General features: G+C 35.3%; 4 protein-coding genes across 5 annotated transcripts; 2 read left to right on the top strand and 2 right to left on the bottom strand.

The window, feature by feature from the left end:
• Positions 1–4,056: 4,056 nt before the first annotated feature.
• Positions 4,057–42,594, bottom strand: LOC123548792 (poly [ADP-ribose] polymerase 2-like). Its single transcript, XM_053546834.1, has 18 exons — positions 42,508–42,594; positions 37,929–38,089; positions 33,030–33,153; positions 29,775–29,984; positions 29,174–29,389; positions 27,103–27,218; positions 25,924–26,096; positions 23,941–24,037; positions 18,241–18,327; positions 16,060–16,144; positions 15,375–15,513; positions 14,435–14,498; positions 13,566–13,697; positions 9,663–9,787; positions 8,635–8,722; positions 7,951–8,049; positions 7,276–7,400; positions 4,057–5,867 (listed from the first exon to the last, which is right to left on the bottom strand). Exons 1-18 carry the CDS (start codon positions 42,524–42,526, stop codon positions 5,717–5,719), a joined length of 2,211 nt encoding a protein of 736 aa, XP_053402809.1. The 5' UTR covers positions 42,527–42,594; the 3' UTR covers positions 4,057–5,716.
• Positions 42,595–46,017: 3,423 nt separating this feature from the next.
• Positions 46,018–87,743, bottom strand: LOC123548790 (E3 ubiquitin-protein ligase MARCHF6-like). The gene is made up of 24 exons (XM_045336331.2): positions 87,629–87,743; positions 79,181–79,277; positions 78,366–78,439; positions 77,904–78,047; positions 77,099–77,171; positions 76,317–76,467; positions 75,453–75,618; positions 74,670–74,731; positions 73,805–73,837; positions 73,001–73,052; positions 72,404–72,462; positions 71,048–71,157; positions 67,704–67,818; positions 66,210–66,413; positions 65,213–65,364; positions 64,475–64,658; positions 63,446–63,643; positions 59,016–59,085; positions 58,029–58,210; positions 57,553–57,687; positions 56,808–56,897; positions 56,200–56,332; positions 55,054–55,189; positions 46,018–54,181 (listed from the first exon to the last, which is right to left on the bottom strand). The coding sequence occupies exons 1-24, from the start codon at positions 87,660–87,662 to the stop codon at positions 54,097–54,099; spliced, it is 2,739 nt and encodes a 912-aa protein (XP_045192266.1). The 5' UTR covers positions 87,663–87,743; the 3' UTR covers positions 46,018–54,096.
• LOC123548791 (WD repeat-containing protein 88-like) lies at positions 81,092–104,142 on the top strand. Of its 2 annotated transcripts, none has more exons than XM_053546043.1 (10): positions 81,092–81,281; positions 91,267–91,466; positions 92,241–92,304; positions 93,018–93,156; positions 94,376–94,502; positions 95,376–95,560; positions 98,048–98,130; positions 98,683–98,751; positions 99,168–99,260; positions 99,995–104,142. In XM_053546043.1, exons 1-10 carry the CDS (start codon positions 81,279–81,281, stop codon positions 100,157–100,159), a joined length of 1,128 nt encoding a protein of 375 aa, XP_053402018.1. In that variant the 5' UTR covers positions 81,092–81,278; the 3' UTR covers positions 100,160–104,142. The 2 variants fall into 2 exon arrangements, with proteins under 2 accessions (XP_053402018.1, XP_045192267.2); XM_045336332.2 differs by lacking the exon at positions 81,092–81,281 and adding an exon at positions 87,821–88,016.
• A 10,532-nt stretch (positions 104,143–114,674) lies between these two features.
• Positions 114,675–119,638, top strand: LOC123548789 (ankyrin-1-like). The gene is made up of 2 exons (XM_053546835.1): positions 114,675–114,720; positions 115,100–119,638. Exons 1-2 carry the CDS (start codon positions 114,675–114,677, stop codon positions 116,965–116,967), a joined length of 1,914 nt encoding a protein of 637 aa, XP_053402810.1. The 3' UTR covers positions 116,968–119,638.
• The last annotated feature ends 6,552 nt before the right edge of the window (positions 119,639–126,190 follow it).

The raw sequence follows: 126,190 nt of genomic DNA on the forward strand, positions 1-126,190 counted from the left end.
TTAAGCAGCAAGTTAAATAACTAAATAAACTTACAGTTTCTTCAAATTTTGACTGATAAAATGCCATTTGCGCCAAATTCCGACCAGTAGAGTAGACACACAGGGAATATAATCTTCTCAATGTTTGCCAAATGTGCACGGGTTTTTTATGCAATACAAGTGTCATGTATATTTACAGATGCGTAGCAAGTAGGGCAGTATCCGATAACTTGAACACACATGGTCTTGTTCGTTCTTTTAATAATTCTTTGTTTTTAATTATACATACTTGTAACAAACGAACCAATCTGGAATATCTAAAACAGAGGTGCATGTAGGTAATTCAGTTATCATTCTCGGAATAAGTCTGTATGGATGGTATTTATAGACATGTGAGATTTGAATGAAAACCTCGCTCGCTACGCTCTCTCGACAGGTCTTTAAACACCATGCAGACCTACTCCTCAAACAATAATTATTACGTAACTGACGCAGACAACATTGTACATGTTGAGCTGTACTTAGAGAAACATACTAAGCAATTGTTTTTTTATTCTACTGATGCTCTGGTAACCACTGACACTAATTTCGATGAAAAGTCGGATTTGTGACACATGGACGAAATTTATACCTGTACTAAAAGGCTATATTGCATGGGTTCTTCATAATGTCCTTGTAGTAAAGTTGTGTAAAGTTCTGAGTATCAAAAAACTGAACATGTCTCGAACTTTCATCACTTGTTTTGTGGTGCATATAGATCTAGTTGCAAAGTTAATGTAAGACAGGAAACTGTGTAGAAAGTGCATAATTATAATGACACGTCGGCTTTATTTTCTAATATTTATGGCACGAGATAGCTAAGTAGCTATCACGATACTTAAGGTGATGTCACTTTTTGAATTTCCGGTGAATAACAAAAAACCAAAGAATATTCAGTTCTTTCCAAAAACTGTTATATTATGATTCAACCAAATAGTTTCCATTGTCTACCAGAAAGGAACAATTCTTACATCTTAATATTGAGATTTGATACCTTTGTAACAGACAGTAAACTAAAACAATAGACATTCATATGTGACGTCAGTGAGCTCAACAAAGCAATTTCAAGCACAAATATTAACGTGGAATGTAAAGTAAGTTACACACTACAATGTCCGTCCAAGATACTTTCAAAAACAATGCATTTGCAGAATAGAGAGATAAAAGTAATTTTGACAGCTCGTGAAAACTAATGACAAATTTTGACAGGTATATGATGACTCATGACCTAATTATTTTTTTTCTGTTATTTCTAACTTCCAGTTTGATTTTCATAAAATGGGTATTCTTTATTGTAGCTTACAACTCATACATTAAAACAATAAAAGAATATATTGTTACCTCACTGTCGTTTTGTCTATCCATTTCTCGTACGAATTCCTATTGTTTCAGTCATTTGTCAGTAATTAGAGCAACTCACAGTGTTGCAATCATACAAAACACATCCCTTATTTTCACATAGATATTGAGGATTTATCTAATGGGCACATGTATTGGAAACACAATTTCAATACTGACTGTGTAATGTAATAATGCTAAACTATCTCAGTCGTGACATCTCCTTAAAAAAATAATCTTGAAAAAAAACAAAAAAAACAACGAAATTTTCAGAAAAGATTATCTCAATACTTGAAATATTACGGCGATAATTTACATTATTACCTCGATACCTTTTGCGGAAGTGCCCACAGCTGCCATTTATTAGCAAGATAGTTTCAGAAACTTATGGTGGCATAGTTCTGCCACGAGATAGCCAGATAAATGTGTGTGGAGAGGCGGGGGAGGTGGGGGGGGGGGGGGGTGTGTGGATGCGGTCGTGGTGACAGGATACTAAAGGACAAGAAACTAAAAGGTTTTGGGGGGAGGGGGGCGGGGTTAACTGGGGTTGTAATGTAGATTGTTGTAGATTGCAAATCATCTCAACCCTACCTGCCTACATTCCAAGTTTCAAGTAAATACCTTTGATATTTTTAAGTTATGCTTTGGACACGAAATATTATGGGTAGATTTGACCTTGACCTTTGACCTACCACCCTGGTTCATGCACTCTGCATATCGTCTAATCACCACCTATGTAGGCCTACATCCCAAGTTTGAAGTCAACGCCTTGAATGGTCAACAAGTTATGCTCAAGGCACTAAAAATGACGGCAGATATAACCTATCAGCTCAATGACATTGACCTTAAACCTACAGGCCAGGCTCATGAACTCATCACTTCCTACCTACATGCCACGTTTTAAGTCAATACCTTGAATGGTTAATAAGTTATGCGCCGTACACGAAATATGACGGTCAGATTTGACCTTTGAGCTAAATTTATGACATTGACCTTTGACCTGGTTCATGAGCTCTGCACATCGTCACCTACCTACATCATTGCCTTGAATGGTTAACAAGTTATGCTGTGGACACGAAATATGACCAGTTTTTACCTTTAGCTCAATCTGTGACCCTGACCTTTGACCTACAGAGCTGGTTCAAGCACTCTGCACATCGTCCAATCGCCATTTATCTATATGACAAGTTTAAAGTCAATACCTTTAATGTCTTTTGTTTTTGCTGTATTTCACTGTTTTTGTCAAGCCCGCTTGCTGAAAGCGAAGGCATCGTCGTCCAAAATGGCTGTTCGGTCTATGTGAATTAGTGTTAGTGTGTGCGTTCGGATGATAACTTTGACATGCATGGGGCAATCTTGTTCATATTTGGCATGAATGTTTACCTCAATGAGACGGAGAATCATGCTCAAACCCAGGTTCCTATCTCAAAGGTCAAGGTCATACTTGGAGGTAAAAGGTCATTTCAGATCTTGTCCGGGCCATAACTTTGACATGAATGTAGTAGTCTTGTATATATTTGGCATGAATGTCTACCTCAATGAGACAGTGTCATGCGCAAACTCCAGGTTCCTATCTCAAACGTCAAGGTCACACTAAAGGGTCAAAGGTCATTTTAGAGCTTGTCCAGGTCATAACTTTGGGAAGTTTGAAGCAATCAAAGGACAATGTCACACTTAGGGGTCAACGGTCATTTTAGAGCTTGTCGATGCCATAAGTTTGTCATGCATTGAACAATCTTATTTTTATTTGACATGTTTGCCACGAGACAAAGTATCATGTACAAACCCAAGGCCCCCATCTCAAAGGTCAATGTCACACTTAGGCGACAAAGATCATATCACATCTTAGGCCATAACTTTGACATGTATTGATCAATCTTTTTTTACTTGCCAGATCCCCTTCTTTGTGGATTTGAATTTTTTTAGAATTACTTCCCTTTGTTGCTAATATAATAGCTTATTTTGTAACTTTTTTTATTATTGGCCGTAGGAAAAACCGAGACCACTTTTCTCTTGTATAACATGTATGGTACCTCAATTTTAGGCGTATTTTGACATATCTGTACCTGGTAAGGATATTTTGCGGACTTCTTTTGTGGACATATTTTTTTTTTTTTAGAATTACTTCCCTCCATTGTTTCTGTAAATAGCTTATTTTGTAACTTTTTTTCTTATTGGCCAAATCGAAAACAAACACTTTTCTGTGGCAAAACATGGATGAAACTTCAAATTTTTAGGTGTATTTTGACCTATCTCTACCTGGTAAAGACTTTTTGTGGATGACCGTTTCAATTAAATAACTTTAGTTTGGGTCAATATATTGAAATGAAACTTGTTTTTATTAGCTGAAAAGTTTAGTCATTCAGATGGTGTGTCAACAAATAATGGGTTCGATATTATTGCCCTTTGAGCTACAACAATCACATTTTGTCAGCACCAGCAACTACATCTAGACTATAAATACTCAGGATTTTTGTGTGTGCAGAGATAAGAATATTTTGGAGCATTAACATCGTCAGTTGATTTTTCTGTTGGTTTAGGTTTGTGCTGGAATTATCAATAAGCTTTGTTCTATGAATAAAATAAAAGGTTGGAAATATTTAAGGGATCCGAAGTGTTGCAACCTAAATGCATTATCAGTTAATACTCGTTGAGGTTGTTACACACAAACACTTGATTCAGGGTCAAGAAACAAAAATGAAAAGTTTCAAAATGTTCTTTAATAGGACAGAAATGGCAACATGATTCTTAAACACATTTAGTAACAATGGTCCAACAAACACCAAGTGAAGGTACTGAGAGCTTATTTACACTTAAGAGATCTCTTCAATTTATAACATATTTGATCAAATCTTAAGTTTCCAGACAGCTGTTAATATGTTACTTTAAACTTAAAAAGTGTGACCAATCTTGCAAAATTGATTGAAAACTGAAAAAATAACAACAACAACATGGTACCAGTTATTTCACTGAAGTATGAAGAAGCACTCCAACTCAACATTTTGTCAAGCTTACAACTGCCCTACTGTATGATCCTTTAAGTCAAAAATGGTTTTTCATGAACTACACTTTTATTATGCAACATTCAAAAACAAGTTACACATAATTTTAAAGCTTTCTGATGGTAGTAGTAATGTATTTTTGGATTTTCGAAATACACAAACGTTTTTGTTTTTTTGAAAATTCCAATTTTACACTTAATTTCCCCATGTACAAAACTCTGGCCCATGGAAAGTTTTGATAATCCATTTTTTAGAAGTTTACAAACTTCTTACATGTAAATGCTCCAATTATGCTAACTTAAGATATCCCAAAATATATATAACAATTCATCCACCAAAACAGCTGAAATCTGCAATGGAAGTTAAACTCAAAACTGAACAAGATATTTGAAAATTTAAAAAAATCCTGTTACCACCCTCAGAGTTCTTTGAAATGATGTATAATTTTACTGGTATTTTCTTACTTTTAAAGAGAAATAAACGAAGTACCTTGTTACTGGAAAGAATGATCAAACAGCAAATATATTTAAGCTTAGATCTTAAATAAGAAAATTTTAACAGGTTATTTGTTAGTTTAACGCCAAAAATAGATTTTCTACCGCAAATGTGAATGAAAAATAGGAGACAAGAACACATTTCTATCGAAAAATCAAATGATAAAATGACAACCTTTTCTATGCATCTATAGTAATATTGAGGTTTCATGTTTTGTAAATGTTTGACTTTTATCAATGCAATGCCAAGAAAATTGTAATTATTGCCTAGTGTCCCTCGTTTACTGCCTCATTGAGCATTATGTAAGGTTCAGATGAAATCCCTTCTATAATATATAGAGACAGCATTCTTGCAAAACATAAGTCAATCCCTGACTGCTCTATTAAAGTTAATACTTAACAGCAATGAACAATTAGCATCACCGACCGACTAAGTAATCAATCAGTATCATTTCTTGCGAAATCTGTGCTCTTTCCTATTGTTTTGTACATCTCAACATACTGCTAAAAGCTATGAAAAACTTGTAAACGGAAACAACTAAAATTACTTGTTAAATAACAACCTCACATATTAAAAAACTCCCGAGTCAGAATAAAAAGTTTGAGACTCCATGCCTGTTTTATGTCCACTGCAAATAGTAACTTGTATATTTACTCCTTTGACAAACACAGCACTAAAACTCATTAACCTATTTCCACAAATTAGTAATTAACTCAACTACAGTTAATCTAAACAAAACCACACTTTCAACATAGTGTGCATAGTCCCATACACCAGGATTTCTACATCAACTTGGTCCCAAACATCCATTTATTTCTTCCATCAGTATTCCAATATACCACAGGAATAACACATTTCATCATTTAAAACTTGAAATCGATCTTGAGAAGGTACTTCATTTTGATCTGTTTTGTATCGTAAACGATAAACTCGTTATAGTTCAATGTGTAGCCTTTTGGATTGTTAACCCCAGAGTCTTTTCCCTTTCCCCATGGCACTACTGCTCCATCAGGCCTGTAAGGAAAACAGAACATCTACAGAATTTCATGATAAATTAATGGCTCCTTTTTATGAACAAATCTGCTCATGTTTGTGAAAAGTGATACAGAAATACAAAAAAATGTTTAATATCAAGGACGGTGTACAAAATAGAGATAATTGTTGTTATGACCAGAGCTGTACAAAATATTCATTATACAGATTAGATATGTTTATGACAGAGTGATAAAAATAGATAATGTTTTTATGACCAGAGCTGATACAAAATAGATCATGTTTATGAACAGAGATGATACAAAATAGATCATGTTTATGACCAGAGCTGATACAAAATAGATCATGTTTATGAACAGAGATGATACAAAATAGATCATGTTTATGACCAGAGCTGATACAAAATAGATCATGTTTATGAACAGAGGTGATACAAAATAGATCATGTTTATGACCAGAGCTGATACAAAATAGATCATGTTTTATGACCAGAGGTGATACAAAATAGATCATGTTTATGACCAGAGCTGATACAAAATAGATCATGTTTATGAACAGAGGTGATACAAAATAGATCATGTTTACGAACAGAGGTGATACAAAATAGATCATGTTTATGAACAGATGATGCATACGACTAAAGTTAGTTCAATAGTTTATGCCAGAGGTGATTACAATTTAGATTTACACTGTTTTTTGACGAGGTGATAACACACATAGATCATGTTATGAACAGGTGATACAAATATAGACATATTTTAGTGAATGATGAATGCATCACAAAATAGATTATGTAATTTATGACCAGAGGTGTACAAGATCATGTTTTATGACCAGAGGTGATACAAATCCAGCTCATGCTTATGAACAGAGATGATACAAAATAGATAATGTTTATGAACAGAGCGGATACAAAATAGATAATGTTTTATGACCAGAGGTGATGCAAATCCAGCTCATGCTTATGAACAGAGATGATACAAAATAGATCATGTTTTATGACCAGAGGTGATACAAAATAGATCATGTTTTATGACCAGAGGTGATACAAAATAGATCATGTTTTATGACCAGAGGTGATACAAATCCAGCTCATGCTTATGAACAGAGATGATACAAAATAGATAATGTTTATGAACAGAGCTGATACAAAATAGATAATGTTTTATGACCAGAGGTGATGCAAATCCAGCTCATGCTTATGAACAGAGATGATACAAAATAGATCATGTTTTATGACCAGAGGTGATACAAATAGATCATGTTTATGAAAAGAGCGGATACAAAATAGATCATGTTTAATGAACAGAGCGGATACAAAATAGATCATGTTTATGAACAGAGCAAAACAATATACACCCTTCTCTTAGAAGGGGGCATAATACTGAATATACATTACTGTACTAGAAGGTTTAGTTTGTGAACTTACGTTTTCGTCACATGGGTGGGATCTGGAGCAATTTTCCCAGCACCTTTTACACTGTGTTTTCCTGCTGGAAGTTTGTCAGCTTTATAATCAGCAGCCAGAAGATCATTGGTGTTACCCAGGGCAACCTATAATAGCGGTCAGTAAGTTATCCATTAATCTTTACGTAAATGATGAAATGCTAAAGTTATTCTGACATAAATCATGTTTTATGCTAATTTTTGCTCTCACACCTGCATGGTGTAGGTCATATCGCCGCTTTCCAGCTCCTCTTCTTTGTTTGTGTCTAAGATCACACTGTTATAATTATAGGTCATTTAGCGACTTTCCAGCTTTTGACTGCGGAGGAAGACCCAAGGTGCCCCTGGATGGCTTCCCAACATAAAAGAATTTTACATCCCAAGTGAGGTTTCTTAACAAGAGGTCAACGAGAAATGATCTGAAGGGTGCTCCTCTGGATATGATTTCAGGCATATGACACACCCGAGTAAATCCATCTGTCTTCACATAAAAAGAATCCACATCCAAATTAGGGTTACAGAGCCCCCCTGCCCCCACCCCGTCCAAAAAAAAGTAGGGAAAAACACCTAATGCAACTTAAAAAACTTTCGTCATGAAGACCATAGCATATTGCTTCATTTGTCTTTGAAAGCAGAATGATACAATTTGTTTACTTACATCACAGAGTAACATCAGCCCAGTACTCTTTGTTCTTGTTGCAAAACAATAGTTGGCACTTTTACTGGACATGTCAGCAAAGTAAACACCCTTCCCAAACTGGAAAAAAAAGAAGAAATAATTCAAGTCAACCACCTGATTAAAAACTTCTCTCTCATATCAACAAACAATGTTACCTGTAATCCAATTAGTTAACGTAACAAGATTTCAGTGGCCAGCTCTAGCAATTCACGTTGTCCCCAGTCATTTTCGTTACCGTCTCTATTTTTCAGATCACTCAAAACTCTAAATAACCTAGCAATCTGCCCATCTTTTTTTTGATATCTGTCAGTTACCTTATGAAATTTTCATTATGTTGCATTCAAGTTTGACTTATATGCCAAGGATTGTCCTTAACTGGTTAATAACGTGTTCTTTTTTTTTCTTTACCCCTTTCTATCTCGAGCGAACTAAGTTTACTTTATGTGATTATATAATAAGCTTTAATTATAGGTAGGACTACATTAAAGCTTTCACCCATTTTTTTGGTAATGTAAACATATGTGGAAGGTAGGCATAAACATCTAAACAAATCTGAAAAGCAATATACATCAGCTATACTACAATTTCATGCCATTTCACACTAAAATATCTTATAAAAGAGCTACTGGCTACTTTCAAAGAATACACAACATCCTTACTTACCATGTAACCTGTCACAGGAGCCTCTGGTGGGGCAATTCTTAAACCCTGACTTAGAATCATTCCTGCCAACCAAATTTGTAACTGATTGCTGTGGACCCGATGCCAAACAACATCTAATTGAATCAAAATAATTAACTGAAAAAACTTGAGTATTTAAAGGATTAAAAATATATCGTTCAATTCTGTATAACTGAATAATACTTGACATTCAAATCAACAAATAAGAATGGCAATCCATACAACAGAATGGATATATAACAACAGATACATCTCGTAATGTGGCATCCTTGTGATGTCAGAATTTGTAAACAATAAAACTTATAGCAGACGACTGCATCATAAACCACAATTATATTTCTAGTTTGTGCCATATACACACGATTAATGGAAAACATGATTAATCAACGCATTTTTCTCTTTTGTTTAGTTTAACATCACACAAACACATTTATATGTCATATGAAAACTTTCCAGCTTTTTTTGTCATCAATGAATTTGAAAATCCTTCAAGGGATTTAGGAGATACAGAGTAGACACAAAATGGAAGGCTCAAACCTTTGACATTGAGTTGTGACCTTGACCTTGAGCAGACATGGCTGACTCATGAGTTCTGCACATAGTCTTGATGAGGTGATCATTTGACCCAAGTTTCATGAAAATCCTTCAAGGGGTTTTGGAGATATGGAGCAGACACAAAATGGAAGGCTCAAACCTTTGACCTTGAGCCAAAATGGCTGACTCATGAGTTCTGCACATTGTCTTGATGAGGTGATTATTTGACCCAAGTTTCATGAAAATCCTTCAAAGGGTAAAAAGAAACAGAGCAGATACAAAACGTTACTGACGGACGGACGGACGGAAGGACTGAAGATGGAAGGAGACCTCCTGTACCCCCTCACCACTGGTGGCAGGGGATTAAAGTCTTTCACAGAAATGAAATTTTGTTCAGTCAAAATCTATTTGCCACTAGCCAAGGTTAGAGACCTTTGTTGTAAGTCTCCAAAATCTTGCACAAGATATTGAGTTACCTGTTTCCAACATCATTAAAGCGTTCCTTTTCCCCATGTTTCGACACATCAAATATGTCAATAATCTTCATTTTATACTGGTTATGAGTCTTTGCATGAGTATTCTGTAGGTATGTTTCCACCATCTGTTTAAAGACAAATACAATCAAGGACTTTAATTTCTTAGTGTATCTTAGCTATCAATTTTTCATCCATTAGAGGTTCCACTCAAAATTATCTCCAGAAGTTTTTTTCGGAAAACCAAAGTATCGGTATATTCAGTTTGAGGAATTGAAAGTTCTACTTCCTGAGTTTTTAATGTTTTATATGAAAAGAATAATGTCAACAATATATGACAAATGTCCCCTGAAAATACTTGATAGAATAAAATATAAATTCTAACATGGCTTGATTTGATTCTCAGTTAAACAATGGTCAAGCTCTGTATATTCTGTGATAAACAATGACATCCAGTTCACAACTACTCTGATAAATGAAGTCCAGCATATTTTTGATCAATTTATTTCAATGTGTATCATGTTAGAATAAGAACAAATTAGGACTTTTGTACTGTATCATCTAAACTTTCATAGTTCATCATTCTGAGGTTTGGATATTTAACCACTTGTGCTAACCACTTGAATGCCTTGATTGAAAGTTCTGACAATATGTGTATTTCCACTTCATGTTAACGGAGCACACCAAGTTCTATTTCAATTAAACTGTAGGAGTTGAGTACACTATGAACAGAAGTACCTGTACTCTGGTCAAGTCCAGTACAAGGGCATAAATCTGACATGTGAGTCTTGAAAATATGAACATGTCCACTGCATGCTGATGATGAATACAAAGTATCATTAAAGTTGGATGAGAACTGTAGGAGGAGTTAAATACACAAAGTACAGATGCAGATGCAGTTGTAATACAGCTATGTCCAAAAAGGAGCTTAACTCAAAAATTAATAATCAGACATGAAAGTCTAAGCAAAAGGGCCATGGTTGACCTATATCGCTCACCAGACTTGATCTGGCCTACTGACCAGGTTTTTGACTCCATACCCACATTATGCTCTGGTGAGCTAAACAAGAGGACCATGATGGTCCTGAATTGCTCACCTATCTCCACATGACCCAGTGTTCAACTGAGTATGACATCGTTATTTCTATTATTTGACATAGTGACCTAGTTTTTGAGCACATGTGACCTAGATATCATCAAGATAAAAAATTCTGACCAATTATCATGAAGATCCATTGAAAAACATGGCCTCTAGAGAGGTCACAAGGTTTTTCTATTATTTGACCTAATGACCTAGTTTTTGAAGGCACGTGACCCACTTTTAAACTTGACCTAGATATCATCAAGGTGAACATTCTCACCAATTTTCATGAAGATCTCGTGAAAAATATGGCCGCTAGAGAGGTCACAAGGTTTTTCTATTTTTCGACCTACTGACCTAGTTTTTGACCTCAAAATGACCCAGTTACGAACCTGACCTAGATATCATCAAGCTGAACATTCTCACCAATTTTCATGAAGATCCATGGAGAAATATGGCCTCTAGAGAGGTCACAAGGTTTTTTCTATTTTTAGACCTACTGACCTAGTTTTTGACCCAACGTGACCCAGTTTTGAATCTGACTTAGATATCATCAAGATGAACATTCTGACCAATATTCATGAAGATCTCATGAAAAATATGGCCTCTAGAGAGGTCACAAGGTTTTTCTATTTTTAGATCTACTGACCTAGTTTTTAACCCCACGTGACCCAGTTTCGAACTTGACCTAGATATCATCAAGGTAAACATTCTGACCAATTTTCATGAAGATGCATTGAGAAATATGGCCTCTAGAGAGGTCACAAGGTTTTTCTATTTTTAGACCTAATGACCTAGTTTTTGACCCTACGTGACCCAGTCTCGAACTTGACCTAGATATCATCAAGATAAACATTCTGACCAATATTCATGAAGATCTCATGAAAAATATGGCCTCTAGAGAGGTCACAAGGTTTTTCTATTTTTAGACCTACTGACCTAGTTTTTGACCCCACATGACCCAGTTTTGAACTTGACCTAGATATCATCAAGGTGAACATTCTGACCAATTTTCATGAAGATCTTGTGAAATATATGGCCTCTAGAGAGGTCACAAGGTTTTTCTATTTTTAGACCTACTGACCTAGTTTTTGATGGCACGTGACCCAGTTTCGAACTTGACCTAGATATCATCAAGATGAACATTCTGACTAACTTTCATAAAGATCCCATGAAAAATGTGACCTCTAGAGTGGTCACAAGCAAAAGTTTACGGACGCACGGACGGACGACGGACACCGCGCGATCACAAAAGCTCACCCAGGGGTTTTTTTTATTCTATAGCAGAGGCCGAATATCGGCCTCGTCCCCCAGCCGAGGATTTCCCCCACAGCCAAGGATTTCCCCTACCGCAGTCGAAATTCCCCTACGTCCGAAATTCCCCCCTCCAAAATCGTAAACAAAGCAATGGAGATTACTCCCAGCGATTTTCCCGACCGAATATCGGACCCGTTCACAATTGCAGACGGTCTTTCACAATTTTCAATGGGTGTGAAAACCTTTAGAAATAGTAGAAAAATGTTAGAAGAGCGTTCAGTGGACCCGAGGTTCCGGTTTTGACCAGCGAAAATCGATAAAAACTCGTATCTGACCCGCACATAATATGCCGTGGGCGTCTGCTTGTCTCGCGGTAATACTCTTTGATGCGTAACGAGTTCGAAAGCTCTGCCCCTTGTCAATCAAAATCCCAGTGAACTTCATACTGTTTGTCGACACCAGCGTAAGTATGACAGTAGGCGGAGCGTCGTATGTTAATTAGCTACTGACAGATGTCAATCACGCCACGCGCCGACTGACACGTGGTTATCAGTATGTAATATAGATGATTGATAAACAATGCAGCGTCAGATTATCGTGTTTGTATCTCTTGTTAATTAGCGGTAACAGCTTATGCTGTATTGTGTAATATGTGTTGTTAATTTAAAGTAATTATTTTATGTGCTTGATTCGATTAAATAAGCCGGTCGGCCGTTACGCAAATTTATTATCTTTGCCGAGGTATTTTGCTAGAGCAAAATAAAATATAAATGTTTTAAGTAATCAGATATTATAAGTATGGAATAGTTCTGGTGAAAAGATGAAATTTTATCAAAAATTTTTAATGTTTGCTTTCGTTTTTTTTCATATTTGTCACACGTTTTCGCGATCGTGATTTTCGGACTTTTTTTATCCTTTCTTACAAGATTTTCTAGTACAATTGAAATAAAAAGCCAACAAAAGTATGCATTTAATAATAATATGATGACTCTTGCAAAAGCAACTCTTATTTTAAAGCATTTTTTTGTGAATAAAAGCATGTGACCTTTAAATATTCAATGATTTGAGCATTTCAACTCTCCCCACCCACCTTCTTACAATGATAAGTGAACATTAGTGCAAGTCCATCTATTGCTAAGTGACAGTGTGTATAGTTGCTAAAAGTTGCAAGAATATGTAATAAAAACATAGTTTAAAGTGTTTATTATGCATAACTGTAAATTCCCCCTTGAGTGAAAAAATCCCCCAAAACTGCTCGTGGCGCGCTATTTTCTTCCCCCAATGACAGGCTGGGGCCTCTTCCCCCAGTCGTAAAAAAAACCCCTGTCACCTTGTCACTTTGTGACAGGTGAGCTAAAAAAATGCACATGCCCACTTAATGATTTATACAAAGTTTCATTTAAATTAGATGGAAACTGTAGAAGTACACAAGGAAGTCTGACAGATGGAATGAAGACAAATGGATAGTTCAAACCCTTTATAACTCCCAGATATTCAACAATGAAGCATAAAATCTTAATTTCAGGCCTCGTACAAAACTGTGACGGTAGAGCACACAAGTTACTTACCTTGAACTCGTCTGAACTGTGATCTAATTTTACCATGTCACATTTCAATGAGTGATAATGTCGATCTACCGGGTTTTCTGAGTAATCACCTTCTGATAACATCTTGATTGCAATCTCGATATCTGAAAGGGCCTGTAATACATGCATATATTGTATCAATGGTCTGCACTCTTTTTGCTTTCTGTTTTTTTTTTCTTTTTGGTTTACGTCTGATTTTTCCAAGATTCGTGTATGCACTGTGGGTGCAAACAAACCATTCTATAAACAGATTGCGCTATGTAGCATTGAAATATGTCAAAATATTAAAACCACACACAAACACAACTTCAACCTTATTTTATAAATCCAATACATAATGACATTTACATATCTGTCTTTAGTATCAGTTTCGCTTGTCCATTCAAATTAATATTTGAAGTGTTTAAGGTTAAACTTTAATACTTTATATAACAAATCCATGATAGTTTTGGGAAAACCCAATTTCGGCTTACGACTATTTAGTGTCAATATTAGGTACATGTATGTTGAACTTTATTTTCATTTGAGAATAAATTAGAACTTGAGATAATACTTTTATTGAATGACTTTGTTGTGTAAAAAGGTTTTCTTATATAACTGAAATCACAACATATTTTTTTTTACTTTTATATAAACTTTCAATAACTATTTCTTTCAAAATACCTTATTCCCGAATATAAATGCACCAACCCCACTTAAACTTTGTTTTGAAATTAGGACCCTTTAAAAATGCCGCCCATTCTGTTACAAAATGTACACATTCCTATGTGCATTTATTTTGGGGCATGTTGTGAATAAAAATCTTGAGGTGCGCTCCTTCAAAATGAAGCAAGACATCACTGAGTACCAACCTCTATCAGAGCTATCTTTCTTTTAACTTCTTCTTTGGTATTTATCTTTGTAGGCGGTCTCATCCTGGAAAAAGTAATTTTACACATCAACAGAACAGACACCTATTTTTGCATGTTCTATGGTGAAGTTATAAAACAAGTGATTTGAAAAAAAATTTAAAAAATGGCTAAGGCCATTTTGTATAAAGAATTTGAATAACTATCTTGCATTTGGAACCAGACATACTAGCCAAATATCTCAATGAGCTTTATTCGCAGTTGCTTCCTTCTTATACTGTTGCGCACAACAGTGCTTCCGTATGAACGTCTCTAGTGGTCAATAACTTCGACAAGAAGTAGCAATCCTGCCTGTATGCAAATGGACAGTGATTCTGTTAAGGTGCCTATTCATGAGTTAATTACATGTATGTCCTCTTCTACTCTACTATAAGATACAGAAAATTACCATTTGAAAGATGATACTGTAACATTAAACCCAAATAGTTCAACCACATGCGTAAGTACTGCAATTCTTTGATGTGTGTTTTGTTGGATTTTGTGAAACCAACATTACTTAAGTCATATGGCAACTCTGCAGCTTTTAATGCAGGAGGAAGTCACTAGGTGCCCATCTGGGCATTATTTCAAGGCACAGGTTGGCCACAGGTTAGAACAACCAACCTTAAAGAATACTTCATCCCAAGTGGGTTTCAGAACTCACTAATAAACTAAACTTAAACCAACAGTTGAGAGTTCCCAGAGAGCGAGAGAGAGAGACACACACATAGAGAGAGAGAACACTTCACGCTCTAGCATTAATGGTCAGAGCATCTGGACTCATTCAAGCAATTTATTGTGGTCCCAAACTGATCTGTTTTATACTTTTTATGTTTCAGTCATTTGAAACAGTGGATACCTAACACAAAATTATACGAAGTTCACAATATTTATTGTTCCTTACCCAAAATCGTGAGGTATTCTTGTGTAAAATTCATCACATGCGTGTGTTAAAGCTGAACCAAAGTCTTTCTTCTCTATGCATGCATCAATTTTCTTCAATGCCGAGTATCCAGCCTTTATTTGGTCTTTTGTTAGTTTACCTGGATATATATCATACCGCATGTATACTCTGGAACAGGGCTTTGGAAATTCCGAAAACTTAAGATGGTCCAAAATGAAATCACTTCATTTCAATCATATTACCCACCAACAGTATTTATACATAGTAAATGTACTACATTTGTAACACCACAAAACTAAATGAATTAATGTACCATGCACAAAAAAAAAACAACAACAATTTAACTGGAACAGTAATTATACAGCAATAATAAATGTCAGTCTTTGTTACATCATTACTTTCACTTTTTATTTCCTACTGATTTGTTTTATTTTTTTTATAAATTCTGAAAAGTTAACTAAGGACTATCATTCATGTCAGATTGCCTTAGAGCACCCATCTTAGTTTCACAGTTGGATTCAACTACTTGGTAAAGGTAACATACAGCAAATATATGTGTTCGTTTTAGAATTTTTTCCTTTCAAACACGGTTCACTAAGAATACAAGAATACCTGTTATGTACTCCACACATTAAATTTTCTTATTCAACTAGAAGTCAGAAGTTAAAATGGATCAAAGATATACCTAGAGGTGCTTTTTTGGCATCATACTGCATTTCCATAACTGCCTCCTCCATTGACTTCACATCACAGATAAGCTCAACCAATGACTACAATTCAAATACAGTAAAACAAAGATTACTGGATGTTGCAAGGATATGAGCAAATGCTTGAGTTATCCCTAGTTTTCAGCAATCCAAACACAGAAAATATGACCTGCCCCATGAGAAAACCAACATAGTGGCTTTGCGACCAGCGTGGATCCAGTGTCTGGTCGGGATCCATGGTGTTCACTAACGGTTTCTCTAATAGCAATAGGCTTTGAAAGCAAACAGCATGGATCCCTACCAGACTGCGAGGATGTGCAGCTGGTCTGGATCCATGCTGGTGGCAAACACACTATGTTGGTTTTCTCACGGCTGGGCTCAAATAAAGAACAGCCAAGGACTACATTTACTGCTCTATTTAGCCTTTGTCGATGAGCCATCAAAATGCTTGAGTGAGAGGTGTTTCTCTGCCTGTACATGTATGATTATGAAATAATCCCAAACAGTGATTTGTTGTTGAATAAAATCATTGTTTGGTGTTTAGATGTGAAGGAATTATATTACGAGGGTGTAGCCCAAGTGATATAATAATACCCATCTAAACAACAAGGATTTTATTCCCACACAAATCACTGTTTGAGATATATTATTTTGATTCTAACACCTTATCAAAGATTATCATGTATGCCCTTGCCGATATCCATCAAATATTTGCCTGATTTCTGTTGATTTCTTTTCCAGTGCGCCGCTATGCCCTCTAACGCCATGACGTAATAATTGTGATGTCAGAAAAATGAATTGTTGAAAAATAACGTAGTTTTCAGCCTTCTTTGTTTAATGGGACACCACAATCTAAGAAATAAAAGCAAAACAAACAAGAGCACCGCCTTGCGGGTGCTGACGCTCATCTGATTTTTTTTGTATAATAGAAATATTGTCCTACCCATGATTTTCTAAGTCTAAAAAGGGTCATCACTCTTGCAAAAAGCAGGATAGAGTTATGTTTCTTGATGTACAGTGTCCACTTATGATGGTGAAAAACTGTTGCAAGTTTTAAAGCAATAACTTTGATAGTTTATGAGAAAAGTTGACTTAAACATAATATTCAACCAAGAAAATGATTTTTCTAAGTCCAAAAGGGGCAATAATTATTGCAAAAAGTAGGATGGAGTTATGTTGCTTGCTGTACAGGGTCAGCTTATGATGGTGAACAAGAGTTGCAAGTTTTAAAGCAATAGCTTTGATAGTTTAAGAGAAAAAGTTGACCTAAACATAAAACTTAACCAAGAAATCTGATATTTTCTAAGTCCAAAAGGGGCCATCATTCTTGCAAAAAGCAGGATAGAGTTATGTTTCTTGCTGTACAGGGTCAGCTTATGATGGTGAACAAGTGTTGCAAGTTTTAAACGAATAGCTTTGATAGTTTAGGATAAAAGCTGACCTAAACATAAAACTTAACCAAGAAAACTGATTTTCTAAGTCCAAAAGGGGCAATAATTCTTGCAAAAAGCAAGATGGAGTTATGTTTCTTGATGTACTGGGTCTGCTTATGATGGTGAACAAGTATTCCAAGTTTCAAAGCAATAGCTTTGATTGTTTAGGAGAAAAGTTGACCTAAACATAAAACTTAACCAAGAAATCTGATATTTTCTAAGTACAAAAGGGGCCATAAATCTTGCAAAAAGCAAGATGGAGTTATGTTTCTTGCTACACAGGGTCAGCTTATGATGGTGAACAAGTATTCCAAGTTTCAAAGCAATAGCTTTGATAGTTTAGGAGAAAAGCTGACCTAAACATAAAACTTAACCAGGCAACGCCGACGCCGACAACCGCTCAAGTGATGACAATAACTCATCATTTTTTTTCAAAAAATCAGATGAGCTAAAAAGTCAATTTGTCATTTATCTTAAAACTTGGTGTGATTTGCGACCAGCATGGATCAAGAACAGCCTGCGCATGCACGCAGTCTGGTCAGGATCCATGCTGTTTGCTTTCAAAGCCTACTGCAATTAGAGAAACCGTTAGCGAACAGCATGGATCCTAACTAGACTGTGCGGATGCGCGGGCTGGTCTGGATTCATGCTGGTTGCAAAGCCACTATGTTGGTTTTCTCATGGCACGGCTCAAATACTGAAGAAAATTAGTATAAACAACAATACCTGCAGACTTTTATCAAGTTTGGAATCTGGAACTTTTGCATCACTCTTATTCTTCTTCATTTTTGGAGCATCAATTTCATCAAGACCCTGGATGGAAAACAACAAATGTTAACTGCTTTCAAGTATTTAACAGTAGCAGTAATTAAAAACAAGAGAAATGCCCCCCTTGATGCATTTAGTAATTGCACAAGGAACAAATTATATGCTCATTTATGCATGTGGTTCAAATTTGAAGGCTGCAGCTTGAAAAATGTGAAAGTAGGTCACTAGGTCAAAATCAAGGTCAAATTTTATTTCGGAACACAAAACTATGCAAGTGATCCAAATTTGAAGCCTGTACCTACAGAAATGTGAAAGTAGGTCACTAGGACAATCTCAAGATCAAAGTTAATTTCAGTACACAAAACTATGCTTGTGGTTCAAATTTGAAGGCTGTAGCTTGAGAAATGTGGAAGTAGGTCACTAGGTCAAAATCAAGGTCAAATTTTATTTTGGAACAAAAAACTATGCATGTGGTCCAAATTTGAAGTCTGTACCTTCAAAAATGTGAAAGTAGGTCACTAGGTCAATAACAAGGTCAAAGTTTGTTTCAGTACACAAACCTATGCACGTGGTCCAAATTCGAAGGCTGTAGCTAAAGAAATGTGAAAGTAGGTCACTAGGTCAAGATCAAGGTCAACTCATGTCAAGGTTCATCTTGCCACTCAAAACTATACATGTGGTCCAAATTTGAATGATGTAAGTTATGGACATGAATATTCTAAGTTTTTTCCTATATAAGTCTATATGAACCATGTGACCCCTGAGGCGGGGCCTATTTGACCCTAGAGGGATAATTTGAACAACCTTGGTAGAGAACCACTAGATGATGCTACATTACAAAATATCAAAGCCATAGTCTTTGTGGTTTGGACAAGAAGATTTTCAAAGTTTTTCCCTATATAAGTCCATGTAAACCATGTGACCCCCAGGACAGGGCCATATTTGACCCTTGGGGAAAAATTTGAACAATCTTAGTAGAGGACCACTAGATGATGTCATATACAAAATATCAAAGCCCTAGGCCCTGTGGTTTTCGACAAGAGGTTTTTCAAATTTTTTTCCTATATAAGTCTATATAAATCAGGTGACCCCCAGGATGGGGCCATATTTGACCCCAGGGAAATAATCTGAACAATCTTGGTAGAGGACCACTAGATTTTGCTACATACCCAATATCAAAGCCCTAGGTCCTATGGTTTTGGACAAGAAGATCAGAAACTGTTTAATTGTTCCTGGCCAATGCGACCTTGACCTTTGACCTCAAAATCAATAGGGGTCATCTGCTGGTCATGGCCAACCTAACTATCAATTTTCCTGAAACTAGGCCCAAGCGTTTTAGAGTTATTGCTCGGAAAACATTTAACTGTTCCTGTTCACTGTGACCTTGATCTTTGACATACTGACCTCAAAATCAATAGGGGTCATCTGCTGGTCATGACCAACCTGCCTATCAATTTTCGTGACCCTAGGCTGAAGCGTTCTTGAGTTATCATCCGGAAACCGTTTAATTGTTCAGGGTCACTGTGACCTTGACCTTTAACATACTGACCTCAAAATCAATAGGGGTCATCTGCTGGTGATGACCAACCTCCCTATCAACTTTCATGATCCTAGGCCCAAGCGTTCTTGAGTTATCATCTGGAAACCGTTTTACTATTCAGGGTCACTGTGACCTTGACCTTTGACATACAGACCTCAAAATCAATAGGGGTCATCTGCTGGTGATGACCAACCTCCCTATCAACTTTCATGATCCTAGGCCCAAGCGTTCTTGAGTTATCATCCAGAAACGGATTGGTCTACATTCTGACCGACCGACCAACCTACCGACCGACATCTGCAAAACAATATACCCCTCCTTCTTCGAAGGGGGGCATAATAAAGAAAGCCCCTTTGTGTGTACAGCTTGAAATGATTCATGGCTACCTATCTCTCTGCTGCAAACAGTCTATTATTCTTAACTTTAGGACAATGCCTCTTCCTAGTAAGTTCAATGTTGTGAACTATAAGTAGAGATTTACTTTCATTGATTTTGTTGTTAGTTTATACTAATTTTTCTTAGCTTCATTGTGATGAAAGCTTCAAAATTATTTGAACCACTCTTGAATCCCCTTCCTGGGTAAACCAGTACTGGTTTCATATGAGGTGTGGTCATGACTCCCTGGTTTAGTGGCCAACACCTTAACTGCTAGACTACCCCTCCCCTTGTTTGGTTGTGTCAATCCATGATAAACAAGAGCTGTCCGTAAGACAGCCAAGCTCGACTATTCGAAATATTGTCACAGAAGCAGGAAATTATTACCCAAAATGTTAAATATCAAAAGAGTTTTAAGTTCGAAAGGGGACATAATTTGACCAAAATGCATATCAGAGTTATGGGACTTGATGCTATCAACTAGTTTTATAACCCCGAAGAAACATGTTATGTTTCAATTCCATAATCTGCATTAGTTTTGGAGATAGTAACTTGCATGTAAAACTTTAACCAGAATTTTCTAAGTCCAAAAGGGGGCATAATTTGCTCAAAATACAATTTAGAGTTATGGAACTTGACACAGTGAGCTTGGTAATTGGCCTAGAAAAAGAATAAATAAGTTTCAAAGCTATATGTCTTTTGGTAATAGCTGTATGTACTTGCACGCAAAACTTTAACCAGGATTTTCTTAGTCCAAAAGGGGGGATAATTTGCCCAAAATACATGTCAGAGTTATGGGACTTGATTCTATCAACTAGTTTTATAACCCCAAAGACACATGTGAAGTTTCAATTCAATATCTGCATTAGTTTTGGAGATATTTAACTTGCATGTAAAACTTTAACCAGGATTTTCTAAGTCCAAAAGGGGGCATAATTTGCCCAAAATACATGTCAGAGTTATGGGACTTGACCCAGTGAGGTAGGTAACTGATCAAGAAAAAGAAAAAATAAGTTTCAAATATATATGCCTTTTAGTAATAGCTGTATGTACTTGCACGCAAAACTTTAACCAGAATTTCTAAGTCCAAAAGGGGGCATAATTTGCCCAAAATACATGTCAGAGTTATGGGACTTGACCCAGTGAGGTAGGTAATTGATCTAGAAAAAGAAAAAATAAGTTTCAAATATATATGCCTTTTAGTAATAGCTGTATGTACTTGCATGCAAAACTTTAACCAGAATTTCTAAGTCCAAAAGGGGGCATAATTTGCCCAAAATACATGTCAGAGTTATGGGACTTGACCCAGTGAGGTAGGTAATTGATCTAGAAAAAGAAAAAACAAGTTTCAAATCTATATGCCTTTTAGTAATAGCTGTATGTACTTGCACGCAAAACTTTAACCAGAATTTTCTAAGTCCAAAAGGGGGCATAATTTGGCTAAAATGAAGGTCAGAGTTATGGGACTTGGTGCTATCAACTAGTTTTATAACCCCAAAGACACATGTGAAGTTTCAATTCAATATCTGCATTAGTTTTGGAGATAGTAACTTGCATGTAAAACTTTAACCAGAATTTTCTAAGTCCAAAAAGGGGCATAATTTGCTCAAAATACATGTTAAAGTTATGGAACTTGACCCAGTGAGGTTGGTAACTGACCTAGAAAAAGAATAAATAAGTTTCAAAGCTATAGGCCTTTAAATGATAGCTGTATGTACTTGCATGCAAAAACTTAACCAAGGTGTGACGCCGACGCCAACGCCAGGGTGAGTAGAATAGCTAGACTATTCTTCGAATAGTCGAGCTAAAAACACAACAAACAAGCAAAGCTCCCATTCTTTTCATATCCCAAAGAAAAAGTCATTTTGTCAGAATCATTAAATTTCATACATGCAATATTAAATGGTTTCATAGTATGTATATTGCGCAGAACCTATCCCTGTTACTCATCACATATCCCAACAAGAGCACCGCCTTGCAGGTGCTGACGCTCATCTGATTTTTTTTGTGTAATAGAAATATTGTCCTACCCATGATTTTCTAAGTCTAAAAAGGGCCATCATTCTTGCAAAAAGCAGGATAGAGTTATGTTTCTTGATGTACAGTGTCCACTTATGATGGTGAAAAACTGTTGCAAGTTTTAAAGCAATAGCTTTAATAGTTTATGAGAAAAGTTGACTTAAACATAATACTCAACCAAGAAAATGATTTTCTAAGTCCAAAAGGGGCAATAATTATTGCAAAAAGCAGGATGGAGTTATGTTGCTTGCTGTACAGGGTCAGCTTATGATGGTGAACAAGTGTTGCAAGTTTCAAAGCAATAGCTTTGATAGTTTAAGAGAAAAAGTTGACCTAAACATAAAACTTAACCAAGAAATCTGATATTTTCTAAGTCAAAAAGGGGCCATAAATCTTGCAAAAAGCAGGACGGAGTTATGTTTCTTGCTATACAGGGTCAACTTATGATGGTAAACAAGTGTTGCAAGTTTTAAAGCAATAGCTTTGATAGTTTAGGATAAAAGCTGACCTAAACATAAAACTTAACCAAGAAAACTGATTTTCTAAGTCCAAAAGGGGCAATAAATCTTGCAAAAAGCAAGATGGAGTTATGATTCTTGACGTACAGGGTCTGCTTATGATGGTGAACAAGTATTCCAAGTTTCAAAGCAATAGCTTTGATAGTTTAGGAGAAAAGTTGACCTAAACATAAAACTTAACCAAGAAATCTGATATTTTCTAAGTACAAAAGGGGCCATAAATCTTGCAAAAAGCAAGATGGAGTTATGTTTCTTGCTATACAGGGTCAGCTTATGATGGTGAACAAGTATTCCAAGTTTCAAAGCAATAGCTTTGATAGTTTAGGAGAAAAGCTGACCTAAACATAAAACTTAACCAGGCAACGCCGACGCAGACGCCGACGCCGACAACCGCTCAAGTGATGACAATAACTCATCATTTTTTTTCAAAAAATCAGATGAGCTAATAAATTCCTAAAGATATTTTGGCTTAACGCTATGATACTGCTATCACAGTACAGTACTTTTGCAATGTAATTTATCATGCGATAATTTATTGACTTCATTTAGTTGGGTTTAACGTCGCACCAACACAATTATAGACCATATGGCGACTTTCCAGCTTTGGTAGTGGAGGAAGACCCCAGGAGCCTCTCCGTGCATTATTTCAGCACTAGCAGGCACCTAAGTAGAACCACCGACCTTCCGTAAGCCAGCTGAATGGCTTCCTCACATGAAGCATTCAACGCCCCGAGTGAGGCTCGAACCCACATCGATGAGGGCAAGTGATTTGAAGTCAGCGACCTTGACCACTCAGCCACGGAGGCCCCCTATCATGCAATAAAGACTGGTATAACATTTGCAAACAAGGAGCTGCATTCAATAAACGCTTGATGCCCCCAGTGGCATCCTTGTCAATAGATTTTGCACCAAAGTCCAAAACGAGGTCAAGGTCAAACTCAGGTCACCTGATGTCTGAAGATGACGAATGGTCACAGGTTACATCTGCATTAGTATCAAGTCATTCTAGTAAGGGGTATTGATGCTAGACGAAACGGTCCCATTTGGTTAACTTCGTACGGACGGACAAACGGACGGACGGACAGGTCAATCACTATATGCCTCCCGCCTCAGTAGATGCTGGGGGCATAACAAACATACAAGTGTTTTTGTCTCAATTACTTATTTCTTCAAAGGCAGAAATGACTGCAAATGTTGCATACACACCTTTGTACCATAATCCATTTCAAGCAAGTCATATTTGCCTGGATGTTTCACAAAATGGTGCCTATTTGCCCAGTCATTCTTCGTTTTGTCTGTAAATCTGAAATACAAAAGGTACACAACATACAACAGTGCTATATTTACAAGAGCTTCAGATAAGATTTTTACAAAGAAGTTACGGTATATATTCCTACACCTTAAGTAATTTGTTAAGTTTTACCAGTTAATGCTATTTGTAATGTAGCTTGTCCATTAAAACCCAAGAGGCTGCTGGCTGTCATCTGAATAGAGAAAGCATCAATAAAATAGGCCTTCTCTCAAAGTAAAGCCTTGACAGTGACCGAATGTTTCGTAAACATTTTGTTTTTAACCTACACGGCTGATTATTGAACAGAACCGAGTTTTCAAGATAGGCTGGCAGCAAGTCTGTCTCAGAAAAAAATGAAACAAGAACCAGCAAGAAAGATCACAAGGCAAAAGTTCAGTTGTTCCTTCACTGAACGATCAAAAATCATATGAGCCGCACCATGAGAAAACCAACATAGTGCCTTTGTGACCGGCATGGATCCAGACCAACCTACACGTTCACGCAGTTTGGTCAGGATCCATGCTGTAGCTTTCAAAGCCTATTGTAATTAGAGAAAGCATTAGCAAACAGCATGGATCCTGACCAGACTGCAAGGATGCGCAGGCTGATTTGGATCTATGCTGGTCGCAAATGCACTATGTTGGTTTTCTCATGGTGTGGCTCATTTTCCAGATTCAGATTTTCGTAATTATACAGTATACAGTTGAACTGCAATGGCTCGAACTCGGATCTTTCGAACACCTGGGATCGCTTGAACTCTTCGCCCTGTCCCAAATTTATTCCTTCTTTATTCTATATAGTTCTACCTCGGATCGCTCGAACTTCGATAATTCGAACTCTCGAACTCATTTGGTGTTCCCCTCGGCTTAATTACAGTGATAATTACACCTATTCAGTCGAACAGACAATTTTTGCCGGGATGGCTTGTGTTTACAAAGTTTTTCACACTTCTGCCTGACATTCGCCAAACTTCCCCTTTAACCGGCGTGTGCGTAATTTTCACACGCTTTCGTAATTAGCGTCGGTATACGACAAACAAATTAAACAAAGTGACTTTCGTTCACTGCAATGCTTTAATGGGCTTTGATTTATACGAATAAAATTATTTAAAATGATTGAGCAATGTACATACTACGTCTGTCTTTATTTTTTCTGCATAAAAACAGGAGATCCGACGTCAACTTTCATACTGCTTTAACATGGCTGAACAACTTAGTAAAGGACCCAGATACTGGGGGATAGCTAAGTAGGCTACTGGAAAGCAATATATTTGATAATATTTGTACTGGACTACGATTCAAAAAGGTTTGTTATCATGTCTTCCTATTTGATGCTGTCTTCACCAAATTCTTATAATTATATTAGTGTTTTATCTGTGTTTTTTCCGTATCTATGTCATGTTTGAAAATAAATAATAAAGCATATTGCAGCATTCGTTTTTTATTTATCATCGTATCATACACACATTTAGGTACAATATGACAATATATTACGATGTAAGGTTTGTAACACATCATGCCCTCGAATTCCCAAATCGAGGGCTTGGTGCAAACTATTGTAAGTGTAAACAAATAAAGAACAAGATACAATAGTTTTGCGCCAAGCCCTCGAAATTCAAAATGGCCGCCATTTGGATGGCTCGAACAATAGAAAACTCGAACTAATTTCCACAGGACCCTCGAGTTCGAGCCATCGAAGTTCGACTGTATCTTATGTTCACAATGCCTCTTAATCATCATATACCTCCGTAAAAGGACTTACACTTCTTTACATTTAGATCAGTCTCCAGTCTCCTTGATCATTCATTTATGCAGGAAATAAAATTTGTGCAAGAAATCATTTTTTGTCTCAGTTACGCTATTTTCAAAGAGAAAATATTGTATATAAAAAGTTCTTACTTTTTAAAGAAATGTTTCTTAGCCGCTTCAAGGCTTGGACCACAGGGAATAAGATTGTTCTGACCCGAGTAGCCGACCCTTCCCCATCGGAACCATGTGTAAAACATCTTCTTGTCATTCGCTTCTAACAGTTGTATGATAAAGTATTTGTTGTTGTTGTTTGAGACATTGGTCTAAAATATACCAGATAGATTTACAACAAAAGCTACTTGGAAACATTCCAGCTTTAAAGGTGAAGAAGACCCTAGAAGCCCCTCTGGATATTATTTTGCACATGCTGACACTTAAGCTGAACCACCTACCTGGAAAGCTCCTCGCTGATTTTCTAGTCCAAGAAGAGGAAAGGCAAGTGGTATTTACAAACTGGTGACAGAGCCACTCTGTCATACTTAAAATTTTAGATCAGAATTCAAATTATGAGGACCAGAGTTATATCTGAACTATACACAAATATCATATACTGATAATTACATCTTTGAATAAAAGTGATCTTCTGTCAATAAAAGCACTACCGGCAGGTATGCCTATTTCAACAATGATTATATGTCTCTTCCATTTGATTGGAAACAAATGTCTTCCACCAAAAATTATTAAAACTACAAGGAGTTCATTAATTTAAAAATGGACTCAACCAAAATTATTAACGAACAAATATTTTTTAACGAATTTGAGAGCACAGGGCTCTTGTTTGCTTTTTGGGACTGGGGCCAGGGTCCATGCAAGGGGGGAATTTTGCATGATTTTTCAAAAAAATTCTTTTGAGGGGGAATTTCAAAGGTGAAAAGAAATGCAAACAAGTATAAACATTCTTTTCAACTTTACTGACCCAAACCTGAATTCTGTTAATTATACACTCTGCTGTATGAATTCTGCCAATTATAAACAATCTTATTCAGGCATCACACTTTGTATTTTTTTCTCTGAGCCATTGAATTTTCGGAAACAATAAAATTTTAAGGCCAACAAGTCAACTGCAAAGTGCTTAGCACTGATGTTCTTGAACTTGAAGGGGGAATTTTTTTTAAATTGGGGGAAATAAACATACTATTTTGAGGGGGAAATGGGGCCGATATTCAGCCCCAAATTTTGCCAAACGAGAGCCCTGGAGCACAATATAAATCTTAACAAGAATATGAATTCTACTCTACAATCAGACTGCTTAAAACCCTAATAACATACCTGGTTTAACATACAATCGTACACATCTTTACCCTCGAAGTACACATGAGCCTTTCCGACCAACGAGGTACACTCTGCATCTACTGGAGCCTTTCCAGACATCACAACTGTCTTTACTGAAATAAATGATATTTATAACATTTTAAATCTTGAGTTTATTAACCCTTATCATTCTGGACACGATTTATTCTGCCTTTGCGATCAGTGCAGACCAAGATTAGCCTGCACATCTGTGCAGGCTAATCTTGGTCTGCATTGTTCACTATTCAGTCAGTAAATTTTCAGTGAACACCCCTTTGAACAATAAATGGTATTGCCCAAACTGAACGATGGACCAGTCCATTGTAGAAATTTAGCATGATAAGGGTTAAATTTGTTTGTTTGTTTTGGGTTTAACGCCGTTTTTCAACAGTATTGCAGTCATGTAACGGCGGGCAGTTAACCTAACCAGTTTTCCTGGATTCTGTACCAGTACAAACCTGTTCTCCGCAAGTAACTGCCAACTTCCCCACGTGAATCAGAGGTGGAGGACTAATGATTTCAGACACAATGTCGTTTATCAAATAGTCACGGAGAACATACGCCCCGCCCGAGGATCGAACTCATGACCCTGCGATCCGTAGACCAACGCTCTACCTACTGAGCTAAGCGGGCGGGCTGATAAGGGTTAAAGGCTGGAAAAATTTTCTCATTGTAATAATAACACAGCTGTCACAGACCACCTCACAAAAACATTAAGTATTAAACCCTAACAAATTTGTTGAAAGAAGTTTCTTGAATTTTTACCTGAAATTAACTTGAATCTGATGTGTATATTGTACGAGTAATTAAATATGCTCTGGCCTTATTTCTGAAGACCTCAAATAACACTATTCTGCGATGCTTTTCTAATCTCTTTAAACTAAAATTTTTACCCCAAATTAACAAGAGTGCCAGACTATCACAAAATGCACCCGTCTAAATATTCAGTTACGTACCATAAAAAGATTTCAAGTAATTCATGTCCATAATCCATGAATGCCTGGGTCGATTTGAGTGGTTATCGAACTTGGCCAAGATATTATGCCCACAAACATTGTCACCAAGTCTGGTGAAGATAAGATGAAAACTGTTCGACTGGGCAGACATGACTAAATTCGCAGATTTTGAGTAATTCAAGGGCTATAATCCAAGACTGCCTGGGGCGATTTGGCTGGTTATCAAAGCTGGCCGAGATATTATGCCCATAAACATTGTTAGCAAGTTTGGTGAAGATCTGATGAAAACTGTTTGACTTAGAGAGCAGACAAGGCTAAATTCAGTTTTTCAAGTAATTCAAGGGCCATAAGCCTGGACTGCCTGGGGCGATTTGGCTGGTTATCAAACTTGGCCGAGATTTTATGCCCACAAACATTGTCAGCAGGTTTGGTGAAGATCGGATGAAAACTGTTTGACTCAGAGAGCAGACAATGCAAAATTCGCAGATTTCAAGTAATTCAGAGGCCATAATCCAAGAGTGCCTGAGGCCATTTGGCTGGTTATCTAACTTGGCAAAGATGTTATGCCCACAAACATTGTCAGCAAGTTTGGTGAAGATCAGATGATAACTGTTTGACTTAGAGAGCAGACAAGGCTAAATTCACAGTTTTTCGAGTAATTCAAGGGCCATAATCCAAGAGTGCCAGAGGCAATTTGGCTGGTTATCAAACCTGGCCAAGATTTTATGCCCACAAACATTCTCAACAGGTCTGATGAAGATTGGATGAAAACTGTTTGACTTTGAGAGCGGACAAGGCAAAATTCACAGACCAAGTAATTTAGTGGCCATAATCCAAGAGTGCCTGAGGCCATTTGGCTGGTTATTTAACTTGGCAAAGATATAATGCCCACAAACATTGTCAGCAAGTTTGGTGAAGATTGGATGAAAATTGTCTGACTTAAGAGAGCGGACATGCTTTTAGACGGCAATCACCCACCCGACACGGGTGTTCACAGAGTACGCAACACTCTTTCAGAGACAGGCGTATAAAAATTAATAGTACCTTCATAATCTTTGTCAAAACCAGGTGTAACTGTATAAAAACAAACATACCTGCAGGCCTCTCTTTAGCTCCAGATTTTGTTTTTCCAGATTTTGTTTTACCACCAGATTTTGCTGCTTTTGTATCCTCACTGTCGTCAGGCTCTGACTTCATTTTACCACCTGATTTTCCCTTCCCCACTGACCCCTTCGTGACCTTTGTGGGTGTGTCCCAACTGGAACTGGAGGCCACAGGTTCTGGTGCTCCTGGATCAGCCTTTATTGCCGCTGAGAAGGGAAAACTTCATTTATTACCGTTGAGAAAACTTCATTTATTACTGCTGAGTAGAGAAAACTTAATTACGTTGATTTCTTTTTGTGTTTTAACTAGTTTAGTTTAATGCCACCCAAACACAAGCACAGGTCATATGGTGACTTTCCAGCTTTTGATACTGGAGCAAAATGTAAGGTGTACATTTAAGCAAATGTCAGGCACAGGCAGGCACCTGAGTAGAACCAGCAATCTTCTGCAGGCCAGCAGACTTCCCCACAGTTTTACAACCTCAAGTAAAGCTCTTGAACCCTCAGTGGTGAGGGCCAATTGTTTCGAAGTAAGGTACCAGAACCAGTCATAATAAAAACTTTTACAAATACCTATCATCATGATACATACCAGACTGTTCTCTGGAAACTTTCCTGATGACATCGGTGACAGTATTTTTTTGCTCCATATTCTGTATATCTACAGAATAAGATCTGCTGCAAACTTCAATCGCAACACTGTCCTTCATCTGTGTATGTGCAGTCTCTAGCTCTAGTGTATTCTTCACACCATATGGATTTAAGTTGCCCTTCTCATCTTCCCATTGCCAAACATAGTACACTGAAATTGTACATGGTATATTGTACTGCAACTATTATCTGTTTATTACAGGTTAAAGTAGACTAAAGCTCTGCAGAGCAATAAATGAAAAACATAAGTCCTCAATTTACAGTTTTCAAAGAAGTAACAAGAGCTGTCGGAGGACAGCAACGCTCGACTTTTCAACAGCCTTGTCAGTTGAATGAATATTAAAGTCCAAAAAGGGGCATAATTTTGTAAAATTGCAACACAGGGTTACCGAACCTGTAAAATGCATATCAGCTCATGACAATGGACAATTGTGTGAAGTTTCAATTTATTCCCACTGGTAGGTACTGAGATACCAGCTTACATACGAAACCTTAACCAAAAATTCCAAAAAGGGGGCATAATTTTGTAAAAATGCAAAGAAGAGTTATGAAATGCACGCCAGATCATCACAGTGAACAAGTGTGTGAAGTTTCAATCCATTCCCAGTAGTGGGTACTGAGATACCAGCTTACATACAACAAGAGCTGTCTGTTGACAGCGCGCTCGACTATTTGAAGCATTGATAGAAGTAAAGGGGCAAAATATTACCAGAGATTTTCCGACAAAAGAAAAAGAATAGAGAAGACAAACAATGTACCTGCATTTGTGGATTTGGATAAGTCTTGCACTATATGGCAATGTGGGACCATGATGGTATGCAGGTATTCAAAGTTTCAAAGCCATATACCAAACAGTTTAAAAACAAAATATCCAATGGTATGCCAAACTTAACTTACTCCTATGTCAAACAAGAGCACCGCCTTGCGAGTGCTGACGCTCATCTGATTTTTTTGTATAATAGAAATATTGTCCTACCCATGATTTTCAAAGTCTAAAAAGGCCATCATTCTTGCAAAAAGCAGGACAGAGTTATGTTTCTTGATGTACAGCATCCGCTTATGATGGTGAAAAACTGTTGCAAGTTTTAAAGCAATAGCTTTGATAGTTTATGAGAAAAGCTGACTTAACATAATACTCAACCAAGAAAACTGATTTTCTAAGTCCAAAAGGGGCAATAATTATTGCAAAAAGCAGGATGGAGTTATGTTTCTTGATGTACAGGGTCCGCTTATGATGGTGAACAAGTGTTGCAAGTATCAAAGCAATAGCTTTGATAGTTTAAGAGAAAAAGTTGACCTAAACATAAAACTTAACCAAAAAATATGATATTTTCTAAGTCCAAAAGGGGCCATCATTCTTGCAAAAAGCAGGATGGAGTTATGTTTCTTGCTGTACAGGGTCAGCTTATGATGGTGGACAAGTGTTGCAAGTTTCAAAGCAATATCTTTGATAGTTTAGGAGAAAAGTTGACCTAAACATAAAACTTAACCAAGAAAACTGATTTTCTAAGTCCAAAAGGGGCAATAATTATTGCAAAAAGCAGGATGGAGTTATGTTTCTTGATGTACAGGGTCCGCTTATGATGGTGAACAAGTGTTGCAAGTTTCAAAGCAATAGCTTTGATAGTTTAGGAGAAAAGTTGACCTAAACATAAAACTTAACCAAGAAATCTGATATTTTCTAAGTACAAAAGGGGCCATAAATCTTGCAAAAAGCAGGATGGAGTTATGTTTCTTGCTGTACAGGGTCAGCTTATGATGGTGAACAAGTGTTGCAAGTTTCAAAGCAATAGCTTTGATAGTTTAGGAGAAAAGCTGACCTAAACATAGAACTTAACCAGGCAACGCCGACGCCAATCAAGTGATGACAATAACTCATCATTTTTTTCCAAAAATCAGATGAGCTAAAAAGGGCCATAACTGAGCAAAAGTCCTTGACCTTTCAAAGCCGTATGACAAACAGGCTGGGCAAAACATGGACTGGTATGAAAAACTTAACTGATTTCAAAGTCCAAAAATGGCCATAATTCAGCCAAAACAGATGACAGAGTTATGTACTCTTGCTTACAAATGGGAATCATGACAACAAACAAGTATTAAAAGTTTCAAAGCCACATGTCAAATAGTTTTGACAAAACACTGACTTGTATGAAAACTGAACCAAATCCCAAACCAAAAAGGGTCATAATTCAGCCAAAATATTTGACAGGTTTTGTACTCTTGCCTTCAGACGAAAATCATGATGATAAGCAGGTTTTGTACTCTTGCCTTCAGACGAAAATCATGATGATAAGCAAGTTTTCAAAGTTTCATAGCCACGTGTCAAATAATTTTGATAGAACATGGGACTTGTACAAAAACTGAACCAATTTCCAAGGCCAAAAAGGGCCAAAATCCAAGACAGAGTTATGTTCCCTTGCCTACAGATAGAGACTATTATAATAAACAAGTGATTAAGTTTAAAAGCCATATGTCAAACACTTTACACAAAATGAGAACTGGTATGAAAAACTTAACCAAGATTTCTACATTAAAAGGGGCCATAACTAAGCCAAAATCCTTGATGGAGTTATGTACTCTTGCCTAAAACTGGACATGGTGATGGTACACAAGTCTTGAAAGTTTCAAAGCTCTATCTCAAAAGACTTTGTCAAAATGTGGACTGGTACGAAAAACTTAACCAAGGTGTGACGCCGATGCTGATGCCATGGTGAGTAGGATAGCTCTACTTATTCTTCGAATAGTTGTGCTAAAAACTTAACCAAAAACTGCTAAGTCAAAAAAGGGACATAATTTTGTAAAAATGCAAAGTAGAGTTATGGAACCTGTTCAATGCATGTCAGATCATCACAGTGAACTCATGTGTGAAGTTTCTATCTATTCCCATAAGTTGATACTGAGATACCAGCTTACATATAAAACCTTAACCAAACATTTCTAAGTCGAAAAAGGGTCATATTTTTGTAAAAAAGCAAAACAGAGTTATGAAACCTGTGCAATTTGTCAGTTTATCACAGTGAATAAGAGTGTTAAGTTTAAATCCATTCCCACAAGTGGTTACTGAGATACCAGCTTACACACAAAAACTTAACCAAATTGGGACGCAGACGCATGGGCGAGTCCAATAGCTCTATCTATTCTTTGCATAGTCGAGCTAAAAAAGGACTTCTTTTTTTTTTACACATCTGTCACTTACAGCTGTCAGATTCATCTTTGACTGCAACTCTGACGGGCCTCTCCCAACCAGTTTTCTTATTTTTCTGCACATTCTTCTCAAAGTTAACACACATTTTGATGCCATTGCTCAACTCAAATTCCACCTGAAACATAAAACCCTCAATTAAAACCATCCAAATCTTAGCTTGTTTTTAATCCAGCAAAACTTACACGTATAAAGAATAAATTGTTTAGAGCTTTCAGTGGATTTATTAATAAATTTAAGTTGGACAAATTACAAGTATCTAATAGGTTGTTTCAGAGGACAGTTTGGAAATTGACCAATGATAAAGACGCATTCTGAAACTTGTCTAGAATCTTAGTTTTGTAACACTAGTGCCTGGACTAACAAGAGCTGTCTGTAAGACAGCCAAGCTCGACTATTCAAAATATTGTCACAGAAGCAGGAAATTATTACCCAAAATGTTAAATATCAAAAGAGTTTTAAGTTCGAAAGGGGACATAATTTGACCAAAATACATATCAGAGTTATGGGACTTGATGCTATCAACTAGTTTTATAACCCCGAAGAAACATGTTAGGTTTCAATTCAATATCTGCATTAGTTTTGGAGATAGTAACTTGCATATAAACTTTAACCAGAATTTTCTAAGTCCAAAAGGGGGCATAATTTGTTCAAAATACATGTTAAGAGTTATGGAACTTGACCTAGTGAGGCTGGTAATTGACCTAGAAAAGGAATAAATAAGATTCAAAGCTATATGCCTTTTGGTAATAGCTGTATGTACTTGCACGCAAAACTTTAACCAGAATTTTCTAAGTCCAAAAAGGGGGCATAATTTGCCCAAAATACATGTCAAGTTATGGGACTTGATTCTATCAACTAGTTTTATAACCCCGAAGACACATGTGAAGTTTCAATTTAATATCTGTATTAGTTTTGGAGATAGTAACTTGCATGTAAAACTTCAACCAGGATTTTCTAAGTCCAAAAGGGGGCATAATTTTCCCAAAATACATGTCAGAGTTATGGGACTTGACCCAGTGAGGTAGGTTATTGATCTAGAAAAAGAAAAAATAAGTTTCAAATCTATATGCCTTTTAGTAATAGCTGTATGTACTTGCACGCAAAACTTTAACCAGAATTTTCTTAGTCCAAAAGGGGGCATAATTTGGCCAAAATGAAGGTCAGAGTTATGGGACTTGGTGCTATCAACTAGTTTTATAACCCCGAATACACATGTAAAGTTTCAATTCAATATCTGCATTAGTTTTGGAGATAGTAACTTGCATGTAAAACTTTAACCAGGATTTTCTAAGTCCAAAAGGGGGCATAATTTGCCCAAAATACATGTCAGAGTTATGGGACTTGACCCAGTGTGGTAGGTAATTGATCTAGAAAAAGAAAAAATAAGTTTCAAATCTATAATGTCTTTTAGTAATAGCTGTATGTACTTGCACGCAAATCTTTAACCAGAATTTTCCAAGTCCAAAAGGGGGCATTATTTGGCCAAAATGAAGGTCAGAGTTATGGGACTTGGTGCTATCAACTAGTTTTATAACCCCGAAGACACATGTGAAGTTTCAATTCAATATCTGCATTAGTTTTGGAGATAGTAACTTGCATGTAAAACTTTAACCAAAATTTTCTAAGTCCTAAAGGGGGCATAATTTGCCCAAAACACATGTTAGAGTTATGGAACTTGACCCAGTGAGGTTGGTTAAAAAGAATAAATAAGTTTCAAAGCTATATGCCTTTAAATGATAGCTGTATGTACTTGCATGCAAAAACTTAACCAAGGTGTGACGCCGACGCCGACGCCAGGGTGAGTAGAATAGCTAGACTATTCTTCGAATAGTCGAGCTAAAAACAAGAGCACCGCCTTCTGGTGCCAGCGCTTGTCTGCAAGTTTTGGTCAATATGTAAGAAAAGTGTTATAGTTCAGAATCTCTAACAACAAAAAGGGCCATAATTCTGACAAAATGCAGGTTAGAGATATATGGCTCTTAGCCTACATGGTCATAGTCGACTAATGATGATAAACAAGTGAGCAAAGTTTCAAAGATGTACTAAGCTCTTATAGTTTTTGATAAAAAGGTGGACCTAAACAAAATTTATAACCAAGAAACCAAGACTTTCTAAGTACAATAAGGGTCATTAATAATGATTATTTTGACAAAATGCCTCTATTAGAGTTATGGTTCTTGGCCTACTAAGTCATCTAATGATGACAAACAAGTATGCAAAGTTTCAAAGCTGTAGCTATTGTGTGTTTTTTTTAGAAAAGTTGGACCTAAACAAAAATTTTAACCAATGCCAACGTCGACACAAACGATCAGGTGACAATACCTTGTAGACTACCTAAAAATTCTTTGTCATAAATACTTGAAATTAAGGTATTAGGTCACTAATAGTAATGTTTACAAAATGGCCTTTGCTTGGTATATTCTGAAAAGTAACCGTGTTTTGCACTACTTTGCAAATTTTAAACAACTTTTACCATGCCGTTTTTTATTAATTTTGAATAACTTATGGTATCTCTTCTAGCTCAAGTAGAGACAAATTTCAAAGTGATAGCCACTATCCAAAGCGTTTGCAGAGAATTCATTTTACCATTAATTTCAATAGAAGAAACATCAAACTATTGGTAAACAATTATAAAACACAAAATAAAAATGTTGATATCATTTTTTCTATGGTGCCTCAAGTAAACAGATTTAATGAGACAGAATTCATACTTCAACATTGAAAAAATAAGGTCGAATGATGTTTTTCTTTTTTGAATTTTGCTTACTCCATTTAAAAATAACCTTAGGGAAGATGTAAAACCTACCTAAATTTCTTCCACAATATATAGTCTAAGAGTGAAAGCCAAATAGAGGACTTTCACCGCGTGTAACTCAATATTTTTACAGATGTGTAACTCTACCCCTTCTGTTTAAGTAGTAAATTCACTTTGAACAGCAAGAAATCGCTTAAAAGATTCATCTTTTTCCATTTTTGTACAAAAAATCACTAATAAGTCTTGAAAGAAGTAAAAACTTACAAGTAAAAAAGGAAAATAAGGAAAATAAATTTGGTCCTAGTAGGGCTTGAACCTACGCACCCGTAAGAACTGCAGTAAAAGTAGGCTTATGGTAGGAATTGAATACTCTTCAAAAAGGAGGTTCTCTATTAGTGATCTAATACCTTAAAAGAAACTTATCAATCTATATCTGTAAACAGAAACAAATAAACTGAAGTGAGTGAGTGATAATGAAGTAAGCATTTGCAATGAGGCCTTCTTACAGGCACATTTACCTGCACATTGTCCTGATGAGGTTAATGATTTCAGTTTTTGAAATTCTTCCCAACAATTAAGATTATAAAACTGATGAAAATGACCCAAATATAACTACCATAACTTTATATCTGGGGGTACAATTGTTAGTGTAGATGCATATATATAACAAGAGGGCCATGATGGCTCATATCGCTCACCTGTTATCATTGCACTTGAGGACAAGAAGGCCCTCAGAAAAAATATCTAAGTCCAAAGGACAGGAACAACAAAGGGAAGAAATTTAACCAAAAAGAAAAAAAAAATTCTTACAAGGTATAGATATGTCAAAATACACCTAAAAATTGGAGGTACCATCCATGTTGTACCACAAAAAAGTGGTCTCGGTTTTTCCCTACGGCCAATAATAAAAAAGTTTCTAAAAATAAGCTATTTATAGTAACGTAAAAGGGAAGTAATAAAAAAATAAAAAAGTTTCTAAAAATAAGCTATTTATAGTAACGTAAAAGGGAAGTAATAAAAAAAAAATATTGTAAGTGAACAAAAGAAGGATCTGCCAAATAAATCTGTTGACATAAATGAAATTTCAGATCAGTACCTTCATTAGTTATGGAGATATACCCATTTTAATTTGAAATAAAGGGAGGTAATTTGACATAAAATCAGTCCATAGTTATCGACCCTGATTGTCTCAGTCCAACTAATAACGATAATGAAATTTCAAATTAGTCCTATAAGTATTTACTGATATAAATCCATTTTCATTACAATCAGGGGAGGTAATCAGATATAAAATAAATCTGGAACTACAGTTGGATCTGATTTGTCATGAAATCCAAGATTTATTGTTGTTGAACATATTTTAGAAGTTTGTATCAAATAAAACCATAAATGAAGTCTCTATATGGCTGCAAAAGCCAAAATAGCCAATTTTGGACCTTTAAGGGGCCATAACTCTGGAACCCATGATGGAATCTAGCCAGTTCAACAAAATGAACCAAGATCTTTTGGTGATTTCTGTGCAAGTTTGGTTAAAATCAAATCATAAATGAAGCTGCTATTGTGCAGACAAGGTCAAAATAACTAATTTTGGCCCTTTTAGGGGCCATAACTCCGGAACCCATTATGGGATCTGGCTGGTTTAAGAAAGGAACTGAGATCTTATGGTGACACAAGTTTTGTGCAAGTTTGGTAAAAATCAAATCATAAATAAAGCTGCTATTGTGCAGACAAGGTCAAAATAGCTAATTCTGGCCCTTTCAGGGGCCATAACTCTAGAACCCATAATAGGATCTGGCCAGTTCAAGAAAGGAACCATGATCTTATGGTGATACAAGTTGTCACATTATTGTGTGCAAGTTTGGTTAAAATAAAGTCATAAATGAAACCACTATCTTGAAGACAAGAAATTGTTGACACACGCACAGACTGACGATGGACGAAGGGTGATCACAAAAGCTCACCTTATCACTATGTGACAGGTGAGCTAATAAAAGATTATCAAATCTGCACCTAGAAATAATTTTGCACTTTTTTTACATAGAAGAATATTGTGCACCTTTAGTTGTGCAACATTTCCACTGCAGAAATTGTGCACAATCTACTTCTTCATATAAAAACATCCTATACTTATTTACCTGCTTCTTGCTGTTGTTGTAAGCATCAGTCAATGTGCCATCAATGGTGCTACTATACTGGGTCCAAGTCCTTTTGTCCCCTTCATACTCCCATCGAAATTCCAAACCCACAGCCTCAACTTTAGCCTTCTTAGCTGGGGTAACATCACCATTACCTTTAGCTAATAAAGAGTTCATGCATTAGGGAAATAGACATTTTTCAAACAGCTAAAGTTAGCTTAGCTTATTTCCCCTATAGAGTCAATCATACTAAGTAATAAACAGCAATCAAATACTAGCACATTCAAGTACCGATAGTTCAGACACTGACTATTCTCCTATCTGTATATACCAGGGTACTTCAAATTTACAAAACTCTGAAAGGATATTGGGACGATATTAAAGACCTGTACAGTATTAAAACAATTTTTTTGTCCAAGGATATAAATGTCTTCTTTACTTAGCCAATTAACCTATTGGCTTTATTAACAGTGCCAGGGTTAAGAATGTCAGATATGGCAAAAATTCATTTAACCCTTAGCCTGCTGGCGGCAGATGATTCTGCCTTTGCGACCAGTGCAGACCAAGATCAGCCTGCACATCCGTGCAGTCTGATCATGGTCTGCACATCCGTGCAGTCTGATCATGGTCTGCACTGTTCGCTATTCAGTCAGTAAATTTTCAGTGAAAACCCCTTTCAGTAATAAGTGGTACTGTCCAAATTGAAAGATGGACCAGTCCATTATAGAAATATAGCAGGGTAAGGGTTAATAGGTTTGAGGCTGTCAGAGTGTGGAATGGTCTGCTAATGATATCAGGATCATGGATAATTACAAGGCCTTTGTCAGTCTGGTCTGCATCTGGACTGACCACAAGTGTAAATATGACATGTGTAGTTTCTGCTTTTAGTTGCCTTTCTTTCAGTTGTTTTATTTGGTTCCATTGTTCTTAGCTTCTTTTGTTGTTGCAACCCACTGGCACCAGAACAGAAAGAAAATGCCATCAGAATGGTTTTGTAATCTAGAACGGAACCTCACCAGGGAAGTTCAAGCAAGTGTTTTGGGACAATTTGTACCCAGGGGTACAATTTGAACAATTTTGGCTGAGAACAATAAGATAATGCTACCAACCAAATATCAAAAGCTTAAGTCTTGTGGTTTCAGACAAGAAGATTTTTAACATTTTTTCTCTATATAAGTCTATGTAAAACTTGGGACCCCCGGGGTTGGGCCATATTTGATCCTAGGGGGATAATTTGAACAATTTTGGTAGAGGACCACTAGATGATGCTACATACCAAATATCAAAGCCCTAGGCCATGTGGTTTTGTACAAAAAGATTTTCAAAGTTTTCCCTATATAAGCCTATATAAACAATGTGACCCCCGGGGCGGGGCCATATTTGACTAGGGCTCCAGATAAGATGCGTATTAGCGTAAATTAGGCTTTGAAATAATGCATATACGCATGTCTGATAATTTTTAAGCGTATAAAATTGTATATGAAATAACAGAAACGCACGCAATGACTTTTTACTGGCGTAAACAAATTCTGAATGGTCCGGATTCTTTATGTAACAGAGCACAGTCGGCATTAATTTTCCCAAATTGAACGTACACACGCATTGAATGGTACTCTATAAACCTAGGTTAAACTATTTTTTACACTCAATGTCTGCGTATATCAAATAGTTGGGAATTAATATTGATGGTACGGTAGTGTATTTTAAAGCGGTGTCGATTTAAAATATCAACTTCCGGTGCGGAATAAACAAAAATGTCTCTTTCTAAGAATGTATTAACCAACAAAACTGATCCCCAAAACATAGCTAAAGGTATATTGAATATTCTATTTTATTCGGTAGCGAGTGTGAAGCCAAAGCAAGCCAAGGGAAAAAAAGAAGCAAAAACTTAAATGATGAATTGAAACTAAACTGCAAACAAATGCATGGGTGTTACACCCAATAAATATGTTATAAAACTGATTTCTGGTTTTTTTTTCACATTTATAAATTTTCAGGAGTGAAATTACTTCTAGTCAATTTCAGATTTTACAATTTTACTCATTCACAAAAAATATGTTGAGTAAATACTCATTGGCCAAAAAAATTATCTGGAGCCCTGTTTGAACCTAGGGGTATAATTTGAACAATCACACAAGACGGACACTGAGCGGTCACAAAAGCTCACCTTGAGCCTTTGGCTCAGGTGAGCTAAAAACAGGGAAATCTTCCTCTGTTTAGTGTTATAGATGAGGATGTCATATTAAAACTAGAGATGCTTTTGAGAAAAGCACATGTTTCCCACAACTGCCTAATCATCTAAATAGTAAGTCAGTCTTTATATACTGTTTACTTAATCAACTTGTGCATGCGCTTTCTTGACACCAAAAGGACCCCTATACTACTAGTAGTATAGGCGTCGGTTTAGGGGCAAAGCTGCACAAGAATTCTGAGTGTTTTAGGTAATTCAAGGGCCATAATTCCGAAGTGCCTAGGCCGATTTGGCTAGTTATCGAACTTGGCCGAGCACTTATTGGCAGACACATTTTGTTGAAGTTTGGTGAAGATCGGATGAGAAATGTTTGACTTAGAGTGCGGACAAGCTTTGTGACAGACAGACACACACACACAGACTGGAGTAAATCAATATGTCTCCCACCCCACTGTGCGGTGGGAGACATAATAAACCAAGAAAATAAAGCACAAAACTGCGACAGAAAACAGATGTTGTGTCAAAATCTAGGGCATGACTTTAGCATCGTATATACCGTATTTATTCTAATAATAGCCCATACTCTATTAAGCGCCCATTCCCCCAAAATCGGTAAAATATCGCACACTTTTGGGTTGAATTTCAGAAATACTAGGCCCTCCTATAAACGCCCACCCACCATATTCAAGAAATATGAACGTACCTTTCAATTCAAACAGTGAGTTTCCGTACTCATGAACTGCCTTCAAATAAAAAATCCATACAAAATTTGTACCGTAATTTCTTGTTATACCTAATCCATATTTAATTTGCCTTGAATTTGAGCTATTATTAGATCTACCAGATGTTAAAATCTTTAATGTGCAAATAACACACTGCCAGGCATTCTTTTGAAGTACATCAAAATGTGCCGACAAAGGTGTTCGAGGTAGAATTTGATTGACAGTTTTTATTGTCAGTGTGCGTGTGAAGTTTTTCATTGGGCTGAGTCAGACACATCTGACAGTAAGAGTGGATAGGAAGTGCATTTTTAGGTTTGTATAGGGACTTTGATACAAGGTATTTATGATTATTTGTTTCGTGAAAGAAAACAAAAGAGTGATAGAAAATGTTATTGTATGTATGTATATACATGTACCAAGGTGGAAAAAAGATTATTAAAAAAATTATCAAATACTTTCCAAAATTACAAATTATCTGGTGATTTAAACCTAAGTATGTACTGTACATGATTAACGTTTACTGTGTCTATTCATCAAAGTTGCACCAAATTATTTTGTCAAAGAAATAACATTTTCTCAAAATTAAGACCAAAAATGCATCAGAGGCCACTATTTCATACCTGTATTTCAAAATTTTCCAGGTGGTGAATCCCCTGACCCCATCAAAATGAGGGGAGTGTCCCCTACAGTACCTCAAAATTTAGAGAAAACTAGAAATGTGTCCATGGGACACAGATGCCCCCACTACATGACATTAGTCAGGGGCCAGAACTCCTACAATACTGAATGAATCCGGATGCGAAACCCCAGGTGCACAACTACACATGCTGACCAACATTCCTGTAAACTTTGGTGATTCTAGGTCAAATACTTTTGGAGATATGCGCGACACAACATTAAAATAACCAATATTTTACTAAGTCAGGGGCCATAACTCCTACATGTCTGGATGAATCCGGACGTGAAACCCCAGGGGCACAACTACACATGCTGACCAACATGCCTGTAAAGTTTTGTGACTCTAGGTCATATACTTTTAGAGCTAGGCACGACACAACATTAAAATGACAACTACACATGCTGACCAACATTCCTGTAAAGTTTTGTGACTCTACGTCAAATACTTTCAGCGCTACTCGCGACACATTTTCGGAAGGACGGACGGACGGAAGATATAAATAACCCTACATATCTATAAAAAGGAGGTCCGTACCCCTAGAAAACCCCTAACAGGCTTGTCTAGAGGTACGGATCCGTACCTCTAGAATCTGATTCTAGGGGTACGGATCCGTACCTCTAGAATCTGATTCTAGAGGTACGGATCCGTACCCCTAGACACTTCCAATCATTAAAGCAAAAAGCTAAAGCTAACCACTAACGGCGGAAACGGCACCATGTAAATAGATCACTTTGAACCTCTGAGTCGTTGGAGGTTTAGAATTCTTTAAAATGACTTGCGGTACTAGGTCTTTCTGCACGAGATAAAATTACACTATCACCGCAAATCATGGTAAACAAACGCAAAGTTGACGACTTTGCACTTTTTACAAATAATGAAATTAAACAAAATTGCTTTATCAAAATGGACAATTTCTTTCTTTATGCCACTGACACCATAACAACTTTTGTCTTTCAATTTTAACGAGAAAATCAACGTTAACTTTACCGTTTCTTTTCCTGGGCATATTTTTTTCTCCCGCGCAGCCGTTTTCGTCCGGTCGTGGCTATTTACCGTATCGTACCGTACAATAACCACTATAAGCTTTATTTAGAACTTACTCATAAGCTCGGTCTAAATCAGGTAGTCTACATTTAAGTTTTTGATGTAATCTTGTGCGGCAGCTGTGAAGTAAACATCATCATTATTAGTGTTCCAAGTGTTTGGATACAGGATATAAATGGGTGATTGTTGACCAACTTGTGGTCCATTTGGATCAATTATACAGTCCGCCTTTAAAAGCCAGTGCTAGGTGGATTGAGTGTTGGTGCACATTTCAGGACCTCTAATGAACAGTCTTAATCAATGTTTTCAGACAGATGGATATTCTTATAGAATTCATTATTTATGAATAAAATAATTATTATGGTTAAAAAGGTCTTTTTTTCACAGGAAATCGTTTAGTCCAACAAATTTGACGTGATCCTAGGAAATATTGAGATAATTTTTTCATATGTGCAATATCCCTTTAAATTGCCCCGTCACAAATATAAAACAATCTGAATGTCGAATTATTTTGACTAGGAAATCCATGTGTAAACACATGAATATTTCTAAAAAAAAATGTAAACTTCCCAGATTTTACTAAAAATTTCCTAAACTTGTTGCTTCTAAAAACTGATTTCGAAGTTTAATATATCAATAACTCGTCAGAATTGTAATTTATTTTTTCTGCTATCCAAATGAGAAAAATCTAAAATAACTCCACTTAGACTTGATAAATTTAAATCATCATTGTGAATCATTTTATTTATATTCCTAACAAAATCAGTGAAAAGGGTAGATGTCCTTGACAAACAAGTGAGCTTTAATGGCCTGTTATCCTTCATTGCTGAATGCTCACAAGTTAGTTAGTTAAGATTTTAATAGATAACATATACAGCAGTTTTAATTTAATCAAGGGCAATAACTCTAGCTGGTGTTATTTAAGCAGTCTTGCCCAATGATTTTGCTGCAATAGTCATGCTATGAAAATTTCCTTAAAAAGTGAAAATGGGAGATATGTTGATTAATACAAACTCAAAGGCCAGATCTTAGGTATTAGAAAAGCAACCATGCCCATAATTAATGCTTAAAGGTTTTATGATCATGTACATTATGTACTGCCCATGAAGACAGGCATCTAAGCCACTGGTGTTGCTTGAGAATCCTTGCCCATTATCGGACTTGTCTGAGATGATGTTGCTAGTAAATACACAGTTATTTACATGAAGATGGCTTCTAAGTTCTTACTATGTTAAAATTGTGAAATATGGCAATTTTGACCAACTCATGGACCGTAACTCTCTTTACTCTGGTATAAGCCGAGCTTGCAGAAATTTGATGTAATTATATAGAAGAAAATAAGTTGCATATTAACATAAATAATATTGATTTACAATTCTTCATTGATACAATTTTTTTCATATGTACTGGAAATATGATATTCTGATTTTAATCAGGAGCAGAGACCCTTTAACCGGCTGGCAGCAAGTGATTCTGCCTTTATGAAAGGTCATATATATGGCCAAGGTCACAGTGACAGATAGATCATCTAAGAATCATAATAAAAACACTACAACTCGCGTTGTTTTACAGATTTACTGTTCATTAACTCTCATAGAGACAAAAATCATACAAATACACCATGTAACATAACAAATATTTTATTAGAGTCACCCTTACAGAAGCAAGCCTCTGTGGCGTACATGCTGCGTATTTGCTGTGTATATGCCGCGAACACAGTAGTACGCCAGAGGAGTACATTTTACATACACCGCATGCCGCGTACATGCCGTGTACTATTTCGACTAGTACACAGCATGTACGCAGGAGGTCACTAGTACACTTCAAGTACGCAGCACAGACTCTGAAAATTTAAGGAGTACACTGCATGTACGCAGGAGGGACTTGTACAAGAAAATAGTACACTGCATGTACACCGCAGATACTTTGAAATTTGTGCAGTACACTTAATATACGCGGGAAAGACTTGTACAGTTTCTTTTGGCATTTATACTTAGTTTTTTTTTTATAAGTTAAAGTCTGAAGTAAACTTCATATACGCGGGAGGGACTTCATGCAGGAAGGATTTGTACATTTTTTTTTTTTTGGAAGCAAGAACTTTATTTCCGAGTAACTTTTATCTTAATAGCATAGAATAGTTCAGATTACCGGTATTCTGAACAATAAAAATTTGCCAAACTATTTGCAATGTTCATTTGTGAAGCTTACATCTTAGTGATTTCTGAGCTGCACCTTGCATGCAGTGTAAAAATATATTCTTTTTCATTTTGAATTAATCCTGGAGCTTTCTAACTTGGATAATTGAAAAGCCTTATTTGAACTTCATTGCATTACATTTTGTTATACATGAAATAATTACCAAGATAATGCCGCAACAGCGCCCGAATGAGAAGAATTAATAGCTCTCACTGTTATTTGAATACTCTTAAGCAAAACACCACTCTATCATGTTTTATAAAGGCTTTAATGCTCATTATGTTAACTCATTAAGGCCTCACCAAATTAAAAAGTTGTTCATCAAATTTGCCGCTCGTATATTTTCAGAACGTTTTTGGCTAATTGCGCTTGCCCCATTGGAAAAAATCAATCCAAAATTTTTTGGTGCGCTACTTTTTACGGACGTAAAAGTGTATAAATGCTTATATAATTCCAGTCCTAGATTGTTCTCAGATGGATTTTAATCAAAATAAATACATACTACGCACACATCGTCTATAATAAATCATAACACTTATATTAAGTTGCATTAAAGTTGTTTCCCCTTGATGCAGTTACGCCATTTTCTTCAAATGTTTACCAAATTACATGCTACAAAATTGATTTATTTCATTGAAAAGTGGATGGAGAAAAGCATACTAATTTATTTGATAACATCAATCTACATTATTTTGGTAAGGGTAAATACTTATTGATGCATGTCACTTATCTTTTTTCTGTTTTTTTCTGTCCAAATGATCAGCATTTGCATACGAAAGTTGGTGGGGTAAGGAATTTACATTATCACAGCAGTTTCGCCACAAAGAGTACACAGCATGTATGCAGCAGAAGTACACAGCATGTACGCCGCAGGACTCGGGCCAGGAGTACACAGCATGTACGCCGCAGGAGTACACAGCATGTACACCGCAGGAGTACACAGCATGTACGCCGCAGGGGTAGTACACCGCAGGCTCATTTGCATGTGAAAAGTGTATGTGCCGTGTACATGCTGCGTACTATTTCTCGCATACTAAATTCCTCCAGCGTACATCCTGTGTACTATGTAGTCCACAGCATGTACGCAGCAAGTAGTACGCGGCAGAGCTCATTTGCATGTCAAAAGTGTACTACAAACGTACTATCGGTGTATGTGCGGTGTATATCCTGCGTACTATTGATTTCAGTACACATCATGTACGCATCATATACGCTGTATGTACACAGCAAGAGTACGCAGCAGGCCTTTTTCTTCTGTAAGGGCAGTCACAGAAATAAAATAACTAATTTCTATGACACATTTACACCTACAATTCAGGAACAACAGATTCTTTGATATACATTAAGGAGTTTACCTCAGCTTAAGACTTTGTGATATCTCCTGATGTTCTTTACAGTGGTACATCTTCAGATTTCAGTCAAAATTTTCAAAATAGAAAATGCTTCAATATTAGTTATCAGTTGCAACAGAAAGCAGAAATAAAGAAGTTAGACACCTTTTAATCATGAAATACTGTAATATAGTTGTAGTACGTTAACTTTGTAGTAAAACTCTCCAAAACTTTAGTCAATCGAAATTTCATATAAAGTAGTAAGAATTTTAGCTGTATTTTATATTGTAAACATTAAAATTGCATCATAATATGTGTTTATCATTTTTGATATATCTTGTCAGAACTATCTAATTATAAAAAATTAAAATTTTGATGTTCATCTAGAGACATATTTCCCTTTAATAAATTAAGTATCCCAATTTCAGATTTTGTTTACAGAATTATTAGATTTCATATCTGATCACTGATTAAGCATCTGGTATATCATCTAACAAATATGACAAACTAGTAATTATAATTGTGAAACTGTCCATCTCTCTATCTTAAATCCATATACTCAACAGGGAAGAAATGTTGCAATACATACTGGGAAATTATCCCTATCTGGTATAAATCAATATAACAAAAGGCAAAAACAAGGAGCTGTGTTCAATAAACACTTGATGCTCCCAGTGGCATCCTTGTCGATAGATTTTGCACCTAAGTCCAAAACGAGGTCAAGGTCAAATTGAGGTCAGGTGATGTTTGAAGATGAGGAATGGTCACAGTTTACATCTGTATTAGTATCAATTCATTCTTGTAAGGGGTATTGATGCTAGACGAAACCACTGGCACCAGATCAGAAAGAAAATTCCTCCGTACATGTTATACCCTACCCCTAGGTATTCTATAAGAACCATGGTCATGAACGGGAAAATATACTAACCCGTTTCAATCGCGCATTTCATATCTAAAACACGCAGTGTGGTAAATGTTTACTATGGATATCAAGCAAGTGGTAATTTATCTTGCATTGTGTACTGGTCACATGTTTTCAATACATCTTATCTTAGAAAAACAACGCGTAGTTTATAGTTATTTCAACGTTACACAAAAAACTTGCTTGAACTTCCCTGGTGAAGTTCCGTTCTAGATTACAAAACCATTCTGATTGGCTGTTGTGAAAATGTATGTCAATCGTCATTTTACTACGTGTTCGATAAAATGTGAAAATGCAGCATAAATGTGCAAAATGAATAAAACAAACAGAACAGATGCAGACCAATGTACGATTTCAAATTAAAGATCATATACAAGATGAATTTCATTCATCATTATGAGTTTTAGTGTAAAATTGTGATTTTATTTAATTCTGTTTTTGTTTGTTTACGTTTCGCCAAACATGTGCACACTGCCGTGACCTCTAGACCGGATGTTCATTAGGGAAGGTCAAGCAAGTTTTTTCAGTAACGTTGACGAAAGCATAAAATATGTTGATAATCTCAGCAATATGGAATATTGAGACAATGTGACTGGTGCAAGATGGAAGATAAATTATCGCTTGTTCAATATACTAGGTACCCATTCACCGAACTGCGCGTTTAAGTTGAGAAATGTACGATTGAAACGGGTTAGTGCACTTTCCCGTTCATGACCATGGTTCTTATAGAATACCTAGGGGTAGGGTATAACACGTACGGAGGCATTTTCTTTCTGATCTGGTGCCAGTGGACGAAACGGTCCCATTTGGTTAACCAAGAGATGGCCCATATAAAGCAACCTAAGTCCAAAATGAGGTCAAGGTCAAGGTCAAACTAAGGTCAGGTGATGTCTGAAGATGAGGAATGGTCACAGGTTACATCTGCATTAGTATCAAGTCATTCTAGTAAGGGGTATTGATGCTAGACTAAACGGTCCCATTTGGTTAACGTCGTATGGATGAACGAACGGACGGACAGACGGACGGACAGGACAATCACTATATGCCTCCCGCATCAGTAGATGCTGGGGGCATAAAAATTTGCAATCGTTCTGAAATATGACCAACATAGACATTCTGTTAGAGTATTTTCATGTACATGATTGTATACAGTACCAGTTTTTCATAGATTTTGTTTTTCCCTAAAACAAGCTCCAACAATTTCCTTGAAAGTGTCGAGTAAATTTAATTTCAATGTTTAGTCAACAACATTTAATTTATTTAGAAACTGTATAAAGACTGCTGCAGAAAGGCTCGGTAATATATTTTGGTTGCTAACTAAATCTGATTAGAAAATGTACCATTTAGATCAGTTGTAAGCATATCAGCAAACAGAAAATTTTCATTGTCCCTGTGAATGAGTAACCTTAAATATTTAAGTGTTACTGTGCCAAAACCAATGTTAACACTTTGTTACCACTATGGATCCAGATCAGCTTGCACATCCTACCACACTGTTCCAATATCAAGCGCTAAAACTGATAAACAGTATGGATGTGGGGACAAACAGTATGGATGGGAGGATAAAGGAACAGTATGGATGGGAGGATAAAGGAACAGTATGGATGAGAGGATAAACGAACAGTATGGATGAGAGGATAAACGAACAGTATGGATGGGAGGATAAACGAACAGTATGGATGGGAGGATAAACGAACAGTATGGATGGGAGGATAAACAAACAGTATGGATGGGAGGATAAATGAACAGTATGGATGGGAGGATAAACGAACAGTATGGATGGGAGGATAAACAAACAGTATGGAAGTGGGGACAAACAATATGGATGTGGGGACAAACAGTATGGATAGGAGGATAAACGAACAGTATGGATGGGAGGATAAACGAACAGTATGGATGGGAGGATAAACGAACAGTATGGATGGGAGGATAAACAAACAGTATGGATGTGGGGACAAACAGTATGGATGGGAGGATAAACGAACAGTATGGATGGGAGGATAAACGAACAGTATGGATGGGAGGATAAACGAACAGTATGGATGGGAGGATAAACGAACAGTATGGATGGGAGGATAAACGAACAGTATGGATGTGAGGATAAACGAACAGTATGGATGGGAGGATAAACGAACAGTATGGATGGGAGGATAAACGAACAGTATGGATGAGAGGATAAACGAACAGTATGGATGGGAGGATAAACGAACAGTATGGATGGGAGGATAAACGAACAGTATGGATGAGAGGATAAATGAACAGTATGGATGTGAGGATAAACGAACAGTATGGATGAGATGATTAATGAACAGTATGGATGAGATGATAAACGAACAGTATGGATGAGAGGATAAATGAACAGTATGGATGAGATGATAAATGAACAGTATGGATGAGATGATAAATGAACAGTATGGATGAGAGGATAAACGAACAGTATGGATGCGAGGATAAATGAACAATATGGATGGGAGGATAAACGAACAGTATGGATGCGAGGATAAACGAACAGTATGGATGTGCACTGATCTGGATCTTTGCTGGTCACAAAAGTTTAACTTTGGTTTTCACACAGCAGCACTAATATACACAATTTACTGAGAAAGCACCTTTAAGCAGAGTGAACAATGCCCAGTATAGCTAAATATACATTGTATAGCATGCTAAATTTTGATGAAGTTTATTACAAATATATCACAGTCTACCAAGTACAACTGACTTGCAGTCTTGTGTCTTTCAGGCAAATCTAAAGGACCTTCCCTGAAGACAATATGATAGACAATAGGCTCATTTACAAATGTAAAAAGTTTCATTAAAATCTACATTGTAGAAATTATTCTATTGTGAAAATGTCATCCAAATTGTGATATTCTTACATTAATTTTTGACAATTTTTGAAAGGTTTAGCTAATATACTTTGTGATCTTGACCCCGGAAACAAAAAACAGACATTAAGTCAGGTCCCTAGGACCTTAACCCTTGAGTCACTGACCCCTAAAACCAATAGGGGTCTTTCTCTAGAGTTACTTAGTCAGTGTATAATGCATGAAAGTCATAGCTGCTATCCTATATGATTTCCAGTTTGGAAACCATTCTCAGTCTCCAGGTCACTGTGACCTTTCCCTTTGACCTTTTGACCTCAAAACAGCAGGGATCCTCCTGAAGTGGTGCTTAATCATCAGGAAAATTTTAAAAGCTGCAGCTACTATTCTTAGCGTGCTGAAACAGAAAATGCTGACGGAGAGGTGGACAGCCCATGGTAGACAACGCCATACCATAACAAGTCCTGTTGTTTTCAAAACAGCTATATAAAAGAGGAGTGTACTGTAAAACCTTAATTATATATATCCATGTATTTCTCTATCATGAGATCTGGGATATAATCAAAAGAAATAACAGCATGCATGTTGACCTTCACTTTTACAATAACTGTATCATTGGCAACCTTCTTTTCTACCCTTTATGTTGTAAATAGTGCCTAATATAGTTCTGGCTACCATAATTTAAACGGATACTATTTTATATTTTTTAATGGTCGGGTCCATTAAGTTATGGCGTAACCCCATTTGCCCATTTGGTTACCAAACCAGTGAGGAACCACGACATCTGCACACTGACTCTTGTGAGATATTGATGACACATTGTTACTTTTGAATATCAAGATCAACATTTTGTATTTTTATGAATTTAATTGAATTATAAATATAAGCATTTTCAACAATGTTCACAATTAATTTCAACATACCTTAGAAAGTTCATAAAAAAATGTCTTAAATAACAATTCTATAGTGTCTATTTGTTTTCAAAATGAAGAGTACCTCAATCACATAACAACTTTAATGGTGGGCGAAGTATTGCCGACAGCAGAACCCATTTAAAATCTGTTTTTCATGATTTATTTTATGTAAAATCAAAAAAACAAAACAGAGCTGGCAGAGGACAGCATTGCTTGACTATTCAACAGCACTGTCAACTGAATGAACATTAAAGTCCAAAAAAGGGGCATAATTTTGTAAAATTGCAATACAAGGTTAAGGGACCTGTACAATGCATTTTTTTAGCTATGCCCATTTCTGTAAAATACTTATCAGCAAAAAGAATATTTTTGCTAATATTTGCAAGTTTCCTTTCTCACCAATTAAATGTTTTCGCCATAGATTTGTTACGTGTATCCAAATACATTTTGAGTTTCCATTTTCTCAAGTCAAGAATGCTACATTTAGAAAATAGAACAAATCAGATAGAGCAAATTTACAAAATAAAATTCGCATGAATTCAAAGTGATTTAAAGCATCAAATAATTCTGCAACAAAGAAACAAAGAAAAAAACAACATGTACACAGTATACATTTTTTGAGCCAGCAGATTCTATACAAAGGAATGCTTGAAGATACTGACCAAACTATCATATTCTGATTAAATTAAGAAATGTTAAAAGAGAAGAAACAATACACAACAACTGAAAAATAACAAAAGAACCTTAAGTTTAGGTCATTAAATAAATACAAATGTAAATAGAAAGCAAATTATTTATTTATTTATTTGGGTTTTACGGCGCACCAACACAGTATAGGCTATATGGCGCCAAACAGGACTACAAATTTTGGTTTCACATCTCATTTACATCGAAATAAAAAAGCAAATTATGAAAAACAACAAAATGCCTCTTACAAAATGTTTATCTATCAACAAACCTTACCATAAAGAATTTGTATTTTGTACAAAATGGTTATATATTAGATAAGTCACCATATAAGAATACTTATTTTGTTAGTAAAGTTAGCATCAATATGATATGATACCTCTAGTTTTTATTCAATTCTGTTGAAAATTCACAAGGGATATATTTTCAGTATATTCACTGACTCCCTTTTATCCTTAAAATAAGAGCTCACAAAAGTGCCATTTTTCTTTTTAAATGTGTTTCAACTTGCCATATACCACACATATTCTACCTTGCAAACAAATTCTAATTTCAAAATTTTGAAATTTTTGTATCACAAAAATATCAGATTTTACAGTACTAATAGACAAAACAATTATGCACAGTTATTCAATGAGTTTTAGCAGTACTTATCCATAAAATAAATACAAAAGCTATGTACCATGTTAGTCACTCAATACAAATGTTAAAGAATAGGAATTTTGACATAGTTTAATCAAACTGAATAAAAATATAAAACTTAAATAAACACTGGTTTACGAATTTTTCAATGTTACTTATAGAAATTAAGACTTTGTCAAGTTGCAAGATACCAAACTTTGCAAAAGGTTTGACTCAAAATTCGTGACTGGGACATTCAAATAATTGAATATAAATTATTTTAAATATGTTTCAGTTTGCTGTAATGTGCTTGACTGGTTAATTAGCCAGTCAGGAATAACAAATATTAGCAAGTCGAAAATTGATAGTTTGGTATCTTGAAGTATATATTGCTTTGATAGTGTTATTTTGAAATTTTCAATTATTGTACTACACTGACAACAGCTGTTAGATTTTGTAAGCTATGCTCATGGTATGTGTAGAGAAGGGCTAGGTATTTGACACGGTCTGACTTGTCTAAACACCCAAGCGTTTGTGTTTCTTATAGCCTAATGTATAAGATATCTTATATCACACATAAAATATCTTTTATAAATACATTAAAAGCTATATACATGCATTTAACACAAAAAAATAAGATGGTGTATCTAGTATCTACATGCCCAGTATGACTGAAAGTTTCCTATCTTTGTGAAGGTCCTGAATATTCTGTATTTTCAAAAAGATCATATGAGCCGTGCCATGAGAAAACCAACATAGTGGGTTTGCGACCAGTATGGATCCAGACCAGCCTGCGCATCCGCGCAGTCTGGTCAGGATCCATGCTGTTCGCTAATGGTTTCGCTAATTACAATAGTCTTTGAAAGCGAACAGCATGGATCCTGACCAGACTGCGCGGATGCGCAGGCTGGTCTGGATCCATGCTGGTCGCCAAGCCACTGTGTTGGTTTTCCCATGGCACGGCTCATATGATAATAAATGGTACACTGTTGAAATGTTACAAAATCTTATCATTTTAATCACACAATAGTTTTTAGATATACTTTAGTTATTAAGTCCATGCTTTCATTTGGTTTTACCCTGTACAAATATAATTTCAAAACTGCACAGCTACCTTAACATAAAACTCAGAATTTTGAAGTTAAAAAAAATATAAGTTATAAAATCCTTCCATTTTTAATCACTGAATTTCTCAGTATATGTGTAAGATCTTAAGTTTTTTGTTTTTTTATCAAATTCTAAACTTTAGAAAAATATATCCACACACACATAGCTACCTTAATATAAAAGCAAAACAGGGAAGTAAGGAAAAATCAGTTAGCAAAACACCCAAAAATAGCAGCTAAATCACTCCCTTTGTAAAAAATTTTTTATTATTTGGGACCCATCAAATGAAAGAGGGACTAGACCAATCACTTTTTCTAGTATAGTACTAATATACAATTGTCCCTGTATGACCAAAAAAAACTCCAACAAACCATATGCATTTAATAACTGAAACTTTTATTAAATAATTAGTAAAATTGTTCTCACAACAAAGACTTGTCCCAGAAGTTTGTCATTAGTAAAACCGTTTTCACGTCCACAAAGCCTTGTCTCAGATATTTGTCATTTAATTCTGACAATACTCATAGGTATTGTCACACTGGTGCAATGCATGTATTACTGTATAACTGTAAATTAACAGACGAAGATACAATATTTTCATCCTGATGCCATGATGTATACATTTATATTTCACTTTTGTCCTTTCCTCGTCAGGAATATTACCAAACTATTGCACTAAAACTGATAACGCACAAATCAAACATATTATCTTAGTACCAGGTTATGTGTTAACTATTAAAAATCCTTGCCATACTTAGTTGTATTATGGACCTACATGATTGACTGTCCAATAAATGACAGACAGAATTTAGCAGTACTTTATTAGCAGAAAATAAAATTCTTTATCAATTCCTACAATACAGCACTCTCGTATGACTAGACCATTATATAACAGGAAGTGTGTAATGCCGCACAGCCTCTTATAGGAAGTTTCATGTTTTTGCCGTCTGCTCTGTTGTAACTCGTCTAACCAAACGTTTAGGATCATAGTTTACTAGTCTCTGACCCACTAAATATCTGAAATAAAATCAAATGGTTCAGTTTTACAACAATATTTTTTTAAATAAATTAATTCACAGTCATGTCATTACATATACATAAATATAACTTTATTATTTTGACCAAAATGGCGACCAGTACTGTGAAATCTTGATTATTCAAGCTTTTTAAGCTTTAATCTTTTTCATTTCTTCAGGTCTCTACCCAAGTAACTTCAGTAGTTAGAGCATACATCAACCAGTTTGAATGTTGCAGGTTTGATCCTCATCTGAGGTGACTGTTCACAATGCCAGTTAATACATAAGAGGTCATTCATCCTCTTACTAGGGTGTGGAAGTTGTCAGTTATTTGATGAGAAGAAAGTAAATATATAAGAGGTCATTCATCCTGTTACTAAGGTGGAGAAGTTGTCAGTTATTTGCAGAGAAGATGGAAGTATCAGCATGAAATCAAGAAGCACCAGGTAGGTTAACTAACCACAGTTATCTACCTCTCCCACAGGCCCAGTAAGCTCAATGAGTAGAATACTAGACTATAAATCGAGAGGTTTTGAATACTATCCCTAGACTGTGGCAGTTTTCTTTTACTGCTTCAATTTCACATCCAACCAACAGCAAAGAGGTGGTAAGTGATTTTAAGTCAGCAACCTTAACCACTAGGCCACAGACCTCTGCCGGATGCAGCATATATTCACTATGATGATTTTATTTGAAAGAAGGCAACATATCCAGAGTTGTTTGTCTTCCATCTTTGATTCTCATTAAGATGCCAATTACTCGAAGAAACAACAAATTACTATTTGTAGAATTCAGAGACACTACCTCCAAAATTTTAGAAAACACTGTTAAAGCCATCTCAATAATATAACATGTACATAAGTGCATACATACTTGTCATTTTTAATATGTTCATAAAGTCGTTTAAACTGTCTAGCTTGGAAAACACAAACAAACACCATCACTACACAAGCCAACAGGAATGGGTAAATTCTTCGTAACATTAAGTTCTGTACTTCAAAATCAAAACCTGAAATTCATATGAAATAACATGTTAAATTTCATTAAACCCAAATTTATCAACATTTACTATATAGGGTTAAGTGATCAAAGAAACTTGTGGTCCATAAGGCAATGTTCCTTTAGAAGGCTTGATAAAGAAGGTTGACGCCAGCTATATCAAAGTGAGTAGAACAAAGAAATGTCCCCTCTGTAACACTTAACCAAAGCTGGAACTATGCTTCTTACAGAGAAACAAAATAATGTTCCCTCTGTAACACATAACTTATGCTGGAACTATGCTTCTTGCAGGGAAACAAAGAAATGTCCCCTCTGTAACACTTAACCAAAGCTGGAACTATGCTTCTTACAGGGAAACAAAGAAATGTCTTCTATGTAACACATACCCAATGCTATATGCTTCTTGCAGTGAAACAAAGAAATGTCCTCTATGTAACACAAACCCAATGTTTCTTGAGTGAAACTGAAATGTCCTTTGCAATGCATACCTTATGTTGCAGCTATGTTTTCTATGTAGTTCATAGCTAATGCTAGAACTATGCTTCTTACAGTGAGAAACAAATAAAAATGTCTTTATGTACTGAATACCTAATACTGGAACTATGAATAAAGGAATGTCTTCTACGTAACACCTACCTAATACTGGAACTATGAATAAAGGAATGTCTTCTATGTAACACCTACCTAATGCTGGAACTACGAATAAAGGAATGTCTTCTATGTAACACTTACCTAATGCTGGAACTACGAATAAAGGAATGTCTTCTATGTAACACCTACCTAATGCTGGAACTACGAATGAAGGAATGTCTTCTATGTAACACTTACCTAATGCTGGAACTACGAATGAAGGAATGTCTTCTATGTAACACTTACCTAATGCTGGAACTACGAATAAAGGAATGTCTTCTATGTAACACCTACCTAATGCTGGAACTACAAATAAAGGAATGTCTTCTATGTAACATTTACCTAATGCTGGAACTATGAATAAAGGAATGACATCTATGTAACACTTACCTAATGCTGGAACTACACTTCTTGCTATAACATATGGAACTGATAACGACATGCCTAGCACACCAATGACAGGGAAACATAACTTGTAAAGAATAAACTTGAGATTCATGTTGCGTAATCCATCGTTATACACCTGTAACAGAACACAGAACACTGCCTTATCAATCGTTCTATCCAATTATAGAAAAACAGAAAGATGTGCAATCCATCATTATAAGCCTGTAATGAAATATAGAATGCTGCATAATTTATTGTTATATGCCTGTAGCAGAATACAGTATTTGGTAAAATCAACTGTCACACATGTAAAGTAAAACAGAACATAAAACATCATTATTCTAGAATATTAATAAATATGTTTTCAAAATCCTTGTATTTTAATAGAGAATGTGTTTCGCCCTGACAATAAAGCTTGGACAGAAACAACCAAAACAGGGCTCATTTCTTGTATTCATGTAATAAATTAAAATCAATGCATGGACATTTGCATTAAAACTTCAATACGACTTCCTTCTTACTCATTCAAACATACTGAAATTTCCCCCATTAATGAAAATTTACTTTAAAAAGGAAAATTCAAATTTGACAATATGACTCTTCATACATACCTGTTCTATGACACGTTTCAGCCACCACTGTGGACCCATCATTGTAACAGCACATATTATTTTTGTATGTAAAACTCCTAATGCCCAGTCCTAAAATATACAATAAGTCAATGATACAAATATTCCACAAATATAGTATAACATGTATATATATAAATTATAGGTCATATGGCGACTTTCCAGCTTTGATGGTGGAGGAAGACCCCAGGTGCCCCTCAGTGCATTATATCATCACGAGTGGGCACCTGGGTAGAACCACCTTCCTTCCGTAAGCCATGGCCTTCATCTGCAAGTGACCTTTATAATATTTATTGGTTAATATAATCTGAAAATGTTAAAGAAGAACATGAAACTATCCACCTTTAATACCAGGTTGTCTGTGTACATAGGTGGTCTTAGCAAGGTTTCTTTATAGAGCTGAATCTGCTTCAGCTGCCGTCTATACTAAGCAGCTGTCAATCGGGTAACTTCCAAAATTTAATTTTTTTATTCTAATTTCAACTTGTCTTAAGCAGCAAGACTCTGTAGTTTCCTTGGCTGGCTATTTAATACAGATTTGACTGTAGTTAAACTATTAATTGCAAATGAAATAAATCGAATTAAAAATATTCTTTGAAATTATTTCGAGGCATATAAGATTCTTGCTTTAATTATACTTGTAGCTAGCTCTTTACTAATAAATAAGCCTAGAAAACAGCTCAAGGCCTAGGCATAACACTACTAACATTACTGTGGATGTTCTTACCTGCCAGGGAAAGAAGACTGGTGTCTGGTCAAGAGAAACCCTCAAAGGAGCAACCACCACTAGCTCAAACAAAAGTCCCAGTAACAGTGGTACCACACCCATCAATATCACTGCTACAAACAGTGACTTGAGTGCCTGAAATCACCAAACATACATTGTAACATTCTATGTCCCACTAGGCTTCATAAAACACATTTGGTGTGCACCAGGATAATACTGCAAGGCAGTTGGATTTTTTCCTCATTAAACAAATTACCTTAGAATAGGGGAGAAATATTTGTCCAAAATACTGGGACATTTCAGCCTCCTGGAAGATGAACATTATAACTCATTTATAGTACAACTAATTTCCTGGTGGGTGAAAGACAAGTACCAAGAGATGCTTCTAGATTCTAGCAATCTTAATACTAAATTGATAGTCAAGACTTGGCTATTGTATCTAGTTAGGTCAGTCTGTATTTAAAATCAACACTCACCAAAATAAGCCACTGTTTGAGTTTATTTAGAATGGCTGCAGTTCCCTGTGGTATCCAGTTGTAAAGCACAGTTCCTATTCTCAATATTAACCAACACACATATAACCCACAAGCAGCTGTGTACAGTTCATGTATTTTTGCATCTCCCATCCACAATGACATCAACTTGCGTCCAAAAAATACTGAAATAAAAAAGTTTTCCTATAGTTTTGCGAAGTATAAAATCTACATTTTCAAAGAAAACTTTTTCAACAGTTAAAAAATGTCACCTAGGTAAAAAAAACTGTTCTGAGCTTTAAAGGTAATACCCTTTTTTCTTCAATATCAATGTTAAAGAGAGTGACAACTTCAAATCCTGTGCAGCTTATAAATGTATTTTTTACATGCAACTGTATTCAGTTAAGATTTTATCTTGCAAAGCCACATGTAATGGTTCAGGATGGCAACTGTGTCAAATTCATGAATTTCACATAATTTTTCATTTATTTATTTTCTTGGTTTTCAGTCACACTGGAACAGTTCAGGTCATTCGGCAACTTACAACTTTCAATGGTGGTAAAGGACATCTGGTGCCCCTCCTGGCATTATTTCAGGCTTGAACAAGCACTTGGGTAGAAGCATCAACCTTTTGTAAGCCAGCTGGATGGCTTACTCCTATGACGATCCTAGTGAGACTCAAACCCAGAGATGAGAAGCTAGAAATTCAGTCAGCAATCTAACCACTCTGCTAAGAAGGATCCACTGTTATTTATCATCTCAGCCATGCTCAAAATATAGCTTTATTCTGCCAATTATTGCTGATACAGAAGCAGAGTGGAAATGATCAGCATCAAAAACTGTTTTCATGGATCAACAACTTATTCCAATTTTTCAGGTGTTATCTGGGATATTTTTGCAGGTACTTAGGACTACTTCTGGGTTATTTGAAGAAGTGGAGCTTACAAAGAAATTCTTATGAACATGAAGATACTCAGAAGTATCACTAACCTGGCAGTATAAGACATACAACACTGGCTGCAAACAATGTAAAACACATCAGCGCTACCAATAACACAATCTGAAAATAATCATCAAACATAATATATCATCTGGGATACTTAGGATATACAAGGAATAGTTTTAAGTTCTTTTATGGGAAAAAGTTACAGCATTCGTAAGCATATATCAAATGTTGCTTCATGTGTCCATTCTGAAAATTTTGGTCATGTAAAAATATGGTAACAATACATTACATTCTCTAACGATATTAATGCATAAGGAAAAATTATGAAGTTCTATGTGAGTGAACGAAATATGCTGATACAAAGGTACTGTATATTGGATGATTTTTGTGATATTGTTTATTTTGTGATTTACCGGTACTTGCAATTAGATATGTTTACATTGTCAATAATTCTTGCGTTATAATTGGTTGTACTTCTTGATATAATGCAGATGATTAACAAATGTTTTAAATTCTTGTGAAGCTCTGTTCATGAATAGTAGTGAACATTTAACTTAAGCCTGCTGGTGGCAATCGATTTTGCCTTTGCTATCAGTGCAGACCAACATCTGCCTGCACATCCATGCAGGCTGATCATGGTCTGCACTGGTCGCTATTCAGTCAGTAAATTTTCAGTGAACATTCCTTTGAATAATAAATGGTATTGCCCAAATTGAATGACAGAACAGTCCATTTAGATGTTTAGCAGGGTAAGGGCTAAACTGTTACCTATATTATCCAATCAGCACAATGCTGACATTTTAAATGTTGAAAATTACTTAATTTTTTTACACATACTTTAGCTATCACTAAAGGTGATGAATGTACCCCCCGCATGCACTGACGGTACATTGCAATTTGACGCACACAAGATTGCATAATTATGTGGACTGTATGCATATAGAATGTATGTATACAGTATAGTAACAAAAAACAAAGTCCCATAACTATGCAGAATATTTATCTAAAAGAATGTAACATGCACCATGCACAACTAGGGTTGGTACTGATCACTTGTGTGAAGTTTCATTAAATTGTGTCAAGGGGATGAGGAGATATGGTGCGCACAAGATTGTGTCTATGTATATAGTATAGTAACAAAAAAAACAAACAAAGTCCCATAACTCTGCAAATTTTTTTTCTGAAAGAACCTAACATGCCCCATGCACAACTACTGTTGTTACTGATCACTTGTGTGAAGTTTCATTAAATTGTGTCAAGGGGATGAGGAGAGATGGTGTGCACATGATTGTGTCTATGTATATAGTAGCAACCCCAGCTTAATCCAATAATCCATTCACTGATAGGGATTTTCTAAGGGTCATTAGGTTTATTAGCCAATTAAACCATTTTATTACTGATCAATTTACATAAAACTAATATCAAATAAATCAGAAATGAATTATCTTTCAAAAGCTGCAAATTTGAAGAAAATCCATTAACAATAAGTATGTTAATTAATTTATTAATTACCAATTATTGGTAATAATCGGTATTTTTCACACCTACGCACGCGCCTATTTATGGTGGACACATGTTTATGACGGGGTGTGTTTTCATTGAAAGATGCGGTGAACTTGCCATTTATGAATATTTATGAGGTAATATAATCCAATCAGAGAAAAGAATGAGCTTCCCAATGGCGTTACTCCCGTAAAAATTGACCGTGAAAAAAAATTTGTACAATGCCGTAAAGTCTGGTTAGATTTGTTGCCAAACAATAAGGTATGTAAAATAAGAAGTTATTCCATCAAAAACTACGTTTTATAAGCTTTTTAATGATGTATAAATTATTAAAATCCATCTACGTTTACCCGACCGCATTTGCATTCAAAGTTCGGAGACCGCACGAAACGCGCCGAGGTCACGAGGCGTGTTTGGCCGCCATATTGGAAAATTTGAATTCCGAGCGGTAGTCTCAGAAAAAAGTCTATAGCAAAAGAAATATCGATAGTTGGGTCTTTAAATGCAAAATACTTAATGGAAAATGGTATTTAGATATACTGAAATACTTATTTGATAATTATTAAAGCCCGTTTTTAAGAAATCGAAGTAAAATTATGAACTTTTCACTCGGCAAAAATGACCAAGTTCCGAGTTGAAAATGCTTCCGAGAAAATTTTTAAAAAAATTGTTTAATAAACCCTTGTATCGGTCCGTATATATTTAAAACGATTCTAGTTAACAATCTTAATCATTCTTGGTTTTATTTTAATGTTTTACTTTCGAATATCGTTTAAAATTGTCTGTAAATCGTGTTTTCGCCGAGCGGGCACCGGCTATAATGGCCATATACTCGGATGTCTGAATTTCGGACAACCAATAAAATTACTATAAATCTTGAAAATTATGAGAAAGTAACCTTCTTTTTTGACATTCAAATGTTTGAAAAAAGATAATATCGTCATCATATTAATAATTTTTGTTTTTGTTTGCTTATTTTCAGGTCCATGTCAACACTGTTAAATGTTTTGTTGGTGACCATTATGGGCCTTTGAAATAAATTATGTCAAATCCCTGAAGGTGCCTTGAAAAATGGACTCGTGTTAGAATTAAAAACATTTGCCGACAAATCAAATCTGCCATGTGCTAGTGTAGTCCAATGGATACAAATACTTCAGCCGCAATCAAATGCCAGTTACAGTACTCTGAAATACAGAATTACAAATGTCACCCTATGAAAGAACTAGCATGCTGAAAACAGCTCGCAAAGGTGGGAAAACTCTCCGCCAAACACACCTGAAAGCAGAAAAAGATGTACTTGCGGAAATTCATCAGGATATGGTGAAAGACTTAAAAAAGAAGGGAAAAAAAAGAAAGAGACAAGAAATTGAAAATGATATGGATGCTGAATGTGACTTTGAGGAGGAACTCAGCCAGGACAATAACAATTTCTCTGTAAATGAGTATGTAGCTGTTGCATACCAGGATATGTGGTATCCTGGTATTGTTGAAAATATCGCTGAGGACTGTTTATTTGTGAACTTTCTGGCATCAACAAGAAAACCGGGGTACTTCACCTGGCCTGCAAGGAAGGATGTGCAGCTTGTATCAAAGGAGTTCGTAATCAAACACGGCTTCGTTCCAGAATGCAAAAATTCTGGACGTTTATGGTTTGTTGAAGACCATGCAAATATTCATGCAGTGTATGAAAAATACAAAAAGATATACTTTTAAATGGTGCTGGAGCTACATGTATAATGTTCTTAGTGTACAAAAATGTAGATAAAGACAAAGACTGTGAGTGTGATCATCAATCAAATGCTCATGTGTAAATTTATGATATTTATGTTATGAACTTATTGTTATTTGTATATATTTTAACATGCTCTTATTTGCTGGAAAAAGAAGAATAAGGATGTGTATTCTTGTTTAAATGTGTAATGACTCTATAGAATTACTATATTAAATTAATTATTTCAACATGCATTTGTATTTTAATGCTAGTATGAAGATGATATTTATTGTTCGACATGTGAATAAAATATTAAAAATATTTCTGACTTTTTCTTCACAATTTTCTAATTTAACTTGTCAGTACTAGGTTTTAGACAAAAAATAAGTTCATAAATGGAAAGAACATGCAAAAATACATAAAGTGACCAAGTTTCATCAAAATATCTCCAAATTTAAAAAAGTTACAGCAGTTTTTCTAAAATAATAAGCGTTTTCGGTGCCATCATTTTTCTGAGAATTTGTCGAAAATCGACAAAAAATGTGGAAAAAGCAGTTGAAAATTTGTCGGAAATTCACAACTTCAAAATCCCATAACTTTTTTTCTAATAAAGATATTTTAAAAAATCAAACTGTTCTGAGCTTGTATTTACAAGCTCTTTGTTTTGGGTTTATTAAAACTGATAAACACATAACTTGAAAATTTAGCTGGGGTTGCTATATATAGTATAGTAACAAAAAAACAAAGTCCCATAACTCTTCAAATTTTTTTTTCTAAAAGAACCTAACATGCCCCATGCACAACTACTGTTGGTACTGATCACTTTTGAGAAGTTTCATTAAATTGTGTCAAGGGGATGAGGAGAGATGGTGCGCACAAGATTGTGTCTATGTATATAGTATTGTAACAAAAAAACAAAGTCCCATAACTCTGCAAATTTTTTTTCTAAAAGAACTTAACATGCCCCATGCACAACTACTGTTGGTACTGATCACTTGTGTGAAGTTTCATTAAATTCTGTCAAGGGGATAAGGAGAGATGGTGCGCACAAGATTGCGTCTACGGACAGACGGACAGACAGACAGACAGACGGACAGACAGACAGACAGACAACCTGAAACCAGTATACCCCCCCTTACAACTTTGTTGTCGGGGGGTACAACAATATGGTTATGTCCGACTAACTAACTATTTAAGGCATAAAATATTGACCAGCAATTTATATCCAGTGTTATATAATACATGAAACAGCCGACATACCCTAAAGTAAAACAGTTTTGGCCTCTTGTAAGACTGGAAACCGGTTGGCCCACCACCCTGCAGCATGGCCTGGTGTGCAGCTCCCAGACCTCCTGGCTGGGCAGGAGGGGGTGCAGCATTGTTCTCAGCATTGTTGCCTTGGTTACCAGCTGGAGGGGCTGCTGGGACTGCAGCAGCATCTCCTTGTATAACATTATCCTGAAATATATGGTCACAATGTATAAGAGCTTGTAGACAGATATTATTTTTGCACATGCAAATATCTTTAAGCACAAGAAATTTTAAATGGCAAAATCTAAATTTAACTTGCAATTTTGACTGAGAAATGTTCATGATAGTCTTTAGAAATGTATATATTTGAAAACTTATCATTGTGCGTATTTGTTTAATTCAAATATATTTAACGTGACTGATCAGAATATCATCAATTAGCAATTTTTGCACTTAACTGAAGCTAAAAAACTCCGAGAGCATCCATCACATTTTTGCACTCCAAAAAATAACTACAACTACACTCATTACTTACTTTCCACTTGCTTTTTTGAGTACACAAGTTCTTACTTCAAACCCTAATTTATCAAACTTTAATATTTTAGGGGTTTCACTTTTAATAAAAGTATCACTACGCTTAAAGTCAGCATTGATATCATGTATGATGTTTTATAACTGGCATGTTTATCTGCACAATTCGCACAAATAATTTGGTAATGAAACTGATTGAATATTAAGATCTGTTTATGGCTAAACCTTGCCAATGTGTCGATGTCAGCCCTCAAACCTTATAACCACTAATATCTATAGGTTCAATGTGCTAACTATCAGAAAGGCATCTTTTATATAGTACATTTTTAAGAGTTTAAAGAGTTTTTATACGAAAACAATGGTCATCTATGGACACCATGTTGCTTGAATTCCTATAAAAACTGTCTGCAGTTCTATACAGGTTCTTTGCAACTCTCCCCTGCCCAACTCTCCAAACGAAACATTTAAATGTAAGTATATCACTTTCAAATTGTCTGTTCAACTTACGTGTGCTTCAAGCTGAACATCCCCTATCAGATATGATCGTAAATTTAGCATCCATGCCACACACATAGTCCAGCCTCGGACTAGACCCTTCAGCCACATCCTCGTATGACCTTGTTCTAACAAAGCTGGTAACACCACTTGCAACAAGAGAAGTTCCAGGGATAGTTCACTCACAGGAGCATCACTGAAAGAAACAATCGGCCATTTACACAACATACAACCAGTTTACCACTGATCTTTAACACAGGTTTGACAGTACTTGCAAATAAACACCCAATTGGTAGCAAATTGAAAATTTCTTTGATAACCTCTGAAATAATCTACTGAAAGGAAGGGTACAATCAAATTACATTGTGTAGGTAAATAGCTTAATGTGTTGACATCATAATGCTTCTGCACATTTGTCATCAAATAGGAAAAAAATGAGGTCAAAGTTGCCAAGTGGTAAGATGCAAGAATATGACAGCAGGGGTCATGCGTTTGAGATTCCCACTCCTTAACTTTAAATTGCTTAAAGTCCTTCCGATGTGACTTTAAGTCATGGTCCAGTGCAGAGTGCAACACCTTGCAACTAAAGCAGTAGAAATTTCTTCTGGAAATGAAACATCTTTTGTATGAAGTCCTATTTTCTACAAGCTAAAATGACTAAAATACCATTGCATGAGTCACTTATATAGGCTGTGGGTCGCAACTATAAGTAAACTTAAATATATATAGAAAATGAAGACATTATGTTACCTTGACAACATGACATTATATGGCAGAAATCCTGGGAACACTTTTCTGATCACTCTTACAGGTAGCCATAACATCAGCATTACCGTGCTTCCAAAAATGATCACTGAGGCAACAAACCGACGTGTGTGTCTGTATACTGGTAGATGAATCATCTGTTAAAGGACGAAAAACATTATTGAGCCACACCATGAGAAAACCAAAATAGTGCATTTGCGACCAGCATGGATCCAGACCAGCCTGCACATCTGTGCAGTCTGGCCAGGATGCATGTTGTTCACTTTCAAAGCCTATTAGAGAAACCGTTAGCGAACAGCATGGATTCTGACAAAACTGCGCGGATGCGCAGGCTGGTCTGGATCCATGCAGGTTGCAAATGCACTCTGTTGGTTTTCTCATGGTGCTTTTAACCCTTATCCTTGAAACATTTCCATTGAAGGAATCTTATTCAAAGTTAAAATATCAAATCTTTTCAGAAACATTATCCCTCTGCGGACAAAAATCATCCTTACTTGCCATGCTCAGAAGGTACAGCATAACAACAGTATTAAAAGGCCACAGGTTTAAGTACCACTTTGGCTTAACCATCTTTAACACAGTAATCCTCATTTAAAATTGGACAGAACATACACACTAAGGATGCTCTTATTTTAAGGCGGTGGACACATAATGACAACTGGCTAATGACTCCTCATCTATTAATGTAATTCATGCAAGTCGAGGTCTTCTGGATCAGTGGAAAAATGCCAAAATGGGATATAAAAAATATGTAATGTTACTAAAATTACAAACTGCCGTATCGGGTTCAATATCTGAAGCATCCGGAAATATTGCTAGTAGTGCAGTCCCTCACTAACTATCCAACAATAACAAACCATTTTTAGCAAGTTTGCAGGAGACTAGTTCACCTATCTTTATGTAATTTTTGGCTGAATAAATCCTTAACAAATATATTTCAGAAACTATGAGATAATAACAAAATTAAGAAAAGTAAACAAACCTCTTGTATGGGGTTAAACTCCGGATCGTTGAGATTTCTTAGGAACCAGAGTACACCAGGTCTTAGCACCTCTCTCAATAAAAGGATAAATGAAGCAAAATAAAACACGTAAACCATGCCGACCAGCCAGTGAATAAACATTGATGTACCAGGCGCTACATGAAAACTTGTCTTACGATCCTTCAGTGTGGCATCAAACATTGACTGAAAATACAAACCAAGAGAATTTATAATTATAAAAAAATTGCAATTAAAATTGTATTCATTCATGCATTAACATTATATGTAACTACATACTGTTTTGAATGGAACAGAACTGAATGTAATTATATACTGCTTCAAATGAAATTTAACTGGTAACTGACGTATAATTTCATGATTATACTAGATGATGAATTGATAAACATAATTCAATCGTTAAAGACTACATTTTGATACCAAATTTATATCAATGTACAGATGGGTAAAATTCTGCATTAATAGACCACTGTACTTGTGACCAAGCAGTCACTAGTAAGAAACCTGCCACTATGGTAATTAGGTACTAGTCTAAACAAACTTTTACCCAGTCATAAATACTAGCAGTAATCTTCGAACAAAGTTTATATAATTTCCTGACTAAAAATGTAAAATCAGAAATGTGTCTACAAGGGAATCATTTTATGCTAGTTTTTTTGGTATTTCAAAAAATGATTGCTGGCGAAAACTCTTTTTATCTATGTAAAACCCCAACCTCTTCAGGTTCTTTTTAAAAACGACATTAAACCAAAAACTTGATATATATGCTTTTCTAGGCTTGCTATAGATTATTTGTATCTATTGTCAACCAAATCCCATCACTAGAATAGGAAGAGTAGTCTCCACAAATTTTATTAAAAACTGACCTTTTACTCTGCAAAAATATCTGAGTGGCACATACCAATGACAAGTAAACTAGGCGTTATTCAATTTGCTAAAGTTTATGCTCACTGAAATCTGAGCACAAGTTTTGTAGATTAAGTGCAGAAAAGAACCTCTTCATAAATTTTATGTATAACAATAAAAGGACCATAACTCAGTGAGAAAATCACTCAATTGTATAACCCATAATATATTTGCAACTAGGCTTGGTACAAATGATTCCTGTGAAATTTAATACAAATCCCACCAATAATACAGGAGAAGTTGTCTAGACAAATTTCATTACAAAATGATACTGTAGGGGGATTAACTCTGAAAAAAAATGTTCAAAGCAAGATATGCCAACCATTCATGTTAGGTTTCACTGAAATCTGTCACTGGCTTTTGAGTGGAAGCATGGACAAGCAAACTGTTGCTGGACAGATTGACAGATGGATGAACAGACATACAGTGAAGGCAAAAATGACATGTCTCTCATTAAATGGGGAGATACAGTTTCACAATATTCGAGTCCTCCCAAAACATATTAGAGTATATCTGCAGCCTCGCTCTGCACATACAAAAGAGAGACATAATAGCATAAATCCTACTTACCAGAGAGCAGATATCTAGCCACCAGCCACAAATCAGTGGGAACACTCCTATCTCTATGACAACCAGTAACTTCACCTTGACAACCACGTAACACAGACCAAACACACGTGGGAACCTGTAACAAAATATTTTACAATAGTGAAAAACTTGTGTTTGAAAAAAATCCATGAAAACACCATGACAAGAGCTTTTTCTCTGCTCATTTATGTACAAAAATAAAAGCAATGAAATCTATTTGCCATGTTTCTACTATACAATTGGAGCTTGTGCCATTGCCAAAAGGTTCTGTCTTGTGTGGATTTAAGTAACAAGAGGACCATGATGGTCCTGAATCGCTCACCTCTTCCCACATGACCCAGTTTTGAGTATGACGTCGTTTTTTCTATTATTTGACATATTGACCTAGTTTTTGAGCTCATGTGACCCAGTTTTGAACTTGACCTAGATATTACCAAGATAAAAATTCTGACCAATTTTCATGAAGATCCATTGAAAATTATGGTCTCTAGAGAGGTCAAAAGATTTTAATAATTTTAGACCTACTGACCTAGTTTTTGACCGCAGTTGACCCAGTTTCAAATTTGATCTAGATATCATCAAGATGAACATTCAGACCAACTTTCATACAGATCCCATGAAAAGTATGGCCTCTAAAGAGGTCACAAGGTTTCTTTATTATTTGACCTACTGACCTAGTTTTTTAGGGCACGTGACCCAGTTTCAAACTTGATCTAGATATCATCAAGGTGAACATTCTGACCAATTTTTATGGAGATCCTTTCACAAGTATGGTCTCTAAAGAGGTCACAAGGTTTTTCTATTTTTAGACCTAATGACCTAGTTTTTGATTGCATATGACCCTGTTTCGAACTTGACCTAGATATCATCAAGATGAACATTCAGACCAATTTTCATACAGATCCCATGAAAAATATGGCCTTTAGAGAGGTCACAAGGTTTTTCTATTATTTGTCCTACTGACCTAGTTTTTGATGGCACGTGACCCACTTTCAAACTTAACCTAGATATCATCAAGATGAATATTCAGACCAATTTTCATACAGATCCCATGAAAAATATGGCCTCTAGAGAGGTCACAAGGTTTTTCTATTATTTGACCTACTGACCTAGTTTTTGACCGCACATGACCCACTTTCAAACTTGATCTAGATATAATCAAGGTGAACATTCTGACCAATTTTCATGAAAATCTCATGAAATATATGGCCTCTAGAGAGGTCTCAAGGTTTTTCTATTTTTAGACCTACTGACCTAGTTTTTGACCGCACATGACCCAGTTTCGAAATTGACCTAGATATAATCAAGATAAACATTCAGACCAACTTTCATACAGATCCCATGAAAAACAAGAGCTGTCGGAGGACAGCAACGCTCGACTATTCAACAGCCTTGTCAATTGAATGAATACAAATGTTGAAAAAGGGGCATAATTTTGTAAAATGCAAAGTAGAGGTATTGAACCTCTGTACTGCATGTCATATCATGACAGTGAACAAGTGTGTGAAGTTTCAATCCTTTCCGATTTGTAGATACTGAGATACCAGCTTACATACAAAAACTTAACAAAAAACTGCTAAGTCAAAGGGGCATAATTTTGTAAAAATGCCAAGTAGAGTTATGGGACCTTCACAGTGCATGTTAGATCATGACAGTGAACAAGTGTGTGAAGTTTCAATCCATTCCAATTAGTGGATACTGAGATATCAGATTACATACAAAAATTTAACCAAAAACTGCTAAGTCAAAAAAGGGGCATAATTTTGAAAAAAAAGAGAGCAGAGTTATGGGACTTGCTTAGTGCATGTCAGATCATGATAGTGAACAAGTATGTGAAGTTTCAATCCATTCCCATTAGTAAGTACTGAGATACCAGCTTACATACAAAACCTTAACCAAAAATTTCTAAGTCGAAAAAGGGGCATAATTTTGTAAAAAAGCAAAATAGAGTTATGGAACATGTGCAATGTAAGTCAGTTTGTCACAGTGAATAAGTGTGTGAAGTTTCAATCCATTCCCACAAGTGGTTACTGAGATACCAGCTTACATACAAAACCTTAACCAAAATCGGGACGCGGACGCGGACGCCGACGCCGACGCGGACGCCGACGCATGGGCGAGTGCAATAGCTCACTATTCTATGAATAGTCGAGCTAAAAAGGCCTCTAGAGAGGTCACAAGGTTTTTCTATTATTTGACCTACTGACCTAGTTTTTGATGGCACGTGACCTAGTTTTTAACTTGACCTAGATATTATCAAGGTGAACGTTCTGACCAATTTTCATGAAGATCTTGTGAAATATATGGCCTCTAGAGAGGTCACAAGGTTTTTCTATTTTTAGACCTACTGACCTAGTTTTTGATGGCACGTGACCCAGTTTCGAACTTGACCTAGATATTATCAAGGTGAACGTTCTGACCAATTTTCATGAAGATCTTGTGAAATATATGGCCTCTAGAGAGGTCACAAGGTTTTTCTATTTTTAGACCTACTGACCTAGTTTTTGATGGCACGTGACCCAGTTTCGAACTTGACCTAGATATCATCAAGGTGAACGTTCTGACCAATTTTTATGAAGATCTTGTGAAATATATGGCCTCTAGAGAGGTCACAAGGTTTTTCTATTTTTAGACCTACTGACCTAGTTTTTGACGGCACATGACCCAGTTTCGAACTTGACCTAGATATCATCAAGATGAACATTCTGACCAACTTTCATAAAGATCCCATGAAAAATGTGACCTCTAGAGTGGTCACAAGCAAAAGTTTACGGACGGACGCACGCACACACGGACGGACGACGGACACCACGTGATCACAAAAGCTCACCTTGTCACTTTGTGACAGGTGAGCTAAAAACACATGAAATCTAGATCATCCTTTTATCCTGTAATGGTTGTGGGAAGTTCCAAGTACACTTTCAGACATTATTTCAGGCAACTGAGTAGAATATCAACTTTCTGCAAGCCAGCTTAATTTGCTGCCTCACTTGAATGAATTGTAAGTACAAAACTCAGCAACCTTTAACATTCAGAAAAACCCTCAGCTGTTATTTCAGACATTCATAGCAATTTTATCAAAATGGTTCAAATATTAAGTTATTTGGCTTTTAAACATAAAGCAAATTTCAGTTAACAAACTTTTTTCCTTGAATGAGAGTACTAACTTAAGTGTCTATATTCCTTGTTTCTAAACTACAATGTTAACAATCAAATCTACACTGTTTAATCAGAAATGAAGAATTTATTCTCAGTTTTATTTCAACAACTGAAAGAATTCACACTAACTTTTCAGATGAAAAACAAAACATAAGAGAAACACATACCTCTTCAGTCTGATCAAGGAGCAGACGGCATACAGGAAGATAAGGGAGAAAGCAATAACAATGTAACCAATTAATGTTGTCAATAAACCTTCAAAATGTGATGCTTCAACCTGGAAAAAGATAAAAATCAAAGGCCTGAATGGCCTGAGTCGGCTAATGATTGATGTACTGACAGTATAGTCTACCAGTTTCAGTTTGTTTTTAGTTTTTTTCTTAAAATTTCATAACACAGCTCGATATTTACCCAAAATATTATATCCGGATACGATTACACTTTTCTCCAGTTTGAACAATATATTTTACAAATTGTGATGATACGAAGACATTTAGCAGCAATTGGCAGTATCTGACATTGAAGTTTACGGTTAAATTACCTCTTATTTAAATCTTTTCATAAAAAAGTTGTTTCGTTTCGCCAAACATAGACGATCTACTTTCGATTTCAAAAACTACAAGAAAACGCAAAGTTTACAGAAATCATACGATGCGTGTTTACGTTCAATGTGGGAGAATTAAGGCTGATCGGCTATGTTACCTAACGCATCCAGACGATTCAGATTTTGTTTTTAAAAAAGCATTGTGTGCGTTTCTGTAATTTTATATACGTTTTTATACGCTTAGAAATTATTAGACATGCGTATTTGCATTATTTCTATACGTAATTTACGCTAATACGCATCTTATCTGGAGCCCTGCTGGAACTATTTTTTGTCTTTCGCTGGATGTTACCCAAGCTTTGTAAGCCTGCGCAATTCTTAAAATGCACATTTATGCTTAATGAGTTACATTCGAGAATTGCACAATTACAAGTCATAAATATGACAGATTACATTGTATATTGGTCATAGCAAAGGGAATTGACACAACTTAACTTCATTCATGCAGTGAACTGTTTGAAATTTGAGAAATCTAATGGAACTACATCCCTTCACATGTTATTCGGTCCATTTAGAGAATCGTTGGATAGCAAGGACTCGTCAAAAGGCTTTCAGCCTTTAGCTGACTCAAAAATTCTCTTTGTGATTAAGTTTCTTGAGTATAAAACCCTTTTTCTCAAACAGCATTGCTAAACCAACAATTAATTTACATATTTAGCCAACTCAAGAACATTTAATGGGGATTTCTACATGTTAAAATAATTTTATAAAATATTATAATGAAAGCTGCAAATAGTATATCTTTAACCTAAACAAGTTTAGTAATAAGAAAGGAGTGCAATCATCTTGTAGATTTGTTTTTATTACCAGACTGCCTTTTACAGCTATTATGCCTTTTACAGCTATGCATATTATGCCTATTACAGCTATTATGCCTTTTACAGCTATGCATATTATGAAAAAAAGTTATAAACTTTACCATGTCTCCCATTTTCATCCCTATCATTGTGAAGTGACCGATATGGTATGGACAAAATGCTGAAAGAAACATAAAACTATCAAACAATATGTCAACTTATTTTGCCTATGTGCAAACAAGACTATGTATAGAATATACCAAAATATCAGGGTATTAACCAAATAATGTAAGAAACCTTCTTTTGGTTTTTGCCAACCTATTATAATAGTATATGCAAGACTGTCACAATGATATAACAGTGGGCATATGCAACACTGTTTTTAAACATTTAACTGTTGTAACATAGTACTTCAAAAGTGTAATGACAACTTTAACATCTTTATTTCATTCAAAATGACTTCTCTATCTTTATGACTTCTCTATGTGAAAAAAAAAAAACAAAAAAACTTGTCTTACAGATTATCTACAGGACAAATGACTACAGCTTTCTAAATGCCACAAGGGTTTGTCTGCCCTGTCAGGGGATCAGAATCGTAACTCTTTAACTGGTAATCCACACTATTTTATGTTAAGCTACTTAAAAAGATTTCAAGTAAAAATATTTAAAAGTTTTGTAAAAACAGACAAAGCAAGCAATTATGACGTTAAATGACTTACCAAACACAAGGATGAACAATGTGTTGAGAGACACCACCCAAAATACATGTTCCTGCAAGAAAGAATTAACCTTTACCCTGCTAATTTTTTATAATGGACTGGTCCATCATTTAATTTGAGCAATACCATTTATTATTCGAAGGGGTGTTTACTGAAAATTTACTGACTGAATAACGAACAGTGCAGACCATGATCAGACTGCACGGATGTGCAGGCTGATCTTGGTCTGCACTGGTTGCAAAGGCAGAATCACTTGCCGCCAGCAGGCTTGAGGTTAAAACTGTATTTGTTTATTTCCAACATAACCAATAAAACTGTTAAAAGGTAAATATTTGATATTCCCATTACTTTTCCGTCTCCATACTCTCCCTCTTCTCAGATGAAAGACTACATGTAAAATTCTATGTAACTCATTTTTCATATTTTGTTTATGCCTGCTGGTGTGGGTGCCAATAAAATTCAATGTACAAGTGGAAAGAGTAAAATTACAGTTTAACTCGATATCTTGAACTTGCTTATCTCCAAATTTCAGCTATCTGGAAGACAATTTCAAGTCCAGTCCTAAAAACACACGCACAAAATACCATTTTAATTCAAATTTCAGGTATCTCGATGGAAAACACTGGATCACCTCCGAGTTTGAACTGTATTTTATTTTAATATTTGAATTTTAATATTTGAATACTTTAAACCGACGTATATTTACAGACATACTAAAGAGGTATTCTCCTTTAACCTTTTTAACATTCAAAGTGCAAATCAGCAGCAATGGATGTGTTTGGGGAAAAAAAACTTCATACTTACGAGGAAAACGAGAGAACCATCTAATCCAAGAAGCTGAAAAAAATAAGAGACTTGTAACGTAATGAAATAGGCAATATAAAAACAAAGTTTTCTTAGTTTTTAGATAGTTCAACTAAAATACTACAAATACTATGAATTAAACCTAAATTCAAGGATATGGATACAGAGCTGAAGATAAGACTGTAAATTGAAGGCATTTAACCCCCTATTTTTTTCAGAAGGTATTTCTAACAAGATTTTTTTTTTCAAATAAATTCTTAAATTCTGAAAGGTATCTGTAGATTTCTCACTAATTCTAAGGGTAACAATTTCCCCGATAGGTTACTGTGCAATCTTTAGCGCAGCTGCCAATTTGTTACTTACGGGTTAAACAACTGAAAAGTTGCCAACAGTATCAGACAATTCTAGTTAACTGCATAAAAATGTTTCAGAAGATTAAAACTTGAACAGTCACTTTATATGTTATGGAAAGGCAAATGTAATGACAAGAGCTCCGCAATGCCCGGAATTCTATAATTTTTATTTGGTGTGTGTGTGAGGTGGGATGTAATGTGGCAGTGGGTGAGGGGTTGGAAGGTTTTGTGTAGCAGTGGTGATGTAATACTAACACATAAGAAACTAAAAGTGATTTTTTTTTTTTTTTTGGTGAGTGGGGGAAGAGTTATATTATTATTATGTGTGTGGGGTGAGTAATGTGGATTGCTGCTTTCCTAAACTCACTTCATCACCATCCTATCTATTTATACTGCCACGCCCTCTTTCAGAGTAATACGTGCATCCACCTTCATTCCAAGTTGGAAGTCAATACCATGAATAGTAGCTTTGTGGGTGGTCTATTATTTAGGTATTGTATAAATTTACTAACCCTCTCCCAAGTAAGCTCCTCAGCGGCTCTGTCCCACTCTATAGGATTCCAGTTGTTGTCATCTGAAACATTGTACATTAAGATTATACTTTATGATCAATGAAAAGTTCCCATCAAATCATTCATACTGTTTCAATGCATAAACACACTCTCTAAATGTATAATAACATTTCATTAGCTCAGCCCTAAACTACTTCAACTGATCATTAATTAAGAAACAGATAACTTAGTCAGGTGCATAGCTGTAAATGTTTCTTATCAAACAATATATGACTGAAGCAATTCTACATGATAATGACAGACAAGTTTGCTGCTTGACACCATTACTTTCAAAACAGAGTCTGACAAGAGCAAATATATATGCCTCTCCGCTATTTTTGGTTGCGGGTTTATCCCGCTACCAAAGCTAAAGTGTATTTCTGACAATCATAGCATCTTTATTTTATTCCAAATCACATCCAAAGGCTGTTCATGTGCTACACAAAATAGTCCCATTCATGAACAGTGCTGATGAATTATCAATGAACAAGCAGTTCTTATTCAACCTGTATCCGCTCACACTGACCACTTAGATTATATAAGATCTATCAATGATAGGGTATTCCAGCCCATGGTTACATCACAAGCTAGGTCAGGCAGAGTTCATCTTAGATAAGAGGCACATTAAATTTGTATTTGTTTCTCATTCATGTATAGTCCTAGACTGGCATTTAAACAGAAAATAAATCTACCAAAAACCTGCAACCATCAGACATTTCAAGGCTTAATTCACTTTTATACTACCTTGAGCTGCATTATTTGCATTATCAGCACCTTCCTCTTCAACCTCTTCTTCTGCCTCATTGGCTGCTTCAGCATTGTTATCTTCATTCTCATTGGCTGCTCCTTCTCTAACACCGCCCCCTCCCAAACCAACAAGATTATTTACTACTCCAATATCTATCGGATTCTAAAATGGAAAAAAAAAATTGAAATGCCCATTCCATTCAAAATAACTGACATGGGGTCATGATATCCTTCTGATGTGAAAGATATACATAGAAATAATTATTTTGTCTGTATATTTTGTTGGATATAGTCAAATAAATGGCAACGGTCATTGCTTAAATGTTGAGGACAATATAAGAAGCCCCTCCTTACAATGTATATTATTGTAAGATCAAGCTAACATCTGCATAGAAATAACTTCTGAATGCTCAATGATTTTCATTTTTTTGAGAGAATTCAACAGTGCATTAACCCTTAGCCTGCTGCAGGCGAATTTAACAGCCTTTGCAAACAGCTTGGAACCAGATCAGACGCCGATTAAATCGGCGTCTGATCAGGTTCCAAACTGTTTGCTACTCTGACAATATTTCTTCCAATTTTGGAGCAAATTGAATGAACTTTACAATTTTAGCAGACGACATTTCCAGCAGACGACAATTTATCTAGCATGCTAAAGGTTAAGGAAGTAGTAACCAGTTTCTGGATTTTCATCAATGCTAGTTTGCACTCTACACGAGACAACAGAAGAATAACTTCAAAAATAATGTCTTCAATACTTGTCAAAGAAAAATTACTTCAATACTCATTACTGTTAGTGTTCTACCTACATTAAATTATTGGATCAGGTTCAAATAAAGACACAAAGAATAAAATATTTACCCTCTGTTGTGCTCCAGGCACATCCTGTTCCAACCAGTCCGGCCCTCCCCCGTGCAGGATCTGTTCACGTAGCCAGACCAGGCTGATGAAAGCACATAACGTACAGGCCACAACAAAACAACCATGGAAACAATCTGATGCTATGTTTTCACTGCAAAATAAAACAAAATTTGCCCTGGACTCCAATTCAATATAATGTTGTTATATAACATACATCTTGCTACATGATACCTTGACATTGGACCTAGTGACTTGGGCTGTGTACTCTGCACACCGTCTCAGTGAGGTACACAAATGTTGTTAGTTTTCTGAAAATCTTCAAAGCAGTTTAGACAAAAGAGGGGATACAAACTTCAGCTATTTGAGCTAAGATCTCCAAGTATGACCTTGAGTTTGGACAAGTGACCAAGATATTTGCCCTCTGCATGCTGTCTTGATGAGATTAAAAGCTGATGTTAGTCTTACGAAAATCTTCCAAGCAGTTAATAAGATATGGAGCAGACAAAATGGATGAACGGACCAATAGATGTATGGACATGGGTGAATCCAATAAATGCACAACTTGTTCTTAATCTTACTGCATTTAAAAACCCCAGTTTGCACTTTGAAATAAGTGAGAAAATTATTTTGATATACATCAAACCCATGATTATGAATTTCAAAATGCAGATATAACATGTCACTAGGGTAGTCAATTTTGAAAGCTTTCACTGATTCACACTGATTTGTTGGAAATAATAAAAGTATTTTACAGTCTAATAACAACAGGAAACTATACTTACGTAGATAACATGTCTAAAGGTAGGGTCAAAAGTGAACTAACTGATCCTGTAAACAAACATCTGTATATACGACCTGAAATCACAATATGAACATCTTTATTATGTTTAAAAACTTCATATATATAAAGTAAAGTGAAATCATTAATATTCATGGAGACTTATTTTCATGGTTGGGTAAATCCGCAAAAATAAATCCCAATAAACAAGTTAAAATTCCCATTCATCTTATCATCAAAATCTTAAATCAATGAATTTATATCCCTACGAAATAGCTGACTTGGCCAAAATCACAAGATTAAATTATTGCACAGTACCGGTATAAACTTTTTCTAGAAACAACCAACAAGTCGATGTGTACACTGTAAGAAAAGTCAAGGGATTCAAGTCCTACATTTGTAGGTAAGAAAACACAATAGCAAATCATTCAATGCCACATGATAAAAAGTTAGATAGGTTCAAACTTCTTTAAGATCAACCCAGAGGTCATGGGAACCCTACTGGTGTCATAACAGCATCTCTTCGGGACACAAAACTGGTCCCTTCCAAGTAGCAAATTCAAAAACCATTTATTTACACTTCACATATTCATGACAATCCAGCTAAAAAGTATTGATATATAAATAAAACATGCCCTATAAATATATCTAACATCATTTTAAAAACAAAGTATTTAGCAATGCTTTAAATGTTAACTGACATGTACTTGGAATTATTACTCTATAATATCATCATCAAGTTCAAATTTTAATACTGAACTTGTGTTCTCGAAAGCGTTAAGTACATTTGGTAAATATGGACCACTTACAAGCTGTTAATGGTACCACACCTAGCCAAGCAAATGTGACAAGTGTATAATGGAACCAGTATCTGACTGCCTTCCCTACACTGGCTAACAACCCACTCACTATATCTTTTATAGGTAACCTCTTTGGCATATCTGGTGAATATACTGCAATACAAGAATAGTATTATGTAAATGTCCTCAAACAGAAAAATGTTACTTGTATCTTCAGAAAATAATGAAACCTATCAAAATAAAATAATCAACACAAAATCGTAAGAATTTTCTCTTCAAAGATCGCTGAATACAAGAGTGATAACACAAGGTGAAGTTAAGAGGGTTAGGGCTCAATTTTAAGCTTGGCTGGGTAATCCAAAACACAATTTTTTTCTAGCCTTATCAAAGTAACAGCTATAAAACACTGTGCATTTTTCTCCAATGTTCTCAGTTATTACAACAGATAGGTATAAAGAATAAGTAACTTACTTGGTGTGAATGCAAACCGATGTTTGCAAAGTTCGCAAAACTCCTTTCTGCTGTACTTCAACCATTGTACCAAACTACAAACAGGAACATACAACAATGGAAGTAAGAAAATGCGGAAGTAGGTCAAAAATTACATACTTGTGTACAATGTAATTAAAGTTACTTCGAATTCAACAGTTCATGAAGCAAAAATTGTGTTAAAGTTAATTTTCTTCATCTTCATTTGGCAGGTGTACTGAAATTTTGTGCAAAATTTCCTCCATACTGACAATATACTCAAACAAATGCATTTAAGAATCATGTATTAATGCTATTGCATTTTACTCTTCAAAATAATTGGCAAGGCAGTTAAGTCTTCAACTGTGGCCAAGTTTAACTTTTTTTTATTTTTGTCTTGATTTTATACAGAAATTACAGAATTAAACCATAAAAGGGAACAAAGTGGAACACATGACCAAACACTGAGAGTAAATAACTGAATTTTATTTAAATTACAGAAGTCCCACACAGCAATTTAAAACAATTAGACCAACCATAATTATGAATACAGTTTGTCTACATGTTAATCTTTTTCTTAACAATCAAGGTATTGTTTCAGTTACTGGACAGTGGTTGACACCTTGGTAGAACCAACAGCCTTGCCCAAACCAGCTTGATGGCTTACTGAAATTAAGACGCTTTAACCTGGCAAAACTCAAACCCATGGTGGTAAAGGGCGGCCGATTCACAGTCAATGCCCTTGACCACTCTGCCACAGACGTAAGGAATTCCGTATAAGATTATAATCAGATAAAATCAGAGTAAAACTATTTTACCAGTCTTGATGTATAAATTTGATACTGCCAGTACAGACACAGGGATGATACAATGGCTTATCAGTCGTCCCCTCACATCTACACACACGACAAATATCTGAAAATACAAACAGTAAAATTATTGCATTTTTAACTAGAGCTATCACTAAAATTGATTATTAGTATTACTCCTGTCAGAGGAAATAAGGGCTCTTATCTTTGCAATGTTAAGCTCGACCATAATGGAAATTAGTCTATGCACATCTACATTCATGGTAGCTAAAACAATTCAGCTTCAGAGATGTTATATGCTGTTTTGGATCTCTAATCTGTAAAAAAATAGGGTAGGTAAGTCGGTCTTTTTTTTCTTTTTTAATGTCTATTTCATGGAGAAGTTCCAAAAATTCATTTCTGGCAGCAAGGATTTTTTTTTTTCATTATTACGTTGGGATTTGAGGCTCATTTTTCGGGTTGGTCAGGTAAATCTTACAACAGATATTTTTTTGCCTTAACTATTACAAAATTTTACCTTGTGAAGAGTCTGGATATAAATCCCCTGCCATAATTTTGTATACAGTTCTTAAATCCTGTCTTTTATCTTTCTATTATACGTATACAATGTCCATAAACAAGTGCACTTTAAAGGCATTAACTGTTACATTCCAAAATTTCTGTGTGAATTCCCACATTTAGTTTCCACACACATGTACCATTAAAAAACATCTGTTGTTGCATCCATAATATCTTTGTTAACACTTCAAAATAAATTTCTCGATAATCAATAATGTTTTCATTCTATATTTACTATGAATTAAAAGATTATTCAAAAATCTAAAGATATGAAAAGTTCATAAATTGTATCACACCTGAATGGCGTTCTAGAAATGAAAGTCTTTCAATACCGTAAAACGACCAAGATTTGGCGAGCCCTATTTAAAGGATAAGCTTTAACTCAACATTTCATTTTTTACTGTTTGAATATATGATAATATAATTTTTTTTTTCTGATTCTTCCACCCCCCTCCACACCCTCCAAAAAAAATCAACAAGAGGATTTTTTTAAATTCTAAAAATGACATTAATTAGAAATTCATTGATTTTTACTGACTGTGTTCACTATGCTTCAATTACAGAAAAATGGCTGAACGTTAATTCTCTATGACCACATTGGTCAGAGCAAATTATTTCAAAATTCTTGTAAAATTGTTTATTTTTACACTGTTACTTAAGAGCATTTGAAATTTCTGAAAATTTTAATTAAAAAAAAAAAAAAATCAGGAAAATTTGGCAGGAAAAAATCACAGAAACAACAAAAAACAAGAGCTGTCAGTTGACAGCGCACTCGACTATTCTCAGTGCTTGATAGTATAATATAAGCTATGAGTAAAACTTTAACAGTACAATAAGCATATTCTAAGTCGAAAAGGGGCCATAATTCAGTCAAAATGCTTGATAGAGTTGCCTCCTCCTTTTTACAGACTGGGGTCATGATGGTAAACAAGTATGCAAAATATCAAAGCAATATCTCAACGGACTTTGAAAATATTTGGGGTGGTACGCAAACTTTTACATTTGTGTGACGCTCACGCTAACGCTCACGCCGGGGCGAGTAGGATAGCTCCCCTATTCTTCGAATAGTCGAGCTAAAAATCATTAGAACAATTCTCAATACTTAAAATAAATCTGTATTTCATTCTCTTTTTCATTACTTTTCAGTTTTCACCAGAGTGAAGAATTCTATTCATCACACACATAAAACAATTTTACAGTAAATCTTAACCAGGATTAAGGATTAATGTATAGAGAGAGACACCCAGGGCAAGTGGTTTCTTTTCACATGATAAATCTGTATTCAATCCATTGGTTCTTTAAGCCTTACATGTATCTACAAGAACATAAACATATAAAAGAAAACTTTTCAATAGCATTTTAATGTATAAGCTTTGGAAACTTTTACGACTCCTTACTCCAGGCCACAATTAACATTGCATTCAAAAGCTGGAGTAACTTAAAAAATTAAATCATGTTTTATATGGTAATATCTTAAACTGAGATTTTAGTGTCCACATTATATAAAAATAATAAACATTCACCGAAAGTATCTTGGATATATAGAAAGATGGTAAGTGAATAATAAATTAATGACTTCGCTTAAGCAAAACATTTTAAGATCATGCTTTACTCACAGCTTAACATAACATGCCAAGTTAATGAAACTTTAAAAAAATTAAATAAAAAGCTGTCAAAATAGATGTTATGCATAACTACATGGTTATAAAAGTTCTGCTTTTTAATGATAGCTGTATGTACTTGCATGCAAAAACTTAACCAAGGTGTGACGCTGACGCCAGGGTGAGTAGAATAGCTAGACTATTCTTTGAATAGTCAAGCTAAAAATGACATTAATTAGAAATTCATTGATTTTTACTGAATGTGTTCACTATGCTTCAATTACTGAAAAATGACTGAACGTAAATTCTCTATGACCACATTGTTCAGAACATATTTCAAAATTCTTGTAAAATTGTTTATTTTTATACTGTTACTAAAGAGCATTTGAAATTTCTGAAAATTTAATTTAAAAACAAAATCAGGAAAATTTGGCAGGGAAAAATCACAGAAACAACAAAAAAAATCATTAGAACAATCCTCAATACTTAAAATAAATCTGTATTTCATTCTCATTTCCATTACTTTTCAGTTTTCACTTATAAAAGTTCTGCTTTTTAATTCAATACTGCACATGAACTTTCACAGTCAGAGCCATAAATGGGGATATTTCAATAAAACTGCTCTGTTCATCAGTTTTCAAACCTTTGCCATGTATCAGAGAAAACAATTATCAGAAATAGGATTTAACAAGAAATTTATATGTGTTATGTTCATAACAGAAAATGTGGCAGACACATTTTAAACGAAGGCATTATGAACCTTTAATACTTAACACTGTGTAAAAGAAGGTACAAAATGTATTAGTTTTTTCACTACAACCATGAGTGGATAATCTTAAAACATAGATAAACAAGAGCTGTCCCTTAAAGACAGCCAATGCTTGACTGTTTGAATTGTTGTCCCAGAAGCAGGATTATTACCCAAAATGTTAAAATATCTATAGTTTCAATCCAGTACACGTATCTGCATTAGTTTGGAGATAGTAACTTACATGAAAAATAAGATCAAGGATTTTCAAAAGGGGGCATAATTTAGCCAATTTGAAAATACATGTCAGAGTTATGGGACTTGATGCTATCACCTATTTACATAACCTTAAAGACCAGGGCTCGACCGTAAAGACTGCGCTATTGCCCGGGGAAGGTAAAAGTGGAGTACGGACAGGCAACAGATCATACTCAGTTGCCCGTCAGCGAAGTGAAATATATGAAACTTTGAAAGATCCCAAGAAATACTTCTCAGAAAATCATGTACTGCTGTTTCGTTGCTTTACTGCATTGTAATATCTCATCACATCACCATGTTACACTTGGGCAACCAAAAATTGGGTTCAGGCAAGTTAAACAATAGTTGAAGTTGCCCTTTGAGCAAGTCAAGCCTTGAAGACACATGTGAATGATCAATTCAATATCTGCATTAGTTTTGGAGATAGTAACTTGCATGCAAAACTTTAACCAGGATGGGGGCATAATTTGACCAAAATATAAGTCAGAGTTATGGGACTTGATCCTGTGAGGTTGTTTATTGACCTAGAAAATGAAAAAATAAGTTTCAAAGCTATATGCCTTTAAATAATAGCTATATGTACTTGCATGCAAAACTTTAACCAGGATTTTCTAAGTCCAAAAGGGGGCATAATTTGACCAAAATTCATGTCAGAGTTATGGGACTTGATGCTTTCAACTAGTTTTATAACCCCGAAGACACATGTGAATTCAATATCTGCATTAGTTTTGGAGATAGTTACTTGCATGCAAAACTTTTACCAAGAATTTCTAAGTCCAAAGGGGGGCACAATTTGTCAAAAATACAAGTCAGAGTTATGGGACTTGACCCAGTGATTATGGTAACTGATCTAGAAAAAGATAATGTAAGTTTCAAAGATATATGCCTTTAAATGATAGGTATGCATTCTTGCATGCAAAACTTTAACCAAGGTGTGACGCTGACGTTAGGGTGAGTAGAATAGCTTGACTATTCTTACTATTCTTTGAATAGTCAAGCTAAAAACAGTTTTGAACAGAAATGTAACAGAAGTGAATCAGATATATTTTTACCCTTTATCCTCCAGTTTCCTAGTTTTGAAAGCATGAAGGCTAATAGGGAAATGGTGTGAAAAGTGTGATTTTTAAAAAAAATATTTACAGCATTTTTATTTGCTCAGATATTTCTAATTTTGTCTTACAAATTGATCACAGACACTAGTTGGCTTATTCCTAAAAGCATTGTTTAATCAGGTCATGCAAAAAGGAGAAACTACAGACTATCTGTACAGGGAAAAGTTGTTGATATCCTTTGTTGTTTACAACTGGAACAAGTCATAATGTACATGTAGCTGAAGGTAATCTTGCTCAAAGCAACTAACACATAAACAAACAGCACATTAATGTTTCTAAGTGTCAAGCATCCAAGACTGGCTTTCATTTTTTTACAAGCGAGAACTGCTTTTCCCTATATTTCTTGCAAGTAAAAAGTTGAAATAGCAGTCAAATAGTTTCCAAACGTATTTCAGCTGTTCAGAAACTGAATTGCAAATCTTTAAGCTGAATTATCAAGCACTAACTATCTGGTAGTTACAAGACAAAACTTTCAAAGCAAATAAAATCTGTAAGAAGATCCTTGAGAAGCACAAACAGCTCTCACTTGAGTTGGAGACATACTATACAGGGGTCTAGCTAGGTCCAAATTTTTGGGAGAAGTCACTTCTCCCTCAAGCTGATTTAGGGAGAAGTGGGGAGACTTTAGGGAGAAGTGGGAAGACTTTTTCTACCGCAATATGATGTTGAGTGATTCGAAAGGTGGCTGTAAATTTTCTTGTTTCTTGATAAAAAACATTGATGTGATCATTCATTTTCTTAGTTAGATCATTTCCCATACAGTGGTAATCCTTTCGTTACAAAATTCTGAAAAAAAGTAGTTTTCAAAATTCAAGCCGATGCTTTAAATGTAACCTGCCGAATTTTGGTTATATCTTATATGAAGTGTTTATTATTAACACCGAGCAAAGAAGTAGAAGTGTATTTATTTTTATAGCTCTTTGCACCGAGTTATTCACTAAGGAATGTCAGTACAGTGCTTTAGGGTATAGCGGATAGCTAACTAATTTTTCCTGCATTCCAATTCAAAGAAATGACAATAATATTTTTTTTTAGTATATCAGACAGAAAACATCTATTCTTCTTAAAACAGTCAGCTTTTCATAGAAATTCATGTGTTTTTTTCTCTCCACGCCATTGTTTACATATAAGCTGATTTAGGGTGTACAGGATAGCTTTGGTCATTTTTTACATTATTAGTTTAAAATCCACATCTTAACAAACTTTCCAAGATTTCTTTACTATAAATCAGAATAATAATGTATTCTCTTTTCAAAAACATTCAGCTTTTTAAATTTCTATCAAACACTTTTCATTCACTGACGTTTTTTACATATGCACTGATTTAGTCTATAGGGGATAGCTTTATTTTATATTTGATGACATATGAAAAATAACACAGCGAGCAAATATTTAAAATGTATGTCAGAATGTCTGTTTGCATGCCAGTAAAAGAATGATATGAAAATTTATACAATAATTCAAGTCTAAATATAAAATTTATCAACCTATCCTCTATACCCTAAAATCCGCTATACCCTAAAGCACTGTATCTCACTCGAATTATAAAACTGAAAGTAAAATGTGTAAACTAGAAATACATAAATTCAAATAAATTCATCAATAGAAGTCAATTTAACGTAGTTAATACATTACATGTCGTTCTTTTATCATAGATAACAAATATTTGTGTACCATATTCCAATTAATCGCATGGTTAATCAGCAGTTTCTTTAATAAAACATTGTGTTGTTTGTTTTGTTTTTTTGCACTCGAACGTGTTGACAATTAACGCGAAGTGTCAAAGACATAAACGCGGCACTGATTGGCTTAACACAATAGACTCTGGTGTACCGGATAATTTGATTCGCTTTCACACTTCTCGGGAAAATCTCGCAAGTACCTGAGGTAGGCGGAGCTTAAATTATGCTACCGGCGTGTGTTTGTGTATTCAACACTCATTTATGACACCATGCAAATTGTCAACAGTCCAGGTAGCAGTAATTAGCGAGTGCGGAAGTCAAAGAAAATCGGGCGACTTGCATTTCGCTTTGAGGTTAGATTTGAGCGAAGTTTAAAGTTCTAGAGCGCCTATTTCGCTCAAGTCGCCCACTCGCGAGAGCCCTGCTATATAGTTATGAAATTTTACCTTTTAATTTAGTCACTGTTATTTGCTCAAAAAGTAAAAAAATTCACCATTTTATGATAACAATGCAAGTGCAAAATACAAAAGAAAAGCATAAAAGTTACTATTTTAATACTTCCATCCTGGGGAAAAACATAAATTTTATTTGATAAAAGCTTCCACTACTGCATACAAACTGCAAGATACACGATAAAATTTTATTTTAAGTAAGTGTTACATAGAATGACAACATTAGCAGCTATGTATAACTATTGACCACAAAGTACTATCAATAATTCATTGCATACCAGAATGTGTTTTTCTTAAGCTTAAAGTTTTTTAAATACTTAGAACTGTCAAACGTCCTTAGTATCAATTGCAATATATTTAAGACAACAAGACAAACCAGAGCTTATATCAGAAATCATCTCCTGTTTTTGATGGCTAATTATAGTATCCTTTCAGTTATCTCATTCATTACTGGACCTCTTGACAGCCTAAACACTGGTTCTAGTTTTCCCTAGCCATTGCCTAAAAAATTCTAAAGGCCGTGGCTAGGGGTCCGGTAACCGGACCTCTAGACACGGAGTCTAGAGGTCCGGTTACCGGCCCCCTAGACAACACGTTTACGGCTGTCTAGAGGTCCAGTAATCAATATGAACACTTGAATGGTATTTGCAGAGAGGAAACATTCATTTCTCTAGCAAAAACAGGTGATGATTTCAAAGACTTGCTCTCGTTTTTTATTGGTTTTAAATTCACAGTGGTGGGGAACAGAAGAAAAACAATCCACTGGACCTAAAATGAACTTGTAATACAGAACCAAAAAAAGCCTCGACCTGTAAACTTCCAGTTTAACTTGCTGTTTTACAAGCCAGGCATGATCAAATCATCGCCATTTATCATTTATATCAAGACAGAACCTCTTCATTTCATATTCATTTTAGCTTTCTGTACATTTGGTTGGCGTGTATTTTCATTAATTTCTGGATTTTGCTCTTGTATTGTTTTGCATTTTGTCCAAGATGATGCCGTTCTCAGGATACGAAAAATGCGGGTCAGTCGGACCGCATCTGGGTTAAAAACTGGCGCACCGCTTCAAAGTTTTGCGGTCATGTCCTTTGGACTGACAACTTTCCAGAAGTCTGTAACAGAAATCACCGACAAAATTTCATATATAATATGTCAAAAGTATTTCCGATATTTACAAAAAACAACAACATAATACAAAAAAAAAAATATGTAATTACCGAAGCTTTAATTGTGAGACAACTAATTACAGCTCATACCTGGTATTAAATTATCACATACACTGGTAATATAGTCCCTACATAACAGTACTACAAGTATATAGTTGGTTCAAAAGCACCTAGAGTGCTTATATTGTATTGTTACTTGTCTTGCCGACTCAAAATAAAATTTATCTTATCTTACCTTATCTTATGATTAACGGACCTCTAGACTCCGGGTCTAGAGGTCTGGCCCCGTGTTCACAAAGCATTTTTCGATCTCAGCTGAGTTTGAGTTTGAAATTTTATTAACAGTTTTACTAAAACTTCAAGACTTAATTCCAGATGAAACCGATCATCAATACTGAAAAGTCATTTGAAAATAGTTATTAACTTAAAATTTAGTTTTAAACATCCTATTTAGCTATAAGTGACAAATAAAGTTTCATTATCAAACTCAGCTGAGACTGAAAATGTTTTGTGAACACGGGGCCTGGTTACCGGACTCCAAGCCACTTCCAAAAAGATCTTAATGTAACATACCCGCTGGATAGAGTTACAATTAGTCTGTTATCTTCACAAAAAATTAAGCATCTTATGAGTAGAACGACGGGAAGTTGATTTTTAAAGAATCCAATAAAACATCTGGATGTTTGAAGCAGTTTTTATGACAAAATATTTTTTGTAGGCAACTATTGTCTCAGTTCAATAAAAAATATTCGGCTCTAAACGTGGATCTAGTTTAAATGGGTAACTTTAATTGTTAGAAAGCATTTTTAAAAAACAAACTGATAGGATCGTCATACAATCTAATGCTTAAGCGTTCAGAAATTATCTAAAAACTAACCTGTCTGAGGCTCGTCAGTGTCGTCGGCCTCCATTTTGATTTAATGTCGTAAATTATGTCAAATTTAGTCCCAAAGATATTTTACCCCTTGGGTTGCCTCGGTATTCATTATTGCATTTGTTTGTGTTTTCGAACTCTGTCTGATTTAATTACATATATTTAAGTAATTTTAAATGTAGAATGATGCGTATTTTTACGACTTTAGAACGTTTTGGGGTAGTTTACACAGCAACCTTAGGGCTATCGTATTTTGCAGTTTTTGTTTTTTTAATCTGTATCAAATGAAAAATCCTCAAGCATGACAGATGCTATAGCAACAGAAGAAGACATAGAAAGTGGCAATGAAATGGTCCAAAAAGCTTCGTGGGAACACGAAGAACTTGCACAGGTCAGAATGCACATATTCTCACTCTCCCAGTCATTCCTGAATGCTCTCTTGTCAGTCTGTGCTCTCTGTCTCTGTCGGGTTAAGGATGCAAGTTACCAATACAGGCATTTATAATATACTTATATAAATTCTGTAAAAAAAATCGGCATGTGTTTCGCAATTAAATTAGTCTAGCAAATTTGATGTGATCCCAGGAAATATTTTTCTTGTGCAGTTATGGGCAAATATATCTCCACTCGCGTCTAACACTGGAAAGACCAAAATAATGGAGGAAATTTCCTAAAATTTTCATGGCTGCAGATCTGGGGGTTTAAATTAAATCCAGATTTTGTTGCAAATACAAGATAAATTCAAATGAAACTTACATGTATCAAACATGTCAAAAGAGGATTCACTTCCTCATTAAGTTATTTAAAAATTATCAAATAATTTCAAAAAATACGAATTTTCTGGTGATATAAATGTTTGTATGTACAGTACACAATTAACGTTGACTGTGTCAACACGCTATATGCCGAGCGATAAAACCAATAACTTTACATGACCATGATGTCAGTGTACCAGGGCTTTTTCACCCTATCTCACGGGGCCGATATTCGGCCCCATTCCCAATGCCAAATATGCTCTATTTTTCCCAATCTGGAGCAAAAAATTCCCAATCCAGTGAAAAATTTCCCAACTGAAATCAGTTACTTCCTGTTTTTCAGTAATAATTCTTGCACAATTAGTTTTTTTTGCCAAGTAAATCAAACAAAATGTTGGAAAAACCAACTCATTTCTATTTTTAGTAACATGACCGGCTGCAACCTCGGCAAAAAATAATTACAAGATTTTGCTGAAGAAATGAATGATTTGTATGCAAAAACCTCTCAAAATGCACAAAAACACAAATATTAATTGAATAAAGTACCCAAAACATGTTGACAGGTAGTTCTTGTATCATTAAAATCAATTGTCACATATTTTCGCGACCCAGTTTTTACACTCGAAAATACACACACTTTGCCATTTTACTTTTTGGATAATTTCAGTTATAACTTTGGTGAAAACAAACTGTAAACAAAAATTTTAGCATGACAAATAAAGAGTTACTGTATTTTTAGGCAATATTGGAACACAATCCTGAAAAAAAAATCTCAAAATTTCACAAGGGGATACACTACCAGTAAAATTTGAAACTAAAGATTTAAACTAATATATATTTATTAAAAACTCATTTAATTTGTCAGTATATTTTCCCAAATTTGACAATTTACCGCGTTAAAAATTCCCAATATGACCAGGGGCCTTTTTCCCAAAACCCCCTGAAAAAGCCCTGTGTACTCTGACTTATATCCTCCATTATTTTTGTCTTTCGAAGTTTTGACGTTTAGATTGCCTGTCACAAAAAAATAAAACAATCTAACCATCGAATTATTTTGACTAACAATCAAATATGAACAGGCAGAAAAAAATTCCGTATTGTACCGTTTTAATTCCATTTTGTACCGTTTAAATTCCGTATTGTACCTTTTGTATTGTATCCTGCTGGACCTCTTTCATTAATATGCATGACCTGACACATTCTATAAATATTGCACGTAACAAAACTTCACTTACTTCCATTTTAATATCGATAAACAATGAATATTTCTTCCAACATGTCCAATAACTTAAAACAACAAACAAACAGGTAGAGGTATACAATAAAAGGGTCATTATAACAGTAGCTAGATCTGGGATCTTGTAGATTTTGCCAGATCGAATCACACTAAGCACTTACCTCGTGAGATCTGATCTGGCAAAATTCCACTGGAGTTGAATACAGCATCCCAAATCAAACTACTGTTACTATAACCCTATCATAAACCTTGGGTCTTGACCAAATCCACTGTGGGTGTGATTACCATGACTTCGTTGAGAATTAAATTAAGGTTCCACTGAATATCTAATTGTTTTGACGAGATAAAGAGGTTTTATATTGTTCAGTCTTACAGGATGGAATAACAAGGCACTTTTTATTGTTTGTGACCTAGTTTTGAACGTTTTTTGGGGGTGCAGGTCAAAACGTACCAAAACAAATATGTACTCACATGTTAGAGTCTAGTCTTACATATCTGTCTAATCGGGATGACGTATTTTATGATCTGTAATTTTATAGTTGTCATTCTTACCCGTATCTGCATTTTTCTGTTAGGAAAACAAAGACATTGAAAATCCAAAAAAGTCATTAAATACTGGTCAGACTTACTTGCTCCAATAAATAAAACATTAATTAATATTCATGAAGAAACTTCAAATGGGTTGAATATAACTCAAAATATTAAGTACCGGTAAGAGACATAAATCTTCAGAAACATGATGTGAACAGAAATTTGCAAGGAGAGACTCTACCCCGACATGGGTTTCAATACACAGCAGACTGCTGATGACATTAAATTTGCAGAAAACCCCCCACAAAATATACATTAAAAATGTCAGGGAGGCAATTTTATGCTTTAAAATCAACATAAATTCATTATTAGAAATGTAATCATTACAAATACATTGTACATGTACCAGAAAACGTTCCCAATGGAATTCATGAGGGATCTCCTAACAGAAGTATGCAGAATAATTTTGGTCGTGACAGGACAGTCAAAAGTTATCACGCTGTTCCGAAATATCCTATTATTTGGACTAGGTAGAGTTGAAATATATCCAGAAAAGTCAGAATGTACCCACATTTAAGTATAATATACAAGTTATCCATGTATCCCATTTAGCAGTTAGCTGATGTTTAATGATAATTTTGATGTTTGGTTCAACAGTATATTTAATCAGTGGGGTAACTTAATAGATCAAAATAGAAGCCTACATACTTCAAAGAAGTAAGAATCACATATGTATATAAGAATTTTCATGACTTGAAAAAAAAAGCGACTTTTCATGACTTGAAATAAAACAGCAAATTTTTATACACTTTGCCTGTATGTCTCTTTATTACTATCCAGATTTGACTTAAACATCCATGTTGGAGGCATTAATCATTCCAGAGATAGCTCTAGTGTTCTCAGATATTCCCTTCATTACTGTACAGGATTGACATAGTTAGGTGTCTGTCTCCTTTTACAGTACTTATTTTCTGCCATGTGACACTTGTTCAGATGAAAGTTCTGAAGGCAAGAGCATTGTGCCACTGTCACTGAACATTAATGTCATAGGGTATGGTGACAATTAAAGAATTTACCATGAATGACAATTAAAGCTACATTACCACCATTCCTTCCAGGTTCGTATTAAAGTTATAAAGGCACATGGTGCTGCTGTAAACAGCTGTGAATTCTTTGACGAAGATCAGAAGATTCTTTCAGGATCGAGCGACCGCACTGTGAAGCTGTTTAATGTAGAAGATGGGGTCTGCTTACAGACATACAACACTAAACATACTGATATTATTACTGAAGCCAGAGGCTCAACGGATGGTTCAAAGTAAGATTTTATTTCTCATCATATTTCAGTATGCCACAGTGGTTTAAATCAGCTTTGTCAGTTAAAGTTCTGCATGGGCTGTCATTTTACTCTTAGGAAGTCATGTAGCTTTCTTGTTTCAAGGTTGATGGTTCTTCCAATGTGTACCTTAGCATGAAATATACTGTGTGGATGGGCACTCAGGGTCTCCCTCCATTATTAAAAGGTAGAAAGTCATCATAATGATCCAAAATGTTACTGCCGTTCTTCAAACCCAACAACACAATTTTCAACATAGAGTTCTACTGTTTGTGTATTGGTAGCGTAGTAGGTATACAGAAGCAACAAGATCAAACAGAGAATATTCACAATAATGATGATAATGGAAGTAATTCATCTGTGTACTCTAAAGTCAGTTCATTCTGTGGGCATGAAATTATGCAGTTTTGGTAAAAACAACTATTTCATGAAGATGTGATTTGTGAACTTTAACTTTTGAACACGAAGTTAAACAGGAATTATACTTGTTCATTAGGATTTAATTTATTTCACATTTTTTTGGCTTTACACACAATTTGGTTTGCTTTTTCACATTTTTTTTTACTTTGTTCACAATTTTCAAAAATAATAAATTTGTATTTTCTGAAATTGACCTTTTGAATTAATTGTTTATCTAAAGAAGAATCCATTACTACAATGTTTCATTAATGTACCTCCTATCTTCAGTTCTTGAACTTACCAAATAATTATTTTGAATATTTTACTTTCATTCTGTGATTGTTGTTTATATCCTAGGTTTGTTACAAGCAGCTATGATAAGTCAGTGCAGATGTTTGATTTCCAAACAGGAAAACAGTTGGTAAGAATTTGAACGAGTGTTTTTTCCTGTAAGACTTTTCTTTTCAAAATTATATTAAACCATGTACTTATTCAGTATTAGTGGAGTCTTTTGAAAAGGAACAGAAGTTTAGAATGTAACATTGGTTGTTGATTGGTTAATGGTAGTGTTCTATTTTATAGACAAATGTACCTTGTCTCCTCAACTGTATGGTAAGGAAAATGACATTGTAATCTGAGCTTGTGCAAAAAGAATCCAGATATACCATTATTGAATAACTGACCATTGACCATTCTTATATCAACCTTGTGGAAAAATTATAGTGCCTTTTGGCTTTAATTGAAGCGTCTGTTTAATGGGAACTGTGAAATCATTTAATATGTTGAACAACAGAATATCATGGTTCGGAGCAAAGTGGCTGTTTTATGGGGATAAGAATTTTTAGATTTCAGTGTGCTAACGTAAAACGAGTAGGAAATTTAACTTGTCTAATGGGATTTAATATCACAGATTGACTTAACCACTCGATCTTTAAAAATTAGTCGCCCACAAATATTAATGATTTTGTAGTATGTATTTACTGTTTGAAACTTAAAAGCTTTTAAACGACTTAGAACTGTTCACAGACTTACTTTAGTTTCAGATCACATACTTGGACCATAGAACATTCTTGCAGTTAGCTTTTTTATACTGTTTATGCAATAGCCTAGCTTTTCTGCTCTCTTTTTTCCTAGTGGACTGGTAAACATTATGGAATGGCTATGTGCTGTAAAATCTCTAGTGATGGTAGCATGGTCGCCTCAGGCTCAGACCTAGACAACTGTCTCAACATTTGGGATGCTGATTCTGGACAGATTATACACACAATTCCAGGTAAACAATGCTCTGCTTGCCCAGTCAGAATATCTGACTGGTTCAGCATCAACGTTTAATTATAGTTGCATGCTTCTGGTTGCCCATACTGGCAAATCTTACAGAAGAATATTGGTAATTTCAGGTTTTTGAGGACAGTGTAAAAGCTTCCAATGTTCTTAAGTGTGCCAGGTGTAAAGCACCCTTACATTAGGGAAACATATCCAAAAGATTGTAAGTAACTTTAGTGAAAGGAGAGGTGGATCAAACACTCTGCTTCTGGTTTTGTTATTCAGTCAGTGTCTTAATTACCATTTAACCACTAAGTCTGCCCGAATCTCACTTTCAGTCTAGGGTTCCAGGTTTAAAAGCTGTGTTATTAAAACTCATGCATCTGATTGATTCTTTTGGGGGAACAATTATGAAACTAACCAATGGCAATACTAGCATTCTTTAATTGAATGATTTCAGTCTGGAGAATTTTATGTTCTGAGCTTTATCCGTAGAGGAACTGTTGTTCTGTTTGACATGTTCTGTCTGTTTACAGCTAACACCTCAGTGTTTCACGCAGAGATATTGTACACAGAGAGGGTTAAAAAGACAGCTGAACAAATATATCATTCTCATGAAATGTTAACTTAAAAGAAAATACTGGTGTATGATTTTTGATCCTTTACAAATGTTGCAGTCCTATTAAATTTTTATACATATTTTTATGTGAATAGAACATACAGCATGTTCATAAAATTATAAAACAATTTAATTCCATTGACATGAAATTTCATATTTTGCCCAAAACAGTTATTATACCCCTAGATACTAGTAGTAGTGCGGGGTTATACTGGATTCCGGTATGTATGTATGTCCGTCCGTCTGTAGGCGGAATTTGTCTAGGCTATTTCTCAGCAATCATTTGCCAGATTTCCATCAAACCTGGTAATTATTATCAGTACCAAGTATAGTTGTGCATGTGAGAAGCGGGTTTCATTTGGATGAATTTTCACTTAGTTATGGCACTTTATAGATGACTAAATTCAAGAATAAAATGACAGGAAGTTTGTATATTAGTTAGGATGTAATTTTATCGGTTGATGCAACCAAAAAATCCACAAAAATTAGCCTCCTATGAAAATTAATGATTTCACAATATTTAATAAGAAGAAAATATAAAAGTTAGCACACTTGTATGATAGATTATAGACTGGCCAGTTTTATAATACTGTTGACTTTTTATTCTCAGATCTACACAAGAGCACTATTACAAGTGTGATGTTTGCTCCAGACAATGATAAAGTAATCACCACTTCAATGGACAGAACAACAAAATTTTTTGATCTCAAAACCAAGAAAAGCACCATACATCTACAGTATGTTCTTATTTAAATTTGTTTAATACTTTTTAATACATCTATACTTCTAATTTCTAGACTTGTATCAGCTAAAATTGGCTATAACTTTAGGCAAGTAAGACTAAAAACTCATTTAAATTGTTAACTTTTTAACACATGGAACGTTGAGACACCATCATTACACCATTTCCAATGTCGTCTTTGACTGTCATGACTAAAGTATGTAATCCCACCAGCAGTAGCTTTCCCGTATCATATTGGAGTTGAGTATAGGATTTATATTCATTTGTGAAGTACAATAGGTGTATTTTGGACAGATGATTCATAAGATACGTAACTTACCCAATCAGACTATATTTATTCTGTTTGTTTGTTCTTTCGGGTTTAATACCATCTTTCAATACTTCAATACTTCATTTACATAGGTACCTGGAATCCTTTCCAGTACATAACAATAACTTTCCAACATGAATTAGAGGTAGAGAACAATGAGCTTTGACCTTTTGTCTGTGGTCTGTCATCATGGAGACCATGTGACTTGCCTGGGATTTGAATCAATGACCTCTTGCTTAGAAGATGTATGTTCCACACATTGATCTTTCTGGATTGATGTTTATCAGTATGTGTAACTTCAGGGTTAGAACTAAATGGGGAAGGAGTCTTGGCCTGGGCCTTTTATTTTGGAGAAAAGTAGCTCGGTATCAGGGTAAAGAGAATTAAAAGTCCTGATTTAAAGTCAGTTTATAGGGAAAACTGCATGATTTGAAAGAAATACAGACAGGAAGAGGCCTATTATCATAAATTGCTGGAGAAAAAAAAACACAATATTATTACCTTGATAATTGCATTATAGTCATCTTGGTTACAATTATATATATGAATTATTTACAGGGGTCATATAAATATAGTTTCAAGTTGTGATATTACCAAAGACGAGCGCAAGTTTGCTACAGCATCCTGGGACAAGAATATTTGTATCTGGGATATCGCTACAGGAACATACAGATCAAAGGGGCCAGTGAAACTATGTGCAGGTCATGAGGGGTCAGTGAGCTGCTGTAAATTTAGTCCTGATGGTAAAACTTTTTTATCTTTTTTGCATAAATATGTTAATTTATTTATTTTGCATTATGTATGGTACTCCACTAAAATTTATATATATACGTTGGTACCCTGACAAAGTAGAGCCCCTAAAAACCAGAAACCCCTCAAACTATAGCCCCTAAGAAACAACTCCAAACTAAACAATTTTCTTCATCATGAATACGTTCTCTTTTATTGAAAATAACCCCTTTAAACAAGTCACCCCTCAAAACTGAACTTTTCACTGGTACTGAGACTGTTTGACTTATAGGGGTTCTGATGTACTTTGTTTCCCTTAGGGATAGGGTTGTCTGGTCGAGAATTTTGCTCAGTTAGGGTATGAGCTTATGACACATATAGTAAGGAATCATATGCCTTACTCCAATACCACAGTATATGAATTTTCATTTTTAGCTTTACTATAAGAAGTATGGAGAGCTGTCCTACTCGACCCGGCGTTTGCGTCGGCGTCCTTCCGCGTCTGCACATTGGTTAAAATTTTGATGCACTTTCACTTTATCTCTGTAATTACTTGATGGATTTGTTTCGAACTTCAAATAGTTATGCGGCATCATCACTTTTCACATCATATGGCATAAAGGCCATAACTCTCACACCAATATTTCATGAATTATCCCCCTTTTTACTTAGAAGCTCAGGGTAAAGTTTTGATGCACTTTCACTCTATCTCAGTTATTACTAAATGGATTTGATTCAGACTTAAAATAGTTGTTCCACCTTATCACCCACATCATATGACACACGGTCCGTAACTCTGGTATCAATAGTTCATGAATTATGCCCCCCTTTTACTTAGAATTTCAGGTTAAAGTTTTCATGCACTTTCATTCTTATCTCAGTTATTACTAAATGGATTTGATTCAAACTTAAATTAGTTATTCAGCATCGTCAGTTATTCAACATCATCACTCACATCATATGACACAAGGGCCATAATGCTTGCACCAATGTTTCATGAATTATCCCCTGTTTTACTTAGAATTTCAGGTTTAAGTTTTGATGCACTTTCACACTATCTCAGTTATTACTAAATGGATTTGATTCAAACTTAAAATAGTTGTTCCACCTTATCACCCACATCATATGACACAAGGTCCATAACTCTGGTACCAATATTTCATGACTTATGCCCCCTTTTACTTTAGACTTTCAGGTCAGTTTTAATGCATTTTCACTATCTTTCAGATATTATGTCTCTCACCACACAGTGGTGTGGGAGACAGATTGATTTACTCCTGTCTGTGTATGTGTCTGTCTGTCTGTCACAAAGCTTGTCCGCACTCTAAGACAAACATTTCTCATCCGATCTTCACCAAACTTAAACAAAATGTGTTTGACCATAAGTCCTCGACCAAGTTCGATAACTAGCCAAATCAGCCTAGGCACTTCAGAATTATGGCCCTTGAATTACTGAAAATTGGCCTTTTTACTCTTGTCTGCACTCTAAGTCGAACATTTCTCATCCGATCTTCAATAAACTTGAACAAAATATGTTTGTCTATAAGTTCTCGGCCAAGTTCGATAACTAGCCAAATCGGCCCAGGCACTTCGGAATTATGGCCATTGAATTACCGAAAATCGGCCTTTTTACTCTTGTCCGCGCTCTAAGTCGAACAGTTTTCATCCTGTCTTCACCCAACTTGAACAAAATGTGTTTGTCCATAAGTCCTCAGCCAAGTTCGATAACTAGCCAAATCGGCCCAGGCACTTCGGAATTATAGCCCTTGAATTACCAAAAATCGGCGTTTTTACTCTTGTCCGCGTTCTAAGTTGAACATTTCTCATCCGATCTTTGAATTACCCAAACTCAGTCTTTTTACTCTTCAAAGGTATATTTGTGTTGAGTAAACAGTATATAAAGATTGACTTACTATTTAGATGATTAGGCAGTTGTGGGAGACATACGCTTTTCTCAAAAGCAGCTCTAGTTACTAAATGGATTTGATTCAAACTTGAAGTTGTTATTCCACATCATCACCCACATCATAAGGCACAAGGTGCAAAAATCACTCTTGCACCAATATTTCATGAATTATCCCCCTTTTTGCTTAGAATTATACTTATTTAATGTTTTTTACCTCTCTTATTACTTAATACTTTTGACACAGACTCAAGCTATTTTCCAATATCTTCATTCTTATTGGAATCATTAAACACTCTAGTGACAGCTCTAGCTTCCTCAGATGTACCCAGTTTCACTATCCAGCATCGAAATAGTCGAGCGCGCTGTCTCCTGTGACAGCTCTTGTTAATACTGGTTTCTTCCATGTAAAATATTTGTAATGTGTATATATTGAAAATTTACAGTACTACCGGTTCCCATCATCTAAAACGATCAGCATGTGAATTGCTGATTTGACGCTGGTACCTGTCATATGAACGTGATGTCATGTTTATGATTTTCAGGTGTATTACTGGTTCCTATCATATGAAACTGATATAATGTTTATGATTTGCAGGTTTAATGCTGGTTTCTGGTTCCTATGATCAGACAGTTGTAGTTTGGGATATAGAAAATGAGATACAGAAAATAAAACTTCAGGTATGTTTCTGTTATAATATTCTGTAAATTCAAGCAGTATTGAACTGTAAGAAAGTAAGGAAATTTACATACAATAATCATCCTGGTAGTAAAATCCCACTGATTCACTTTGTTTATTTTAAAATATACATTTGCAATTGCATTTAATGTAAAACTGTAATCATTAAAATCCATGGGGGACTAATTTTTATGGATTTCGTGGGTGAGTCAGTCTACAAAATTAAATCCTAGTAAACAAATGTGAAGTGCATGAATTTATATCCCCATGAAACAGCCAAAACCACGAAATGTCATGCCCACGAAAATAATGATTTCACAGTATTTGCAATTGCAAAAGCTTTTTGCACCACAGTGGCTGAAACAGAGCAAAAACCCCTCTACAAAGACACATACATGTACTTGCATTCTCATTTAGAATTCTTCAGAGACAAACCTTTCTAGAGCAGTTACTTCTGTATTACAGTGATAGCTTTGGAGACTTTACACTGTATGCTTTTGATAACACTTTTATTTTTCATTTTTCAGTGATAACACTTGTTTTTGATTTTCCAGGGTCACACTGATTGGGTTGAGGATGTTTGTTTCAGTCAGGATCAGACTTGGCTCACGTCTTGTGCCAGGGTAAGTTAGAATCCTCTCTTTCCTTATCCTTTATTCTGAATGATTTTCCAACAGTTATGGATACTGTAGACTCATTAATATTCATCAGGGACTAATTTTCATGGATTCTGTGGTTACGTCAATTCACTAAGTTAAATCACAATAAACAATCAAAGTTTCCATTCTTCCATGAATTCATATCCAAATGAAATAATCATTTTGGGCATGAAATTTTTATGCCCAGAAAATTGACTGATTTCACAGTGTTAAAGTTTATTGATGCATGAAAATGAACATTCTTGTCAATTTCTCCCTGTAACATTATCTGGATCTAAGTTGTGTGCCCTTTAGTTATAGATGCCACATTTACTGTGGATACCAAACCCTAGCGCTGAAAATTTGATCTTGGAGTAAAAAATATACTTTTGCTTTTCTAGGATGGTACAGTTCGGTTATGGAATATTGAAGATTCAGACAAGATACCTATAGTGCTAGAAAAGAAGAAAGCCATTGGTGTGAAGATTACAAAGGTATGTTGGTACAATATTGTTTCCATTTTAAGCTCTTCTGTCTTTTTATAGGGTATGCCTCTTTCTTTATGTAAAAATATTCAAAATTTAGACTTTGCTTTCATTCACCTTTATTTGTTAATTTGATTAAAATTAAAAACAAGGTGATTTATGTGTTCAAGGCAGTAATGTTGTAAATAAAAAGTACTGCTGTCAGCTTATATTAGTCACTTATTTTCATGCTTAGGCAGAAAATGTATTATCTCAAAAATCCATAAACTGTGGGTACTGTGAAAGTGGCTAATGTTATAAATTTATGTGCATACAATTTTTTTTTAAATTACAAAAAATATTTGCAGAAGGTAGTAAACAGTTGCAAATTTTCTTGGCTTTTTACCAATATCTTACACTAATTTTGACTCGCTATATCATTTTTCAGTGTCATATATACATTTTATTCCAATCTTGGTACAAATATACATGATAAAATATTTAACTCCAGAGAGGAGCTTTAAGCTGAATGCCAAAGGAGCATTACAATCTTGCTGCTTAGAGTTTGATTACATAAAAGACAAAACATCTGAGATCATAGATCATCCACATCAGGCGCATGTGAAGAAGTTACTTGTGGTAAAAACATTAGTATCATTACAGAATCCAGGATCACTGCTTAAACCAGACTTTAATCATTTACCTGGAAAACTGTAATAGCATGACATTGCACCTTTATAAAACAAAGTAATTGTCTTTTACAGTGTGAGAATTGTGGCAAGCCTTTCTCCATGGCACAGCTGGATGACCTGAAGGACCTGACTAGGTGTGTTTTCTGCAGAGTTCATACATCAGACTTGTACTTTGAGAAAATGCGCACAGAATCATCCGCTGCAGAAAGAACAGACCCCACCGATCCCGAGACTTGAACATTTACCATACGTTAATCATACCTTTGTGAAGTCTGAGTGCTCTAAACAATGTATGACTGTGCTTTTTTTCTAAAATCAGTTCCAACATCATAGAAGACTTTAGACAGAGAGCTGATACATTATAAAAGAGATGAGAACATTATAACATAGGTCAGTCTCAGCAATAAGTCAACAATCACTTTGATCTGAAACAAGGCTTTTGAATAATTTAACTGTTTAAGTTAAAAAAAGAGATGTGTTCTCCACTTACTTTTTATCAAGAGGGAAATTATAAATTTTCAGATGACTTTTTTTTTTCAAGGTCTATGAACTGTCAGGTATTTCTAAACTTGGTCAGTGAAAAATGAAATTTCAAATAAGTTGGGGAAACTATTTTTCATGTGGCCAATCAGAAATTTCAAGCAATGGAATCCTTCCACCTTCAAACTAAAATTTACTTGTGTTGCTTTGTTATTACAATTTATGTACCTTCTGTACCTCATTTTAACACACTAGCATTGTGTAACCTTCAGATGTTCACATCTGTAAAAGTATTAGAATAAGCAGTAAATTAATGGATTGGGTCACTTGAAGATGAAGGAGGAGGATGCTCACAAAAAATGGTATTGGTCAGTGACAATCATGACACAGCCAGTGAAAAATCTGGGAAAAGTCAGAGAATTCTATTTGTCCATGTTTGTGTCAACCTGAAAGTACCCCAAAGTGCTCTGTCAAGTATATTTTTTATCTAAACTAAGGGTGACCTGTTTTTGAGTTATGATAATTGTCTTGATCAACTTTTGTAAGAAACTAAGAATATTCCAAGTTTATTTGCTAAAGAAAATGTATGTTATAATTATACAGACTTTACCTTAATCTCTTCCTTAAACAGGAGTATAAATGGCCTAATTGATTTCTTCATTCTGCTTCTAATGAACGAGACTGTTGAAAAAAAATAGCTGACTCATGTTATATACAAATTTTTTTAATGTTTTAATTAAGAAATGATTATAGCAAAAGAGTGTTTTAACACTATTTATGCACGATGGGCGGTTATACAACGGGTGTAATAATTTCACGAGGGTGCATCCAGAGTGAAAATATTTGTATGACGTATTACCGCCCCAAGTGTATAAATAGTGTTAAAACACGGTTTTGCTATAAATTATTTCGATTCTAATAATTGCCCTTAATCTAAAACAGTAGGTAAAATATAGTAGCCCTCTATCTTGGTCGCAAGAAAAACATTAACGTCACCGCACGTTAACGTGACGTCATTGTAGCGTAAGAGTGTTTTAACAGAGAAAAGCAAGATTACGCAAATATTTATTACTGTGAAATAATAAATTTCATGGACACAAAATTTCATGTTTTTTTTTCCATAATGGCTATTTTATGAAATTGCAAGTTATTGATTTCTATTTGGCAGTAAAATGAATGGGACTTGAGTTTGCTCAATGGAATTTAATTTTGTGGGTAGAAACAACTAGGAAATCCAGGAAAATAAGTCCCCCATGAATATTAATAATTTGACAGTGTTCATTTTTCATTCAGTAAACAGAAGGCTTTATTGCTCCCCATAGTACTAAATGTTGAAGATGAACTCTTATTAGCTCACCTGAGCACTGCTCAGGTGAGTTTTTGTGATCGCTCAATGTCAGGCGTCTGTCTGTCTGTTGTCTGTCAACATTTAGCTTGTGTATGCGATAGAGGCTGTTTTTTTCAATTAATCTTCATGAAATTTGGTCAGAATGATTGCCTTGATAAAATCTAGGCTGTTTTCTTAAATGGGTCATCTAGGGTCAAAAACTAGGTCACTAGGTCAAATCAAAGAAAAACTTTGTGTATGCGATAGAGGCTGTATTTCTCAATTGATCTTTATGGAATTTGGTCAGAATGATTGCCTTAATGAAATCAAGGCCGAGTTTGAATATGGGTCAAAAACTAGGTCACTAGGTCAAATCAAAGAAAAACCTTGTGTATGCGATACACTGGCACCAGATCAGAAAGGAAATGCCTCGGTACGCGTTATACCCTACCCCTAGGTATTCTATAAGAACCATGGTCATGAATGGGAAAGTGCACTAACCCGTTTCAATCGTTTATTTCTCAACAAACGCGCAGTTCGGTGAATGGGTACCTAGTATATTGAACAAGCGATAATTTATCTTCCATCGTGCACCAGTCACATTGTCTCAATATTCCATATTGCTGAGATTATCAACATATTTTATGCTTTCTTAAACGTTACAGAAAAAACTTGCTTGACCTTCCCTAATGAACATCCGGTCTAGAGGTCACGGCAGTGTGCACATGTTTGGTGAAATGTAAACAAACAAAAACAGAATTTAAAAAAATCACAATTTTACACTAAAACTCATTTTGTATATGATCTTTAATTTGAAATCATACATTGGTCTGCATCTGTTCTGTTTATTTTATTCATTTTGCACATTTATGCTGCATTTTCACATTTTAGTGAACACGTGTAGTAAAATGATGATTGACATACATTTTCACAACAGCCAATCAGAATGGTTTTGTAATCTAGAACGGAACTTCACCAGGGAAGTTCAAGCAACTTTTTGTGTAACGTTGAAATAACTATAAACTACATGTTGTTTTTCTAAGATAAGATGTATTGAAAAAATGTGACTGGTACACAATGGAAGATAAATTACAACTTGTTTGATATCCATAGCACACATTTACTGAACTGCGTGTTTTAGGTATGAAATGCGTGATTGAAATGGGTGAGTATATTTTCCTGTTCACGTCCATGGTTCATATAGAATACCTAGGGTAGGGTATAACACGTACGGAGGCATTTTCTTTCTGATCTGGTGCCAGTGATGCGATAGAGGCTGTATTTTTCAAATGATCTTCATGAAATTTAGTCAGAATGATTGCCTTGATGAAATTTAGGTCGAGTTCGAATACTGGTCATCTTGGGTCAAAACCTAGGTCACTAGGTCAAATCAAAGAAAAACCTTGTGTATGCGATAAAAGCTGTATTTTTCAATTGATCTTCATAAGATTTTGTCAGAATAATTGCCTTGATGAAATCTAGGTTGAATTCGAATATGGGTCATCTGGGGTCAAAAAGTAGGTCACTAGATCAAATCAAAGAAAAACTTTGTGTATGCATTAGAGGCTGTATTTTTCAATTGTCTTCATGAAATTTGGTCAGAGTAATTGCCTTGATGAAATCTAGTTCGAGTTCGAATATGGGTCATCTGGAGTTAAAAAGTAGGTCACTAGGTCAAATCAAAGAAGAACCTTGTGTATGTGATAGAGGCTGTATTTTTCAATTGATCTTCATGAAATTTGGTCAGAATGATTGCCTTGATGAAATCTAGGCCATATTTGAATATGGGTCATCTGGGGTCAAAAACTAGGTCACTGGGTCATATCAAAGAAAATACTCGTTTAAACTCAAGAGACAGAGACCTTTTTTGGTCCAGTTCTAATGAAAATTGGCCAGAATATTTGTTTCCATGAAATCACTATGTCAAACATGTTTACACTGTTATGGTGTGTTTCTCAGGTGAGCGACCTAGGGCCATCTTGGCCCTCTTGTTGTCATTTGTTTTCTGTTTGTTAAACTGTTATCTATGGACAACAAGTAATTTGTCACATTGACAGCTTTAATTTTGAAGCTATTTTAACCAATTTATAGGAAAGGTATTACCTGATACAGCACCCTAGCTACAATATTATTGGCAACAACTAAACTTTATTACTATATTGTCACTTGGGTGTATTTGGAGTAGAAATTTGGGCAATAAAACAAGTTATGAAATCTGCTCAAAAGATTATTAGTTAATGCCATAGAGTAAAATATCAACCTTTAATACTGCCTTTTTAATTCAGGCAATTTATTTTTGTGTTTGCATTTTTTGTGCTGCCATGAACTATGTTATATAATATTACAATTTTATGCAAATGAATTCTGTGATAAGATACCATGTTTCTTGTTTTAATATAAAATATGACTGTTACTTTGACTTTGTTGTTTATTACATCCATAATTATTGATCACCATCATAATTAGTATTGTTGTGTTTTCACAACAAGATAACATCAATTGTAGAAAGACAGCTGATTTATAAGCAAGGATATTTCTTTCTTACCCATTAGACACTGCATGCCAAGTATTCCAAACAAATACTGGTGTGAGAAGATCTTGTTTATCACATCATAGGAGTGAAAGAAAGCCATTACATAAATTTGGTATTAAACAAATGTAATAAAGCTCTGACCTTGGTGTTGTTTTATGTATAGAAAATGTTGGTCAAATTTACTTGGTCTATAATAAGTAAAGAAAGAAGGAATTTTGATGTTTCAGCAGGAAAATCTTACATGTGATAAATAGAATAATACATTAATTTGGTGTCTTTCCACACTGAATTAATAATTATTAAACTTGTTTAATAAAATTGATAAAATGCTTGGCAGAGTCTTGCATTTTATTATTTCATTCAACTTATTTAATAAATTCAATATGAAAAGACACTCGTGTAATATCGTCTTTCTCGCATCACTTGCCTCATACCAGCCATAGACTTCTTTTATGTCCACCATTTTTATAGTTTAAATACAGTATTCAGACTTTATTTATGCTAAAGTTCACAAAATCTGATTAGGCAGTGTCAGATATAGTGGTGGCATATTAGTTATCAACTTACACCTGATGAATTCATTATTAAATGGTCTGGTATATTTCAAATAATTAATGGGTTGTAAGTTTTAAAAAAATAAATTTTCCGTGCCAGTTAATTTATGGTAATTATAAGGAAGTCTTATCCTCTGTTTGAGATTATAATGTCCAATAACTTGGCAGTACCTCATTTTTTAGCAAAATCTCAACTTTGACTGTCAAAGCTTTCCTTCTCCATAATTCAAGGGCAATAATAATTCCTAGCTTGAGTTAATACCATTAACCTAAATTTTCATATATGGTTGTCATCCTTGTCAAAGAAGTATAACTCTTTGTCCTTGGGCAGAATTTTTTGTGACTTTTGAAGAATGTTTTTCGTTAAACTTTGAATATGAAGATCGGCATTTTTAATTCAAACATTGTAATTTTTTTTAAATTACTATACTAGTCTTTGTGTACTTAAAATAGTTTCAAAGGAAGAAACGTAGCTTCCTCTTTAAAATAATTCTAAATGAGTAAAAAATCTTAGTTCTTTGTTGTTTAGTAAAACCAAAGAGCGCTAGCGCTATTTACACTTCTTTGGTAAAACTGCATAATTCTTTCAAGACATTCTCATCCATCAGAGATAGACCTCTGGTATGCGAGAATGGTCAGTTAGAGATAGAGAGATCAAGAATTTTTAATAATTTAAAACTTTGAAAATTTTTTTACAACTTGGGTTCAGTATAAACTTGTTCTTTCTGGACAAAGTATGCATAATAGGCTCTCAAGACTGCCGTAGAGTCACACATGATTAACAAATACTTTTACCTTTAATTTTTTTGCAGATCTTTATATTATTGCCAGTATATAATATAGGAAATGTGCAATTAAGGGACATAATCATGTGCTGATGAAAGTTGCTTTGCTCCCGGATTATCTCCCTTGATGTAAACAAACCTCGGACAACCAAGGTTGCAATGAAAAAAGATAAAAAAAGGCAGACATCTGTCAAGTCAAAATGATTTCTAATGTAATAAGGTAAACTATAAATTTAAATCATCAATCAACTTATACATCACATTCATGTCAACATTAATTAAAGAAGTTATGTTGAATTGTCATTATATTTCGCGACCCGGTCCTCGGAAAGAAATATTTTTTTAAGACTTTATTCTGTATTGTATGCTTATAGATCTAGTTCTGTTTAAGTACTGATTACTGTTATATATACAAGTGTGCAGATTAAAACCCATAAAAACAGCATATCTCTTAGAAGCTATGGCACAACCATGAGAAACCCACCATTGAAGGCCTCAAGGCTATTGGCTGTGAATAAGTGCTCTGGCAGCTGGTTCCACATTCTGCTTGCCAAGGGAAAGAAGGAGTAATTTTGGACATCAGTTCAAAAGAATGGCACATGGAATCTGTGGCCATAGCAATATCCAGGGGTGGAAGAAATTGGCTGATTAGATGTCAATGAGATTATGAGTAATGCGGTGTTCCACTGGCATTGCTGTAGAGTGGGAAGTCCAAGTTCAGTGATCATCTAGCTGGCACTGCTTGTCATCTTACCTGACAGTCTTGTAGTAACCCTTGACAAAATGTGCTGCGCAACTTTGTATATCTTCAAGCTGGGTTATATTCAACTGGTCCCCTCTGTGCTGGCATACTCAAGGATGGGACAAACATCTGGTATGACTGGGTCTTGATCTCTTGTGGGCAGATGCAAGGTTTCTCCTGTGGATAGCTAAGGAGTTATTTACCTTCTTAGTGGTCATCACTACATGACTGTTCCAGGACTTGTGGTGTAATAGGGTTACACCAAGATACTTTCTGCCTGCCTTGGATCTTTGATATGTGTAGCTCATACAGTATTTGTAGATAGGACACATACTTACAAATAGTTACTGCATGCTTCAAATAGCTTAAACTTGTTTTGTAACATGTGATAATATATTCTTTATAAAAGATTAATCAACAGAACTGACAGAGCAACAGATATGGTACTGTAATGATTAAGCAATCAATGTCATATCAAAAAGCATACGTAAAACATAAGTAATTTTCATTTGATACTGTACATATTGGTGCTATGTTTTCAAAATAACAGACTCTGTTCCAGTTTTGTGTGTATTGTTGATCAATTATTACGTAAGACAATGTGTTATAATTCTTTAAACTGTGTGAAATGCACAGCTTGTTAGCAATTTATGAAGCCCAGTGGATAACTGACGTCAACGTCCAATGTCTTCTTAATTACTTAAGATGTTCAACTAAAACTTGCTGTATTTGCTCAAGGTGACAGACAAGCTGCTTTAGTCTACCTGCAATATTTCCAGAATTATGCCCCCTTTTAACCTAGAATAGATTCTTCATTACTTAAGATACTCAGTTGAAACTTACTCTACTTGTCCATAGTGACAAAGGGTATTAGTGCGACAATATGCACAACTCTGCCTGCAGTATTTCCAGAGTTTTGCCCCTTTTTAATGTTAAAGTTTTTCAAACATTACAATACTGTGCTTTTAACATTGCAGATACTACATTAAAACTTTAACAAAATTTTAACCATTCTTGGACTTAGAAAATCTAGGTCGAAGTTTTGCAGTCAAATTGCTCTCTCCAAAGTCAGTGCAGAAACTGAATTGTAACTATACAAGTTATCTAGGTAGATAAAACATGGTGACAGGTGTATGTCGCATATCTCCGAATCATATTTTGGCCAAGTTATATCTCTTATTGAGCTAGGAAAATGCAGGTTAAAGTTTTGCATGGAAAATATTTTCTCTAAAGCTAATGCAGGTACTTGATTGACACTTACCACAGATGCCCTTTTTTCACTTAGAAATATTGGTGAAAGTTTAATAATGTAAGTACCGGTAGGTTTTTCAGGAACTAAGGTACTGAATGCTTCCAGAATCTTCACAAGCCTTTAAGACACCATGAAATGACCACTCTGCGAGGTTCCATAACTCTGACTTACAGTTTGCAAAATTATGCCCCTTTTTCAACTTTGGATGTTTAAGGGTCTCAAATGACTGAGTGCATTGTCATCAGATAGCTCTTGTTATACCTTTAGAGAGTACTAAGCAATTTTAAATGCATTTTTCGTAGCTATTTGCAAAGCGTGACCAGACCTTCATAATTATAGACAGGGTTTACTTTGACAGAATGAAAGATAGATTCTTGGGATTTTGACTTAAAGGACTTCAAATTCACTTGACAGTATGCCTAATTTGACTTAAACTGAGTGAAAATACATATTATATTAATAAAGAATTTTGATGGGACCTGAGTTTAGTGTGGCCAAGATACCCAGTTTCAACTGTATCAAAATATGTTAATACCTGTGGATGATCTGTTGATTAGTATAATGAATGTGTAGACAGGGTTTAAGATTGAAGTCCTCATACAGAAAACAGAAACTGAAGCAGTTGCCCATATTGATATACAGTACATTGTATAGGTTAGGGTAGTAAAATTTTCTTGCATCTGAATTAGGGTCTTGAACATGTAGATACTCTGTGCTAGTGACATTGGCTTACCTGTCATTTTGGCAGGGGCAACAGAACTACAACACAGTTAAAAAGTGACTGAGGAGAGACCAGAACACATCACAATAACAACAGAATATAATTATGTCTCCCCCAGGAGACATATTGTTTTTGCCCTGTCCGTCCGTCCGTACGTACGTCACACTTCATTTCCGAGCAATAACTGGAGAACCATTTGACCTAGAACCTTCAAACTTCATAGGGTTGTAGGGCTGCTGGAGTAGACGACCCCTATTGTTTTTGGGGTCACTCCATCAAAGGTCAAGGTCACAGGGGCCTGAACATTGAAAACCATTTCCGATCAATAACTAGAGAACCACTTGACCCAGAATGTTGAAACTTCATAGGATGATTGGTCATGAAGAGTAGATGACCCCTATTGATTTTGGGGTCACTTCGTCAAAGGTCAAGGTCACAGGGGCCTGAACATTGAAAACCATTTCCGATCAATAACTAGAGAACCACTTGACCCAGAATGTTGAAACTTCATAGGATGACTGGTCATGAAGAGTAGATGACCCCTATTGATTTTGGGGTCACTCTGTCAAAGGTCAAGGTCACAGGGGCCTGAACATTGAAAACCATTTTCAATCAATAACTAGAGAACCACCTGACCCAGAATGTTGAAACTTCATAGGATGATTAGTCATAAAGAGTAGACGACCCCTATTATTTTTGGGGTCACTCCGTCAAAGGTCAAGGTCACAGGTGCCTGAACATTGAAAACCATTTCTGATCAATAACTAGAGAACCACTTGACCCAGAATGTTGAAACTTCATAGGATGATTGTACATGCAAAGTAGATGACCCCTATCGATTTTGGGGTCACTCCATTAAAGGTCAAGGTCACAGGGGCCTGAACATTGAAAACCATTTCCGGTCAGTAACTTGAGAACCACTTGACCCAGAGTGTTGAAACTTAATAGGATGATTGATCATAAAGAGTAGATGACCCCTAACGATTTTGGGGTCACTCTGTGAAAGGTCAAGGTCACAGGGGCCCGAACATTGAAAACCATTTCCGGTCAGTAACTTGAGAACCACTTGACCCAGAATGTTGAAACTTCGTAGGATTATTGGTCATGCAGAGTAGATGAACCCCAACGATTTTAGGGTCACTCTGTTAAAGGTCAAGGCCACAGGGGCCTGAACATGGAAAACCATTTCCAATCAATAACTTGAGAACCTCTCGACCCAGAATGTTGAAACTTCATAGGATGATCGTTCATGCAGAGTAAATGACCCTTATTGTTTTTGGGGTCACTCCGTTAAAGGTCAAGGTCACAGGGGCCTGAACATTGATAACCAGTTCCGATCAATAACTTGAGAACCACTTGACCCAGAATGTTGAAACTTCATAGGATGATTGAACATGCAGAGTAGATGACCCCTATTGATTTTGGAGTCAGTCTAATAAAGGTCAAGGTCACAGTGGCCTGCTCATGTAAAATCATTTTTTGGAAATAATTTGAGAAACACTTGACCTAAAATGTTGAAACTTAATAGGTTTTTGGGACATAGAAAATGACCCAAATTTTTTTGGTCATTGATAAAAGGGTCAGGCACAACCTAACAGTGACTTAGAACCAAAAACCCATATGTTAAATTTACGGGATGAGACTGCCAATAATATCCTTTGCAGCCAACTATCGTGCTCTTTGATTTCGCTCCTGACCCCTATTGACTTCGGCCTATAGGACTTTGCTTTGGGGGGAGCATGAGCTTTTTTACAAAAGCATTTTTAGTTTAAAATTTTTGTTGACAGGTCTGGCAAAAATCCCCCCCAAACTTACCAGGCACTTTCTTTTTCCCTTTGGGTGGTGAAACATTTTTTTTTTTTTTGTGAAAGCAAACATTTCTTGAAAAAAAAAAACCCCTTTTTTAAAAATCCAAATTGCTTTTTTTGCAACTCATGTTTCCCAATTTTGTGTGTTCTCTCAAAAAAAGGGCACAGAACATAAGAGTAAATAAAGTGCTGCTGTGAATAACTATATTAAATCAAATGCCATCTGAAATTCAAATGGTGCATTCCACATTGGATTTATCAAACTAGTTGAATAAAATTGGTAAAAGTTTGCATATTTTATTCCCTTTTTTAAAACCCTTACTAGGGGACACGATTGTTTTCTGCCTTTGCACCAGTGAACAGATCACCTGCAACTGGGGTTTTTGACAGATCGCACTGTTCGCCATTCAGCATATTTTCTAATATTTAAATGCTACTTTCCAATTGAAAGATGGACAAGTTCATTACAGAAATTTAGCAGGGTAAGGGTTAAATGGTATTGAAAATTATCAGGTAACAGTACCCTTTTTCATTTGCAGGAAAGCAGACGTGATTCATGAACCTGGCTGCCCAGATTCAGTTCATAATTTGACCTAGGGCCTGAAAGATGGATAAAGTAGACCAACTTCATCGAGCAATACAGGTAGGCCTGCTACCAAAGTCCAAAACGGTTCAAGAAGGGCGATTGGATAGGTGGGTAAGAAAAGAGCTCTTATGGGCAACCACAAAATAGCCGACACCTAAAAAAATGGTATCGCATAATGGTGGATTCAAATAGTTCTCAGTTTTTTTTGCGAAAAAAGGTTTTTTTCCTTAACATTGCTTTTAAATTTGGTTGAAACATTTTGGGCATCCCTATACTTACTACGGTGCTTTTGCAGTTGAAAAAAGACCCAAACTGATTTAACATTGAAATTTATTCATACACCCCACCCAAAATTTGGATTGTCATTTAAATAAAAAAATTTACGGTGTTCCGTTTGACCAAAATTTTTTTCTTGCATAAAACATGCCCCTATTTTTTCTTAGATTTTTTACATATAAATGTTGCCCCAAAACAAGAAAATGTAATTAAAGAAATTTAAAAGGGTCAGGGTGTAGGGGCATTGTGAAAACTTGTCATTTTTATAAATATATATTTGGGGTTTTTTAGTGGTTATAACCTATAAAATTTAACCCGGTAAATTTACAAAAATTTCTGTCGTCTGCAAAAAAAATTTTTTTTTTTGTAAACAGGGCACAAAACCCAAAAATTTGATTTTTGAAAGTTAAGCAAAAATAAATAAATTCAACCCGGGGGGGGAAAAAAAGGGGTGTCGGAAATGGCTTGTTGGACAGAAATAAAAACCCTAGCTAGGAAAAATAACCAAAAACTGCCGGAAAAAACTGTCAAAAAAATATATTAGTGCACAGATTATGTGTCGGCCACTAGAAATTTTTTAAAAAAACCCCGAAGGCCCCACGTTTCGCATATATGACTTTTCCTGGTGTAACCCCGGGAACATTTGAGCTTTGAACCCCATTCATAAATAAGAAAGGAAAAAATTTTTGGGGGGGCCAAAGCTCGGCCATAAGTTTGGGGATTTTTCTTTCAAGGACTGTTTTCTATGGATACAGTATTTTACTATTTTTGTATAATTTTTGGATAATATAGCACTATTATATAAACAACTTTATACAAGCTTATTACTTTGTGGGGTTTAATATAACTTTTTATATGTGTGCAGGCCGCTCAGCGGGCCACAAGTCGCACAATAATTTTACTTAAAACCATTTTTATTCATTCTAATTTACACTTAGCAAAGCAGATCTTTTATTTGGGGTGCTAGAAAAGTCCGGCTTGGGTCAGTGAGCCCCTTTTTTTGAATAGTGTAAATCTGTTGTAATTTGACCGTCGGGCATGATGCAAAACGACGCGTCTTGCTCGCGATATTCCCTATATTTTACGCAACTTGTCGTAGTACCTGTTTTTAAAAAGGTGTCTGATAACGGAAAAACATGTGCAGTTTTTACACCTTTACCCTAGCTTTAAGGATAAAAGTGCACAAAACCCCTGATTTTTCTTGAACTTGCCATGGATACGGCCATGGCATTCGGAGAAAAGTAACATTTTTGGCAAAACATGCTTATAACTGTTCACTGCTTCACATTTCTGTGTAATGTTAAAATTTATTTTTTTTTATGCTTTTGACCAAAGGGAACTTTAATACATTTCCTGAGTAAAGTCCACTCATCATCATTTTAACCGACATTTTCTGGGATATAGTTTTTGGGGGAGTTGCCAGAACAAACCCAAATTATTTAGAACATAGGTACCCAGTAACCTTTTAAACATAGTACTATTCTGAAATTATATTTGGGATTTTTTTTATTATTTTAAATTTCTTTGTACTTCTTATGTGATTATAGCCCAAACACCCTAGATTTTAAAATAGGCAAAATGTTTTTTTGATTAACTTCTGTTTACCACGGAAAAATTTTGTCACTAAAAGGGGCCCCCGGTTTAATTTTGGGCCCTTTTTGAGAATTTGCTAGGGCCCCACACTTTCAAGTGACATTTTTTTCCTTACCTTTGTCACACCAAATGCCTTAGAATCTCCATCACCTGGTGGGGTAAACTGAAGACTTTGTAAAACCTTTTATACCTTTCATTTCCCTTTGAGCAGGCCAGGTGGCAGTACAAAACCTTTTTTGTTTCATTTTTTACATGAATTTGGAGAGAACTTGGGAAAACATGGCCCGAATATGACTACTATAAAAGCAAAAAAATGCGTATTGTTCATTGAGATGAAAAAAAAAACAATTTTTCCCTTTTTGTACTGAAAAAAGCTTTTTTTTTTAAAAAAAAAAAATTTACTAAACCTAAATTTTTTTCTATATTTTTTCACAGTTTTATAATTTTAAGTTTTTTCAGGGGGGGTTTTCTATCCCCACTTTCTGGGGGTAATTTGATGTAATACTTTCGGGTTTTTTTAAAAAACAGCGTTTAATGACTATATTGATTCACCAAAATTTTAAAGCTTAAAACCCCAGCTTTTACAAAATGAGGGCTTCCCCAAAAAAAGTGATTTGAGAAAAAATACGGGTTTTTTTTGGGCGAAACTTGTTTTATAAGCGAATTAATGAAACTTCACAAGAGAGCAAAAAAGCTGAAAAAAAAAAATTTCATATTTCCTTATAGGCATCAGACACTTTAAAAGCCCGAGCATATGAAAAAATGGTGTCCATAATGGCGGGTTTAAAAAGTTTTTCAGTTTTTTTTTCTGAAGAAATATTTTTCCTTGAAATCATTTCTATCTTTGGGGAAATCATTTGCATGCCCATCTTGCATCGGAGCATTTGCATGTTGAAAAAAGACTCCAAGATTTTAAAATGTGAAATTTTTATACAAACCCCCACCCTAAATTTTGATTTCATTTCAGTGTAAAAATTTGGGGTGTCCTTTTTCCAAAATATTTTCTTATCAAACAGACCCCTACTTTCTTTAGATATTTTTTCGTTAAATGTTTCCTACAAGAAAATGTAAGTTAAAGAAATTTAAAAAAGGGTCTAGGTGTGTACTGCGCATTTTGGGAAAAATTTTCATTTTATTAAAAATTAGTGGTGGCTATTTAGTGTTTATAACCTTTTTAGTATAAAAGGGCAGAACTACTACATATTCACCCGGTTAATTCAGAAAAAAAGAGCAAATAATTTGAAGGACCACCCCGTTTTTCATGAAAGCTTTAAAAGAAGATAATATGTCCCAAAACCTTTTTCCCCCCAACTCGAAAATGGGGAAAATAAATTACCGCATAAGAACTTTTTTAGTTAAAAGACTCTTTAACAAAAAGACTGTTTTTATAGTTTGCCTGTTGTATATTGAAAACTGTTTGAAGACGGGGTAAATCAAAAGAAACTGGCAACTTTGGGAGAGCATTTTTCTTTTATGTTATTTTAAAATGTTTTACGGACTTTACTTTTCATGTCAGATCACTTTCAGAATATTCAATTCTGCTATTTTCCCGGAGCAATGAAATATAATAGCAAAAATGGGTACCCAAAATTTTCCATTAAACAAATAAGAACGGGATTGTTTTGCCCTGGGTTGATATTCTTATTTTTATTTTATACCAGATTTTTTAAAGGGCCCTTTTCAGGTAAAAATCAGCACAGACACAGATATCTGATTAAGGGGCAAGTGAAAAAGCCCCCAGAAAAGAGAGAATACTTTTGTTACAGCCTTTTGGGTAATTTCCTACTCTTCGCATAGACATCTGGGTTCTAGAAGTGTCTGTGTATAGCACAGATTAATGCGAATCTGTCTTTCCTGGAAAGAATCAGTACTAGCCTAGTTAGGTGGGAGAGCATCTCAGAAATTTCAATGTCTGGACCATGATTTGAACCCCACACCTCTGGATTGACAGTCAAGCGTGTTACCACTAGACCACCCGGCCGCATATTATTCTATGTGTTATCATATCTTTTTATGCCTACCTTCAAAGAGGGCCTATAATGTTTTCAGATGATCCTTACTTTTTTAGGTCAGGAGGTCAAAGTTCAAAGGCACAATGACTTTTAGACTGAAAACAGGTTTTAATCAATGTTCAGAGGCTGGTAGGTCAAAGTTTCAGGTCAGAGATCAAGAATGGCCATTGATCAATAGCTGGAGAACTATTAACACCCTTCAAAACTTGATTGTCAATGTTCTTAGATGATCCTTATAGTTTTTTAGGTCAAACATCACCAGTTCAAGCATATTTGAGTCTGAAAATTACACTCATTTACCTCCAACAGGTCATCATGCGGGGAGGACATTGGAGGTTCATGTGTGTTTTAGAAACAACTCTTGTTTATTTTTGGCTTGAAACATAGACCATGTCACAATTTGAACCTGCAACCTCCAGGTTGATAGGGAGGCACCTTATCCACTAGGCCAGTGCCATCCTTCAATGTATTGATTGATTTTTATTTAAACTTTTAATTTTTTTTTCAGGCATGAGAGGTACTGGTCTGTGTGCTGCCATTGAGACAAGAAACTTTGGAATCACCAAGTTTTTGCTGGATGCAGGTTGTGATATTAATGCACAAGACTTTGATGGGGAACCACCCTTACTTCTGGCCATACGTAAACAGTCGCCAGGACAAATATGTGGAAAGCCGGCATGCCTTGATATAGTAAAGTTGCTGGTTAATCACCCCAAATGTAATCTGAATAAAGTTGATCCACTTACAAAGAAAAGTGCACTACATTTTGCAACTGAGCAAGACATGGCACAGGTTGTAGGATGGTTGATTACTAGCAAGTCAGAGACAGAGTGTAATATCAATCAAGTGGATGCTAACGGCAATTCTCCACTCCATCTTGCTGTGTTGGAGGGTTTGACCGATGTTGTGGAAGTGTTAGTTAATTGTCCAAATTGTTGGGTAAAGGTCTATAACAAAGCTGGTTTAACACCGCTACATATCTGTGCTCGGAATGGAGATTCAATTAACATGCAGCGTCTTTTGAGAAGAGTTAGTGGTTTAAGTGAGATGAGTAAATTGCGGAAAGAACTTGAACCGGAGTTATATATAGAATCTGAACTTGATCTGAATTTAAATGCCATTACTGTGTATGAAAAAGAAACATGTTTACATATTGCTTCTAGACTAGGACATAAAAATGTGGTCGAATTATTGTTAAATCATGGGGCAAAAGTTGATTTAAGGGATAATTTAAACAATACCCCATTATTGGTAACTTTATCATCTACTCCCCATTGGCAAACAAAGGAAAACAGCATTCCGAAAATGCTCCTCAAAAAAGGGGCAAACCCAAATGTTAAATCAGGAAATCTGAGGTGCCGATATGTTGAACACAATCATGAGGTCACACCATTGATCTTGGCAGCAAAAAACAATAATTTAGAACTTGCAAAGATTCTAATCAGCAGTGGAGCAGACGTGAATCAGACGGACAATATGGGTCAAAGCTCACTGTATATTGCATTATGGGAAGAAGCATTACCTGTTGCAAACTTTCTGTTACGAGAATGTCCAAATGTGAATATAAATATGCAAACAGACGAGGGCAATAGCTGTTTACATGCTCTTGTCAAGTGTAGAAAAAATTCAAATGCAAATACCATCCGTCAAATTGTTAAAACCATCTTTCAAGCTGGTGGCCAAATATATGCTAACAAGAACAACAAAACTGTGCTTGACAAAGCTTTTGAATATGAAGACCATGTTCTGTTTGATGCTGTCTTAGGAGAACTGGGCTGTAACATTGAAGATGTAGAAGTGTTAGGTGGTAACGGTGTTCCTGATGATGTGCCAAAAGTTCAAAGATGGATTCATAAGGCTGTTTCAGAAGGCATGGTAGATATGTTGAGAGTTCTTCTCAGTCATGGAGCTGATATTGATGCTACCTACTTTGATTACGATTCCAGACAAAGTTTATCTAATTTATATATAGCTTTGTACAACACAGAATACGCAACGGCAGAATATTTGGTGAAGAATGGTATAGATTTAACAAATGAAAACTACATATTTGTGGAATCTGAAAAGAAAGATGCTGAAGCTATCAATAGAGATTTGAATGCTGAAAACAGTGATGATGAAAGTGGAAGTGATGATGATGATGAAAGTGGAAGTGATGATGATGATTCATTTGCCTCTGCAGAAGGTGATATATTCCATGGAAATGAGGATTTCAGAAAGTGGTTACGGGAAATTGCATGCACTCCTCGATCTCTTAAACTTTCATGTTTCGTGATGATTCGGAAATTCTTCATAAATTACAAAATTCCTTTCAGTAAGATGCAAAGCCTGAAACTGCCTCTCAAAATCACCAGTGAACTACGTTACAAATCTTAAATAACCAGTCAACTATGTAAACTCTGAAAAACTAATGTTTTGAAGCTAGTCAAGCTACCTGCTCCAGAGAAAATTAAAAAAAAATCAAGCATGACATTGATTGTGCATGTACATCTCTGTACCTTATATCACAAGGAGGAATTAGTGGACCAGTTTTAAATGTATGTATAAATATCGATTAGCAGTTTTGATTTTTGTACCCTAGCAAACAAGTTTATTGAGGCAAATTATTGTGTTGAAAATCATTTTACTTAAAATCCATGTGGTAAGTTAAAGCTGCAGCTGAGAATAATCTAGCTGAATTCTTAGTAAATTTTGTTTTGATTTTTTCACTTATTAACTTTATTTCTATTTCCTGAAATATTTTCCTTTTTTTTTTTCAAATATGTTTCAAGTTTATTTATAACAAAGACTGATACTACTTCAAAATTAATACGCAAAAACTCTGATACAGCAAGCTCAGTTTGCTATATATGGTTGTAGATACTGACTTCTTCATTTTATGTAGGGTTGAATCATTTACTGTTTGACAATTCTGTTAGGTCATACTTTTTATTTAAAGTATAAACAATATTCCATTGTAAAATTGCAGATTTACCTTTCATTAGTTCTAAATGTGTTTTCAAGTGAGTACTCCAATCAGAAAGGCTGAATAAGAATTGTATTACAATACATCTCTGTTTATTTTTCTTTACCCTGAAAGCATACAGTATTATTCTTATAACACTTTAACTTTTATACCGGGACTAATCTGCCTGTTTTGTTAAACATTAAATAATGACAATTATACATCTCACCTAAGAAATGCTTTAAATGCTAAAAATTTATTAAGTTAAATAAAATAGTAAAGTTTTCACGAGGTAAGACATGTTTTAGGTACTAGTTGTTCTGTTCGTCTTACTTTTTTACTGATCTGTTAGCATCTCTTTAGTTTTTAATGTATGTGTATCTTCGGAAATAAAAAGAATTACTTTGACTTTTATGAATAATACATCTGAAACATGTCTTTATAACAAACATCCATTTTTCTATATAAATTGCTGCTTTCGGACTTTAAAAATGAGTTTTCGCTGTGACTGAGTTTGTTGCATCCATAGACTTTTAAATGAAGTATGGGAAGCAGGCATTCAGGGAATGAAAATTTTTCTTTATATCCGAGTTTTTGCTATATCTGAGTTAGCTGTATTAGAATTTTTCTGTAATCTGAATCAAGAAGTAGCATTTTTTTTTAATCTTGCACTTGATAAAATTCTAATAAATGAATAATATTTATGCTTCTTTTCAAGTTCATGGTGATATTAAAGCATGACTTCACAGATTTAAACAGATTCTGCAAAATTTCTGACATAGAATCTTGGTGAAAAATGAAAACAAATCTGATACCAAGGTACCAGCTGAAACTGAAGACCCATCTAAGAATTCTGCATTGACATTGGGCAGTTTCAAGATTTCTCTCAGAAACAACCAATCAAATGCTGGAATTTTCAGACTGATCTCCAGATTGTTTAATACCTTTAAATCCAGATAACGAATTTTGAGAATTGCACACTTGGACTTCTAGGAAAGCTTTTGAGCCCAACATGCTTATATTTGTTTTTGTTATTTGCTATTTTTGATACCATCAGTAAAATATGATAGTGATAACATTTTTTCATGAATATAGATGTATTTGTAAGTCTGCAAAGACTTTTTAGTGACAGACCCAACAGAACATAGCTATGTGATTGTTTGGTTGGGAAAATGCACATGCATGGTCAACTGTTTTCTTTTTTCATTGTGTCAGGTTTTATGGCTAATATGCACAATGCTTTTGTATTGCATTTTAAAATTTAAAAACAACTTTAGATAGTGTCACAGTCTGTTTTCACAATGGGTTTATGTGCCCTGCATTTAATAAATTGCATTTTAGAAGATATATCTGAGAAACATTCTACTTAGGTTTGATAAAGCCAGCTTCCTATATGAGCAATTGAGACTCTCTCAAATATTAATAGAATTTTTAATGCATTCCAACATCAGATACAGTTGTAAAGAGATTTTAATATGAAAAACATAAAATATTTTCATGGAAAATAATATGCATTTTTATGATACATACCATAAGTACAGTAAAAAAAACAACAACATTGTTTGAAGTAAGGAATGAACAAGATGCTCATGTTATCTAGAGTTTCGAATGATCCAAACATAGAAAATATAAGGAAAACAGCTGGGACAACATGAATTGCTAAAGTAAAGTAAGCTCTGATACTTGAGTCATCAAAGCTCGAACGAGCGGTGCTTCATTGTTGCTATTTATTGCTAGTTCTCTTTTTTGACATTTATTTGTTATTTAATGTAATCTGTTAAAAATGTTTTAATGTATTGTTGTCATTCAGTCTGTTGTAGAAAGTTTGGTTTCTGATCAGTAACTAAAGAATTCTTAGGCCTACAGTGGACAAACTTGCATGTGGACAGTAGATGACCTCTATCGTTTTAGAAGTCAGTAGGTCAAAGGTCAGGGTCACCATGAACTTGAGACTGAAAACAGTTTCTGCCTAATGACTAAAGAACACCTTCATTCATCAAAGTTCAAAGGATTTTTACCTGAGGCTGGTAGATGATCAAGATTGTTTTAGGGGTCAGTAGGTCAAAGGTCAGGGTCACCATGAACTTGAGACTAAAAAACGTTTCTCCCAATGATAAAAAACACCTTCATTCATCAAAGTTCATAGGATGTTTTCCCTGAGGCTGGTAGATGATCAAGATTGTTTTAGGGGTCAGTAGGTCAAAGGTCAGGGTCACCATGAACTTGAGACTGAAAACAGTTTCTGCCTAATGACTAAAGAACACCTTCATTCATCAAAGTTCAAAGGATTTTTACCTGAGGCTGGTAGATGATCAAGATTGTTTTAGGGGTCAGTAGGTCAAAGTTCAGGGTCACCATGAACTTGAGACTGAAAACAGTTTCTGCCTAATGACTAAAGAACACCTTCATTCATCAAAGTTCATAGGATGATTGCCTGAGGCTGGTAGATGATCAAGATTGTTTTAGGGGTCAGTAGGTCAAAGGTCAGGGTCACCATGAACTTGAGACTGAAAACAGTTTCTGCCTAATGACTAAAGAACACCTTCATTCATCAAAGTTCATAGGATGATTGCCTGAGGCTGGTAGATGATCAAGATTGTTTTAGGGGTCAGTAGGTCAAAGTTCAGGGTCACCATGAACTTGAGACTGAAAACAGTTTCTGCCTAATGACTAAAGAACACTTTCATTCATCAAAGTTCATAGGATGATTGCCTGAGGCTGGTAGATGATCAAGATTGTTTTAGGGGTCAGTAGGACAAAAGGTTAGAGTTACCTAGAAACTAAAACAGTTTTCACTCAACAACTAAAGAATGCCTAGGGTTACAGGCTTAGAATGATAACTTGTGGTCAGTAGATGGCCCCTAGTGTTTGGGGGTTGGTAGGTCTACGGTAAGAGTCACAATAAGCTTGAGACTGAAAATGGTTTTGTTCAGTAATTAAATCTTTGTTGACCTTCATTGGATAATTACCTGTGGTCGGCAGATGACTCCTATTGTTGTGAGTAGATGTACAAAATGCAACTTTTGTGTATGTCATTTCAAGGTCATACAATACGATTAAAGGTAAAATAGGCAGTACTTCATGTCTGCTCCATATCTTTTTAACCCTTGAAATATTTTTTAACCCTTACCCTGCTAAATTTCTATAATGAACTTGTCCGTATTTCAATTTAAACAGTTCCGTTTAACTTGAAAGGGGTGCATACCAAAATACCAAAAAGGTACTGACTGAATGGTGAACTGTGTAGATTATGATCAGACTGCATGGATGAGCAGGCTGATCATGATCTACACTGGTCACAAAGGCAGAATCAGTCGTGTCCAGCATGATGAGGGTTAAATAACTTGACACAAATGTTTATTTAACCCATGAGACAATGTGCAGAATGCATCTTTCAGTCATGTCAGTTCAAAGTCAAAATCTTTGTGTTATGGCCAGATATAGAAAAGCGATTCACCATTCCATGTGAATAGTATGTTGAGACAATCTCTTGTTATACTTCATTAATCCCCCTACTGGTTGAAAATTGGTTTCAGGGACTGAAGGATTACACTTTCCTGTAGATCAGTCCACACTTTTGTGTCCAGTGCATAACTCTGCCATCTATCAAGGGACATTAATATTTTCTGGCACTAATGTTCCCCACAATAAGATAAAAAGTAACTCACAAATCCTAGGCCCCTGGTTTAAGGTCAGAGTCACATTTGGAGGTCAAAAGACAACAGTTTTTTCTTATCCGGTCCGTAACTAAACAGTCTATCAAAGGAAATTAGTGTTACTTCGCACAAAATTTCCCCATAATAAGACAAGGTGTTGAGCACAATTTCCAAATCCCTAGCTTAAGTGTCAAGGTCACACTTTGATGTCAAAGTTACATTATATTTACAGGGTCTGTTCCGTGTCCAGTCTATAACTCTGCTATCAATCAAGGAATTAGTATATTACTTGGCACAAATATTCCCTATAATGAGATGATGTGCTAACACCCAGACCCTAACTTAAAGATCAAGGTCATACTTGGAGGTCATAGGTCAATAAAGTTTTTTTCATAACTCAGTTAACCATAATAAAGAGATTTCAGTATTACTTGGCACAAACGTTCCCCATAAATACCGTAGATAATGTGTCCAGTGCAACTTTCAGACCCCTAACTTAAAGGTGAAGGTCACAGTTTTAGGTCAAATGTTACATGGTATTTACAGGGTCTTTTTCATGTCCAGTCCATAACCCTGCCATCAATCATGGGATGATAATATTACTTGGCACATATGTGCCCCATAATGACGTAATATGTCTTTCACAACTTCAGACCCCTAGCTTAAAGATCAAGGTCACAGTGTGAGGTCAGATATTCACATGGTATTAACAGGATCTGTGGTGTCTGGTCAATAACCCTGAAAGGATGAGATGTTATGCACAACACAAATACCCCCAGCTAAAAGGTCATGGTCACACTTGGAGGTCAGAAGCTAACTGTGTCTGTTTTGTGCCTGCTATATAACTGTGCCATCCATCAAAGATTTTGATATTACTTGGCACAAATGTTCCAAACAATGACACTATGGGTCATCTGCAACTCACAGACCTCTAGGTCAAAGGTCAGTCACTCCTGGAGACCAAAGGTTAACAACGTCTGTTCTGTGTATGATCAATAACTCTGTAATCTATCATTGGATTTTAATATTACTTGGCACAAATGTTTCCCATAATGAGTTGATTGTGTATCCCTAGCATACCTGTCAAGGTCACATAGGTGTTCAAAAGTTAATGGTCTGTTTTTTGTCCTTTAGGTAACTTTTCCATCCATTTAGGGATTTAGTATTTTTAGCTCACCTGTCACATAGTGACAAGGTGAGCTTTTGTGATCACCCTTCGTCCGTCGTCCGTCGTCTGTGCGTCCGTCCGTCTGTCCGTGCGTCAACAATTTCTTGTCTGCACGATAGTGGTTTCATTTATGATTTTATTTTAACCAAACTTGCACACAACTTGTATCACCATAAGATCTCAGTTCCTTTCTTGAACCGGCCAGATCCCATTATAGGTTCCAGAGTTATGGCCCCTGAAAGGGCCAAATTTAGCTATTTTGACCTTGTCTGCACAATAGCAGCTTCATTTATGATTTGGTTTTAACCAAACTTGCACACAACTTGTATCACCACAAGGTCTTGGTTCCTTTCTTGAACTGGCCAGATCCCATCATGGGTTCCAAGTTATGGCCCTTAAAGGTCCAAAATTGGCTATTTTGGTTTTTTGCAGCCATATAGAGACTTCATTTATGGTTTTATTTGATAAAAATTTCCCAAAAATTATCTTCAACAACAATAAATCTTAGATTCCATGACAAATCAGATCCAATCGTGGGTTTCCCAGGTTGTTTATATCTGATTACCCCCCCTGATTGTAATAAAAATTGGATTTATTTTCAGTAAGTACTTATATACTTATTTGAAATTTCATAATTTCATTAGTTGGACTGAGAAAAATCAGACTAGATAACTATGGACTGTTTTATGTCAAATTACCTCCTTTTATTTCAAATTAAAAATGGGTATATCTCCGTAACTAATGAAGATCTGATCTGAAATTTCATTTATGTCAACAGTTTATTTGGCAGAGCCTTCTTTTGTTCACTTACAATATTTTTTTTTAATTACTTCCCTTTTACGTTACTATAAATAGCTTATTTTTAGGAACTTTTTTATTATTGGCCGTAGGGAAAAACCAAGACCACTTTTCTCTGGTACAACATGGATGGTACCTCCAATTTTTAGGTGCATTTTGACATATCTGTACCTTGTAAGAATTGGTTTTTTCTTTTGGTTAAATTCTTCCCTTTGTTTTTCCCTGTCCTTTTGGACTTAAATATTTTATGAGGACCATCTTGTCCTCAAGTGCAATGATAACAGGTGAGCGATATAGGGCCATCATGGCCCTCTTGTTTTGCATATTTACTCCCCATGAGACAGTATGTCATGCACAACAGCTCCCGATTTAAAGATGAACTGTTATTGGAAATATTTTTTATATTTTAATAGTTGTTAAAAGCAAGTAACAACAGTAGATTTTCTGATATGCAAATGTAAATCAAGACATTTTGTGATGTAATACAAAAAATATTGTTTCTATAGCACAGTATTTTTTATACATACATCTTTGTCATACCAATAGATATGCTGTAGGTGAGAGAATTAGTCACCTACTAGTAGGGGACCAAATATTGCATGGCAGTACTTCATTCGCTTGTGTTTTTAGCTCACCTGTCACGAAGTGACAAGGTGAGCTATTGTGACTGCTTGATGTCCGTAGTCCGTTGTGCATAGTGCGTCGTCCATCGTCAATCGTGCGTCGTCCGTCAACAGTTTCTTAAAAAATCTTCTTCTTGAAAACCTCTGGGCATGTTTTACACCAAACTTCACAGGAATGATCCTTAGGTGGCCCCCTTTCAAAATTGTTCAAAGAATTGAATTCCATGCAGAACTCTGTTGCATGGCAACCGAAAGGAAAAACTTAAAAATCTTCTTCTCAAAAACCAGAACCCCTAGAGCTTAGATATTTGACATGTAGCATTGCCTAGTGGACCTTACTAAAATTGTTCAAATCATGACCCGGGTCAAAATTGCCCCTTGCCCCGGGGGTTTACTTGTTTTTACATAGGAAAATCTTTAAAAAAATTCTAAAAATAAACCAGAAGGCCTAGAGCTTAGATATTTCACATGTAGCATTGCCAAGTGGACCTCTACAAAATTTATTCAAACATGACCCCCGGGGTCAAAATTGACCCCGCCCCAGGGGTCACTGATTTTACTTTAGGAAATATTAAAAATCTTCTTCTCAAAAACCAGAAGCCCTAGAGCTTAGAATTTGACATGTAGATTGCCTAGTGGACCTCTACTAAGTTGTTCAAATTATAACCGGGGGGTCAAAATTGTCCCAGCCCTAGGGGTCACTTGATTTTACATAGGAAAATTTTCTAAAAATAAACCAGAAGGCCTAGAGCTTAGATATTTCACATGTAGCATTACCTAGTGGACCTCTACAAAATTTGTTCATATCATGACCCCTGGATCAAAATTGACCCCGCCCCAGGGGTCACTTGATTTTACATAGGAAAATCTTCAAAAAATTTCTAAAAATAAACCAGAAGGCCTAGAGCTTAGATATTTCACTTGTAGCATTGCCTAATGGACCTCTACAAAAAAATTTCAAATCATGTCTCCTGGGGTCAAAATTGACTCCGCCCTAGTGGTCACTTGATTTTACGTAGGAAAATCTTTAAAAAAAATCTAAAAAATAAACCAGAAGGCCTAGATCTTAGATATTTGACATGTAGCATTGCCTAGTAGACTTTTACAAAATTTTTTCAAATCATGACCCCTGGGGTCAAATTGACCCTGCCTGATGGGGTTACTTGATTGTACATAGAAAAATCTTCAAAAGTTTCTAAAAATAAACCAGAAGGCCTAGAGCTTAGATATTTGACGTGTAGCATTGCCTAGTGGACCTCTACAAAAGTTTTCAAATCTTGTTTTTAAAGTTACTTTAAGAAAATTTCAACTATAATTTCTCATAATTCTTTTGATTGATTTTTATTATGATATTTTGACCTTGAAGACTTGTCCTTAAGTGCAATGATAACAGGTGAGCGATATAGGGCCATCATGGCCCTCTTGTTTTTGTTGCTGTTGTTTTGTTTTTGTTTATGCCATAATAAAGTTTTCAAATGCTAAATGCAATTTGTGAGTTCAGAGTTTTCTTAAAAGCTTCAGAAAACAGATAAATGAAGAACTATTCCAGTAGCCCATGTTTGTGCCTCTTAATGAATTTTACATATGATGAGGGTCAAAGGTAAAGGTCACATTCACTTGCAGGTTTTAATTTGCAGCAGAATGTTCTGCCCTACATATATGAAACTTCATGGAATAGCCAGTATATATGGGCCTATACAACTATTAAGGACTAGATAGAAAATGTTTATAAGGAGTCAAAAGCAAAAGTTTCTTAGACTTTCAGTTATAAGACTCGTTAATACTTAGTATGTTTAATTTTGGTCAATAGTTTACCCTTACAGATTTTTAGCTCACTTAAAGGTATGGCCTCCATATTGGTCGAAAACAAACAAAAATAACATTTTTTTGCCCCCAAAGGGAGGCATATTAGTTTTCAACTGTCCGTTAGTTCGTTAGTCACAACGTTAACTTTTTGCATGAAGGCACTTTACTCGCGAACCACTGCACCCAGGACCTTCAAACTTCACATGCTGATAGTACTCATTGAGTACACGGCCCCTACTGACATTGGGGTCACCAGGTCAAAGGTCAAGGTCACAGGGGCCAACGTTAACTTTTTGTATGAAGGCACTTTACTCGCGAACCACTGCACCCAGGACCTTCAAACTGCTGATAGTACTCATTGAGTACACGACGCCTACTAACTTTGGGGTCACCATGTCAAAGGTCAAGGTCACAGGGGCCAGTGTTAACTTTTTGCATGAAGGCACTTTACTCGCGAACCATTGCACCCAGGACCTTCAAACTTCACATGCTAATAGTACTTATTGAGTACACGACCCCTATTGACTTTGGGGTCACCATGTCAAAGGTCAAGGTCACCAGGTCAAAGGTCAAGGCGCTGCGGGGGCATTTGTCACCATTAGTG

This window comes from Mercenaria mercenaria, chromosome 6, assembly GCF_021730395.1.
Source record: "Mercenaria mercenaria strain notata chromosome 6, MADL_Memer_1, whole genome shotgun sequence".
Classification (NCBI taxonomy): Eukaryota; Metazoa; Mollusca; class Bivalvia; order Venerida; family Veneridae; genus Mercenaria; species Mercenaria mercenaria.

Coding starts and splice junctions, on each gene's coding strand:
- LOC123548790 (XM_045336331.2), bottom strand. CDS start 87,662: ATGGAGGCCGACGACACTGACGAGCCTCAGACAG. Junction 77,172..77,903: donor TGTGGTACCATTAACAGCTT/GTAAGTGGTCCA, acceptor TTGTGATTTCAG/GTCGTATATACAGATGTTTG. Junction 75,619..76,316: donor TGCCTGGAGCACAACAGAGG/GTAAATATTTTA, acceptor TTTCCATTTTAG/AATCCGATAGATATTGGAGT.
- LOC123548792 (XM_053546834.1), bottom strand. Junction 29,390..29,774: donor AGTTTCCAGAGAACAGTCTG/GTATGTATCATG, acceptor TTCCCTTCTCAG/CGGCAATAAAGGCTGATCCA. Junction 18,328..23,940: donor AAATGGATTATGGTACAAAG/GTGTGTATGCAA, acceptor TTTTCCATCCAG/GGTCTTGATGAAATTGATGC.
- LOC123548789 (XM_053546835.1), top strand. CDS start 114,675: ATGACTTTTAGACTGAAAACAGGTTTTAATCAATGTTCAGAGGCTG. Junction 114,721..115,099: donor TAATCAATGTTCAGAGGCTG/GTAGGTCAAAGT, acceptor TTTTTTTTTCAG/GCATGAGAGGTACTGGTCTG.
- LOC123548791 (XM_045336332.2), top strand. CDS start 87,927: ATGACAGATGCTATAGCAACAGAAGAAGACATAGAAAGTGGCAATGAA. Junction 88,017..91,266: donor AACACGAAGAACTTGCACAG/GTCAGAATGCAC, acceptor CATTCCTTCCAG/GTTCGTATTAAAGTTATAAA. Junction 98,131..98,682: donor TACAGAAAATAAAACTTCAG/GTATGTTTCTGT, acceptor TTGATTTTCCAG/GGTCACACTGATTGGGTTGA.